The sequence below is a fragment of the Triturus cristatus genome, chromosome 2_1 (assembly GCF_964204655.1).
Source record: "Triturus cristatus chromosome 2_1, aTriCri1.1, whole genome shotgun sequence".
In the NCBI taxonomy this organism is placed as follows: Eukaryota; Metazoa; Chordata; class Amphibia; order Caudata; family Salamandridae; genus Triturus; species Triturus cristatus.
This window is the reverse complement of record NC_140581.1, coordinates 574,885,343-575,029,521: the sequence shown is the minus strand read 5'-3', so window position 1 is coordinate 575,029,521 and position 144,179 is coordinate 574,885,343.

Sequence of the window (144,179 nt, the reverse complement as noted above, 5' to 3'; positions counted from 1 at the left end):
CACACATAATGCAGGCCATACACTGGACTGTATTTGCTCCAACTTGGAAACTCTTAAGGTTAAGCCCCCAGTTGAGCAAACGTGGACAGATCATAAATGTATCCCTTTCGAGATTTTGTCAAAGAATGGGCCCCCCTCTAGGGAAAATAACATTAAAGTCCCTCAACAGGTCAAACCCAGATGGAAGGAGTTAACAGCTCACCCAGATTTGCTCTCAGAAGCGCTGATGGGTAGACCTAACCTGCTAGGAGACCCTATTGCCGATACCCAGCTTTTTGGCCAGTGGGTGCATGACCTGAAAGATCAGTTGGCACCTCCGGTTTCACATCACAGCAGACCAAACAAGAAGCCCTCTGCCCCATGGTATTCGCAAGCTCTGAAAGAATTGCAAAGCCAGGTCAGGTCATTAGAACGCAGATGGAGCTGAAATTATGAGGATACAGAGCTTAAAATGTTTAAAAGAGCCCTCAGGAAATACCATGCCTTGATTAAAACTACCAAAAAAGCCTACTATATTGAGGCAATTAACAACACCAAGGCAAAGCAGAAAGTGATTTTTAAAATAGTCAATCAATTTACGAACCCTAAAAGTTTACATCAAGAGATTCCACCATCTCAGAATCTCTGTAATGATATTGCAGATTTCTTTGAAGAGAAAGTTTGCATACTACAAAAAGACTTCCCCCGCCTATTCTTTCCTTCCCCAATAATGATTTATCGGCAAATCTGGACAAAACCTGTATTCATATTTTTAAACCAATTTCCCTTGAAGAATCTCGCCAGGCAATTCTGTTTATGAAATCCGGTTCCCCTTTTGATCCCTTCCCCCCATTATTATTACACACTCTTATTGATATTGTGAACCCTAATATAAACAATATGATACATTCCTCTCTGTCCACTGCTAAGATTCCAGCAGATTGGAAACTTGCAGCTGTAAAGCCTCTTCAAAAGAAACAAATTCCAGATTCTACTACACTGTCTAATTTGCGCCCCATCTCTCTCTTACCAAGTCTGTGTAAGCTGACAGAAAGATTTGTAAATAAGCAACTCGCAACATATCTGGAGAAAACTAATTTGCTTCACTCCAATCAATCTGGTTTTAGAGCCCAACACTCTACAGAATCTGCACTACTGCATACGGCTGAAACCCTCAAAGCCGCTATGGATCAGGGCAAAAGAGCAGCGTTGGTATTGTTATACCCGTCGGCGGCTTTCGACACGGTCTCACATGCCATCCTTTTCGACTGCCTTCCTTCCTTTGGCCTCACGGGTATTGTCCTGGCATGGATAAAAAACTTCCTGCAGGATCGCAAGCAAGTGATTACACTTGGTCAATATAAGTCACAAGAGAAGGCTCTTCTCTCAGGTGTACCGCAGGGATCGAGTCTCAGTCCGACTCTCTTTAATGCCTACATGGCTCCATTGATTAAGCTGATATTGTCCTTCAATACTGATACCATCTCATATGCGGATGATACGCAGCTTATCTTGGTACTGGAGAATAACACCACACAGGCAGAAGAAAACCTCTGCAAATGCCTTACTGCAACTTTCAGTTGGATGAACGTAAACCACCTTCAATGTAATTCTGAAAAAACTGAAATTCTACCCCTAGGCCAAGAACACTTTTTTTCACCCAAATGTTGGTGGCCAGCCAATACCACCCCTCCTCCAAACACAGTAAATGTGGTCAGGAATTTGGGAATTAAATTTGACACCACTCATTTAAACAGCAATCGCTGGCAGTTGCTGGAACTTGCTTCCATATTATAAAAACTCTTAAGAGATTCTTTGACCTGATTCCCTTTTCAGCAAGGCAAACACTGGCCGTAGCCCTTATTACATCGAGGCTAGACTACTGTAATAGCCTCTATGCAGGGACAAATAAGTCAGTCTTGCATAGGTTGCAAATGGTCCAGCATGCTGCAGCACGACTAGTACTGAGGTGGCCCAGGAAGTCATCAGCATCAGCGGCTCTAAACACACCATTGGCTGACAATTCACAAACGCGTTCTTTTTAAGGTCCTCCTCATCACTTTTAGGGCTTTTCACTCCTTGGGCTCTCAATATCTTCACACACGCTTTAAGTGATACGTTCCTTCCCGAAGTTTAAGATCATCAAAGGCCAATCTGTTAAAAATACCTGCTTTCAGATTGGCAACGAAGGAAGGAAAATCACTCACAGTGTTGGGCTCAAAGGCTTGGAACAAACTCCCTCAACAGCTTCGCCAGATTACATCCGAGTTCCATTTCAGGAAAACTCTAAACCCCTGGATTTTCAGGCCATCTGACTCTCTTTGCAAAACTCTGATCTAAGGTCCCTCTCAGACTATTAGCAGTCAACCAGGTTTCTGAATTTCCATCTCTGGTTTCCATTTTAGCGCCATGATGCTTCTCGGAGTGACAGTCTGCGCTCTACAAATGGACTACTACATTACATTACATTTACATTACAAGATGGTGGCATCTCCGTGAAGCTCAGACACACCATGAAGCTATTCATCTCATAAAAGCCACTTTGATGAGGCATACTACCATTCCAGGCATGCCTATGGCTTCCATTCAGCTACCTGGAAGCCCTGTGGCTCCCTTCTTCTAACACGTCCTTGAAGTCACAGTGCTGCAGCAGTGATTTTCAGTAAAGCGTGGGCGATTGTCATTTTGAAAGCACTTTGCCCGCTTTTCAAAATATCTTCTGCCCCTCACATTAATAAATCTTACAAACTGGCCATATATTAATTCTTTTCAGTGCAGCCCTCCAAGCCTTATTTATAGTACCTGCTATAACCTGGAGCTGAACAGTGACTCCTAGAAGTAGTGTGGGCGGTCGCCATTTTGTAAGCACGTCGCCTGCCTCTCATTTTCTCTTCTGCTCCTCATATTGCCACTTTTAAAGAACTGGCCTCTTATCAATTTACTTCATGGCTGCCCTCTAAGCCCTGTTTTAGGTGTCTGCTATGACCCGAAGCAGAAACTGTGATTCCTAGAAATAACGCAGGTGGGCGCCATTTTGTCAGCACGCTGCCTGCCCCTCATTTTTTTGCCGCTTCTCCTCATAATTATTCGAAGGAATGACCTGCATACCTGGTTCTGACATGTAAAACAATTCTTTTAATGTTGCTATAAGTTCATATACTACCTAACAGTAATCTGCCTAACACACATTTTTTACCTCCAAAACAAGCTCCAGTCATTATTTTGTTTTATGGGCAGAACCAAAGTCATTAAAAGTGTTCCTCATCATACAGCACATTATGCAAAGATGGCCAGCGACCTCCTTGAATCTGCTAAAGCCAACTCATCTAGCACAAAGCCTAAAAGGGTGATAAATGATCCTCCATCACCTATTATGTCATCTTATAACCCAGTTCTTGATGCCTTTCATGACGAGGTGAAGTGCGTAAAACCTTTTGTGTGTGTTACCAACAATTTTTTTTTGAATTATTATGGAGGCTAAAAGGGTTGAAATGAAACAATATGTTAGTTTACTGCACGATATGGCTATTAAGATTCCTTTCCTTGAGCAGGAAATCCTAAAACTCAGACTACGTATGGAAGTCCTTGAAAACACGAATTGTCACAATAATCTTTGCCGATATGGTCTTCCAGAGGCTCTTTAGTATCTTGATCTACTTGAATTCCTGAAGAATTTTCTCCTAGAGCTTCTTAGACCTCCTGTTACTCCTCCTCTTAGTATCCAACATGCTCTTCATCTGGGCCATCTGCAATCTCATTCATCTAAATCTCGAGGAATCATCATGCTATTTTTTGAATTTACAGACCTTCGACATGTCTTGAAAGCTGCCAAGAAAAGAAGTAATCTTATTTGGTCTGGCCACAAATTATTAATTTATCAAGAAATCTCCAATGCAACACATGCCAGATGAAAGAGTTCCTTGCTTTACGATATCAACTGAGACAGTTAAACATATGCTGCAGCACCCTTCGTATCCTGGCTTATGAAAAAGTACTTATAAGGGCACCTCCAGATCCTTTGAGGAACCTATACAATTAAAAATGTTTTGGTATTTGCACTTGTTTTCTTTCTGTTTTCTACTTTCTTTAATATTTGGCCTTTCTTCATAGCTTATTTATTCTCACCCTGCTGTTCTTTTTATGGTGTTGACATGTATGTTGCCCACTCCTTTTTTTCAGATCTGTATTTTTATCCTTGGTCTGTTTCTTCTTTTACTTCTTTATATCTCTCCATTTCTCTAAGTTCGATTAATCCTTTCATTTTTATTTTGACAGTGCTTATATGTCACTTAATGTCATGACCTCACTTCTTTCCTGCCTTATGTTATCTTTAACAAACAGTGTAATTTTGTCTCCCTTTCCGTTTTTGCAGCCTGTTACGAATTGATCAAAGCCAAATCTAATCTCAATAAACATGCTACTGTTGATGCATGTAAAATCCTGCTGAAAGTAAATCTAAATTTCATGGAGGTCAAAATAATGCTCTTAAAATGCTATGTAACTATTTAAAAGTAAATAAGGAACGTACAATGCAGGCCCTATTTTTAATGAATTCACTCATGCCACTTTGAATTCTGACTGACATCTCCATCGCCTTCCAATCCTACTACAAACCACTATACACAGAAGGCACTATCCCATCAGAACCTGACCTGCAACAGTTTTTTAATGGTCGACCCATACCCCCTGCCTTTCATATATATTTGAGGAATTAGAGGCTGACATTATGCTACAAGAGATTTCGGATGCATTCAAATCCCTGAAAAGAGCTAAGGCACCAGGTCCTGATGGATTTTCCATCAAACTAATTTCTTCCCTTTCTGCTTTGTTTGCCCCCAATTTATTAGAGATTTTTAATTAATTTCTTTTAAGTTCAAAAGCTAGTGGCTCCTTTTTAGAAGCCTTGATTGTTGTTATCCCTAAACCAGATAAAGACCCCACCCTATGCAAAAATTATCAGCCCATTTCATTGATCAATTATGATTAGTAAATGTTTGCCAAGATCCTAGCATCCCTCCTAGAAACAGTTGTACCCCTTTTTGTCAAACCTAACCAATCTGGCTTTATTAATTGAAGACTTGCTGTAGATAGTTCCTGGATGTTTTCAAACATTATTGCACTGGCTGGTAAAGTAAATACTCCTTGCGGCCCTCTCTCTAGATGCTGAAAAATCTTTTGACTACATTTATTGGCAATTTATGTTCACTACTCTTCACTGGTTTGGCCCAAAATGTATCACATTTTTTAAATTACTGTATACCAGCCCGAGTGCTAGTGTTTTATCGAATGCTGTTCTTCTCCTTATTTTACTTTACATAGAGGTACTAGACAAGGTTGCCTCATTTCCCCTTTACTGTTTGTCCTTTGCCTAGAACCATTCCTTGAATATATATGGTGGCATACACTTTTTTCCAGATTTAAACAAAGCTTCCTAGAGGTTAAGTTATCTGCTTATTCAGATGATGTTCTAATCTATATCTCCATCCCCTTGACCGCATTGGATCCTTTTATACAGGAGATCACATTATATTCCAGTTTTTCTGGCTATAAACTGAATTTTTTCAAAATGGAAATTTTTTAAAACAACTTCTTTTGTTATCAATATCTGCTCACCCCTACTAATATTACATGGTGTCCCTCCAAAATTAAATATCTTGGCATTTGGTTTCCTCTAGTATATCAAACACACTACTGGCCCAATTATGAGTTTGGCAGTCTTACTGCCATGGTGGTGGTCCCAAGAAGACCGTGGAGTGGGCAGTCTTCTGCCCACTCTATTACGATGCATATAGCTTGAACCGCCAACCGCGTCGACGGAGTGTGTCCTGGCTGCACTACAGCATGTTGGCAATGCGTACTTTGTTTCCGCAAGGGCCATGGGTTCACACGTAGCCGATTAAAAAAACACAGTTATACTGGCAATCCCCTTGCGACAGCGGTAGTCTACCATGGTAAGCTCTCAGCAAAGCACCATAAATATGGCCATTAGATGGATATAAATACAACACACCAGATATCCATTGGCCAAGTAGATACATCTGCAAATCACACTATAAAACACACCCCATTTCAGACCATGATCCTTCGCCACTCTAATGCAGCACAACTCGGAGCCCAATTGTTTCGTGAAAGACAGCAGCCCTTTCTTACCCCATCGCTTTCACCACTCCCCACATACTTTTGTTGCACATTTTTCTCACATCCCTTCGTGCTTTTTTTGTCACTCATTTTAATTTAGAGCTAAGTTACACCAACAAAATCCATGTTTTTCAGAGGCTGGGTTGTCAGTCATGGTGTATGAAATCATAATAGTAGAGCCACAGTTGTCTGCATCCCATATCCAACATACTGCTCTCCATAAGAAAAGGGAAATGTGGTCAAAAATTGCTAAAAGAGTGAAGGCTGTAGGTTCCACTCTGCGCACACAGAAGGGAATTAGGAACACGTAGAGTGTTTTGTGTACCTAGTTTCCTAACGTGCAATCCTCAAAGTATCCGAGATGTTAGTTTATCTCTGTTAATGTGTATTGTAGCATATACAATCACCTGTAACAATCTCCATTACATGCCACATGTTGGAATGGTGTCTGTAAGCATATTAATATAAAAATTTCATTCTAGGACCCATGATATGTTTTGCTATGTAAATGTATGGTCCATCCCAACTGCATTTTGGCAATAGATATGTAACACTAACCATATTGCATTTGTTGGCAAGTAGAGATTAAAATACCTACAACTATAATGAGGCCCTGTTTCTGTAACTTAAAACCAGATGAAACTATGATTCTGCCCATTACCACTTGTCTGATATATTTCAAATGATATCAATTCTCACGGACTGAACAATCTACATACAACACTGTACTCAGAGACATGTTTGCCTATTTAGCTTTATGTTGTCCTGGTCTCCTCAACTGAAACTATTATTGTCATGAGTTACACCATACCAAGTGTGTAGCTCAAATATTTATAAGGCATGAAGGTAACTTAGCTGATTAGAACTGGCAGGTGACCCATTGACTCTGCACTGCTCACACGATGACTAATGCTAAATATACAACCAAGTTATGTGTTCACCTGTTTTGTACACATCTAGGCCTTGGAATGGTCAAATACACATGTTACCTCTCCACTGTGTTGCCCTAATGTTGGGTAGATATCATGTTTATTCCTTAATCCAAAATGCAACATCTCAGGATATCAAATGAGCTGCTGAATTCGAGGACATGTATTGACTGTCTCCAAATGTATTGTTAACAAGTTCAATACTACTGAAATATATCATAAAAGTAATCTCTACCTATTTTGTTTTCACTATATTTTTACTCACTTTGTCACAAAACATTTGGATGTAGATATCACACTTCCACTAATAACAATGTTCTCTGTTTCATAACAGGTCAGTCAGGCCAGAGCTTGGCAACCAAACAGACTCCCACTTCATCACAGGCTCAACCAAGCCCTGTTATGACAACACTTCTGGAGATCTGGTTGTGGATGATGGTGCTGGCCAATCTGGTCAGCCTGGGCAGACAGCAACATTGAGTCTCGCCGTGCCCACACCAACACCCCCCACCCCAGCTGCAACACCTTAGTCAACCTCAGTCCTCCTGTGGAAAACGTGTAATATTTTACTTGGCATAAGCTGAAGCCATTTTGACTGTGGTATCCATTTAAGTTTCCTTTGTAATTCTTTCGTCTTTTCAATCTGCCTGTGTTATCTATTTTAGTTAACTTCCTGACTCAGCTAAAAGCAATGTACTTGCTGAGAGTTTGTAGCTGACAGTACTCCTGTTAACTGTCAATTGTTTCTGCTGCCATAAGCACTCCTGCTCCCCTCACACTTTGCTGACCAAGTGGATATTCATCAGCTCTTGTTTGCTGAAAACTATTTCAAAAACTTGTCCTTCCAATTTCTGTTCACATGCTTACACAGCAGAAAAACTGTATAGAAGCCCTGTGTTCTGTGACTTTAGCAGCACTTGAGAGTGCTGTGTGGATGTGGTCCCACTCATGAGTGATTAATAACTTGTTATTCATTCCCAACTCCAGTGCTGATCTCTACTTTGTTGGTTTTTGAACCCGTGGACAAAAGGGTGACCCTGTACCAGTGTACCTCTAAACAAGGGGTACATTTCCACAGTTGGCGCCCGTCGTGGGACCCCATCGGAGACCCGGCCGCCCGAAGGAGTGGTCTTGACGGAGGATTGCAATTTCACTGAGGAAGCGCACTGCATGAGGAGACATTTGTCTTTGCAGGCCGACGTGACTTTTCCGGTTTTCCTGATTTGAACTTCCAGGTAGTGCCGGTCTCGACTGGGGTTTTCTTTGGCGCACTTTTGCAGTGAACATAAAGTCGACCAGAAATCAGCAGGTGAGAGTTAAAGACTTCTGTCTGGTAAGGTTGCTAAAGAGGCATTCTTGATTTGTTAAGCCTGAGCTTTTTGTTTGAATTTGTGATTCACTTTTTGCAAAAATTGAAGGCAGGTAATGTGGAGATATTACTCCTTTTAAAATATTTTGAAGTAGTAATATTTTACACATTTTTGATGAAGCATGCCTGTTCTCAGCACACTCTGTAGGTGGTGTTGCTGCTCTGGTGGTACCAAAAAGTAAGCTCGAAAAAAAGTCAGCCGGCTCCCACAGAGGGGACACCTAATAAAGTCATATATGTCAAATATGGTATTTCTTCCATAATGTACCATACACTGTGGAACAAATATACAGAAATATTCTGATCTACAATGGCCTGTGAATGGGTCATTTGATTTTAAAAAGGTTCAAAATGTAGAGTAGTGTTTATTTGAAAGAAGAAAATAGACAGGATATGTTTGATTGTGTGTGTATGTGGGAGAAAGAAGTATGAGAGAGAGTGAAGAGAGCAGAAGTTATAGCAGAAAAAGAACAACGAAAAACGATATATCAAAAAAGCACTAGAATTAAAAAAATAGTAATAAAGAAATGAAGGAAGAAAATCGAAATAGAAGATAGGGAACATCGATTAGAGGTGAATGGCCAGTATCCTATTAGGCACCCTATTTATCCAATACTTAATAAACCTCAAGATGACTGCATCCTATTAGATCAACCCCCACCCCGTATAAATTCCCCACTCCAAGTGCCCCTGAGGATGAGGTTTTTGATAAGGAGCATTTGTCTTCAGAAGAAAAAGATAAAGATAAACAAATTGGGTGGCAGCCTGGCTCTACTTTATCTAGGGAAGAGAAAGATAACTTGCGGGATATTGCTAGAGAGGAAGCACTCCAGACTGCTACAGCAACAGCCCCTCACAATTACAGTTTGGTCTTGGGAAGACGCCAAACAGTTTTATTTTTGTTGAAAAATTCACTTGGGAGGTAAAATATGGTTGGCGGCATATTTCTAATGCAACAGAACCAGATGATATAAGTACTGATTATAAACAGTTTGGAGATGGGACTTTCCTTTTTTTGAACCTACCTGATATGATTAGACGGGTGGTCAAATTACGAGATGACACATTGCGTTTGCGAAAGGAGCAAGAATTAGCTAGGAAAAATAAAGTTGCAGAAGAAGTTCAATCTCAGGCAAAGAAAGTAGATGCTTTGGTGGATGCGAATAAACCTAGTAGTAGTGAGTCTGCTATGAAACCTATGGGTGAAGCTGCACCCCTGTATGTTCCTCCGAAGGGTGCGGGAACCAAAATTGATAAAACTTCAAATGATGCAAAGGGATATTTCATATATAGTTGGGTTTACACTCCTTGGAGTAGAGCTGATGTGATGGCTCTTAAAGCGCTTTGCCCGATCCCCGGAAAAAATCCCGCCGCCTTCTATGAGGAGGTGGAAGGAGCCATTAGCTCCTGCACTATGACTTTGCTAGATATTGATATGTTCTTTGGGCTTATCTTGCCTCTTGATATGTGGAGAACAATACGTAAAATAGATGATAACGTAGCATATGGTGATACCTAGGAACATTTAGAACAAATAGATGCGGAAAGGGAGCCGGCGCAGAAACCTCAGAAGGAGATATTAGATCTTCCTAAAGATGTTGTGACTAAGTTAAAGACTCTTATACCCCATAAGAAAATAGATTGGACCACGTTAGCGTCCTGTAAACAGAAAATGGATGAGTCAGTTTCTGACTTCTTTGTAAGGTTTGAGGAAACATTCCATGATTTTAGTGGTCAGTCATTGGCCGATGATACGGGTAGGCATTGGTTTGTTGATAAATTTGTCGCTAATATGTTACCAGAAATAGCTAGTTGCTTAAAGGCCAGCGAGATTTCTTGGACCACGTCTTCCCCAGTTCCCATTTTGACCATGGCCCAATATTATGAGCGACAGGAACAAGAAGCAAAAGGCAGGGAGGATAAGAAGGTTAAAGAATTAAAGACAAAAGTTATGTTGGCTCAATTCCACCATTTAGGGGAGGTGGAAGAGGCAGACGTGTAATGTATACACCTGGAGCACCCCCTCTCCCTCGATAAAATGTGTCCCCTGATCAGTGTGCTTATTGTAAAGAGACTGGGCATTGGCGTTCTGAGTGCCCCCTTTTGCGAGGTCAGCAGTACCAGGGGGGAAGGAGTAGTATGAGAGGACTCCCAGGGAATTCAGGAAACAGTGGAGGTACAGGAGCTCACCCCAGATTTGAAGCAGTTGAACAAGGACCAAATTACTCTAATATTTTTGATAGACAAAATCAATATCAAATGTCTGATTATTCTGCTGATGCTCTTGCAGATTCTGATTATGCATTGGGATGACTAGGATGGAGTAAGGGACCAGTTGAGGTGCCAGTAGAGCAAATGTGTCCTTATGTTGATGCAAGCATCTTGGGATCTGCTGATCAGTTTCTGGATGACACAGGTGCTCCCTGTAGTGCTCTTTCTAAAAATATGGTTCCTAGGGCTCTCCTGTCTGGCACAATGATAACGTCGATAGGATTCGATGGGACGCCTACACTTAGCCCACTTTCACAGCCACATGAATTCAGACTTGATAAATTCACTGCAGCATGTCCATTTTTGCTTTCCCCTAACAGACCGGACAACAGTGTTGGTATCGATATGCTTAAATATTTTCGTGTCACAATACGTTGTTCTCCAGAAGCTGTTCATGCTATTTTAAATAACAATTATCCAATGGTTGAGAGATTCTGTCTTATCAATGAGGATGCCGCTCTGGCGTCCTTACCTAGTGTGAAAGGAACACTGTTATTGTCATCATTTCTTGCCTTCCATCATCACAAAGTCTCGCGAAAGAAATTGCAATATTGAAGACAGCAGGTTACCTATTTAGGCCACCTCCTGTCTATGGGGGGACATGCACTCACACCAAACCGCATTCAGACCATTCTACACACTCCTGTACCTCGTACTCAGAAGGATGTTGTAAATACACCATCCATCACCCCTACAGAAACGCTATGTAATAATTTAGCAAATCATTTTAAGGACAAGATTGATAAGATATACCTAGGCTGTGGGGTTTTAGGTTTAAACCTATAATAACTGATAAAACCCCACTGACAGAGAAATAGCCCTCACCAGTGAAAACATATAAACACTGAAAAAACACCTGCACAACCACAAACTAAATGCCATTCAAAGAAAGGAAAATGAGTGTGAAAGAGTCATTTGTTTTCTTCCTGAAGCGGCCAATACAATATAACTTTGTGTTACAAGCTAGCAGTAAGAAAGACTGGGCTAACATTACTCTGCTTGAGTTTTGTTGTTTAGTGATGCCTCTAAAATATTGTTTTTTGTTCCTTTTGTTTTTTTCAGTTTTGTGGTCTTTGGTCTAAAGATGCAGGGTTTAGAAGCATGGTTTAGGTCTTGTTTAATTATTTTATAAACTGTAGAGAATCAAGAAACATCAAAATCATATTTGATATTTTGGCTGCGTTTGATTCTTTCACTGATAGGTAAAATGGCTGGTTTCATAAAAATCTTTCCTAATATGTGTCATCACATTTACCCACAGAGAATGGGTAAAAACCCTTAATACATCAGCCACCAGTTTCTAGCGGGTCAGTATTGATAGTAGGTGAATTGCCAACACCTCAGGCTTTAAACATTCAATGCGAGGTATAGTGACAAGTATATGTATAAAGAGCGCTAGCACCAAGCATCTGGGATAGTGGTGAAAACATGGCACCAGACTTTTGGAAAACATAAATAGCGGTGTCACTTGGAATGCTCTGCAAAAAAAGGTTCTTTCCAAGTTCAACAAAGATTGGAGTGATATTGTTTGTATTTGCAGTGATTCAGCTACGTATATGAAAAATTTGGGTGATGACCTGTTAAAATTGATACCCGAGCTGAAGTGATTCCCGGAAGAAGATCCTTGCCACTTGTTAGATGGTATGCCGAAAGCATCTTTACAATCTTCAGAGTGATTGAGGGATGCTATTGACTTTTTAGTCCATTCTGGTGCACTGTTTTCTTATGCACAGGAACTAAAACGCAAATATTTAAAATTTTGTGTTTTGTGTGTGACCTCAAAGAAAGAGTCATCCCAACTGTGTCCCTTAGCTGATGGCTCTCAGTCCAAGGGCCTATGAATGCTATATTATCCATGTGGTAACAGTTTACAGAATTTTTGCTGAGTGATGATGCCAAAGGCAAGAAATGTGAGGATCTTTGGTCATTTTTGACCGCTTCAATAACTCTGAGGCATAAGCGCCCAGCTCAATGCAAATGTTGCAGAACCTGCCCTGAGAATCGCAATCTTCAAGTGCACCAGTATTGGCATGGAAAGCTATGTCAGTGGCCAGAGTTTTCAAATTGTGTACTGGCTGTTTTGGCGTTGCCCGTCTCAAGTGCCAATGTTGAGAGGGCCTTTCACAGAAGTTTAGAAGGGAACGAAAGAGCGAGCGCACATGACCAAAGACTCACTGAAGAAGTATTGTATGGTGTAGTACAATAAATTTAATTTGCAAAAATCTATTTGCACTTATACACTATACATAGACTGTCTATATACCATGTTCTATCAGCAGGAATAATAAAAGCAAAACGTTCCATAAATACCGGAAAAACACTTTTTCTGTTGTTTTTAGTGGCGCGAAAATGTGTAGCCACTGATAACAACAGTTTTTTTAAGGTACTGAGATCACTTGAAAACACTGAAAAAACCCCACCAGAATTTACCAAAAATAGAAACTGAAAACAGGAAAGCCTAGATATACCGTTCCCTGATGTTAGGAAAAGTTTCTAATGGGTTACCCCCTTCTGGGAGAAACCCCTCACTACCGAGACTAGACTCCTTTACAATCATTACCATAGAGCAAGTGGAAACGTTGCTGGTGCAAACTAAATCCAGTGCACCCACAGATCTGGCGATGCCATTTATAATGTCTGAACTAACCCCAATCCTAGCTCCCTCACTAACCGAGGTCTGCAACATTTCCCTGGCCATGGCCACCTTCCCAAGGAACTGGAAAAAGGCGCATATAAAACCTCTGCTTAAAACGGCGCTGGCAGACCCGACAGAGTTGCAAAATTATAGACCAATCTCCCAAGTAGCTCAAAGGTCCTGGAGACACTGGTAAATAAGCAACTGATGGGATATCTAGAACAGCGAAGTCTACTTGACCCCTCGCAATCAGGATTCCATTCAGCCCACAGCACGGAGGCGGCATTGGTGGAGGTCACTGACACCATCAGGATGTTACTGGACAGAGGGAACCCCACTATGCTGGTGCTCCTGGAACTATCAGCGGCTTTGGACACCATCTCCCACCGTGTCTTGTTGGACAGGTTGCGGGAGATTGGTGTCGGAGGACGAGCCTGGTCATGGATGCAGAGCTTCCTTAACAACGGAACTCAATGTGTCCAATTAGACACATTTGCCTCCCAGACCACGGCAGTAGACAAGGGGGTCCCGCGAGGCTCAATCTTAAGCCCCACTTTATTCAACATCTATGTGGCTCCGCTGGCCACCATCATTCGATCATGTGGCTTTGAGACTATCTTGTATGGGGATGACACGCAGGTGATAGTCCCCATTGAGATGAACCCAGCAGAGACGAGAGCTAAGTTTAAGGCCTATATGTTGCAAATCGCCACCTGGATGAGCGAGAATTGTTTGCAGTTAAACTCCAATAAAACGGAGATCCTCCTGTTCGGTAAGGCCACGGAGATATGGTCCTTGGACTGGTGGCCATCGGAACAGGGGGAGGCACCTAACCCAACGATACAGGCACGGAACCTGGGTATATTGATCGACAACAAGCTCTCGCTGGAGGAACATGTGAAATCAGTATCTGGAACCTGCTTGGTATCATACGGATGTTGAGGAAAATCTTCCCATGGATCCCTTTGAAGGACAGAAAGACCTTAGTACATCACTTACTAGTCAGTAGACTAGATTATAGCAATGCGCTTCTAGTAGGAATCAGGGAGGACCTTGCAGCGAGACTACAAGTAGTGCAAAACACAGCGGCATGACTGGTGCTTAATAAACCAAGGCATACCCCTCCCGCCCTCTCTTGCAACAGCTGCGCTGGCTGCCTGTGAGGAAGAGAGCAATGTTTAAGCTACTAGTGATGGTGTTTAGAGCACGGCAGGGGACAGGTCCGCTATATTTTAGGAGGAAAATAATAGCCTATACACCTGCTCGGCCTCACTAAGATCTAGTAACTGGAATTTGCTTCTCCCATGTAAAATCAGAAGAACTAAAACGGGAGGACGTGCATTCTCGCATCTAGCCCCTCTCCACTGGAATCGGTTGCCGGATGAGCTGCGCACATGCCCCAGTCTGGAACAATTCAAGAAGCTCTTAAAGACTTGGCTCGTCTAAAGCCGTAATCCCTGTCTTAGCCGCTAGCACTGGGCTGCCAAAAGCGCAGAGAGATCCCTTCTGGGATGATTCACTGCGCGATACAAGTCCTAATAATAATGTCCGTGCACTGATTGGCCTCACCTTTTTTTTGTAGGCAGTTTTTCACACATTATTAAACCTTTGTTGGCCCTTTTTTGCCCCTCCCATGGACTGCAGAGTGCCAGAGCGCCTTCCAACTGTTACACCAAGCCCTTTGTTCTGCACCAGTATAAGGTACCTCAGACATGTTGATGAGTGACTATTTGTCCCAGTTAATTGTCAGCCTATCTTCTATTTATCAGAAGGTGCGGGAAGCTCTTCCTTCATGAGCCCTGCTGTGTTGACAGACCACTGCAACATTCTGGTTACCGGGAAAGGACGATCTGTGTCACCTGAAGGACCTGAGGAAGTCTTCCCGGATGACACGATCCCTGGTTCATCTAGATATCTGCTTCGATCCAGGAAGAAAGACATTTCAGCGCAGAAAGAGACTATTTGAGCCACTGTCCTGGGTGGTTAAAGACTGACTACAAAGGGGGGGTAGCCTTTAAGTGACTACTCGTCTTAACGTTAGTGAAGAAACCAACACCTGCCCAGGACCTTAGGGCACCATCTGTTTTGTTGTTTGCCGATGAAAATGAGCTCGCCTAAGAAGAAGGAGATCGCTGCGACAATGTGCAACGGCTGTACAATCTGCTTCCTTGGTCTGACTTTCACTGCTGCCATCATCACTACTGTAATGTGGGTAGTGGAGGAAGTAATGCCTGGAGCCTCCTTACCTAACATTACTGTTATATCACTTGCTGCAAAAGAGCACCATCATTTTGATTTGCCGCAACATGAACAGGGATACCGGCAAAATCTGAGAAACAATTCATTTCTTCGAATGTTGCATCAGACACACCAGCTAAGCAATGCTACTAACTGTTTGTGGCAAGATTCCTCCTCATCAGAACATAAAAGGAATCCCATTGTCACTGCTGCCATTCTCTCACAATGGCTCATGCCCAGCTTGGTTCAAACTTCTATATGACTCTAATGAACAAAGTCTGTTACCCTGATGAGGAAGGAGACCCACAAGCCAAAGGTTCTGTATGGGAAATGGAGGAGTATCGCAGAGGAAATTCCTCCACACGTCATGTTTTCCCCAACACTCGAAGACCAAGGGTAACAGGCCTTTTGTCATCGCTGTTACTAATCTTTGTGTGAGCAGTTTTGGTAGTATTCCAGTGGGAAAAAGTGACTGTACCACAGTATTGAACATTACTGGAATGAACAATAGCAGTTTTCTATCCTCACACAACACTTATTTCATTTGTGGGAATAAAGGCTACTATCATCTACCAATCGGATGGTCCGGAACTTGCTACGTGTCCTCCTTGCTTCCTCCGGTGTTCCTAGCACCTGCATCTTATCATAAAGATCAAAAACTGTTTAATGAGATTTCCTTGAACCGATTCAAAAGAACTATAAATAATGATGAAGTGGACCAAACCGACACTGCATTACAGCAATATGTTGACTTTAATTTGGGACTCTTTTTCTTTGTTGGTGCGGCTTTGAATAAGCAGGAAAATCAGGCACTTACAAATGTCCAAAATGTAAATGCCAGTTTAGCAATAGACCAAGAATTCAGCAATATGATGCTGACTGATATCCATGAAATTTATCGTACCCCTTTTAAAGCATAAGAAAATGTGTTAGCTTATGCCAAAAGGGCCGTCTGTGGAAAATGTGTAATATTTTACCTGGCATAAGCTGCAGCCATTTTGGCTGTTGTGTCCATTTAAGTTTCCTTCGTAATTCTTTCGTCTTTTCACTCTGCCTGTGCTATCTATTTTAGTTGACTTCCTGACTCAGCTAAAAGCAATGTACGTGCTGAGAGTTTGTAGCTGCCAGTACACCTGTTAACTGTCAATCATTTCTGCTGCCATAAGCACTCCTGCTCCCCCTCTAAGTTTGCTGACCTAGTGGTTTTTCATCTGCCCTTGTTTGCTGAAAACTATCTCAAAAACGTGTCCTTCCTATTTCTGTTTACATGCTTACACTGCAGAAAAACTGTATATAAGCCCTGTGCTCTGTGACTTCAGTGTACTACCTCAGGCAGCACTTGAGAGTGTTGTGTGGATGTGGTCCCACTTGTTATTTTTTCCCAACTCCAGTGCTGAGCTCTACTTTGTTGGTTGTTGAACCCGTGGACAAAGGGATGACCCTGCACCAGTGTACCCCTAAAAAGAGGTACATTTCCACACCCCAACATGTGTACCAAGCACAGTAACATCTATTGTGTGCCACCCAGTCCTGGATCCTGAGGTGACAATCACCAGCACAGCTAGAGAGGGGCCATGACCCAGTGGGAGAGGGCACCCTGGGTCACAGCACAGGCTCATGGAGGTAGGGGTAGTTGGAGGGGTACTGTAGTCTAGCTGAACGAGGCCATTAGGGTCACTGACACCCAGGCCACCATCAACCAAGTTTTGGGAGCCTATCAGGAGTCCCAAGGGATGATGGGTCAGGTACTAATTAAAACCCGGGAGATACAGCAGCTGCAGAGGGACATACACCATGAGATGCAGGCCCATAACACCAACATGGTCTCCTTCATAGGGGTTCTGCAGGACATTCACACACACCTGTGCAGGGCTTTTCCAGCACCATCTACCTCTTCTTGTGATCCAACAACATCGGCCCATCAACATCTGTGGCAGTCACAGGAAGGAAAGCCCTGTCAGAGGAAGAATCACCTGCAGACACCCCTGTCCCCATATCTGTGGCTCCCCCTGCCCTGCCAAGTAGGGACATCCATGCAAATTTCCAGGAGATGCGAATGGCAAGACTTCCACCACCACCAGCAAAATAACGTGTACCTAATTTCCCCCAGTGTGTGTAACACATTCACTCTGTGGACTATTTCTGGACACAATTACTTTTCTCATGGGTGTAGTATTTTGGACATTGGGCTTCAAACAATTTGGCATCTACAACTATGGTTTCATTCACCATGACTGACTTCTTTACTTTTGGTATTTACTCTTTGGTTTTGCACAATGTTTATTTTCTCCTAATTCCCTTCAATAAATACACTAGACAGAAACTCATTGCCTGCTGTAGTATATCGCACATCTAGCAATGTATATATGCACTGCCATCTGAACTTTACAATGCCAAAAATATAAACTTGTGTAAGCATGGCTATGTTGCATGTACACAATGTTTAGCTCAGGATCACAAGCATGTCTCACCAACACATACATATCAGTGTATTTCCATGTACCATCTTTATTCAATTTTTCCAACAATAGGCTGGCATTATGTCAGAAACATAGCAAATCACACATGACTCAAATATTCTGTGCCAGTGATCACATTTTCAGTTGCAGACCTTATCAACATGGAAGGAAGGGATACATCAGACAATTTCAGCTGGAGTCATATCGCCTAGCTCACAAAAGGAATCACACATCAATACCATCAATACACAGACACATGGCAGTACTGCATTTTCTGATCATTAGATCACTCCAATCCATTGTTGCTGCATCTGGGGGAATGCCACAAACAAATGTCAGTGGTGTGTCACAAGCACTTACCTCCACAATGAGGAGACATCAACAGCTACATAGTCTTTACAGACAATGAGGATTTTGCCAATCTGAAGGTAGATTAGTATGATTTGGCCCCACAACATTTTGTTGGATCACATGATGGTACACATATTGCACTAGCACTACCACATGACAAGGGACAAGTTCAATGGATTCCTGAAGTAAGCCAAAAGTCATGTGACAAAAAATTACTGGTTGTGAAAGCATTACACATTATTCACATAATAATTGTCTACTGTCCAACATCCACTGATAATTGCTATTGTTGTCTTCACATGTCTGTAACATAAATGTGCACATTTTACATCCAAAAATGTATTATGATCACCTTAATATTGTTCTAATGTACTAGGAAATTACATGACAATAGAGTAGTCCATATGTAACCACATTGGTGGGTGGGTGACACAAACCTTAAGCCATTACTCAATGTCTTTGGTCAGGTCCAAATGACGAAGCAATGAAGGACATGACAGGTCAACTTGCAGTAATTAGTCACTATTGGAATTTCCATGCCATAGATGTGAGAGTATATAGTTATGTGACCTTCACATGTTGATTTGGCAAGGTTCATTCACTAACTGACCCCCTAATCTAGGTCTACACCCAGGAACATACTACATACTAATGTAAGATATACAGGGCATGCATTATACATATTTCATAGAGTATCCCTGTTTGAGTAGATGACGTTTAATTGGTCCTGATGAAATGCTGTGATCCTAGCAGACAGTAAAAGGCATGAAACATGTTGACCCCAGACTTACACTAACTAGAGCCTAAATGGAACATTTAATCTGTCACTAGCTCTCTAATCACGTTTTTAATCATGATAAAGAGGCCCGATCATTGAAATAGTTTTTTGGACTCTCTCTAAGCATTTTAAATACACATACCCTTGCCTCATTTTACTCACACCCACATACCACACATGCACCTCACTCTTCACATCAGCTAAAAAGAAAAGAACTCTGGCAAAGAGCACCCTTAAGGGGCCCATTGGGCATTACAGCACCTGCCCAACGAGGAGCTGCCCGATGCATTACACCGCCCTGGGGTGTGTGAGGGCCCTTGCTCCTAAAAGGAGCATTCCCCTGGACTACCCTGGTTTCACCAGGAGACCTAGACCCCCATAAAGGAACTGCACACTCCTCTCTTCTTGATGCCTAAGGGGGAGACATGCAGAAATGTAGGGATCATATGTGAGAGTCTACACTCAGTATTACAAGCCATTTTGTGTTTGCGATACAAAAAGGTACTTTGGTGTCCCTTCCCTAGGACAAAAGTGAAACCACCTCTTCATGTAATGCAGATTCCCTGAGCCTCAACAACCTTCAATGGGCTATCGACTTTTAGGTATGTAATGTAAGAATGGTGTTCTCACCGGTATCAAGCTTGATTAGGGAAGTTCCACGCCTAGGTGAATGCTTATGCTGTGGATATCTGTAGGCAAATCTCCCAAAACCTTGGGCCAGATTGTCTCCAGTCTACTTTTCTGAGCTACATATGATGCATAGCAACACTACTTAAGTACAGATTTAATTAGACTTTTCTGACATTGGACATATGAGGAAGTTGCAAATAAGTGTCAACAGTGTGAAATTAGTATTTGCATGTCACCTTATTCCTGCTACTGCATATATTTCTGCAACATAGCTGTATTACTTGACCATCATTTCATCATAATGTGGTTTTAGGTACATGAACATTTGCTGATTGCAGGGCCTTGTGTGGAATGTGTTGAAATTATTTTGTCATTTCCATCCGATTTTATAACATCAGGCCACTATGGTATTCTTCAAGTGACAAAGTAAACAAGGTGATCAAGTATCCCACTAGATACATGAGGATGGAGTTGGAACAAGTTCACTCATGCAATTGGAGCTGCCTGTGGTTATGACATCACTGTGAGCAATAGCTTACAGGTCATGTCACATGCATGCATGTGCTCATGCTAAGCTTGAAGCCAATATAGTGGACCTTGTAGCTGAAGTCATCAATGCACTTCAGAAATGCTCTATGGTAAACGCTATTGGTCCAGTGTGTTCGTGCAGCTGCACTAAACCTATTTTCAATGTAATTTCAGCACCATCCCCGGCCAGCGGTGGAGACAGGGTCAACATCGTTGGGGAAGCAGAAGGCCACAGTGGATCCGGTTATGACACTACAGACACCGAGGGAGTCAGTGCCATGAAGGACATAGACTCAACATCGTCATCTGCAAAGTCAACCTCCAGTGGACAATCCCTAGTGGTGGCGGAAAACACAGGAACAGTACCCACACTATCCTTCTTCACCACCCACCCTTCCATCTCCACCCTCCCTGTTGCTCTCCAACCCGTTGACCGGGCCCACGCCCCTAAGAGGGGAGCTGTCTCCTTCGCTTCAGATACCTCAGCTACTGCCCCTGTCCCCTGCTGCCCTGAGTGGGGAGGCTAAATGCTTCCTGAGGCACATCTCTGTAGGGCAGACAGCACTACTGAATGCCATCCAGGGGCACGGCAGCCATCTGCAATACATGGTGGTCTACCTGGAAGGCATCCACAGTGCTATGTCTGGCCTACTGAGATATTTTCAGGCTCTGGCCTCTTCACTCATGCCAGCCTTCCATCCATCCCAAATTTCCACCACACCTCCTGCCTCTTCCCCAGCCAAAATCTCTATTCCCATCCCGTCCAAAGCACAGTCACACATATGCACGCACCCACTTCAACAGCCTCAAGCAGCATATGCAAACAGAAACACCACAAACCACAGTAGCACATAACCACTCATCTGACAGTCACCCTGAATTATTTTAAACAAACCTGTATGGTGAGTTTTCCTTTTAGATTTGCTATCCCTTTTTGCGCAAGTCTGTATTGTTTGTTGCCAGCTAGCACCAAAGTTAGGGACACAATTTTGTTGTACAGGTATGCTACTTTAAATGTCATTAACATCAACATTAGAGACATATGAATGGTACTTTATGATGGTATTGGTTATCCGTGATATATTTGGATCCAGGCGGCCTGTGCACGGAGATGTTAAGAGGCATGGGAAAAGTGGGCTCTGGCACAGTGAGCCAGAATTTAAGGGTGCCCCCTGATTGACCAACCCTGTTCTAATCAAAACAAATCAAGCTTTATTCGGTGAAAGATATACAACCATAAAAGCATTCTAATCATAAAAATAACATCACTATTAGTCGCTAAAATCATTCTAAGACAATTTATTACATATTGATTCTCCATCTTTAGTTTTCTGTCTTTATTTCTACTCCATTGTCAATCACAGTTAATATGTAAACAATAATAATATACACTTATTAAAAACTATTTGGTACATACTAATCCTCAGGTTAAAAAGTATAAAATACATCATTTCCCTAAAAAGCAGCATTTAAATAAACTTGAGGTCGTAATCACAAAGCAAAGTGCAATGCATAATAATTTCTTCATCAGAATTCATGTTCACCATACCTAGGGAGGCAAAGTACTAAAGTGGTAAGGTGCGTAGGTGCAAAGCAGTGGTTCATTTCTGTCGGGAATATATAAAGCCTTCAAAATACTCAAAGGCCTACTAGCTTTCGTATGTTAAGGCTTCCAGATGAGAAGTATCCTTTCTTCTCCTGATTGCCATTTGTATGTAGACAATAACTGTATTGCAAATTTTGTCATTTTCCAAACTGCAAAGGTAGTTAAAAGCATATTTATAAGAATACAATTTATTGGCTAAAAACTATAGGTCTTAAAACAGATTTACTGATGTCCCAATAAAAGCTACAAAAAAGGGTAAAACGCAACGTAGTCTGTAAAGACTTTCCATCACAGCGGCAATTTGGGAGGTTATGGCTCCACTTTCCCATTCTGGGGAAGGCAATTTGATAATGTAAGGTGCCCATCGTTAACCTTGTTAAATAGAATCTATGCTGTAAATTTCTTACCGAGATGAGATACGGTTGGATGCCCATCAAGAGCGGGCCTTCACAGTAAGATCTAATACTCTGTTTTGAACCTACTCCCGCATCTCTTACAAGTTCCCTAGAATTTGCTAGCCTCATCTTTAAATCCCCTTTACTGTAATCCTGGATGGACATTGGGTCATAAAGATCAATGTCCACCTTACATTCTTTTAGGAGATTAAAATATACTGTAAACAGGGGATTTCTTTACTATGAGGGCGAGGCAGTCCATTATTACATCTTTGGTGAACTTGGTCTCATCTTTGGTGCAAATCCCATGCCAAAATATAAGGGTTGCCATGCTAATAAAATTGCTAATACAAGGTACGGACAGCTCTTTGTGAACTATATATGAGGCAGTTGAATTTGGGACAGCTAAGACCCTTTTTAAAAATGTATTTTCCTGGATTTGTAACAAGGATGTGTTTGCCCTCCCCCATAGTGCTGCTCCATAGCATGTGCCTGTAATGCACTTACTCCTATATAATTTAAGAATTTCCCGTACTGGCTTATTACCTATTTTTGTAGAAAATCTAAAAATACCCTCACTCGAACGCAGGAATTTTAACTTACATAGATCAATATGTGCGCCCAAGTACCATTCCTATTGAAAAGGATACCCAAATAAGTGTATTCTTTCAATTTGGGCGCCTCCCACATTATGTTGCCTATTCTTTAATCTACTTATCCCACAAGTCATGACAAAGGTTTTGCTAAGGCTCAGCTGTAAGTCTTTTGCAGTTATGAATTGTGTGAAATTTTCTATTAAACATTGTAAACCATTTGTAGTCCTGGACAATAGGACTGCATCATCTACATATAGGAGTACTGGGGTTACACGTGTACCAACTCTAGGGGCGTCAGCACTTAATTGTTGTAAAAATAGGTCTATGTTGTTAATGTATAGGGAAAATAAAAGGGGCACTAGGACACATCCTTGTGGCCCGAGTGACTCTAAAATCGGAAGTACATACGCCTTTTGAGCCGAACCTCACTCTTGAAGTTAAAAAAGTGTATATTTGTGATAGATAAATTATAATGTCATGTGGGGCTCCCATCCCTTTCAATGTTTGCCAAAGTTTAACATGGTTAACTAGATCGAAAGCACTGGTAAGGTCAACAAAACAGAGGTGTAACTGTCCTTCTTTAGCGAGGGTATATTTCCCTATCATTAGCTCGGTGTTTACGCACTGTTCCACCGTCCCTATGCCCCTTCTAAATCCATTCTGGGCATCAGGTAGAATTTTATTCTCGTTTGCCCAACTTTCCAGTCTTCCCAGCATGGTTCTGCCCATCAGTTTAGATGTGGAATCAAGAAGGGATATGCGGCGGTAGCACTTTGCGTCCCCTCTATCACCTTTTTAAAAATTGGTACAATTATGCTTTCCAACCAAGTTGCAGGTAGCACTCCTCCTTTTGTAGCATTAAAAACACTTAGTAAAATCGGTGACCGATAATCTATGTTAGACTTAAAAACATCAATAGGTACCCCATCTGGTCCCACAGCTTTGCCATTTGCACATTTGTTTAAGGCAGTTTTAATTTCATATAGGGTGATACATGCTATTTTGACAGTATCCACTAAAATAAAATTACTATTGCCATCCCTCATAGAGATCTCATTTTTGGGGTTAAAAATACACTCAAAGTGCATCAACCATTCATCAGGAGTTACTAGGGTCTCAGCTGCTTGGATCAGTTTTTCCCATGCCCTCTCCCGAATTTCTATTTTTCTTGTGATTAGCGTATATTTGTAATTTTTCCGTAGTATGGGGATCCTTTCTCTATCCCTAGGTCTTACTTTTAGGGCTACTTTTAATTCCTGCGGGTCAAACCATTTGGGATTATGATCACTATTTTTCTTGTTTTTCATTTTCAAGTCACCAGAGATTTCAGCTGTGATGTTACAAAAGGCACTTACAATATCTATATTTAGAGAAGATCTATCCAGGCAGGTGTTTATATCCTTTTGATTTTTTCCAATTAAATTTTCCATAAATGTTGTAGGGTTAACACCTGACCATTTAATTGAAACTCTGTTTCCTCCTTGTGTTTCAATATCTGCTACCCGCCCCTTTTCTTGTTGGGGCAGACTTAGCTTCAGGATCAGGAATAACGGATGGAGATCACTAAACGGGCTTGCCTCAATAAAGAATGTTTCCACTAAACCCTTAGAATTCGGCGATACTATGGCAAGATCGATATTCGAGGCGGGTCTCACACCTTTATACGTTTGAATAATGGTTTCTCCCTTGTGTTCACCTGTCTCCATAATTTCTAGGTTATATTTATATACAGCAGTATTAATTGGTTCTCCATATGTATTATGTGGGAAATGAGGGCTTGGCTCGCCATATTGATCACTATGACCACATTGATCTCCGATTAAAATGTTACACTTTTCACAATTAAAATCACCGGCCCAATGAGTAAACAATCTCCCCCTACCCCCCTTTAAAAAATCATCTAATTCTACTTCCAATGTCACGGTTACCCTATGTCTTGTACTTTCAAAAACATTGTCATAGAAATGTATTACTATTATGCACTGTTTCCCCTTGGTACAGAAACATAAAATCTGAAAAACTGTGATTTTGTATGGACTTTCTGTAACGTTAATGGTGCAGTTACTGGAACTAAGGCCGCTAAGCCTCCTTTTTCTCTCCCCGCCTTTGAAGGGATTGCTTGTGTAGAGATCATTTTAAACCCGTTAATGAAAAAGGGTTCTGTATGCCACGTCTCTTGTAGAAAAATGAAGGCACAGTCCTGTATCGTTTTAAGCAATTCCCGATCATTTAACTTGTTTTTTACCCCGCCAACATTCCATAACATCATGGCTGAAAGCCTATGTAATGGAAGATGAGTAGAATCATTTTTTATGATACTAATGTGGGTAAAGTCATGGTTACCGTCTAACCGTCGCACTATGTTCTCCCACTATCAATCAGTTTCGCTACAACCTCTTAGGGGAGCAAACTTATTATACATGGGTGGTATCAGGAACGGATCAATGTAATGAGGTATGTTGTCTTTATATTGTGTAGGCTCGTTTCTAGGTTTGAAAAGGTATCCGAGTGGGACAGCAGTTATAATCTCGTCCAGGTAGTTGAGAGGCCAACTTATTTATTTGAAAATTATTCAATCAGGGACCCCATCATCTCCCTACTTTGGAAATTCATGACTACACAATCTCCTTGACATAGTTACCTAGTGCTGGCCCCCCAGCTAACTCTTCTTAACATTATTATATTCTGATAGAGTACTTTTGTGCCAAAATTAGTATTTGAAGCAAACCAATGGACAACCTGATTTTTTAAAGACCCCCATGTCTCTGTGGTGTTACCTACCAATTTTGGGACATTTTTCAAAACAATTCGTAAGGAGTTGCCTGCGGTGGTTGATGGAATAGAGCATCAGTGGGCTTCGTAGGCCATGAGTTCCCATGAGGTTCCGTATGACACGGGACCGCAGTTTTGAGTGGTAACGAATATGGATGAGTTTGGTATCTACGAACCGCAAATGACGAGTATAATGGGTGTACGCAGTTTCGCTATGCAGTCACGTATGGTTCGTCTCATTTTTGGGTTCGTTCATCTGGACCCTCGGGTTCCATTTTAGATACAGCATCCATTTTGTTTCTTGCCCTCAGGTAGCCAGCGAACGGGCTTCTTGTCCGCTCCGTGACCCTGGGACTCTCAAGCTTACACGAAGGACACGTGTTTCTTTGAGGTGACTTTTACGATGAGGGAAACGACACGACTAAGGCAGATGGCCCCGCTCGAGGCTCATCTTGCCGCGCCGGTCTATTGTTTCAGCCATGCATACATTAGACATGGGGTCTTTGACCCCTCTATCAAGTGTCCTTTATTGCCCCCAACACTCTTTTCTAACCTGTTGTGCATCCTTGTCCTTTCCTTGCATCTGTTTTTCGTCCTTCCTCTTAATGTGTTTATGGTTAGGATGGAATGTGTTTATTGCGGGGAAATATGTTTTTACAGTTGGGAACCGGCAAGACTGTCGTAATTATGTTCCGGCCTCCTGAGACATGAATGCGACCCTTTTGAAGTTTATTGTGGGAACTGAATTGTAACCTTTGTTCGCCATACTGCGCTATGGCAAAAACCTGTATAAAAGGAGCGATCCACATTTGCAATTTGAAGCAGTCTCCGAGAACCTACACGTTGTGTACTTCTTGTGACCTCTGTATCCCTGCAGTAAATAAACGCTGATCTCTGACGTCGCTGGAAGTGTTCCGTGTCTCTGTGTTTAGTACGCCAGAACAGGTAACCCACGAAGGTTTCAGGTGTTGTTCCCTGGCACCGCTGGGTCTTAAGAATAACCCAGTCCTTCAGTTGGCGCCCAACGTGGGGCGACATCAACGGTACCGGTCCAAAGCCCGACGATCGTGAGGAACTTCGTGTGAAATCTCCGAGGGAAGGTGCACCCCGCTTCATCGATCCAGTTGTCGAAATAAGTGGCCCGACGTCTTTTCCCGCGAAGATCCCCGCCTCCTGACGGCTGCGACGGACCGATGCCCTGACTGTCGACCTGTTTGGCACCTGGCGTAGTCCTTTGTACGGCGAGACGATCGACGGACCTTCCTGGTGACGCCATTGTTCTCTCAGTTAAGTATTTGTGGGTCACTCCCAGTGTTGCTTTGTTGTTTGCATGGTTCCATAGCATTCGTGGTTCTTAGTAGTTGGGTTTTATTTGACGATTGCAATTGCCAAAACCGAGGGTCTTGCATTTTTGTGAGGACATCGTAATTCGATAACCCTTGAAGTTTGTAAACTCGGTTAGTGTGCACGATGCCTGGCCGTAGTACTTTGTTTGGGTTTCTCAAATGTTGCAGCATGGATTCCCGGCTGGAGGATTCATGTCCGATACCTCCGGTTGGAACTCCGATTTACGAGCTCTATAGTCGTCATGGCGTGGGTCCTATCGTATATAATGAATATTGGGTCCGCTACACTAAAAAGGATGGCGTCCTCAGTTGGCCATCTCATGGTAGTTTCGAGACTGCCGTTTTAGATAATTTGGAAGCTAAATTGTTTAAAAAGAAAGCTAGGCCGGCCATGTTTGATTCCTTCCGGTTGTGGCGGAAAGAGGCCAAGCAGAAAGAAATCAAACAGAATAAGAAAAATAAAAGAGAAGGTGTTATTGCAGTGATGCGAAATGCAGAACAATATCAATTAGACAAAGATGAGAAAGAGCAGGAAGTTAGTGCTCGGCTACACCATATGGCAGTGGATAAGTGTTATCCGGTGCTACCTTCTAATATCGATAAGACAGGAGAAGAAGCGATGGAGGATCCGCTCTTGTCTTATCTGATGAAATCGCCACCTCCCTATGCTCCCGATGTTATGGGTCCCGTGCGTCCACCTCTTCCTCAACCCGCTGTTTTTGCGGCTGCTGGTCAGCCCGCCGTTCCTCTCGTACTCCCGAATCCCCTTGGGCCCCAGATCGTACATCCTCTTGTTCCGGCTTCTCTCCCTACTGCGCTTTTCCAAGTCCCTCCTCAGCCTGTTGTTCCCGCTGCTCCGGCTGCTGCGTCTACTTCTACTGTTTCCACCCCTATTGTTGCTGCGCCCGCATCTTCTTCCTCTTCTCCTACTGTTCGTAGTCGTCTTTTGACTGCTGTTGCTTCTCTTTATTCTCCGCTTTTTGGGCCGATCCTTGGCTCGACTCTTTCAGATGTCGCTCAAAGGCGCAGTCAGCTTCCTGATGGTAGGGAACGTGAATCGTTGGTGAAAACGGCACGTAGATGGATTCGTAACCCTGTTAAATACACCTCACGTGTAGTGTTTGAAACGTTCTCCCAGTTTAATGTGCCTACGCAACGATTTGTGTTTGAAGAACTGTGTAACTCGTTGAAGGAGGAGTGGGACGATGATGTGACAGATAATGTACCGTCAGAGGTTTCTGAGCTGCAGCATCGGTTTGCCTCGGGTGTAATCATAGGCGACAAAGTTCGAGAGGCTTTAGAGCGCTTGTTATCCTTTCGATGTACAGTGCAACCTCGTGCGTTGTTTAAAGACGAGACTGCAGAATGGATGGCACAACCTGGTCAATATCCTATGCGAGAAGTTCCTCCGGTATGGATGCCAGGTGATCCTGCTGCTAACCCTCCTGTTCCAGGCCGTTTCCAGAGAGTGTGGATACACCTCCCTTGGAAACGATCGGAAGTTTTACAAGTGAAGCAATCTTTGCCCGATCCCCGTAAGAATCCTGCAGGTTATTATAAGGAGCTGTCCCAATTGGTGGATGCTACTGTTATGAACCTAGCCGATATTGATATGTTGTTGTGGTGCCTCAGCCGATTTGGGCAAAAATTCGTCACGAGAATCACGCAGCCGAGTTAGGCGGTGACTGGGCTGCCCTTACGGCGGCAGATGCCCAGCAGGTCGGTGGGGCTAAACCTGAACAGCTTATTGTGGCTTTGCCTCAGAGGATAATTACTCTCATGAAAACGCTTATGCCAGCGATGCGCGTCAATTGGGACAAATTATCAGCATGCAAGCAAAAGAGGGATGAAAGCGTTTCTGATTTCTTTACGAGATTCGAGGAAGCGTTTGTTGATCATAGTGGTCAGGACATGGGATCTGAGGGTGGTCAGCGGCTGTTTGTTGATAAGTTTGTATCGAACTTGCTGCCCGATCTTAGCAACAAGTTGAAGAATTCTGAGAGTTCGTGGGCTGTTTCTACCACTGCCCAAATATTGGCTACGGCCCAATATTACGAAAACAGAGAAAAAGAGGAAAGTGAGCGTGCAGATAAGAAAACGAAGGATCTTAAAACTAAGGTCTTATTGCAGCAAGCCTATCCTCCGCGTTCGCATTTCAGTGATACCCAACAGCAAAATAGATCACAATCACAGTTCTCCAGATCGCAGACGCGAAATGCTTCTCCCGCACCTCGTTTTGTGCTGGGATATAATCAATGCGCATATTGTCGTGGGGAGGGCCATCTGAAGTTTGATTGTCCGGTTCTCCGTGATAGGAACAATGGTGTGTCGGCTCGAGGAGGACGTAGTGGCCCTCAACAGGCTTCCCGTGGTAGAGGTCGTGGAGTTACCCAGAATCAGGCCGAACGCTTTGTAACGTCTTCGGACTCGCAAAATTGTTTCGATAGGCGTGAACCATCGTCCGGTCGGTCTGCACAGTATCATGTGGATGACTGTTATGTTGAGTGTGATGTTGATACGGATGGTATCTACTAGGACAGCCATAGACAAAGGAAGGGAGAAGTATCAGTTCCGGTTGATCAGAGAGGGCCTTATGTTGCAGTAGCCACTTTGGGCGTCGTTGAGCCTTTTCTGTTGGACACTGGTGCAGCAAAAAGTTCGAAACTCCCTGGCGCGCCTTTGTCTGGCTTAACGAATGTTTCCGTTGGATTTTCTGGCGCCCCCGTTAGCAATCCAGTTTCTAGCCCTTTGCCCCTTACAATTGGGTCTCATGAGCTAGAAGCTCCTTTGATTTTGACTACTGGTTGTGGTGAGAATCTTTTGGGTCTGGATTTGTTGAAAAGGTTACATGCGACTTTGTACTGTTCTCCTACGGGTGTGGAGCTTACGTTGGGTAAGAGCGTGATTTCCCCTATGTATTTATCGATCGACAAGCTCCCACCAGAATTAAGATCTCTTCCGGACTCCTTGTGGGCGACAGGTCCCAATGACGTGGGCCTGTTGGATATACCACCTTATGTTGTCCAACTGAAAGTTGGTGCGCGTTTGCCACGCATACCCCAGTATCGTATTTCCCTTGATGGTGAAAGGGCACTATTAGCGATCATTTACGACTTGATCGGTAAAGATGTTATTGAGGAGACACGGGGTAATGTGTGCAATAGTCCCGTGTTGCCTATTCTGAAACGAACGGATCCCTCCAAGCCTCCTGTGTACCGTCTAGTTATCGACTTACGGGAGGTGAATAAGGTCGTTGTTCCGCAGTTTCCTGTGGTGCCAGACATTACAGCTTTACTGACTCTGATTCCAGCCACTGCGTCATGGTTCTCGGTCATCGATCTGAAGAATGCGTTCTTTAGCATTCCGATTGCTGAGGAAAGCAGAGATTTGTTCGGTTTCTCATTAGGTGGTCGCAGCTTCAGATTCAAACGCGCACCACAGGGCTACTGTGAGAGTCCATCAATCTACAGCCAAGCTCTTAAGAGCCAACTTGATGCGTTTGTGTTACCGGCTGGTGCAGCCTTGATTCAGTACGTTGACGATCTGTTGATCGCTGCCGACACCAAACAGCTCTGTAGGACTGCTACAATGTCACTGTTACAACATCTTTGTGACTTACATCATAAAGTGTCACCTTCCAAACTGCAATATTGTTGTCAAGAAGTAACCTATCTAGGTCACTTATTGTCAAAGGCGGGAAGAAGGTTGACCCCTGAAAGAATTGCAGCAATTGCTCGAATGTCTGTGCCAACAACTCAGAGAGATGTGCGTGCCTTTCTAGGTATCACGTCATACTGCAGACAGTGGATCCCGAACTTTTCACTGTTAGCGAAGCCATTGGTAGCTCTCACGTGCAAGGACGTTTCGACTCCTTTGCCTTGGACGGAGGAATGTCAGAAAAGTTTTTCTGAATTACGTGATTCATTGTGTTCGGCTCCTGTGTTAGGTACTCCTGATTACAGTAAGCCTTTCACATTATACGTCCATGAGAGGGACGGTTGTGCGTTGAGTGTTTTAACGCAACAATTTGGTGATAAACAGCGTCCGTGTGCATATTTTTCCTCGACCTTAGACCCGGTAGCTAGAGCGTTGCCGAGTTGCTTGAGGGCGACAGCGGCAGCGGCGGCGTCTATTCGACAGTCCGCAGGCCTGGTCATGGATAATATGCTCATAGTAATGGTCCCGCATGCAGTTGATACGCTCTTGAATCGGACAAAGACTCAACATCTGACGAGTGCAAGGTTGTCTGGGTACGAGCTGACCCTTTTGGCAAGTCATATACAGATTAAACGTTGTAATGTACTGAATCCGGCGACATTGTTGCCGATTAATATGGAATCAGATGATGTGCTGCCACATGATTGTTATTTACGGACTGAGGAAGAAACAAAAGGTCGTGTGGACCTGAAAAACACTCCCTTGGCAGATCCCGATGGTACTTTGTATGTGGATGGTTCTTGCTTCAAATTGCCGAATGGCGATGTGACGACTGCGTATGCTGTAGTGACGTTGAGCACGGTTGTGGAAACCGCGAGATTGAATCAGAATTCCGCACAAGCGGCAGAGTTAATTGCATTGACAAGAGCGTGTGTTTTGTCGAAGGGAAAGCGAGTGAATGTGTTTACCGACAGTCAGTACGCGTTTGGTGTTGCGCATAATTTTGGAAGATTGTGGAGAGAAAGAGGATTTATGACATCGCATGGTACGAAGATCCAACACGGGCAGCTGGTGAATGATCTTTTGGATGCACTTACATTGCCTAAACAAGTGGCGATTGTTAAATGTAGTGCACATCGGAAAGTGACGGATGATGTTGGTCGTGGTAATGCGTTTGCGGATGAGATTGCTAAGGAAACGGCTAAGAATCTTGCGACTCGAATGTATGTCACGAGTTCAGTGAGGTGGTCAACGGAGACTGGTATGTGTGAGAATACTGTTGAGAGTGTGAAAGCAATTCAGAATGAAGCTACTGAAGCTGAAAAGACCAAGTGGAAAGAAAGTACAGGAAAATTGGATATGCATGGATGTTGGGTTGACCTGACGGAATGTCAGAGGTGGATGTTACCAGATGCGTATGTATTAGCTGTTGTGACGATGGCTCATGGGTTGTCACATATTAGTGCGAAAGGAATATGTAAGTTCTTGTCCCCTGTATGGAGGAATGAGGGTATTGCTAAGTGTGCCGAAAGAGTGGTTAAGAATTGTATGGTGTGTTTGATGCACAATCCCGGAAAAGGTACCCCCACTCCGCCTGGTCATTTCGCTCCTCCTGCTTGTCCCTTTGAGGTTATCCAGTTGGATTTTATCCATATGGAGAGATGCAATAACCTGAAGTATGTTTTGGTTGTGGTTTGCGCGTTCTCCAGATGGATTGAGGCCTATCCTCTTAAGGATAATACTGCTCTGTCCACAGCAAAAATCCTGCTGAAGGAGTACTTTCCTAGGTACGGAATGCCACGGATTGTGTGGTCGGATAATGGAAGCGAGTTTGTGGGAAGTGTGATGCAGAGTGTGTGTAAGGGCCTTGGAATTCGGCAGAAATTCCACAGTGCTAATCATCCTCAGGCAGCGGGTTTGGTTGAAGGGTACAATGGTACCCTAAAGCTGAAACTCGCTAAGATTCAAGCTACGACTGGTCTGTCATGGCCTGATGCCTTGCCTCTGGCTCTCCTATCGACCAGAGCAACCGTACACTCTCGAGTAGGGCTTAGCCCATATGAGATTGTGTTCGGTCGCCCTGCGAATATTTGGGGAGTCCCGAGGCCTAGGGCTTTTGATAGTCTTGAGTATCCAATGTTGATTGATTATCTGCATGATTTGACCACTAAACTACGGTTAATCCATCAACAGGTCTTTGAAGCTCTACCGGCGCAGACAGAGGGTTCTGGACACCAGCTCCGGCCAGGGGACTGGGTGGTTACCCGAAATTTTGGTCGGAAACGTAACTTGGAGCCAAGATTCGTTGGACCCTTTCAAGTTTTGTTGACGACGAGGACAGCGGTTCGACTGGAGGGCCGGAAAAACTGGGTCCATGCCAGCCACACAAAGAAGGTACCGATCCCTTTACCAACTGACGGTTGGGTGAGGACTGGGATTTCGGCCGCAGAAACTGAGACTCCTTTGCACTTTGTACCGTTTAGTGACGCTCAACTTGTGGATGAGGATTCGTCACTGCCAAACCCATATGTGGAGTCATCAGTAGCAGAAAACCCAAGGTCTGACTCGTTGTCCACTTCATCGAATCCTGTTGCGCCAGCTGAACAGTTGTTTGTAGAGCAAACTCGACCTGGAAGAAATCGATACTTTCTTCGTTCAAGGACTAATAAAAATTAATAGTATGATGGTTTTTGACGTTACGAATATTATGGACAATTACATCCTTTCTTTTTGAGTTTTTATGTGCCTTTCCACTGCTAAGAGATTTGTAATAAATTTGAAAGTTTCGAGGAAACCTCTCCATCCGGGTTACCGTAGGGCCGTGCGGGTACTTCTTTCTGTTTAGCAGGTTTCTGACGCTAGGTTGGTTACTTTTGTCGATCTCTGGGAACTCCTGGGGATTGATAATCGCTATTCGGAACGAAGTGCGTCAAGTACGTCACGGACGGTTTGTAGAGGATGGCATTCTCTAAGCTGTTGGAAGAAGAAAGGGTGTCGGCACAGAGATTAGAGTTATGGAGGGTTGTACGAACAAAATGTTTTTTGTTTCAGGTGTTTCTACTGTTTCTGACTTTATCTATGCTATTGGTGGGTGGAGTGTAATCTGGAGTATCGTTGTTCTTGCCTTCTGTTTCACCTACCTTTCCTCCTAACCTAAGTTCCCTCACCACTGTCTCCCCACATTCCTTTCATCCTTTGCCTCAGCATGAGCAGGTTAGACGTGCGGAATTCATGAATAATTCCTTTGTTCAACTTCTACATCAGCATCAGTTGGTGGTGAATACTACCAATTGTTGGGTATGTGGTTTAATGCCACACACTATGGATAGGGGTATTCCGTATTTGGTCCTTCCTTACAGCTCCCAGGGTTCAGCTCGAGCATTCCAAACTATGTTCCGTAGTGCACTAGATTCCTACCCTAGTCGAGAGCCACGGTCTGTCAATTTTGGTCCTGGGCCGTACCACAAGCCTTTGGCGATAGCCATAGCAGATCTGGATAGAGATGTTTTTGATGCATCACTCATTCCAGATGAAGAAGTGCAGGCCTATAAGGATCTGAGTGAGACTGAATATAGTACATCAGTGGGTGATAGACAGCTTAAGAGCTCGTCCCCGATATGGATTGTACCGCACCTTGGTAATTTCTGCCTGAAAGGTTTGGGTCGAAATCCGAGAGCACAACTTGGGAACAGTGCTTGCACTGATACGTATGTTCTACCCATGCTCTCCTCCCCTGTTTTTCTGACTGCTAAGGGCACCTATTTTGTATGTTATGAACGCGCATATACATGGTTACCCCGCGACTTTTCGGGTACCTGTTATATTGCGAATCTTTTACCTCCGACTTTCACAGTTGCTTCAGACTACCACAGAACTAGAGTCGTGAGAGGCGTTATTAGCAAAGAGGACACTGCTGGTCAAGAAGCAGGAGACTTCTTTAAAGGTTTCTTGCCGTTTTGGGGACCTATGGTTAATAGTAGGAACCTGAGACAGTTGACCCGTGTAGTTGAGTCGACTGCTAATATTACTGCAAATGCCCTTGGTAATCTAACAGCTGAACTACAGGCGGATAGACTCATGACGTTGCAGAACCGTATGGTTCTAGACGTTGTTCTTGCAGATAGAGGGGGTGTGTGTAAAATTATCCATTCGAGTTGTTGCATTTTTATTCCTGACAATGCTCCAACTGTATACCAAGCCATCTCGAAGTTGCACAAGATTTCCGAGTCCATACACGTGGACGAAGGTAATTGGATGCTCCTAGGATGGTTGTGGGGCCTAATGTCAACCTGGGGTTGGAAGATTCTAATGATCGTAGGGGCTGTTGTAACGTTTCTGTTCACGTGTTGTCTTTGTGTACAGTGTGGTCCTGCCTTATGTGGCCTGTGTGCTGCGACGTGTATAAGGCGGCCATCTGTTACCAAGGAGACATTGATGAATAGGATGATGTTCCAGCAGCAGCTGAACGATCTGATGAATATTGACATAGATTCAGATCTTGACTAGTGCTTGCCTACATGAGGGCAAAAGGAGGGTCTGAGGTTCCGTATGACACGGGACCGCAGTTTTGAGTGGTAACGAATATGGATGAGTTTGGTATCTACGAACCGCAAATGACGAGTATAATGGGTGTACGCAGTTTCGCTATGCAGTCACGTATGGTTCGTCTCATTTTTGGGTTCGTTCATCTGGACCCTCGGGTTCCATTTTAGATACAGCATCCATTTTGTTTCTTGCCCTCAGGTAGCCAGCGAACGGGCTTCTTGTCCGCTCCGTGACCCTGGGACTCTCAAGCTTACACGAAGGACACGTGTTTCTTTGAGGTGACTTTTACGATGAGGGAAACGACACGACTAAGGCAGATGGCCCCGCTCGAGGCTCATCTTGCCGCGCCGGTCTATTGTTTCAGCCATGCATACATTAGACATGGGGTCTTTGACCCCTCTATCAAGTTTCCTTTATTGCCCCCAACACTCTTTTCTAACCTGTTGTGCATCCTTGTCCTTTCCTTGCATCTGTTTTTCGTCCTTCCTCTTAATGTGTTTATGGTTAGGATGGAATGTGTTTATTGCGGGGAAATATGTTTTTACAGTTGGGAACCGGCAATACTGTCGTAATTATGTTCCGGCCTCCTGAGACATGAATGCGACCCTTTTGAAGTTTATTGTGGGAACTGAATTGTAACCTTTGTTCGCCATACTGCGCTATGGCAAAAACCTGTATAAAAGGAGCGATCCACATTTGCAATTTGAAGCAGTCTCCGAGAACCTACACGTTGTGTACTTCTTGTGACCTCTGTATCCCTGCAGTAAATAAACGCTGATCTCTGACGTCGCTGGAAGTGTTCCGTGTCTCTGTGTTTAGTACGCCAGAACAGGTAACCCACGAAGGTTTCAGGTGTTGTTCCCTGGCACCGCTGGGTCTTAAGAATAACCCAGTCCTTCACCCATTCATTTTATTCTCCTGATTAATGCCTTCAGTCCTTATGCAATTTGCATTACTTGTCTTGTAGTCCCTGGGTTTTACCACAGATTGTGTGTTAAGGGGTTCCTTTGTTTGTAATGTCAACTTCGGGTAGATGTTTTCAGTTATAACTGGGGAACTTTCCCTGGCTTTTAGCCTCTCATTCGGTTCTCTTACAGATGTTGCCTTGTGGGAGAGTTTAAAAGGTAGTAATTCTGTAACCAGGTCAGTTAAGTAGGTAACGTCTCTTTGCATTGATTTGATTTCAGACATGAAACTTCTTTCAATGCTATCAATTTTTCTGTTCAATTTTTTAAAGAGGGTTCGAAAATTTGCACATGGTTGTTTAAATCACAAGACCCTGTTCCTTTAGCCTCTCCTAGGGGTTTTATCCCTTTCTTCGGCTTAGTTTTCAAGATTACTGGCTGTTTTAAAGGTGGTGCAAAAATTTTCAGTGATTGTTGTTTAATCTTTTTAGCTGGTGGGGAGACCGAATCAGAGTTATTGGATAAAACAGATATCTCCAGTGGGGACGTTGATATACAAGGGTTAACCATTTTCAGAACATTGTCCTCCTTATTTATACAATTTCCCTTTCAAAATCTGGTTCCACAAGTACTGACAAATCTGGCCAAGACTCTTTTAAAGCAGCATCTAGTGCCGTTTTTGTACCTGCCAGATGTTCCTCTACTTGAACAAATTCATTGTTAATCAGTCCCATACCGCTTTTCAAGTAATAGGTAATAGGCACGTTTTTTGCAATCTGGTTCCCAGTAGTAGGCGGTCATTTTCTTTTACCCATATTCCCAGGCTAGTGTTTGCTTAAATTAAAGTACATGAAAATGATTTTCTTACCGATTCTTTACCGCTTCCGTTGGACTAGTCCAGCCCTGCCTTGCCCTGCCGCGGACGGGCACTGCAGGAGCCCTCATTGGGTTGTAAAGCGCCTCCTGGTGCTAAGGAGGGGGTTTCACAGCTTCACACCACTTGGGCACCTGGTTCTCATGGTCCCAGTAGGAGGCAACGGCGGCAGTGCGGCAGTGTGGCAGAAAACAATTATGGGCGTACCCTGTTCTACAAGAAAGCTCCATGCACAGCCTGCTAGCTGCTCAGCCCATCATCCAACTGTCAACGCTCACACAAGGCACCCAAGCATTCCACTCATGTCCATCACACCAACATTCCAGACAGAAAACTCACACTGGCTGAGCAGATAGGAACCAGATAACAGGGGACAATATAAACATAACAAGAAGATACTATATACTTCTACAACAGATTGGTTCACTTTACAATTTATACAGACTACTTTATTATGTGGGTGATGTGTGAGAGTCTATTACAGACATTTTACCGAGAATGTGTGTTTCTGTTTCATGAAACATTCATACTTAAGTGTATTTCATATCAAAACAAGACCTAGCATGTGAGAAATGGGAGGGTCTCACAAAGCTAATATGATGTAATGTTAGTGAGGAGTTGCTGTGGTGTTACAATATTACAAACACACATCACTATCCACTTAAGATGTCCCTGCCTGTGCATCTGTTAACTGGGAAGTTGATGGAAACAGGTTAGATTGTGACTTACCACAGATTGCTTCCACAACGGTTTCGGTTTTGGGCATCATCAAGCAGAAACAGCAGAGGCAGGACATGAACGATCCACCCCATGGTGGCACAGGACTTGTGAAGCTGAAGACAGGTGAGCCTCAACCTTATATCCATCCCTTTCTGCCAGCTCAGGTGTGGTGGTTTGACCGCCAAAGTCACATTGGCAGGAAGGAACATTGTGATGGCACACAGACACATTGGCCTATCCCACCTCCGCTGTGGTTGAGATTTCCTGGAGGCGAAAGTGGTGCTGCAATGGTCTTTCTTCTATTGAACCACATGCATCATAATAGGGCAGGAAGACCACCAACTGGGTGGCGGTGAATCTGATGCCAGTTTGACGGAGGTACCATGACCGCTAAACTGGTAATCAATCAGGCCCCAAGCCATAATTCTGTGACATTAAAATCTAAATTACAAACATTATTTCTATCTTTATCTCCTTTGTATTTATCATGGTGGGTAGACTTGATACCATTAAAATGATGATTGTACCACATACTCTGTTTGCAATATCTTTGATATCCTTTAAGATCCCTAATTATTATTTTATGCAAATTGATTACATTTCTACAGATTTCTATGGAACAATAAACATCCACATATTCCCCTTTCTAAACTTAAATGTTTTAAAAAACTGAAGGGGCTGTATGATTTTCTGATGTTAAACTTTACCACTCCGCCTTTCTCATTAGACAGTGCTCTGATTAATGATTTTCAAGATTCACCCACCCCATGATGGATTACATATGAATAATCCTTATTGAATGTTTTTCATTCAAAGATATCATTCGTATATCAAATTGTATTTTTATATCAAGAATACCATTTTAAAATATTCACATCATGTACTACCTACATCATTTTCTATTAATCTTGATTTTCAACAATGTTTTTGATCCTTGTCAATGTTGTATAATATATGTCTTAAATTTTGTCATAAATCTTTTTACTTCAAACACTGAAAGGAGAAACATTTTCTGTTTGTTTACCAATTTGTGAAAGAAAATTCTATTATACCTTTCCCTCAATTACAAATACAATATCACTTAACTAACTCCTTTTTAAAGGAATATGAGTTAATCTCCTCCGCTCTTCATTCCTTTCTCCTCACTCACCAATGTCCTCCTTCCCCAGTTGCAACTATACCTTTAACACCTTTGAATATGATTCACCATGATTCTCCTCTGAAAGTGGCCTATATATATTTAAAAAACATTGATGATATCTACTCCTGTTAGAACTAAAAGTTCTCTTGAATTCAATATGAGAAGCAGATCCACCCATATCATTCTCTGCATAATTTTGGGACAGGATTTTGCATAAATATTCAGTACCTCCAGAGAGGCTTGCATTACACAGTCCCAATTTGTTGTTTATAATAGTGCTGTTATTACTCCAGAATGTATTTCTAACTTAGACCCATCTACTTCCTCACTATGTTGGTCATGCTCCACATGCAATGGTTCTTTAACACATTTATTATATTATTGTTCTCATGTTAATAAGTTCTGGACCCCCATTTGGTCTAAATGTTTAAAGATTTTCAAATGTGACATAGGGCTAACATTCCAAAATATTTTCTAACACCTAGCCTTGAACATTCATCTCCTAAACCTTTGTTGTTTGATATTTTTATTGCACTTGCTTTTAAAGTTATACTTTCTAGTTGGAAAGATTTTTGGAAAGTATCTATGTTAGCATGGTGGAATTTTATATGTGATGAACATAGAATACATACTGTTTCTTCATTGATGTTAGATCAGAAGATTAAATCTGATTTGTAGTGGTTACCTTTTACTACTTTTGTTTCCTCATACTCATCATTACCCTAATCACTTTTTCTTTCTTCTTTTCCTTTCCCCACTTCATTTTTCCCTCCTATTCCTTTTTGCGCCTCCCCTTACTATATTTTCCCTTCTATGTCATCTATCTTTTTATATAAAGTGACAAACCAACATTTTTACTACATAAATGTTTATCTTAAAAATTGCAGCACTCTTTGATGCATGACTTTCCTCACAAATGCTATATCTTTTTGTTTTGCTATTTGAATCTTCAATAAAAATAATTTAACAAAAAATAAGTTGGACAAAATATAATTGTTATGAAAAGCTGTGAACAAGAGGAAAGGTGTAACTTTGCTAGTATTCTCAAAACCTGTGCATTACGTTCCATATACTTTAAACATATATAAAAGTGGCATACAAGTATTGATGTCTGTTTAGCAGAGGAAAAATGAACTGGAAAACACCATATTACTTCGGTTTCCATACTTACTGTACAGATGTGAAATAATAAAAAAGTGCAGGGATTCCATGGGGTAATATGGACATGCCTCCATACAATGAGGAAGCTTCCAAACGAGGAAATGTTATATATATTGATGTGTTGAAGGTAACCCCTTAGTGATGGACACTTCACCGTAGGTCACCGTAGGTCAATGTAATATTATAATTACTTGTCTAGGAGAAAAGATGTTACAGATGGCCTTCTACGGAAAACTGTGATCTTTGAGTGCGTACCTTTAACACCTTTGAATATGATTCACCATGATTCTCCTCTGAAAGTGGCCTATATATATTTAAAAAACATTGATGATATCTACTCCTGTTAGAACTAAAAGTTCTCTTGAATTCAATATGAGAAGCAGATCCACCCATATCATTCTCTGCATAATTTTGGGACAGGATTTTGCATAAATATTCAGTACCTCCAGAGAGGCTTGCATTACACAGTCCCAATTTGTTGTTTATAATAGTGCTGTTATTACTCCAGAATGTATTTCTAACTTAGACCCATCTACTTCCTCACTATGTTGGTCATGCTCCACATGCAATGGTTCTTTAACACATTTATTATATTATTGTTCTCATGTTAATAAGTTCTGGACCCCCATTTGGTCTAAATGTTTAAAGATTTTCAAATGTGACATAGGGCTAACATTCCAAAATATTTTCTAACACCTAGCCTTGAACATTCATCTCCTAAACCTTTGTTGTTTGATATTTTTATTGCACTTGCTTTTAAAGTTATACTTTCTAGTTGGAAAGATTTTTGGAAAGTATCTATGTTAGCATGGTGGAATTTTATATGTGATGAACATAGAATACATACTGTTTCTTCATTGATGTTAGATCAGAAGATTAAATCTGATTTGTAGTGGTTACCTTTTACTACTTTTGTTTCCTCATACTCATCATTACCCTAATCACTTTTTCTTTCTTCTTTTCCTTTCCCCACTTCATTTTTCCCTCCTATTCCTTTTTGCGCCTCCCCTTACTATATTTTCCCTTCTATGTCATCTATCTTTTTATATAAAGTGACAAACCAACATTTTTACTACATAAATGTTTATCTTAAAAATTGCAGCACTCTTTGATGCATGACTTTCCTCACAAATGCTATATCTTTTTGTTTTGCTATTTGAATCTTCAATAAAAATAATTTAACAAAAAATAAGTTGGACAAAATATAATTGTTATGAAAAGCTGTGAACAAGAGGAAAGGTGTAACTTTGCTAGTATTCTCAAAACCTGTGCATTACGTTCCATATACTTTAAACATATATAAAAGTGGCATACAAGTATTGATGTCTGTTTAGCAGAGGAAAAATGAACTGGAAAACACCATATTACTTCGGTTTCCATACTTACTGTACAGATGTGAAATAATAAAAAAGTGCAGGGATTCCATGGGGTAATATGGACATGCCACCATACAATGAGGAAGCTTCCAAACGAGGAAATGTTATATATATTGATGTGTTGAAGGTAACCCCTTAGTGATGGACACTTCACCGTAGGTCACCGTAGGTCAATGTAATATTATAATTACTTGTCTAGGAGAAAAGATGTTACAGATGGCCTTCTACGGAAAACTGTGATCTTTGAGTGCGTGCGTTACTGTCTCAGTGGCTATCTGAGTGGATTTCTAAGTAGCTGTTTGAGTGCATGCATCAGTTTGTGCGTCTCACTCGTGAGTGCATGAATCACTCAGAGTGGGTCTGTGACGGTGTGTTGGAGTCTTCGAAAAGCTCTGTCAGTGGGTACGTCAGTTATCTGATTGGATCTGTTACTGGGTGTGTTAGTGTCTGATTGTGACTGAGTGCATCAATGTCTGAGTGGATTTGTTAGTGAGTGCATGGGTCTGTGAGTAAGTGGGTGCATGAATCCCCCTATCTCTATAAATATACATATATATATTACACACACACATATATATGCAAAATTGAGAAGACAATTCACACAAAAATATAAGAGGCATAATAAGGGAATTGAAAAGTAAGAAATAAGAGAAAAGTAGCTAAAAGATAATGAGTACAGCTTAAAAAGAAACAACATAAACACATCAACATACCTATGAAAGACAGTTGAGGGTGGTGGAACAACACATTGAAGACAACACAGCTCTAGTACGGATTATCCAGAGATAAATCAAATAATATATATTGCATAGACAGCCATGAAAATTGGAGATTACTATTAATAAAAAGAAAAGTGAAAGGTTAGAAATTTCTAGAAAGATAACAACCATCATTATTTCAACAATTAATAATATTTATCCTGAAAAGGATAACGTTAAGCAATTAAAACAATATCGCTCAAAAGTTAAGTTACATGTTCAAAGGCCAGGATGGTTCCATGTCTTTTCCTTTATAGCTATCCAAAGTTATTTCAGCTTTGCAGGATCCTTATTTATAGATGTTTTATTGTTCCAAATTGTGTGTTTACTAATCCCAGAGCCAGTTGCATATCAAGTAACTCATTTCCACAATCTCCAGTGGCTTTTGCCACATCTTGAGTAAAAGAAGAGATTGTTGCCTGACCATGGCATCGGCTTCTTGCTCTTAGCTGTCAAGACTACTTTAAGCAGATCATTATATTAAAAAACAAGAGTAAAACTTTGCTAGGTTTAGGATGCAATCTGGGTCTCCTACCAAGCTGTCACACTCTCTGAATAGTTAAGGAAACTGAAACAAGCATGTTCAATAAGTTAGTAATAAAGGATTGAAAAGATGAAATCGGACCATCTCCTTCTATACCTTTTGATGATCCGTATATTGTAAGACCATTTCTTCTATTTCTGTTTTTTAAGATTGTCTGCCTTTCAAATACCACTGTAACAGACACACTGCTGGTGATCTCATGGGAGTATACAAGAAGGTGCGCAGGACTTCTCGCTCCTCTCATTGAAGGAAAAGGTACAAATGGTATATAAGATTTGGGTGGGGCAGATATGAGGGCTGACTGCAAAAGGGACATGCTGAATAGTGCTATCCAACAGCCGACCCAAAAGCTTTCTAAAGTATGCGGGATACATACATGGCTTGGAATATAAATATAAAGCAAATATAAATATGGTATTCTAGTAATCATACAGCCAATCCAATAACTATAAGGCTGACAACATATGTGAAGATATTATGAAGGTACTAAACTAATCTAATAAAGGAAGTAGGTATGCACAAGTCTAATATTCATTCTGTTTTATATCATAACTGCTAAGATTCCTCTGTACCCTTAGACCTTGTGGGAATCCCTCTAGACACCAGTGGGGAGAAAATAAAGGAAATAGTTTTTTTGCCATAGACCCGTTGTAGTCCCACTGGAACATAGAGAAAAAAAACAAAATGATGGCTGCTATGTTCTTTAAAAAAATATGATCCCAAGTCCTGGGGGTCAGTGTAAATAAGTGTTTTGGGAGAGGAGCATGCATGAGCTGATTTTGGCCCCAGTAACCCGTAACCCGTCTTTGTGGACCACTGTTTAAATCAAAGAGGCTGGGGGCACATGGCCCCACCTCCCTTAGCCTGGAAAGGCCCCAGGGGCCCCATCCCTCAGGGCCGGCTCTACTGTGGAGTCTCTGGGAGCCCACCCCTGAGACACCGTTTCCCTGCTGGCACGAATGAGGGCAGGGAACACAAGTCTGTCCTAGCCCAGCAGGAGCTTTAAAAATGCTCACACTGGGTGGGAGCAAACTTTTGTTTCCCTGCTGGCACTCTTGTGAGCAAGGAACTCAGATTGTTCCTGCCTGGCAGGAACAGTGAAAAACAGCTGCTCCCACTGGGCAGGTGCAATGCCAACCCCTGATGCACCCAGGATGGGCCATACACCCCTTCCCTTTAATTAAAGAAAACAACCCTAGGGATGGGGACCCCGGGCCCCATAGAGTCTCGGAGAGGGAACTGCATGCCCCTTCTCCTTAATTAAAGAAAACTGCCCGGGGGATGGCATCCCCGAGGCCCTAAAGGCTTGTGATGGGGGTCATGTACTCCCAATTACAATATATATTTTTTTTAATGATTGTTTGCTCTCGCCGGCACCCATGATGGGTGCTGACAAGGGAGCCAGTGAAGTTGTAGGGGCATTGGGGCTCCCTCCACTGCTCTTATTAAAAGAAGGTTCTTGGTGTCCCAGCTGGGCTCCAGGACACCCAAATTATATGTTAGTAAAAATGAATAATAAATGTGCGACCGGAGCTCCTAGGAAGGAGCACCCCATAATGTCCTAGGGCATTTTAAGCTAGCACACCATCATCCATTTTTTTAACGTTGTGGGGGGCAGCAAGGAGAATAACAGCCCTCAGAAACATAAAAAAAAGTAAGTCTCCTGAGTCGTTAAATCTATGACACAAAGAGAACTTGCCATATTTCTTTTAGGCGCTCCTAGCTAGAGCTCTATGCTCTTCAGCTGGAGTGTAAGGCCCTCTTGGGGTTGTTTTTATTATTGCATTTTGTGGCCTGAAAAAAGTTAAAAGAAAGACTCAGAGACATGTTTTTTTGTTTTTTTTAAAACATGTCTCAGAGTCTTTCATTCAACTTTTTTCAGCCCACAAAATGCAATAATAAAAACAAGGCCACAAAATGTAATCATAAAAACAATGTTAAAAAATTTCCTACAAACATGTTTTTATTAAATCTTTATTACAATTTTTATAATAATCAATATTGCATGTTGTGAATTACTGAAATAGTCAATAGAATAAAAATATTGGTGGTTTTTGGAGACAAATAATAGAGGTTGGCTGCTTACAAGGGGTTGGACGGAGGACCTGGCTTGCGGCCCGGCCCTGCAGCCAACCCCAGACCACACATGGCTGAAGAACTCATTGTTCTTTACATATGGTAATAAAATATTACTCTATGTAAAAAAAACAAGAAATTTAAGATTCATTTGACGTCATAGTTAGAAATTGCAATTCTATCTTACTTTACATTAAAACAAAAGCCTTAGAAAATCGGTGGAAAAAAACAAAGGTTGAACTAACGTTTTAGGTGAACATTTCAGTGACGACCAGGCATTTTAAACTACCAAAACTACTGAAATGTACCAGTTAGTACAGCTAATTACCCAACAAATTACATTACTCCTGAGATACTCTAGGGCATCATTGATAACAACACAGCAACATTTGAAATGACTTCATTGATGACAAGAACGGGCAGGGGTGCAAGTTATATTTACCTTAGGACACCAGTTATAGTTATATGTATATATACACACACACACACACACACACACACACACACACACACAAATCCAATGCTTATGACTTTACAATATTCACAATATTCATACCAAGGTTACTAAATTAATAGTCATCACTATCAAAGTGGTATGGTACTGTGATAAAGAGTCTCATCTGTAAGATGATCTACAACATTTATAATTGCATCTGTTTTTATTAAATGTCATGAGCATTGCATTTGCTGTGTGAGTTATGGTGTGCGTGGCTGCTGTGCAGGTTATGGATTGTGGTTTGGATTGGTAGATTATTTCCAGCAGGTCTTTACACAGATGAATATCTGTTTGTTCAGTTGTTAAAACCGATTAAAAACTTTTTGTCCACCTGGAATACGTTGATGATAACATGAATTCCTTTCAAAACTCACCAGTGGTATAATTTATCTCCTATGTAATTACATAGTCTGCAAGCTTACACCGTGATGTTGACTGCAGGTTGCTCCAGATATTCATCAGAGTGTAACCCACCAGATGGTATGATATAGATACGACTCACAATTTAGAGTATCATAATAGGATGAGTAAAATTACCAAACCCACAATTCACCTCACAATACCCTGGACTTGCAAACATGATTATCTAGGCAACAAATAAGTGGGCTATAGATTGGATTTGGTTACTTATTAAATCTGTATACAGGAATTAATCTCTTGTTTCAGAGATTACTAATTCAAATGGTGAACTGTGTTCAAAATTCTGTCACACTGAGACTTTAAGGATTGCAATTTGATCTTGCACCTTATCCCACACACTGCATGCAGATGAATGTAGCTCAGCAGGCTCAGGATGCATCTATAGTCTATCCACAAGACAGTTGTTATACAAACATTTTTAATTTTAGTCACGTTATGAATTCAATATGATGAACTTTCACTAATGGTGCAAATCTGTGGTGCAAGTTAAAAACATTGTCAAAATGAAAACTGAACTGTGAATTGTAGAATGCACTGCATATATATACATTTGCAGCCTTGAAAGGATTATGTGTTCGGCATGAGAAAGAAACTGCATTTAAACAAAATTCATCTACTTTTCTTGAATCCGATTCTTGTGTGAGATGTGCTCTGTCGTAACTACTTGTCATTTGCTATGACGGGGAATGGAGGTGCGGAGACAGAGAAAGAGCCGCGGGAGGAAGGTATCCCTGTGCCATCAGCCAATCCTGGCGCTGCTGCAGTGCCAGGATTGGCTGAGGGCACAGCTTACTCTTCGACCGCTGCCTACCCATTAGGGGACCGAGGGGCTCCTAATGGGCATGTGCAAGTCAGTGAAAACACAAGTGCGCATGACTGGGCACGGGTGAAAAGTTTGTGCACCATCCCCACTCAGGCCCACTTGTGCTGCAGTGCTGCCTGTCCCTGCCTGGTCTAACAATGCATGTCAGTCAACATGACACCGGACCACCCACGGTCCGACGTCATGCTGACTGACATGCATTGTCAGTTCTCCCTCGGCGTCTCTGAACTTAAGTAAACTAAGTTCAGAGACACCGAGGGAGCTGCGGGCGTGGGCGGGGGTGGGGGGTCAATGCCCCAACATCCAAATGGACGCACCGCGCCTGCTGAGATGTAGGGAGGGATAGCAAGCAAGATGGATGTGACAGCAACAAGATAGGAAGAGATAGCAAGATAGGGAGAGGAGATCATGGGGGTTGCGAGACAATGGAAGGGGCAGCAAGAGACAGTCACCGGGCAGTGTCAGCAGCACCCAGCCAGTGACAGAGGAGGGGAGTTGCTGAGATAGTGAAAGAGATAAGGAAGGAAGGGATACTTTAATGATGGGAAAGTGAGAGCGTCACTGGAAGAGAGTGACGCCGATAGAGCAGCTCGTAGCCACTTACAGGTGAAGGTGGTGAATTCTGGGAGAGAGATAGGTAAAGAGAAAAGTGACAGTTCACAGAGGCACTTTCACAATTGCTTTATTAACCTTCCTGCTTTCTCAAATTTGCTTGAAAAAACCACCATTTTTCTCCTCTTTTTTCAAAATTTTCACGGGAAGAGAATCGCAACAAACCCCCCATATGGTGGTTCAGGCTTGCTCGCTACGCTCGCTCGCAACGGTGCAGTATGCCAATCATTTTACCCCCGACCACTTTCAAATGTCACCAGCCGCCCCTGCTAAGATATGGTGCATTCCTGCTCTCTCTCTGTGCTGGCACACTGAGTACAGCCTAGCCCCAATGCAGACAATCTTACCTTATGGTGCATAGGGACCCAATTTACCGGCAGGATTGTTTTTGTGTAGAAAGAGATATTTTAGTGCACAAAACCAATCCTCTGAGGATTTTTCCTCTGTCGACATTAGCACATGTAGAAATAGGAAATAACAAGGGGAAAGAAAGATATTTCTCCTTGTTACACCTCACCCACGAAGGCTTCATATTTTGATGCATTCCTAGAATTATCAGTGTTAGTAAATCTGAGAATGTGCCCAAAACCATGGGTGGATACATAGGAACATGTACACTTCACCCATGGAATTATTTCCTCAAGCAGAGTAATGCAAGGCAGCGACTTATGCTGCCTTGCGTAACTCCAGATTTACTAAGCCATGCTGTGCCAAGCAAGATCACACTGCGTGGCATAGTAAATATGACTTAAGACCTTGCGTCACCTTGTGTGATGTAAGAGAAATGCAATACTTTGATAAATCTGGGAGTCTCTGGAATGGAATGCGAAAATCCCTAGCGAGGCAAAGCAGCAAGCAGTGGTCAAGATGGGGTCCATAAGAGCGGATAACCATCAGATGAAGTACTGGTGAAGGTGTTGATCTTTGGCGGGAAAGCTCAGAGTGGGAGAAATTCAAAAGAAGATCCTATGCGGGCTGAAAACTTTTGGCACCTTCACCTGTTAAAGACTCGGACTTAGAAACATTTTTGGAAGTCAGGATGCTTTCAGCGGGATAAGCCAGCAAGTTGAGTCTGACCAGCCATGTGACGTTGATGGCTGTGGCTCGGCGCTGGCCTGGTCAATACCACTGGATCTTTTGTCAAAATTCCTTGAAAAGATTTTTAAGCCCCAGCTTTAAGGTAAGGCAGTAGGAGAACAATCTGACTCTTATTCAGAGGGCCCCATAACCTTACAAACACCACTTGGGACTCAGGACTCAGGACTCACCCGTGTGCAGCCACCAACCAGGGTAAGTTCAGTTGAAACTGGCTAGCTGGGCTTTTCAGAAAAGTAGGCTTCTTGCAAATTTTGTTTCACTGGAGCTTCCACAGAGGCTAGCTAACTAGCGATTGAAGTCCACCCTTCTGTCCTGGGTTCAGGTAAGAGCAGGTCCAGCCATTGGGGTCTCTCTTCACAGGTTATAGTGAATGCAATCATCTTTCTGATGTCCAGAGGGGTTCAGCAGTTGAAGTCCTTCTGTCTTCCTCATATCCAACAGTGTTCTGAAGAAGGTATCCAAGGGTGCCACTTTTATTCCTGGCACTAGCTTGTGGCTGGAGTAAAATCCTGTCCCAATAGGGATAAAGTTCCCATGGGCAACCCAACACACTTTGACATCTCTTCCTGGAGGTTTGGCCCTAAACAATTCCAGGGTGTTCTGCTCTGCTCAAATCCAACACTTTAGAATATTTCTTCACCAAACCCCCAGCAAACCAGCTCTGGAACATGTTTTCCTCCAACTGGGATTGGTGTCAGTCTGTCTACTTGGACAATGGCAGATCTAGGTGTAAGTTACAATTGTCTGTGATATAGGATGCCCCTTTCTATGGGAGACCTAGCCTTGCCACATTGAAAAATGACTTTGGAGATTTTTCACTGCCAGAGTATGTAAAACTTAATAAGACATTTCCTACTTTTTAAATACAATGAACCCTGCCCTTTAGGCATTTAGTACCTGCCTTAGGGGTGATTTACCAGCATTAAAAAGGACGGTTTAGGCCTAGCATAAGGTTTACCTCACAAATTCAACGTTTCAGTTTTATAACTTCAATCAGACTACCTGAAGACATGCTTATACTTTGTCACTTTAGTGGTGACACAATAAGTGCTGCAGTCCACTGATAACATTAAACTTACAGGCCATGGCTACACAGAATACCATATACTAGGAACGTAGAGGTAAGTTAGATATGCCAATCAGGGAATAGCCAATTGTACTCATATTTGTAGGCATCATAGCTCATTCGCTGGGGCCTGATTAGTGATCCCCAGTGCAACAGAGTCAAAAAACAACAGCATCAGTCCAAAAATGGGGAAGGGCGGGTGTTATCACACCAACGAGGTCTTTTCTCAAAACTATTAATCCAGTTGAGCTACAGTCATAAGTGATGTTGGTTTAGTGATATTAAGAGGTATTCAGGTAGGCAGGAGGATAATCTTGATAGTAATAGCGTTAAGGAATTCAAATCTGTTCTCAGTTCTCTGCAGCAGCATGTTCACTTGATGAGCTATATCCCTTGGATTTGTTATTTGTCTGCATTTTCACCAAATGCTTTGTGAAGATAAACCTCTACCAAATGTGTTAGGGACCACTAATGCTCACTTCTCCTATTCACACATTGCAACATGGGTTGAGACTTTATGCCCCATGACTTTGTAACTTCACCAGCACCACAGTATGCAAGCATCATACATACAGATCTATCTTAGGGAATAGGATTCCTCTCAAATATGAATCCCTAACCCTTTCCTGGGGTTGATAGGGAATCTAAACCTCTGAATCTGTCATGTTACTTCATACACCAAAGCTACTCCAGATTACACACACCCAGACATCTAAGTTTTGCTCCTGCTTCATTTTGGAATGTGCTGAAAGTTGTTTATTTATAAACAAAATAAAGTAATTGCATTCCCCAATACATACTTGTTTCTTTCTATTAAGATGTTTGTTTTAGTGCTTTTCTTGACCAAGCTCTCTGTTACTAATGCTCCTTATCTATTTTTTGTAATTCTGTGGAAAATGAGAGTATTCAGGAGCATGGACTCATCTAGCAAATCCTTCCCTGCCTTCCTCATATTTCGACACAGTTTCACTTGTTGTGTGGAAGAGATAGCGAGCACATATTTTACTACACTGTACATGAGGCTGCAAAAATAAAGAGTGTCCATTGATACATGTTTGATCTCTTGCCAATTCTATCCATTTTTCAGATGCTTCCTGGATATGTCATGAACTAGTTGATCTTTCTCAAGGTCAGAAGAATATATTTGTTTGTAATCGCATCTTTTTACTCCAGCTCCCAGTTGTGAATGCATATTTTGCTTTCAAAGCATCTCAACTTTTCTAACCTAAATGGACTTGGAACAGAAATCTCTTAACGACAGCTCTAATGCAAAATGTACTGGTTTCTTCAGTGATCATTGTCTCCATGGTCTTACACACTCTGCATCAGGTAACCTGGACCCTCTTCCTATTTACAACTCTTTCCTACTGTCCACTGTCCACTAATTCCACATTAGTTGTGTGTATGCCAGACGTAGTCTCAATGTTTAGTGAGCTGCTTACTATGCCTCTGTTGATTTTGGCACTTTTTTTAGTTTTCCAAGTCCTAGCTTTGCACTCCTTACAGTGTCTTGTAGGTATAGGCCTGTCAAACAGACAACTTTGTTGCTTCTTTTAATTCCCAAAGTTCTCGTGGTGCCCATTTTGTATTTCAGGACATAAAGAGTACTTCACATCCCTTGTGCATTCACTACTGTTCTACATAGAAAAATCAATATGATGTTCACTAAGGATGGAGTCTGCAGTATCAGGCTATTCTTCTTCCTTAAATTTATCCCACTTCCTGAAGTGACAAGTGTTTACAGTCTATCATACAGTTCTTAGGTTTACACTCTTAAATGTTAGCCAGGTAATTTGATAATGAGACACCAACAGATGCCAAATTGATTTTTCAAAAATATACGTTAGGGGGCGTGGCTTGAGCGCTGACGGGGATGGCAGCTGGCTAATCCCACTCTGGACCACGACCGAAGCAAAATGCGAGGAGCGGTGGATTTTGACCTTGTTGACGATTTTGGAGCGTATCTCTCATTATCGGAATGCTTGCTGTATTGAAGGGAACTGTTCTTGTGCCATGGTGAGCCTCTGTGTGCCTAGTATTTGACTTTGATGTGTGGTGCATTCCGTGAGTGGACCGCGGCCGCCATTTTGGGTTTTTCACGGTTCCCTCGCAGCGCGGCAGCCAGCTTTTCCTAAGGACACGCTGCTTTGCCTTCCTTGAGGATGACACGAGCCAGCTAATTTCTTAAATATTCGTACCCCCTTTGCTATGCTATGAAGTTCTGCTCAGCTCTGTGACGCACGTTATACAACGCGCAAGCCATTTTGTGCTTACTGCACTAATTGCCTCAGGCTGTCAGCCAGCTTCATTAAAGTATGCCACTTTGCTTGCAATGCATGTATTTCCTGTGAGGATTTGAAGAGCCTGTCACTTTCTTATGCACTTTGTACCTCCAGTCTTTTGGAATTCAACTTTACATGTGAATGTGCTTAATTTATTGAATGTGACTGCCATTTTTGTTTCCTCTGCATTATTTCAACATAAATGATGGTACTCTGCATAGCCATTTCACCTGTGCACTATTCGGATATACTGTGACTATTCAATGGCATTTCTTATGCCTGCCTACAACACATTTACTTATGGTAATTACCTTTTTTGATGGAATGACTCTATGCAAATTTTTCCTGTAATTCCTAATTTTGCATTGCATCTATGTGTGACCAATATTCCTATGCTATGCCTCAGTGTAACATGCTGGTTATTTTCCTGTTTTCAAGTTCCTCCCCTTGAACTCTAATTTTATGAAGGTGTGCTCTACAATCTTTACACGCATGTTCATTGGGATGATACACTCAGTGAGTTTGTTCTACTTCTGCTTTATGCTTGAGCCATCGTTTCTATTACTGAGTCAGGCTCTTCATGTTTTGACTGTTTTTCTGGCTGATTCAATGATATTCTCTAGCGTTGTGTGATAATATTCTCACTCCTGTTCTCTCCAGCAAGCAGCAAGTTTGACAATTATTGTAAGTTCTATATTCTGCTCCTTACGAGACCTCTTTTTGAAGCCCACATTCCTCTAATACACACATCAATATGTAGTCTTCTTCTTCTTTGGGTCAGAAGAACACCTCAGCTAGTATGGCTTCCTCCTGTAAGGATTCTAACTCAGTCACTCCTTCTAAATGCAATAGGAAGGAGCCTAATTCTCCTACCAAGTCACCATTTCCTATATCAATGGAAGATCTTATGGAGGAGATTAGGATACTCAAACCCTTTGTTATTGATACTAACGCTACTCTTCAGAGATTGGACGAGAAGTGGTCTAACTTGGACTCCAGAGTGTCTGCTGTGGAACAATGTATCAGCGACACTCAGGTCATTATGCCTCAAGTTGCGGCTATGTCTAAAGAGATTGATCTCCTCAAGGCTTAAACAGAAGATTTAGAAAATCACAATAGATGCAACAATCTTCGTATTTATGGAATCCCGGAGGGAGAGGAGGGGTCTGACATGCTGGTCTTCTTGAAAACATTTATTCCCAAGATTGTTGGTCTCAAAGATGGCACATCTCTTAACTTCCAACATGCACATCATATTGGCCCTAAATCTGTAGGTCAATCTTCTTCAGCGTCAGCCAGTCGGCCTCGAGGAATCATTGTTTTATTTCTGGAACACACCGAGCTGTTAATTGTCCTTACAGTGGCAAAGTCAAGTAAATAGATGCTGTGGTCTGGCCAAAAAGTCTTCTTTTCTCAAGATGTGGCCCGTGCCACTGCAGCCCGTTGCAAGGAATTCCTTTTGTTTCGCCCGGCTCTTCTATCCATGAATGCCAGATATGGTCTGGTTCACCCTTGCTTCTTCAAGGTTACCTATAAAGACAGATCCTATTCCTTCGATCGTCCTGAAGACTTGCGGCAATTTATTTCACGACATAAAGGGGAGGAGATGGATTTTGGAGGATCTTGAATCTCATTGTTGTGCACATTATGTCATCGGTTTCTCAGTTTAATGTTTCTATTTTAGTGTTCTGATGCCAATCATCTTTCATGATGCAGTCACTCATGTATGTTTGATTGTTGATCTTTTTTATTGGGGCCTGTTAACTCTTTTTCGCGGCCATATCATATTGTGATTGTTCTTTGTTTTCTCCTGTAGCTGTTTTTCATCCTGTGCCAACCCATTCCCTATATGTCTTCCTCTTCCTTGCCCCTCCATCCTGTCCTCAAGGTACATTGTTATTTCTCGTGTCTGGTAAGTGTTTAATTTTTCGTTGCTATTTTGATTGCCGTTGTTCGCTTGTTATACTTAAATTCATGTAGTTGGTCTCCTCTGGTTTATTATTGTATACTTGTTCTTTTCTGTTCAATTAATTTTTTCTTTTTAACAGACTCTCTTGATTTCGGTCTCCGGTGTGGTTTTGCCCTCTGTTCTCTTCTGCAGCTCCCCGTTTCCGATGTCATTTATCTTACCCTGGATATTTATTCCACTCTTCTTGACTGAAGTCTCTCTGCTTCAAGTCAACTGTTCTTTTTCTATCTTCTATTCCCCTTATTCCTTCATTCTTTTCTTTTTTCCCTTCTCTGCTCTTTTTTCTTTTTATTCTCTCGTTTACTCTCTCTTTCATATCCTCTGTTTTTACTTGTTTTTCTTTGCTTCTGTTTTGATTATTTGTTTGCATCTTCACTGCTTCTTATTCTTTTTTCCCTATCAAAATTACCCTTTTGCATCATTTTCTCGTTACATGCATTAATTCTAATATTTTTGATTATCTTTATAATGATATTATATTTTTACTGAATTGTATGATGATTTGTCAGTATCAATGCCTTTCTTTGCCTTGCAATGACTGAAAATGTTCGAATTATCTCATGGAATGTCAAGGGACTGCGTAACCCAGTTAAAGAACAACGGGTTCTTACTCACCTCTCTAAGCTCCAATGTAAAATAGCAATGCTACAAGAAACGGATCTTAATGAGAATGATGTAAATTCCCTTAAAAAACAATAGGTAGGTCATGTTTATAGTTCCCCCTCGAAAGATAGGAAAAATGGAGTAGTCATATTATTTCATAAGTCCTTATCCCTCACAATAGATAAAGAGGAGAGGGATGATGATGGTTGTTGGCTTCTTCTTCACACTACCATAAATGGATCTCATATCTCCCTGCTTAACACTTATGGCCCCACAGGTATCGATTCACATTTCTGGCATTTCATGTTGCATACCCTTCATGCATGCTGTGGCTCTAATCTCATAGTGGTTGTTGACTCAAATCAGATTATGGATCCTTTTATAGATAGGAAATCCTCCTCCAGGTATATTCAAAAAACATTTGCTAGGACCATTAATACAAGGGGCTTAGTCGATGCATGGAGAGTGTTTAACCCTGATAGCTTGTAATATACGTTTTACTCCCCCACTCACAACTCTACCTCTAGAATTGACTACATTTTTCCAAGTCCAAACCTTCTTCCTGATTTATTACATGCGGGGATTGGCTCAATTCTTATTTCTGACCACGCCCCTGTTCTGATTAGTTTAGACCTTCCTTCCTTATCCTCTAAGTCTCGTCGCTGGCGTTTTAATAATTATCTCCTTAAAGATCCTTCCTTTCTTGAGCAGTTCAAAGGTGTTATTTCTGAATTCTTTACCCTTAACATTAGTCCGGACATGCCCTTTCATACTGTCTGGGATTCTTTCAAAGCAACAGCTATTGGCTTTATTAAAGATTATGTCACTCGTAAACTAAAACAGTATCACAAGGACTCTGTTACTTTGCTCTCCTCCATTAAAAAATTGGAGCATGTCTATTTTTCCTCTAAATCTGCAGACACCCTTAAGACTCTAATTCAAGCAAAGCTTGATTTTACCAGGATATCTATGGAAGAAGCCTCGGGGACTCTATTAAAAATGAACTCTAAATTTTATGGTGGTCGCAATCGTGCTGGTAAATTATTGGCGAACTATTTAAAGATTAAATCGCAACGGTCCAGAATCGTAAAGATATTGATGACCACGACATTCCCCGCCTTAAAGATGAAGAAATATTAAAGTGCTTTGCAGACTTTTATAAGACCCTCTACACCCCTGAGTCTTCTCCTTAAGAAGCAGATTTGGATTCTTATTTTACCTCATTACCTCCCCGATCTTCCCCTCTTCCTGATTGTTCTTTTTTGGAACAAGACATATCTCTCTCAGAGATTGAATCTGCTCTTTCCTTGTTACCTAAAGACAAGGCCCCTGGCCCGACGGTCTCACTGCCAAATGTTATTCTTGTTTTTCTTCTGTTCTTTTGCGTCATCTTCTATCCTTTTTTCAATATTTTGTCCTTAATGGTGAAGCCCGATGTTCTTTTCTTGAGGTTGTGATTTGTCTCTTTCCCAAAAAAGATAAAGACCCCACCCGATGTTCCAATTATCATCCTATATCTTTGATTAATCTTGATTGCAAGTTATTTGCCAAGGTATTAGCCCTTCGTGTCAATCAGGTCCTCCCTGATTTAATTGGTTCTGAACAAACTGGTTATGTAAAGGGAAGGAATATTTCTGATAATTCTAGAACTTTCCTAAACATCATTCATCTTGCCTCTAAGAGCTCTTCCCCTAATAGCTGCCATAACATTGGACGCTGAAAAGGCATTTGACCGCTTTCATTGGCTTTTTATGATGCGCTCCCTTAAATGGCATGGTTTTGGTCCTTCTATTTTGTCCCTTATGAATTTTTTATACTCCTCACCGTCCCCTTCAGTTTTTGTTAATGGTTCTCAATCTTCTTATTTCCCTCTACAAAGGGGCACTCGGCAAGGATGTCCTCTTTCCCTGTTACTTTTTATCCTCTCTCTTGAGCCCTTTCTCCATTCTCTACGGCATTCCCCCACTTTCCGAGGCTTTACACATAAATCTGTTGAAATTAAGTTTACGGCCTATGCAGATGATATTATGTTATATGTCTCTGATCCTTCTTCTGCTATGCCTGCTTTTACCGAACTTCTTTCTTCTTATGCGACCTTGTCAGGCTATAAATTAAACTTCTCCAAATCTGAAGTGCTTCCCTTAAATACATTTTGTTTAAAGAGCATGTTCGAAGGTATTGATTTTAAATGGAATACTACTGGTGTCACCTGCTTAGGAATTAAATACTCTTCTACCCTTTCAAAAACGATTCAGGTTAATCTGGATGAGGTTTTATCAAAAGTACACAACATGGCTGATAAGTGGTCTCCCCTTTTTCTGTCATGGTGGGGTAGATTGGACTCCATCAAAATGATGATGCTTCCTGTTATTAACTTCTCTTTATCCATGTTACCGGTTAAAATACCGCTGACATTTTTTAAAACCCTTAATGGAATTCTGAGTAAATTTCTATGGAACGGTAGGAAGACTTGCATTTCCCTTGCGCTTCTCTCTGCCCCTAAAGATCAGGGTGGTGTTCATTTTCCCAACTTTCGACAATATCATTCCTCTTTTTTAATTCACCAAATGTTACCTTATATATCTACTTTGGGGAGACTTCTACTTCTATATGGTATAGACTGGAGAAATCTCTGATCTCTCCTTTCCCTTTTCCCCTTTTAGCTTGCTTCACTCATCCCCCTCGTTCTCTTAACCACCCAACAATCTCATAGTCCTTTACAGATATTTTTGGACTCCCCTCTTTGGCATAACAAGAGTATAAAAATTTCCAACCGCACCATTTGTGGGAGAACATGGGCCTCCAAAGGGATCTTTCAGGTTAATCAACTAATACAGGATTCTCGTTGTCTTTCCCTACAAGAAGTTCAGTCAACATTTGATCTACCTCCTTCCTCATTACGGAGATATGAATCTTTACGAACGCTTCTCAGTTATCAACTTTCTCTACTCTCTAGTTCTCCACTTCCTTCTCCAGATCCTCATATTGAGCCTTTATCCACTTCCCCTTTTATTAGAGCCTCTCATGTCTACAAATATTTGCACTTCTCTTCTCCTAATCACCCTAAAAGTAAAATTGAGCTCTTATGGGAATCTGAGCTACAACATACTCTTTCTGTTCAAATATGGAACTCCAACTGGACACGCATCCATCACACCTCATGTAACTCAAGCATTACTCAGACTCTTTATTATTTTTACCAGAGACTATTTTTAACTCCAGTAGCACTCTCCAAGTTTAGTTCAAACTTATCCCCGAATTGCTGGGCATGTCCTACTACTCTTGGCTCATTTATGGAAGAAGTGTGGCGCTGCGGTCAGGGCGACTGACTCCGGAATCTGGGGATCACGGTTCGATCTCCGGCGCCGGCCGCAGATTAGCCCAGCACCATGTGACTCTGGGCAATAGCTTGCTTAATCTTCCCGGCCGCCCCCAGTGCCTAGAGACCCTTACGGCTGATTGTTCATGCTTTACAAATGTGGATTATTATTATTATTTATGCATTCCTTTTTTCTTTGTCCTATTATTGTACGTTTATGGACTAAGATTTGTGAAGCAATATCCTCTATTTGCAATATTAAATTTCCCTTTGACATATACTCCATTTTTCTGGGTAGTAATTCCACTAACTGGTTGGGTTCTCGCAAGGTTGGCAAATTTGTCGATTTGTTAATTGCTATTGCCTTTCAGGTAATTACTCCTAACTGGAAGGATGCTTCTAAAGTCTCTTTTTCAATTTGGTGGAACCTTCTTTGTTATCAACACAGACTGGACAGAGCTTCTTCCAAAACTTCTCAACAACTTATTCGTAAAGAAGCCCTCTGTTCTCCGCTTACCAATTATTTATCTGCTTCTGCACTTCATAATCATGATAGCCCCTTCGTTTTTCAACCACCATAAGTATTGTACAATTGTCTTTTATTTCTTTTTGGGATACAATATGATTTATATAATTTTAATGTTTCAATATCCTAACAGTTGAAGATACTGCTGTGTCTCTGTTCTCCCTTTTTCTCTTTTCTTTTTCTTTCTTTCCCTCTTCTCAGTTCTCTTTCTCATTTACCTCTTTTCTTTTTTCTTTTCTTCTCCTTTTTCTTCCTTCTTTCTGCTCCTCTTTTCTAGTTCTTCCCTTTTTCTGCCCAAAATTCAAAAATGTAAAATGCTATTTTGTCTTTAGGTGCAATACTTTTATTAATGCTTTCCTTTTTCTTGGAATTTTTGTTTATCTAAGATAGATTTCTATTTGTCATTTATTCCATCAAATCATCTATTCAGTCTGTTATTATAATGCTATTTTTATATAAGCCTTGCATATATTGTACCCATGTTTCTAATATTCTCAATAAAGCTCTTTAAACTGAAGAAAAAAAAATGTAAGTTAGATCGGTCGACATGCATTACAGAATAACATGTGATTCTCGTGCTTCCATCGACTACATTTCTGGGAGGACGAAACAATTACCTTTTTAAAGTTCGAAAACAATAGTTGTTCAAAACACAAAACTCCAAACATGTCACCAATAGGATGTATTATTACAGTGCTCTGCAGAAATGTAGATCCACAACAAGTAGCATTGTCGAACCATGGGCGTCAATGCTAAAATGTATAAAAATCCAAAAAGGTTTAAATAAGCAGCAGTTGTATCAGGTGTCATGATAAGTTTGATGCACTAAACTAATTAAGTAAAGAAAAATAGCAATTTGCACAGATGCACCCATCAAACACCACAGAGGAAGCACAGATGGAACACTATCAGGCAGCATAATGCTTTGATAATCATTTATGTAATCTGCATAATTCCTCGGAGCATTCAAAAGCATGCAAAAACATGTTTGACTAAACTAGCAAAGCAGCAGAGTTATAAACTGTACAAGTTCGTACATCAGTGGCTCGTAAGAATTGAACTGACAGCAAGCTATGACTTGCAAACACTGCTAAAAACACAAATGCACGGTCTCTAAAATGAATGACCCCCTCTTACCATTTTTTGTGTCTAACGAATTCATGGTTTACCACTTTTGGAAAGCCTTTAATAGTACAATTCAGGCTCGTTTGCTTGCAAATTTCCAAACCGCTATTGACAGTCGGAAATCATTTTTAAATGGCACTATTTCATGCCCTTGGTGGTAAATCAAAGATAGGCCTGATGTAAATGCCTTTTTCCACTGCATAATTAAAACGGGATTCTGGAAGTGGTAATGTATGAAAAAAATGTTTGTGAATGTTTGTTGTGTGCACCATTTTATTGTGGTGGTGATGTGTTCTCTTGTTGTTTGTGCCAATGTTTTTGAGTTGCATTTTTACAATATTCTGTTGTGTTGTGATCATGGTGTTAAGCTTCGTCACATGCAGAAAGAAACTCCAAACTGTTCCCATCTTATTTGCATTAAGGTGTGTATTCAAGTGTTTGTACATCAGAACTTTTGAAAAGACTAAATCATAATTCAAAAAGTAATATTTAAAGTGACCCTGTCCATATAAAAGTCTATGCAGAATACTAAAGGAGACTCTGTATGTCAGCGGAATATGGTGATATACCCTCAGCAACTGAAGCAGGCAGTTGGGTGCAAACATAGCAATTCTTTGGTGTCAATGTATTCATAAAGCAACCTAAAATATGATTTTGAGAAAAAATCTTCCTTTGAAACATCCTTCTGTAACAGCTTAAAATTGATATTGTGAAATTACCCAAGAGCATAAACAGGTGGGGTGGGTGTAGGGGTGGTCTAAGAGGTTCAGTAGGAGCTGGGGAGCTAATCCTAAGTAAAGCCATCATCACTACGATAGTAATAATTAATACTCCAGCTATTATCGGCCTACATCTATCAGAACTCTAGATATTCATAGCTTCTCTATCACACCGTTAAACATAGGAATAGCAGCAAACAGAACTTCTCGGTAATCTGTCTACCTGTGCAAATTATAAAACTGATTTTGGTGATGTAATGGGGTCAGCGTTATCTACCTACCTACTCCATCCTCATCTAGAATGCAACCCTACTCTTCTTCTGCTTGCTGGACCCTAGGGACTCTTCTTAATTCAGTGTACAAAGGTCATTAAAATGTCAAAGTTCAGTTCCAGAAAGGTTTAATAGAAACGCAGGGCCAGATGTGCGACCATTTTTGCATGCGCAAACGCGTTTGCGCATGCAAAAACAGCATGGGGAATGTACTAACCCTATTTTGCGACTCACAAAACTGGGTTTTGCGACTCGCTATTTGGAAGGGGTGTTCCCTTCCTAATAGCGAGTGCAACCCTATGTAAGAATGTTTTGTGTCCGCAACTGCTGGAGCAAAACACTAGCAAATTACCAACCTCTTCAAGAGGGTGGAAATGGGGTTGTAAAAGGGAAGGGGTCCCCAGAAGACCCCTTCCCCTTTGCAAAGGCAGGGAAAAATATTTTTTAAGGGCAGGCAGTGGTCCCAGGGACCACTGCCTGCCCTTAAAAAATGAAACCAAAACGTTTTTTTTTTCGTTTTTTAAATGCATCCCGTTTTTCTTTAAGGAAAACGGCGAGCATTTAAAAAAAAAACTGCTTTATTTAAAAGCAGTCCCAGACATGGTGGTCTGCTGAGCCCAGCAGGCCATCATACCTGTGAGGGCCTGCCATTCCCAATGGGGTTGCAAATTGCGAGAGGCTAATTAATATTCAATTTCAAGACTCAATATTCAAGACTCGCAATTTGCAAGGTGCTATTTTGGCCATCGTACATCTGGCCCACAGTTTGTTGTTTATTTCATTACATCGTGGAATCAAAGTCCGGAAGGGAAACTCTGTGGTAGGTAAAGTTTCACAGAGGTTTGGTTATCACTGCACTGTTAGCAACCAGATCATAAAGGACTTGGTAAATTTCATTGTTTACATTGTGTGTCCATTCAGGGGCTGAATACCTCCTGCAAGGCACTCATGCTCTTTTTGACCTCCTGATCATCTTCATTGGCACTTGCTAGTTTCAATTTAATCTGGAACAGTTTGTGGTATGCGTTCAACAGACAAATGTGGCCTCACTCTCCCTTGATTCTTTGACCATTTGTCTTTACTTTGACTTTTGCTTGTCATCCCACTCGGCCCTTTGGCAGGTTCAAGGTCAGTCTACAGCTGTACCAAGAGCCAAGTGCTTTCATTTGCTGCAATTTTGATTACTGCTGAGCCAGGACTCACCTCAAATCCTCTTTGTGATACTTTGGAGTCTTGGACCACAAGCAGATCTTGGGGTTCTCATTTGCTGTCTCCGCACCCCTCTGATACTTCAGGGTGACCACCAGGTAATGGTTGTGCTTTAATGATTCTCATATCATCATGCCCCACTCGCTGGGTATGTGATGCATGAACCCAGTTAGACAGCCCTCTACACTAGATGACTGTATTGGTCACAAGAATACATTTCAAAGAGCCTTTCCACCAAGGCTCCAGACATGACTTTCAGGCATATTTCTTCACCATGACCCAGTCTCCAGGGCTAAATTTTTGGCACTGATCCTGGTGTGAGAGTAGTGGCAGCACCGACCTAATGAGACACAGAACACACCACGTCAGCCAACCCTGTGTAGTAGTCAATTTTTACAAGTGCATTTTCAGGCACAGCAGGCAACCATCATGCTCGGCCCATAATGATCTCATGTGGTGACTGTCCTCTCCTCTGATCAGGAAACCTACCAAGGCTCCTCAGCACCAAAGACAAAGTATCAGGCCACTTTAGGGGCATGGACACACACACTTCCAGCAGTCGAGACTTCAACGTTCCATTAACCTGTTCAACATTTCCTGAAGCCTCAGGTCAGTAACTATGTAATTGCTGTTCCACCTGTAATACTGCAGATAACAATTTCAGATTATTAAAATAAGTTCCAGGTTCTGATTTGAGAGAAGTCAGGAACCCAAAGCGGGGTATCACTTCTCTCAACAGCAACTTTGAGCCAGTAAAATGATCATTCCTCTTAGTCGGGTATGCATCTACTCAATGGGAGAAAATGCACACATTGACTAGGACATATCTCAGCTGGTTACACAAAGGCATCTTGATAAAATCCAATTGCCTTCTGTTAAATGGACCTCCTGATCTCCTTTTGTGACTCATCATCATGGGGTCACCTTCCTACATTCATCTGTTGGCACACAACACATCAATGGCATACATTCTCAGCCATCAACATGAACTGGGGATTGAATCAATTCTGTCAAAACAAACTGACCATAGCATCTCATTCCTATGTGCGCAGGACCATGACAATTTCTAGCCATCGACACAACTGGCCATCATGCAACATGGGTCTGTCAACATCTAAACCTTATCCTCATTCTTAACACAACTTGCTCTAAAGCAACCTTGCTGTTAGGTCTCTGGCACCTCTTCCTGCAACCTTTCAATATCCTCCCAAGTATCTGCTACAGACTGGAGAAATGTATGCTGGTCTCATTTTCTAAATGCACAGGACCCATGAGCGCAGTTCCAGGCAACTTCATCAGCATACCTGTTCCCAGCTGTCACATAATTGTTTCAACTCCTGTGCATTCACTATTTAATCACTGAGTCTTCTTGAGCATCTGTAACACCTCTAACAATCTCATAATATATTTCCCATTTCCTATGGGGGAACCTGAAGATGTCATAAATTCCTTTTGTGACCATAGCTGTGCAAAGTCAAGGATGACATTAAAGCCATACTGACTGCAGGTGAAAATAGTTATCCTCAGTTGATCTGAGATTCTCAAGCTCTTGTGGGGGAGCACCTGTGCAAAAGTAGTATCACAGAGCCATGAGGTTTTTACTACACCTTCAACAGTCCAGACTGTATATGCAGTTGTCAGATTACCTCCATCATCGCTCAGGCAAAAGCAGTCTACAAACAACATCTGAATGACGCCCTGAAACTGACTGTCCAATGACCAGCTGAAACTGAATGCTCAAAAAATAGAGTTCCTTCTCATCTCCCCCCCTAATAACTGCAGTGACATCCTGGAATGGATTAACTCGATCACAGCACTCAACTGGACACCGACCATAGTGGATTCTGCCAAATCTCTCGGTATAACCTTGGACAGCAATCTGAATATGCTCGAACACATCAACTCGATGGCCAAAATGGCCAGGTTTAATCTGAGCTACTTGAGAAAACTAAAATCCTTCCTTGAAACTGCTGACCTAAAAACAGCAGTTCAGGCGTTAGTTATCTCCTGAATAGAATACGGCTGTTCTACCCTATCTGGCCTGCCAAAGACTTCCACAGCCTCTCTAAAAGCTTGCCTCAACGCAGCAGCTAGACTCTTATCTGGATCAAAAAAAATTGACCACATTTCACCACATCTGAAGGCCTTGAACTGGCTTCCTCTTGAGGCCAGAATCCAGCTCAAGCTGGCCTGCATCTCACACAAAGCCCTGTACACGAACTCCCCGGCATACCTTGCCCAGAAAATTGTGGTATCTGGGAAATTCAGAAACTCCCGATCCGCCAGAGACCTTGTGCTCCAGCCAGCGTGCTTCAGCGAGGAAAAAACCTATAACCGAGCATTCTCCGGGGCTGCACCAAGAATCTGGAACTCGCTACCATCCTCCATCAGAAGAATACCTTCTCTGTCATTCTTCAAAAAGGAAGCTAAAACCTTCCTAATGAGCAAATTCCTCCATTATCTCTCCTTTGTTGCACATACCGCCTTTTATCATGATTTTGTCTCTGTGCATAATCTCCTGTACTGCTTGGCAATCTCTGTGTACCATTTCTCACTTCTTCAATTGTTCTGCCGTTTCTCTCTGCCTTTTGCTATAGTTTGTCCCCTCATATACAATTGCTGGTTTTTCCCTTTTTATTGCTGACATGTCGCTCTCTGATTCTGATACTGCACTGATTATTGTATATAACTCTGGCTTTGTCCTATTGTGTTCAATTCACTAACCCCCATTCCTTGTATTTTGCCTATGCCTAACCTGTACGTAACGTGTTTATCCCTGTAAAGCGCTCTGATACCCTAACAGGTCATGTTCGCGCTCTATAAAACCTCAAATATAATAAATAAATAAAAATATATATTCCAGTTTTTCTAAGGTTTTGTCTTCAAAATTGGGTCTCGACTTGGTGCACAATTCTGTGACATCCAGACAATCATCCCCAACCTCCTCATCAATCATTTCATTTTCAGGTAACGCTAACAGTGTAGCAGGACTAAGTGATGAGCACCTCTTTAAAGTAATATTTGCAGCTGCCAATGTAACCTGTACATACTTTGTTAAGCAACTGTTTGTCAAGTGTTGGGTTTGGGTGTAAGTCAGTAGGATCTCCACTGAGCAAGGGACCATCACTGTGAGTGGATGTCTCATAACTATATTCTTGCACCTTTCAGTGCTGACACCCACCGTCACTACAGGTGTAAGACAGCTGGGCAGTCCTGCGGCTAATGGTCTTCGGCATTCCCATGCATTTGTGTAAGCAATAATAGAGCGCAGTCTTCCCTGCAAGAGAGTGTAAAAGCTTTGCTGTAACCAGGCATTCCTAGTGCATGACAGAGACTTTCTTTCAGCTCTAGTTACACAATCAAACATTCGCTGTCAATGGTGCCAAATCAGGTGCATCTTTGTGGGTTAACCTCTGTAGACATTTGGCCACCCGGGAAAAGTTGGGTATCCACTGTCTATACCAGCCCATCATTCCCAAAATCATCCTAACTTCTCTCTGCGCAGCAGGTGGATTCATTTTCAAAATAATAGATTTACTGTCCTGTGCTACCTTCCTAACTCTCTTCTCAATATGATGCCCCAAGTATAGGACTTCTTTCAGGCAGGTTATAATTTACTCCGGGGCACCTTGTGTCTTTTGCAAGCTAAGAGGTTCAGTAAAGCAAATGGTATCCTGTCTACAGGCTTCTTGTCAATTTGGCGCAACCAAAAGGTCATCAATCTATGGCACAATAAGCAAATTGCTGGGCAGATTTAGGGACTCAAGGTTTTTCTTTAAGATCTAATTGGAAATTGAGGGGTTTCTATATACCCCCGAGGGACTCTGCACCATACTAAAACTGTATTTTGGAATCTAAAGAAGAGAAACTGTCTTTCCTCATGCAACAGTATGGAAAAGAAAGCCTGACACAAATCAACAATGGTGAACCACTCTCATGGTATCTGAAATAGGACCACAGCAGGATTCTGTATTACAGGACAACATGGGACGACAATATTATTCATTTTCCTCAGGTCCTGCCTGATCTAGTATTTCCCATTTGGTTTTTGCAAGCCTATAATGAGTTAATTATGTGGACTCTCCCCTATTTCTTTCAGAAGGCCTTATTGTATCATTGAATAAATCATCGGAGTGATTCCAGCTATTGTCTCAGATGTGAGATTGCTTTGAAGTTTCCTAGGATGCTCAATGTTTGGATTGATAGTTATTAGAAGAGGTTCACCACTTTTAATAAGACCACTGTCTTTACCAAAAAATGTCCAGAATTCTGTCTACATATAATCTCTAGGATCAAAAGGCAAACCTTCAATGGTCATTAAGTTATACAGGCTGACAGCTGTCCCTTGCCTGGCTAGTTTGAAATTCACATCTTCATTGTGGGTTTGAAATTCAACACCATCTGGTGTGCAGTATATATTGCTATTCAACTTGCACAATGATCCGACCTTAGTAGGTTCACAGGACTGAATCACATATTACTAACTGTTGGTCTTCCTCAAACATCCCTATCAATACAGGTACTTTTGCAAAGCAGGGTTACTGATTTGTTTATTGGCAACTTCCACAACTTGGATCTGTTTTTCAGAAATGGGTCGGTTTGGGACTTCCGATGTTCTCACAGTGGAAGTGGTAGAATTAGTGCCGAGAAGAAATTATGCTTGATGGTCATACACATCACCTTCTACAAATTAATCACTCTGGTCTACCTCCAAGACTGCGCCAAGCATGCAATCATCCTCCTCCCGTATGCACCGTCATTGTGATTGATCAGAGACACATCCCTAAGAAGAATCAAAAGCAGGAAATTGCTGAAAAGCAGCTTGGGTTGAAAAAATATCTTGTTTTAAGTTAAATCTAGGATGCCCCTTATTCTGTTGCAGCATTGGGGTTTGGGAAACCTGTATCATTGGAGCTTGAGACATATTAGGATTTAGCTTTCACTACATTGGATTATTCAGCTTTGCATGGAATTAACATTTTCCAATGTGTGTGATTTGCATTTGGCACCAGATCGTCATGTATCCCCTTATTGGATCCAAGTTGTCATTCCCGCTTCCAATGGCCCAACGTATTAAAATAATGACATGGGTTACAGCTCTTCAACGTCACAATCTCCATCCCTGTATTTGGATCAATGGGACCATCACAACTTCCACCTTGTGAACAACCACTTCTGCCCTATTTTATCTTCCCTCCAGATGGGTATCCTACGCCTTGCATTTCACCAACATTTCTAACATAGGGTCCATTCAGGTACCCCTTCTGAGCCAATTTAGTTTGGGCCAATATAAATATTTCTTTAAGCAATGCTTCATTTCCTGCTCATCACTGCAGTATTTCACACAGAGAAGAATTTCATATAATGGCTTTTCCTGCCAACACATTAAATTCTGCTGAATACGCATGCTTATCGCCAGCCATAACCCAAGAACGAACTGAGACACAAAACTGCCTCTATTTCCCATTTATAGGTTATCAACCAGACTATGTTGCCTAAACACCTGCATCAATTGCTCATAATAATCATGCACTGACTCCTTAGCCTCCTGAGTTGTACCAATCAATCAAATATTTGTAAAGCGCGCTACTCACATGTGAGGGTCTCAAGGCGCTGGGGGTGGGGGGCAGAAGCTACTGATCAAACAGCCAGGTCTTGAGGAGTGTCCATAAGGTCAGCAGGTCCTCGGTTTGTCGCAGGTGGATGGGGAGGGTGTTCCAAGTCTTGGCGGTGAGGTGGGAGAAGGATCTGCTGCTGGTGGTTGTCCATTGGATGCATGGGACGGTGGCGAGGGCGAGGTCAGCGGAGCGGAGCTGGTGGTTGGGGGTGTAGAAGGTGAGTCGTTTGTTGAGGTATGCTGGTCCAGTGTCGTGGAGTGCTTTGTGAGCATGGGTGAGGAGCTTGAAGGTGATCCTCTTGTTGACGGGAAGCCAGTGTAGGTCCTTCAGGTGGGCAGTGATGGGGCTGTGGTGGGAGATGTCGAGGATGAGGCGTGTGGAGGTGTTTTGTATGCGTTGGAGTCTCTTCTGGAGTTTGGTTGTGGTTCCCGCGTAGAGGGCATTGCCATAGTCCAACCTGCTGGTGACGAGGGCCTGGGTGACCGTCTTTCTGGTTTCGGTGGGGATCCATCTGTAGATCTTGCAAAGCATGCGGAGGGAGTTGAAGCAGGAGGAGGAGACGGCATACGAGATATTTTCAACCAAACAATATCTTTCTTTGGAACCTTACCCTCCAAGAATGTTATCACCTGGTCATAATTTGTCATCACTTTAGGAGAAGGGACATTCTACCCAGCCACCCTCGGTGGCTCTGCATTTTCCCAATGTATTGACACTTTACATTCAGCCCACAAATCACTCAGGCCACTATTTTGAACAGAATTTTCCAATCTTCCCACAAAAACCTTTACATTTTTACGAACCTTTCAATTTGAGTATACAACTGGTCAGAATTCCCTTTTAATTTCAGGAATTAATTTGTGAAAGTGGCAAGATCACTTCAGCTCCAAGGCACATGCACATACCATCCTCCATGCACCGTTCTTAATGCGAAGTTCTGAGTCACGGTTCTAACTGGGGGTGCCAGAGTTGGTTTCTCTCTTTTCCTCACCCAATGCAAATTAATTTTAATTCTTCTTCACATGTTTCTTTTCCCATCTATTCTTCCATTTATCTAAATAACCCCATTGCCATACACTTCCAATCAATTCCCTCACCTGAAATTTAATTCCAGAAGCCTCCATCAAACTGGGTGCAGAAACTTTTCTGCAAAGATTCTGTTGAGTAGTAGAGCTGCCTATAACTGCTTCTACAGTTCCAATTTCATTATTAATTGCCCCCATGGCATCAGTCAGAAAGCATGCAAGAGTATTCGCTGTAAGTATTTTTTTTCACTTGCTGCGCCATGCACTGGGAGTGTATCAGATTTCCTCTTCCCCATTACAGCAGCACAGGTATCAGCCGCTCCGTCTATCTTTCTGTCCTTCTGCACAGGTTCCAAGAGTCAGAGCCAAGAGGGGTGGCCCAGCCCGGCCTCTGCTGGCGGCTGACGCCCTGCGGGAGTGCAGGCAAATCTTTATGGCACCAGGAGGGCTGGCACCGCCTCCCGTGCCACTGACAGAATGCTGGGGAACTGAGTCCCACCCCAGCCAGCTGACAGTAGGAATCAGGTGAGCAGATGGGCATCGGACAGCCCTTCAATGGAATCCCATCCTATCTAGTAACATAGTGAGCATGACCTGGGAATAAGGATATTTCACATTTTAACAAGCATGCATAACTGGGTGAAAGGGAGTGCCTCAGAACCTTCGGGGCCACGGAACAATCACGATTGTGAAACAGTCATTCATGCACAATTAAAGTGATGTGAAAAATTAAGTAGCGAGGGGCATGCATCACCCCACAAGGAGTTACGCAAACAGTCACTAGCTCCAACAGGAATCAGTGTCTGACAGTGTTGTAGGACACAACTGTGTAGGTACTGGAAGGCAGTCAGTGGAATATGATAGTGGGCATAAAGTAGATATGTCATCAATCACTACCACTGGGAGTGGTGTGTGGCAAGGTGGGATGCAGAACAGGTGGTTAACTGTGTATAATTATGTTTGTTGTATTTCTGTAGCTGGTACTTAGCCTAGAGGTAGTGGAGCACTCTACATCGTCAAAGTCCAACATAGCGGAGAGGAGGTGGAGCACTCTACTTTGTCAAATTCCAGCATAAAGCCATTGAGTGATAGGAAAGGTAGCTGTTTTGTGGCCTGTTAATGCAGTGTGATTTAGTGTGCTTCAAAGAGGTGCATCTTAAACTCCTAATTAGATCAGCATTGGGGACATCCTAATGGATATGGGAAAGTTGATCCAGATCCTGGGAGCATAGATGGAAAAGGCCCGCAGATGGAAAAGGCCTGCAGGTTTATTCTCTATTTTTCACACTTCTTATACTGCAGTCTCTCAATGATTCATGGAGGAAGTGCTGCAGTAGCACTGTGCAGAAAATGGCTGATGCTGGAGTTGTACTGGAAAGTCACTAGAAGAGTGTCACAGAGAGTAAATGTAAGACAGATAAAGGTTCGGGACATAGAGGGTTGTTTGGCAGATAGCTGGCCATGACAGTCAGTTTTGTGGGACATGTAAGGGAGTTGTGTCAATCGTGCTGTATAGCACTGTCATTCATGTGGATCAGGAAGCAGAAAGTGGCAAAGAGCTATGTAGGGTATTAAGTGGTGTTGGTCAGGTATTTGTGCCTAATAGAGGAAAGAATATTCTTCTTATCTGTTAATCACAGAAAATGTTTTGCAGTGGAGTGGTTGTAAATGGTTTTCCTCAGGCATTCAGGGTTAATCATATTTCTTTTCAGTCTTGAATCAGGGACAATCTAATAACCTAGAAGAGAGATTAATATGCTATTGATCTGTTGATGAAATTTCCAGAGTGAAAACCCACAATCAAAACAAAATTCCAATGTTCTTAAACCATATGGAGATCTTACCTGATATAATGGCTGAACCTATGTATTTATTCTGGCAAACGAGTTGTCTGCTGTGGCCCTTGTACTGGAATTATAGTTTTTGTCACAGTGCATCTATAAATAATGCCGGATACATGATGGAGTGTATGGCAGCAAGGTCATAATACTGACCGCAACACAGAGACAGAGACTGTGCCATCCTCAATTTAGAAATAAAGTGCATATTCTGCCATCACAAACCAAGTATACATTCAACCATATGCTGCAGACATGAACCTGGAGCCCCTTTGTCTATCTTACATGTGGCAGCGTAATACTGCTTTCAGTAATATGTCATGCATTCTTCCCCTTTATGTGGTGCTGAATTATTGTGCTCATTGTACCTCAAATCTTTTCAGATATTTTGTTTGTTATTTACATTTCCCAAAGAAAGACTTATCGTCAACTGGTAAAAAAATGTTAAGACAAATAATACATAAATCCTACAACAGGGCACATTGCTGGCATTAGATTTAGATTTTATTATGTATTATCAAAGAGCCTGATGGATGAGAATACCACATACTTGGGTAGACACTGTCCCACCCATAGTGGAAGTGAGAAGATTTATTTGCAATTGTTTTTGCGATGCTTAATCCAGATGACTTTCAATTCATATTCAATTTGTTTATCTTGTAAGCCATAATTAGGCCTGAGAGTAATGTTATTTATGCCAGAGTAATCAGAACACTTTCTGTAACTCCATGTTACTCTTAGAAGCAGAATTATCAACAATTACTTGATTACATCCGCTTGGGAAATTAAGAATAATTTGGGAAGGAAGGAAGCACAGAAACAATTGATTTAGCACTTGTGTCGCTATTTGTGTTGTTTTGTATATAGCACTGTATTCTTAGTGTAAAAGGCATCCTTGCGTCCATTTTGGACACAAGGGTGCATTTCGTGCTAAGAAGATACCGCTAAATGCTTGAAATACTTTAGGCAAAAAATTGCACTGCTCTTTGTGTTCTGTTGCACTAGCACTATTTTTTAGCGCAAAATTATCCAAGTGCCCATCTTGTCTTTTTTGTGCTCAATGACAAATTACTCTTCTCGCAGAATTATACAGAATCTTGGTCTCTTTGTGGTAATTCTGCATGATTACACTACAGCATATTATGCCCCTCCCTTCTTATAATGTATTTTATTCTTGCTAGTGATAAACTTCTTCAAACAAATTACCAGTTTGTAAATATTTTCCATCTCATTTCCCCATTGATAAATCAGGTCAAAGAGAATGCCTTCAGATGCGAAATGTGGAAAATATTAAGATTTCTTACCTTTGTGTAGATTGCAAACTATACCCGCTTTCCCTTCATCCTCTTCTGTACATATTTATAGAACATACATATTTTGTGCAAACAAAGGGAAGATGTAATAGTTAGCCTCTGTCATGGATTGTGAATGCTTTCTGTATGCCTTACTGTTCACAAATGCTCAGGTGAAAAGTGCGTGAGGGTAATAGTTTCTCAGAAGTGTTCAATTTCGCACAGGAAAGTGATATGATATTTTCTTTAACCCTGGGCGTGATACTACGCTTCGCCCACGTAGTGTACGTAGCGCTGCCTGCTTCGCAGTTTTCGAAGTAAGCGAAGCAGGCAGCGCTACGCACACGCCAGGGCGAAGCGTAGCTGCCTGCCACCCACCACCCACCTCCCGCCCGCCCTCCTTTTAAAACATACCCTAATTGTAAATTAAATAAAAGTAAAGACACTTACCTGAAGCGCGGTGTCTCCGGGGCTCCCTCTTCCTGGTTTCCAACTTCTTCTGACAAATGCGCATCCGCTGACACCCGCGCATGCGCATTTCTCGCAAGAAATGCGCATGCGCGGGCGTCCGCACATGCGCATTTGTCAGAAGAAGTTGGAAACCAGGAAGAGGGAACCCCGGAGACGCCGCGCTTCAGGTAAGTGTCTTTACTTTTATTTAATTTACAATTAGGGTATGTTTTAAAAGGAGGGCGGGCGGGAGGCGGGTGGCGCGAGTGGGGCTACGCAGAGCACGTAGTGTGCGTAGATTTGGGCACACTACGCGCTGCTTCACGTAGCCCCACTACGCCCACTACGCCCACCCTTAATTTTCTTGCCAGTTTACTACAGTGGAAATCGATTTTCTGTGAAACTGGATATGTAATTAACTCATTTCCTCTAAAGTTTGTAACTGAATGGATATGTTCAACTGTTTTATCATGAAAATTTAATTTTTGATGGATTTTTGTGTAGAATTCTCATGTAAAAAAATAATGCTGTAAAGTTTTCCTTCGAGTCTTATATCTTTTATACTTCTTTCCATAAAAACAAAAGTTTACTTATGAAAATAAATGTTACCAATATTTTGCGAATACAGTTATCTTTGCCGTTCAGTCACCTTTAAACACTTTTTAAATATCTCAAAATTAAAGGACCTGTTGCCCAGGTCATAGTCTGCCCAACAATTTGGGGTTATACTTGGTATGTCTTGGCTCATGAAGTATAACCCCACCAAAGATTGATAAGAAACATCTTTGCCCTTTTTTCAAATTACTCATTTGATCTCTGTTTCTCTGGCGATAAAGGCACAAACCAATGTCATGAGGTCAACCCTGGCTCTCTGTAACTCTCATCCTGTTTTCCTTACCAGAAAGACACAAGGATTTTTTCTGTTTTATTCAGCAAAAAATAACTGAAATCTTATCCCCTCATCAGGAGTTTAATTGTCAAATTGATGTCTAACTTGGGCACTGACACTATCCAGCAGAATCTATGCTCTGATAGAACAGGTGAATAAGTACCTGCATGCCTGTTGTCATGAATGCATTACTAAATAATTATTCAGATGTTAAAAGTCACCAGTGACATTCCTTCTTTTTTCTTTCAGGGAGGGCAGAGAGCTGAGGCCTTGCATAGACTACAGTAAATTGAGCTGAATTATAATAAAGAACAAATATCAAATTCCACTCATGCGGACTCCTCTGGATGAGGTATGTGTCTCTGCTCTTTTCATCAAACAAAAAATACTAGGGGTGTACCATTTTTTAAGAATATAGGAAGAGAATTAATGAAAAATTGCTTTCAAGATTCAGCCTCTTTGAAATTCAAATAATGTTCCTTGGTCTGTGCAATACCACATCCTGGTGGCGCCCAGAGCTTTATTTGCCACCATGCCCTGTTCCACTGTCTGCAGAATGGTGATCCTGGCCAGTTACGTATAGACTAGAATATGATAATTCCTTAAATTTTGGCTACCCAGTCAACCTCACTCTTTGTTTTCAAATTGCTTAAAATGTAGCAACTTATGTCACTTTAAAACTTCCTCCTCGCACCTCTGTGTAATTGCATCTCAAGAAACTCCATTGGTACCTAAGACACAACGCTTTATCTTTAAATATTTTGAATTTCCTACAAAGCACTTGCACATAGGTCTTACTTATCTCACTGTCATGTTTGCCCACTGTCATCCTCTGCACATTTAGCGCTTATCTTCACATTTGCTTGCAATCCCTGAAATTTGCAGCAGGTGCACTGGGGACCACTTTTCCAGAAAATGATCAGCACACACTAAGTCATGAAATCAGGTCTACAAGAAAAAATATTCTTTTACATATGCAATGGAATTTTGAAAGATGCTTTATTCTTTATATCTTCACAAGGTAGCCAACGCTCACCACGCCATTCCAGTTTGGAACCAGCCATATGCAAAACAGTCGTGACCCAGCTCTCTGTTGGAACAGATTTAGCCCAAACTAGAGTATTGATGGATTTAGGCACAGATCTCTGTACTGGGGATGAGTGTTTGACATTGTTCAGCATTCTGTCCATCATTTGTTCTTTTTGCACTTTTATAAAGCTGCCATTCTCTTGTCCTAACCATTTGGTGCCAGCAGCCTGATCCTGGGTCACATAACTAGGTGTAGCTGGCAGTTGCATTTGTGTTGCCTCAGACAGTGAGATAAAGGGAAGACAAGATTTAAAAGGAAATAACCATCAAACTATATTGAACATGGGGCAAAAAGGTCAATAAATAAAACACGTGCACCATTATTGACAAAAGCAGAGAATAGAGAAAATGAAGATACAACCATACTCAGAATGATTACAACCTACAATAAGGAACATGCTAAGGTTCAACAAATCTTTCAAAAACATTGGAATATCTTATTGAGTGATAATGACATTGCCAAAGTGGTAGGCCCGAAACCTCAAATTACTTTCAAGAAGGTGCATTCAATTAAAGATCGATTGATGAGAAGTCACTTCATCAACAAACAACTGAGTAATTGGCTACAAAACAAAGGTTTCTTCAAATGCAACAACTGCAAAGCATTCAGAATAGGAAAAAATATGAAAAACATCAAGGATCCAAACAATAAGGAAATCCTGAATGAACAAAAAAATAACCTGCAATACACAATTCATGATAGACATCATTGAGTGCATATGTGGGCTAAAATATGTAGGTAGCACAGTGTGCCCATTGAAGAGAAGGATATTGGAAAACATACGGGCAGTCCAACATAAAGATATGAGTATTGCAGTTGCCAAACATTATGCACAAACACACAACAAATACTGGAAAACCATGAGGTATTATGGTATTGCACACATCCCCAAAAATGAAAGAGGAGGGGACAGAACATTGCAACTCGGGAGACTGGAAAGCAAGTACATTATAAGACTACAAATGAAGATACCCTTTGGGCTGAATGCGGATGAAGAATTACATGTACATCTGTAATCAAAATAGCCCTTTTGAATAAACAATACAAACTAATACTGAACAGTGGGGTACGCAAAAACAGTGAACAAACAAAGGGCACTTAGCCAAGTAGAAACCTTGAACAATCTAGGCACAGAATGAAATATTTACAATGCATTGGTATCCAATGTACATTATTAAAGGGAATGAAAAAAACAGAAGCAATTCTGTATGTGACACGGATACTGTAAATAGAAAGTGCAAATTAAGAAAGTGTACTTATAAATGCGATATAACCAGAAGTATCATCCATACATGTCTAATGTAATGATAACAGAATAAGTCATTTCAAAGGGCAAAACATACCTGTTTATGGTAAATCTACAAATCCCAGAATGCTTCCTAATTGGCAGGGCGGGAACAAATGTATAAGAATGTGAAAAAAATCAAGGACTCACTGTGAGCAAGACTCATAAGAGTTGAAACGCGATGGCGGTTGCTTGATGCAATAAACTACTAAAAACTTACTGAAGATTGGTGTGCAGCGGCCTGTCTTCAACAAAAAAATGAATGTATAATGTTATAGGGGACCTGGTCCATATATATAAATATATATATAAAACAGTAATAACTGTAAAGACAATAAGACCAATGAGGGATTCATGAAAGTACTAATTGCATACTTATTTTTGCACATTTTATTTTTCACATAAATTATAAACTACACTTCCCAGAATGCACCATTACAGGCTGAATGGGTGGTTGTGTATAAACAGACCCTAAAGTTGGATCACCGCTAACCGTGATCAAGACCAATCTGGTCGAAACTCGTTGGTTTGTGAGCTTTTGAAGGTGATGGCTGTTACTTACTGGATTAAATCTCCTGGAGTGCGAGTGGATTTCTTTGGTGGTGATATTAATTAGCGGTTCTCAATTCCTTTATTGCACAACTCGCACTGGTCGCGAGTGCGCTGACAAAAGGAATCAGTTGGTGGAAAATATATATATATCTTTTTTTTAGTTATACATAACTATTTATGGTTGTGTTTTTATCCTTGTAACATATATTTGTATATTGAAAGATATTTATTTTTTAATGTAAATATCATATTTTATAAAATTATTAAATTATGAATGAATATTCATTTTATAATAACATATTTTAAAAGTATGTTTGGAAATTCTGGAAATTGATTTTTTTTTAATTAAATACAAATTTTAATTTATAAATACATAATTTTTCACTATATATTTTGGTTTTCAATTTGCTTTATTGTTTATGTTAATTTTACAATTCTTAATCACTGTTATCTACATTTTGTTTTTTGATACTTTAATGCTTTAGATATTTTTATATAATGATATTTTGAATTTGATATTGTGTTTATTTTAATTATATGTATGTGGGTGATGATAATTTTGGTGCCTTTAAACAATATTGGTAGACAACAAGAATCAAAACCTTGCTTTTGACAAAGTTTAATCAGGTTGCTCCTCATTTTCTCCAAGACAAAGTCTCTGAACTTCTCCAAGGACTCTTTCACATGTTGATGACTGAGACGGGGAACCTGTGCACCAAGGGGAATCCAGAAATGTGCAGGTTAAAGAATGTATTTTTACCATTAGGCATATGGTCAGGATAAAGGCTATGTATTTGTTGCTGAAAGTGACACTGAGATAGAGATAAGAACGTTGGTGCTAAATGTACCTGCCATAGATATTACCTCTATTTTAGAGTATCACAAATCAACACCTGCAGCTATAACACTTACCCTTGTACCACACGTTTTTATGCCCACAGGGTCTCACACTTCTGAATCACTTGAGTCTCTTGTCACCTCCAAAAACAACAAAGCACTAGTTTGGGATTGTGTTCCTTCATAAGAATGACAGCTACATTGTATTCTGTACCACCTCTCATGCTGAAGTGTCTTATGGGTAATTTTGCAATTACCTTGGCTTGTAGCCAATTTGAAGGCAAACATGGACACATATATAAATCACACCTAAGTAAAGCATACATTGGGGCATCTAATAGTTGATCTTTTTATTTCACATCACGTATCAACAATGCAGTAGATGATGATATTGGTGCACAAGGTGGCACAACCTCACATCTCGATGTAAGGACTCCTCGCCTTCCCTCCCAAGATTACCTACAACAGCTACCTTAGTCTGCCTCAGGGATGCCACCAGTAGCCTTTTTCACTGACTCAAAATGCCTTTAAGAGTGTCAGTTGCATCAATGACAAAAATAAATGTTAGTATTGCTTTTTTCTCCAAGAAAGCAATGCATGACTAAAAACGTCCACTGACTCATTTAGACAGTGGCGAGCATACCGAAATGATGGTGGTTGATTTACATACATTTTCTTGGTGTCAGGAGAGGAATACCTGGAATATGCATAGGGCATTTCTAATTTTGAATCACTTAATCCTAGGGGTTTGAGTTACTTATATTGCAATGGAAATGGCCGTAACATCATCTATGTCATGGCAAATTACATCAATATTGAAGGCTCTGCTTTGTTCACTGCCTGAATGTCTTTGAGTCAGTGCTTAATTTGAGCTGCTGGTTGCAGGTGCGGTGTTCGGGCACTTATTTTTTAGACAGAAGCACATATTTTTCCTCATCAGACTTTGACCCAGAGCAAGACAGAGAAAAACACAAAAGGAGGAATGAGAAAGGAAGAGAATGATCGAAAAACAATGACAAAGAGAGAAAGAAGACACAGAAAGTGCAGGAGGAGGTTTCAGTGAGTGTCTGGTGGTGGATTAAAGATCCATGAGGTGGAATCAGGACTATGTAGCTTTGGTGTTCGGCACCATGACCTTCTGCAGCACCAGATGCAGCTTCTGAGCAAACATTTGAGCCCCAACACATCATTGAGCAGCTTTTCTTCAAAAAAGCTGCAATTCCTGAGATTAAGCCCATAGTTATATGGTTTGTGATCATTTCAGTTATTATTTTAACCCCTTCCCCGCTCATGACGGAACCGTTCCGTCATGAGCCACGGTTGGCGTGTGCTCATGACGGAACGGTTCCGTCATGACAATCCTGTCGGCGGCCGCTCCGCCTGCGCGGCGCTGTTTCCCCGCCTGTGCGGGGCGACAACGCAAATGGGCGGAGTCATGACGGAACCGTTCCGTCATGAGCACAGCTCAACTGTGGCTCATGACGGAGCGGCTCCGTCATGAGCACAGGCCCACCGCGCTGCCCCCCTGCCCCCCCCAGCGCTGCAGCGGAATGTCCGCAGCAGCGAAGGGGTTAAATCCTAAAAAAGTTGATTGTTTCACAACAAGCTAAGTGCTTTCTCATACGTTTCATCATATAGGAAGTTGCAACGTGTTAGAAATCCTTTATGTACACACTTTGAACAATGCAAAGCTACAAATGAATTAGCAACAGAAATGTGATACAACTGCAAAATTGATACCTGACCAATGGTCCAACTCGTACTCATCACCAAAATGCTTAGTTCCTTTGATATGTCACACATTTACTGAGCAGGGACTATTTAATGATGTCATCCTGCTCTAATTGACGAAAATAAAAATGCATGTGCTGGAAAAGGCATTTCCCGATAACAAAAATGTTTAAGCTATTGGTTTTGTTGTCATATTATCCTGGTGTTTAAAGTCAAATCCCGGGTAAATCACAGCATTCTATTGTTGGGCCACACCAGTCCCAATCAAACTCTGTTACCTCATGGAAATATCACAGACTTTCCAACTCTTTGTATCTACTCCCTTATACCTGTGTCTTATATGGATTTTACATTTATAATGCTGACGGCGCCCTAATTGGTTGGTCGCCTCTACTCACTATATTGGTGCGGCCCTCCGTGTTATTTTTTATTTTTGTGGGTTCTGGATGACATGGATGTTCTTCTGCTTGACCCCGGGATCCTGTCTAGGGGGGCATATGCTGCATGGGCACCATAAGAGGTCATAACTTCTTTTTTTGTTCCTGTAAGAAAGTGACATTTTTGGAGTAATCACCCACTTTTTTTTAACTGATGCTAAACTTTTGGTAACTGCTAATCATGCCCAGTAAAAATGCTCTGACTCCTAAAATCTTAATAAAATTGACTAACTCACGATTGAAATATTTTATTAGCGTATGGTGCAAACATGCATGGCATGGAAAGTTAAATATCACCACAGACTGCAGAACTTCTTGTGCCATCCACTAGTGTGACAAGAGAAACCATGACTTCAGGCCTACAGCTGAAGCCTGACTGCTGCAGTTTAAACTTGCAGCTTGACTTGTTAAAAGAACCCTTTTGACAGAGGAAAACTGCAATTTAAAGTATTAATAAATCACCCTTATTTAGGCCTTATAACCCACAATGTAGCATGCATGTTTTATAAGTGGGAAATGTGAAAATTGAATGTTACCATGTCCCTACAGTGATAAGTCCCCAAAAGATATTTTCACTTTGGAAGACTCTGGCCTTTCTATGAAAAAACTAAAGTAAAGATTACAATATTAATCCAGCTATCTCTGGTTTGGGATCAGCTAGAATATGATTTAACCAATATTTTTAATATTTATTAAACATCTAATGGTAAATTTTGATTTTCAATACATATTTAGGAGAAGCTTTAAAAAAGAAAACCTTTCCATGCCAGCAGTTGCCCTGTCAGTGCTTTACCTAAGGCAGTGTGAAAACTGCTTTCAGAGAAGTAGAATGACTTAGGCTTGGTGACAGATGGGCTAGATATGGTGCAGGCAATCCCTATCAGCTCAGGAATGACAGGTTCCAGGAACTTCATTAACCTGAAAAGGATAGAGGGGAAGCCTTCCCATGTTCCTAAGCACACTCCGGCCGTGCACACAAGATCCCTCCAAGGTCTCCCCCCACAAGCTCCCAGAAGGCATGTGCTTTCTTGAATAGTGATACCAACAATACTAGCACCCCACCCACAGTTCCTCAAAATACTTCCTGGGCCTGTGGAAGAACAGATGAAGAACTGCATCTGCTGTTAAGAACCTGTGAGGAGACTTGAAGGGCTGAACCTGCTTTTTCCTGGAGAGACTAGTGATCAATTTCAGCTGGGCGCTGCTGGTGGTCGCTGCTGGAATGACCCTTGACCATTAAGTGCCGTACCTGAGGTCCTAGAAGCATTAGTGGTGTTGAGAAGAACTTATTCTGAACTTTCTTACAATTTTTACACCCAAGCAAATCTGCCCAAAGTCCAAACGTACCTGTGAAGAAATTCAAGTTGACCCCACTCTGAGGTTTTTGCTGTTAGAAGAAACTGTTCAGCGGAATTTTGCAGCAAGCCTATCCAATTCTGGTGTGACCTTCCTGGCTATAGCCTTATCCCACTGGAGGATTCTGAGCTAAAATAAAAATGGAGACGAAGGGCCAGATTATGAGTTTGGCGGTCTTAGGGCCGTTGTTGCGGTGCATTCACCGCCAGACCACTGGCAGTCCGACCGCCATATTATGACACGTGGTTACAAAGATAAAAGACTGCCATGGTCCCGCTGCCACCACCAGGAAAACCCAACCACGGTGGGATAGACCAATAAGTCTGTCGGAGGGCAGACCGCCAGTGTTACTGACGGCCGAATTATGAAGTGCCTTACTGCCAACATGAATATGGCGGTCCAACCACCACTTCTGAGCTGGCGAGAGGGAGGTATATAAGGCTGAAACTCACCTCTACTTACCTCCACATGTCCTGTGCCACCATGGAGCCAATCGTACATGTCGTGCCGCTGCTGTACATGCTTGATGATGCCCAGAACCGACACTGGCGCAGACGAAACTGATCGTCAGCTATACTTTTACCTGTTTCCTCAGCAAATAGATGCCTGCCAGAGACCTGGCAAGGGGGCTTGGGGTCCATGTTTGGAATTGTTTCAATATATGGCCCAAATACAGCTGTATGATGCGTTCTTTGGCCAAGTCAATGACACTATACAGGCACACTGTACAGAAATAGACATATTTACATCTCATAATCAGTGATAGTGAAGTGTGCATTAAATTATATCACAGAACAGCACCTCCTCATTAATATTGCACCTATTAACCTCTGTGACACCCTCACATTACCCACATCTTAGGTCCTGTTGTGATATCAAAGATGGATCTGTATAGATGTGCCATGAAACCCCAACACACCTTCTCTGCTACAACTCTGTTTTGGACTCTCACACATCACCCACATTAAAAGGCAATGTCAGTAAATAGAATTGCAAATAGTCTATGTGAAAATCATTCAAAGGGCACAATGTAAACACTTCCTGCAGAATAGGTATGCCTCTATCTACTAGAGGGAACCCTGAAAGGCTGGGTCCTAGGCTACATTCCACTTTTCACATACCTTACAACCTTTATGTGCACAGGACCTGTGGACTAAAGTTTATCAGGGACAACCAATAGTATAACCAAGTGCTGTGCATGTGTAGGAAATGTGTAAGTACAAGTCATGAAAAAAACACAGCACTAACAGCATTTGTCACATATTTAGATAAAATAGGTGTAAGGTACACATAGGAAAATGGACACATGTCTATACAAATGTATACAAAGGTATGACAATTTAGCACCCTCCATGTGTGGATAAACAAAAATCTAACTTGACCACATTAAATATGTATCTAACCTACATCATAGGGAGAAGTGCAACCTAAATGATATTGACATTGCCAAGACCAAGCTGAAATATTTACCATACAATAAAACACCCAATTCAATGTCAGCCCAAATTGGATTTCTTCCCACATATCCATCCATTCAACATTTCCCCATTGTCCTATGTAACTCCAGCACTGGTACCAAGGTCAGATCATACTAACCACTTCAACTGGATCAGCTATCAGGGATGAAACAAACACAGCAGTAGTCACACATCCAGACAATCCAATAACATCAAATAATTAGAAAAGTAACGGCAGGAATAATGTCCTCCAAACTAAGAATAATTGTAATGAATGTATAACAAAACATTAAGTAAAACAAAGGCCAGTGACCAGTCCTTTTGTACAAAATATGCCACAGCACACAGTTGTGCCACTAAACTTGCTCTTACTGACACTGCTAGGGAACCTCCTCACAGACGGGCATCCGTTGGGCATGCAGGCACCTCGAAGATGGTACTTGGGAGGGGGATCGGTTTAGGGAAGCGTGTGTTTGGATTTGGGAGGAGTTTTCTTAGACTTGTTAGGGATATGGCTGGGTTTAGTGGGGTGGGGTGGGCATCGGGTTTTTGCAGGGGTGGATTTGGATGTGGAAGGGATGGTTTAGGGTTTAGGAGAGGTTTTTTTGACTTTGGGAGGGGGGTCAGATTTCACAGGATTAAAGGCAAGTGCAAATAAAACATTTTCACAGGGAAAATGGTCAGGATGTTCGGGAGGGAGTTGGATTTGGGAGGTAGAATGAGTGGAAGTGAGAGGTGTGTGTGCTCTATCTGCTGTGTGTTGTGTAGGTGTCTGTTGAGTGGGTGACTGGGAGCATTTACTTTTTTGGGTGTGTTATGAAGTGGATTTGCTAGGTGTTGTGGATGGGTCTGTGGGAGTTGGTTTGGTACCTGTGGGAATGCTGATGGAAGGGAATGGGTCTGTGAGTATTGGTGTGGTATCTGCAGGAATGCTGTTGGTTGGGGATGGGTCTGTGGGTGTTAGTCTGCTATCAGGGGGTATTTTGGTGGTTGGGGATGCATCTGTGAGTGTGATGTCTGGGGGTATTTTGGGGATAGAGGTGGCGGTGAGGGAGTGAGTGTCTGGTGAGTGGTTGCATGCCTACATCTTTTCTGCTGTTTATGTTTGTGTGTGTTGCTTGTCTGATGAAGTGTGTGCATGCAGATGAATGAGTTTCCTTGGGACAGGCATGGCAATAGGAATGTGGATGGGGAAGGGGCAGAAGGTGAGGCGGAAGGTTGGGATGTGTGGAAGGCTGCTGTGAGGGAGGAGGCTAGAGTCTGAAAAGCCCTCTGTAGGCCAGATGTAGCACAGTGGATGCCATCCAGGTAGGCCAACTTCTGTGTCAGCTGGATGCCTAAACCCGGATAGCATTCAGGAGTGCAGTCTGACCCACTGTTCCTCAGGAGGTCAATAGCCTCCTCACTCAGGACAGTGGGGGTAACATGGGCAGGGGATGAGGTGCCTGGGGTGAAGGAGGCGGCTCCCCTCTTAGGGGAGCAGGCCCGACCAACAATTTGGGTAACAACAGGGAGGGTAGAGATTGAACTGGGGTAGTGGACAAGGGTGAAGGTGGGACTAATCCTGGTCACCGGGTCCCTCTGTGTCTGTGCTATCAAATCCAGAACCACTGTGACCAGCTGTGTCCCCAATTACATTGGCCACTTCTCCTTTGCTTGCACTGGCTGAATCTGAAATGACATGTAAAATAGCTTTAATGTAACTATATTTCCACACCTGACCATTACATATCAACAGAAAACATTTATTAAGTGCACATATCACACCAGCTTCATGGTTCACTATATAGGTTTCAAGATAATCATGAGCACATGGATGCATGCTACATAATCTGCAAACAATTGATTCCACTTATTTCATAACACCAGACAGCTTCAAATACATTGATAAACTTGCCTACACCCCATCCTTGTGTCCATACTAGAATGATTGATCATCTTGCATACTTTGGCACTTGTAGTATACCATACTAAAATGATGTTACCAAATAGGATGGATAACATTTTTCCATTTACACAATGTTCACACACAGCCCACATTTCAACAAATATTCATTCTCCTTATAACACATTGTGATGTCATTAAGGTCAAGTAAAGACCAATGTACAATCAATATGTGCTGTAGCATAAATCATGTCATATGCAAATGTCCACTACCTGAAAAGTCTAATGAAAGTACTGAATTAGTTTAGCTATGCATCACATGTATCATAGAAATGTAGCCCTTAAAGATTGAGGGCCAAAGTTTTGGGAGATAGATACTCGAAGTTCACGCAGCATAAGGATTCATATAGACATATGAACATCTCCAAGCCTGGTTGGGGCAGGTGATAACACCATACATAGTTTTCATTCCTACAAGCCAATTCACTTTTGAAGGTTGTTGGGTATCAGTGAATATGTATGACATGAAGATGTGGTATCACTATAATCCTAATGAGATGGCACATCAAAGCACTCTTTGGCATAGCAAACTCAAATTGCCTTGTAAGGATGAGTGTAGACACTCACAAATTATATCTACAGTTCAACATCTCACTGCCTGATGCATGTCACCAGTCAGTGAATGAATTTTCAAACACCATTGCAGATGAACTAACAATAGGGAAATGGACACTAGACAACATGTAGGCACTAATGCTGATGGCACCAGTAATGTTTGCACAGTCATATCACAGTTGAATTACAACTTACCAAGGGTAAGTATTATGCATTCACTGCACAAAGAGTGCACAGTAAGCCACATCACATGTAATAGGCCCACCATCAAATGAGAGACAGCAGTGAGGGAACATCACCCCTTACACAGGGTGGACAAAGCGCTGGTTTTGTACAATTGTCACCGAGAACATCCAAAAACATGAGATGAATTATGAGTTCACTCAGCTAGGTATCTGTTCAAGACAGCAAATTGGTAGTGGACTGGATTCTGCTGTTTTCCTGGTCATAAAGACAATAGGCACACCCCATTAGCAGGCACCTACTACCAGACCTACACAAACAATAATTCTTCTTGTGCATCACACATGGGCCACCCCCAATGTTGATGGGGAAATGCCTTCCTGTAACACACAAAGTTTGCAATGCAACATGTATGACTCTGGCCAGGACTCATCCCCTTGTAGCTGCTATTGGGCCCTCAACTCCCCAACAAGCTACAGGTAGGCCACCACTAGTATGTTGGACATTACATGAGTCAGAATCCGGCGCATGTCCCGTCCACATTGGGAAGACGTCCCCAGCTGGACCACCAGAATCATTCTGGTCCAGTGCCTCAGGTCCTGCCACCTCTTCCTGCAGTGGGCGCTGAACTGGTTAAAGACCCCCAGGGTCCGCACCTTCTGGGCAATGGCTCTCCAAATGGCCTTCTTCTGATGGGCTTTGACCTGTATGGATGCAATAGGTTAAGAAAGACACTGCAATTGCAAGTTTTGGGATTATCTATTTGGTTGACAATCATTTTGTAGACACCCAGCACAAGCATTAAACAAATCAATAGGCAAGACACTACGGGGCAGATTTACAATAACTGGCGCATCCCTGCATATCAGCAGGGATGCGCCAGTCATTTTGCGTCACGGCAGTCAACAGTTCTAAATGAAGTAAATAAACATATATTGTGGTTGCACCACTGTTATTCAGTATACTTGAAGGGTTCATAGTAAGTCCATCAGGTATTTAATTGTCCATCTTTATTGATATGAAATCTTCTTGTTATTTTGAAAACAAAGAGCCAACGCGTTTCGTTCTCGACAGAGAACTTCTTCAGGGCTGTAAAATTAAAACACAGATAAAAACCAACATTGTTTGTGACAGACATAAATATATACAACATATAAACACGTACAAAACCATATTTGGATAAAACACTTAAATAGGATATTACATAAACAACAAGAGTGAAAGTGCAGAGATCACCCTCATATGTCCCAAAATGGGTTATATCAACAGAATCCATCAAGGGGAATTGACCCATGTATGACCATACAACAATAATAACCTCCCACAAATTGGTGCCAACATTCCCAAAAGGAATCAAACCATCTATTGACCGTATATATGTCAATTCTAAAGATGTTGAAAACCAATGAAATATATAAATAACAAAAACGCATTCATCGCTATGTGTGCAGAGCTATGCATACCTTAATATTTCTTAAAAGGACACAGTAAAACACATGGAGGAGGAAAGCAAAATAAGAGAGAGACAATCAAAACAGAAAAAAGAGAAAAGCATCAAGGCAACGTACCATTCCTAGTTTCCACGAGAGAACTGAATAAGTGTATATGAACATGTTGTCCTAATCCAAAACGTTTTATCTTCCCATTGAGTTTAAGTCAGCTAGGGAAAAAGCGCAAACGGAGACCAACAATGTAAACTAAGTTGAAGCCACCAATGAAAGCGCCACACATCTGTGCATGTTGTACATAAGTTCACATGAGTCACCAATATTCAACCTACCTTCTAGGTTGAAGAGAATATTTTAAGCCACATTCGAATTTTCCTTGTATTGACGTAGTCCGAAGAAAATTTGATATAATAGTCACCATTCAGTTATCATTTCGTGATTGTAATAAAAGTATCGTGGTATTACCTAATCCAAAATCAAGAATACGATAAATTAATATCTCACAACCTAAGCCTGCAGTTATTAAGGCAAGCATCCCAAAAGACACATGGGAAAGATCCCATGTTTCCCACTCAAATATTATCATTCTGCTCATAAAGAAGATAAAACACAAAAAATAGGCAACTGACTGATAAAAAACCGTTTGGGGAGTATGAGCAAATGTCAGAATATAAACACAGGTCGATAGGGAACCACATAAAATAGAGTAGAAAGAAGTTCAACTCGTTGCATAAATCTCAACCAGAAATATGATCATTATTGATGTGATAACAGAGTCCTAAAGACTATCCGGTATTGCTATAAAACATAACTAAACATGTAGAACTTCTCCATTAGTGTGTTTGAGCTAGTGACCCCAATTCCTGTGATCGACACGAAATAACATGAGACATACTGCCCAATACGAATAAAATCGAGCAGCACGTAATCTCAATGCTCTTACATGCTCCTGGATGCGCATTTTGAGCGGTCGCACTGTACTGCCTACATAAACCTTATTGCAGTCACAGCCTAAAACATATACAACATAGCTTGTTTTACAATTTATAAACTGTCTTATACTTACTTACTGCCCGATTCAATATATATTAGGCTGGATGATTTATATTATAATATGGCTGCCCCATTTGATACATATCATTAGTGTTAGAATAGAATGAGCTTCCGACACACAGATATGACGTCAGACGCACGTCGTGCGCGTCTCCCTAAAACGGTTAAGTTACACTGGTGCCTTTGAACTTGCGGCGGGACTTCGTACTACGGGATATCGCCGGCCACTACACTTCCTTTACGAATGGTAAGCACGGATTCCCCCTTTTTTCCTTGTCTTTACCCAGATTGTTCGTGGCTCACCATGAGATTACGTGCTGCTCGATTTTATTCGTATTGGGCAGTATGTCTCATGTTATTTCGTGTCGATCACAGGAATTGGGGTCACTAGCTCAAACACACTAATGGAGAATATCATACCAATGGGGGTATGCGTAGGTTGAAGTTCTACATGTTTAGTTATGTTTTATAGCAATACCGGATAGCCTTTAGGACTCTGTTATCACATCAATAATGATCATATTTCTGGTTGAGATTTATGCAACAAGTTGAACGTCTTTCTACTCTATTTTATGTGGTTCCCTATCGACCTGTGTTTATATTCTGACATTTGCTCATACTCCCCAAACGGTTTTATATCAGTCAGTTGCCTATTTTTTGTGTTTTATCTTCTTTATGAGCAGAATGATAATATTTGAGTGGGAAACATGGGATCTTTCCCATGTGTCTTTTGGGATGCTTGCCTTAATAACTGCAGGCTTAGGTTGTGAGATAATAATTTATCGTTTTCTTAATTTTGAATTAGGTAATACCACGATACTTTTATTACAATCACGAAATGATAACTGGATGGTGACTATTATATCAAATTTGCTTCGGACTACGTCAATACAAGGAAAATTCGGAATGTGGCTTAAAATATTCTCTTCAACCTAGAAGGTAGGTTGAATATTGGTGACTCATGTGAACTTATGTACAACATGCACAGATGTGTGGCGCTTTCATTGGTGGCTTCAACTTAGTTTACATTGTTGGTCTCCGTTTGCGCTTTTTCCCTAGCTGACTTAAACTCAATGGGAAGATAAAACGTTTTGGATTAGGACAACATGTTCATATACACTTATTCAGTTCTCTCGTGGAAACTAGGAATGGTACGTTGCCTTGATGCTTTTCTCTTTTTTCTGTTTTGATTGTCTCTCTCTTATTTTGCTTTCCTCCTCCATGTGTTTTACTGTGTCCTTTTAAGAAATATTAAGGTATGCATAGCTCTGCACACATAGCGATGAATGCGTTTTTGTTATTTATATATTTCATTGGTTTTCAACATCTTTAGAATTGACATATATACGGTCAATAGATGGTTTGATTCCTTTTGGGAATGTTGGCACCAATTTGTGGGAGGTTATTATTGTTGTATGGTCATACATGGGTCAATTCCCCTTGATGGATTCTGTTGATATAACCCATTTTGGGACATATGAGGGTGATCTCTGCACTTTCACTCTTGTTGTTTATGTAATATCCTATTTAAGTGTTTTATCCAAATATGGTTTTGTACGTGTTTATATGTTGTATATATTTATGTCTGTCACAAACAATGTTGGTTTTTATCTGTGTTTTAATTTTACAGCCCTGAAGAAGTTCTCTGTCGAGAACGAAACGCGTTGGCTGTTTGTTTTCAAAATAACAAGAAGATTTCATATCAATAAAGATGGGCAATTAAATACCCGATGCACTTACTGTGAACCCTTCAAGTATACTGAATAACAGTGGTGCAACCACAATATATGTTTATTTGCTTTATTGACCCTGTGTACAGGGTGGCTCCTTTGGACAGTAGGTGCCATTGTGAGTTTGCACACGGAAGGACTTTTGGTTAAAATAATATTTTGGTCTAATCTTTGGAACTGGTGCCTTTTGCTTTGTTGGTCCACTGTCCAGTTTTGTTTAAAGTTCTAAATGAAGTTCATGTAAAACAATTAGGGCTAGTATTGGTTCAGAAAACTCAGAGGATCTTCAGGTCTAAAGGGAGATTACTCTGTGCATCAGTTGTATTGCCACAGTAACTCTGCCCCAGCCTGCGCCATGGCCCATAATAGGAACAACTCATTCTCAGGCCTTGATTTCTGCAGGCTGAGCATACTGATAACAAATGAACATCACATTTCCACCAATTCAATACATAAAAGTACATTTTCTGGCCATCAAAGTCGTGACCTCAAGGTTGTGTGGCACTCTGAAGGGGTCTGTGAGGTATAGCTAGCTTTCAAGCAATAGTTGGAGAAGCCTGATGTGGGCTGATTGGCATGTGGGACTGTACACATAGCTAACATCATCCACAACTGCTTATTACAGTATAACGACAAAGCTCATGCTGCAAAGCCTACACATGTATTTGCACATTTACCATGATCTGATTAGCAAATATATCATAGGTACCATGAAATACAGACATTTATAGATATGTGCATGCAACAAAAGTAGGATATAGGGCTTATCACACTTCACAATGGTGATGTTAAGATTACAAAGTACAGTGCCCCATAATCCATTACATGATTGTCCTATGAAGGGACCACAACATTTCACAATAAAAATTCTGATTTCACTTTGGGACACAGGTCAAGTCAAGTCAAGTCAAAGAAAGCTTTATTCGATTGCTATATCAGACAATCATAACAGCACATAAAAAAAAACAACACATCAATCAATTCATAGGTTAAAAAGTATCATACAGATATAAACATAATCTACAGTACATTACAGAATTAAAAACATTATTAAATTGACAAAACCTCTTGTCCAATTAGATAAAATTAAATAAACATGCGTTTTCTTTGACTCAGAACTTCCTTCAGAAAGATTACTATCCTAAAAACACTGTGCTCGAAGTCTCAGTGTTGTAGTGCAAGAAGAGCAGGTCGGCATTGACGGAGCTCAAATAATTTTAAAACTGGTACTAAGTACATTCTCCTTACATGGGTATACAATCTATAAAAGAAGACCAAATGAATCGTAGATTGGTTGGAATTGTTATCTCAAGGGCAAAGTTGAAGGTTTTGAGACCAGTCATTCATTATAGGAAAAATGACTAGTCGATCTAAATCTAGTTAATAAAAACCTATTATAAACTCCTGGTACAAAAGTTAAATAGGGTTGAATGTTAAAAGTAGTTAAAATCCACTGGTTATACAGGACAGTGGGTTTTAATATCTCAGATGACATTCTAATAGTGTCCAACAGCAGAAGGCCCTCTTTTCTTAATTCTTTCCTTGTTATTGTCCGCATAGTTTGTGGTTTGGTAAAACATTCTATACGACCCAGATCTTTTAGAAAATTGCAGATGTATATCCATCCATGGGATTTTTAGGGCCCCTTCCAGTTTCAAGGTATCTGATAAAATGTCTCTTTAACTTTGCTTCTTCTTTGGTCCAGAGCCTGTGCCATAAAAGCACAGGCTCGAGCTTTAGTAAGTCAGAGATGAAGGGAAGTCCCAACTCCGCATGGCATATACATGATGAAGTACTATTTGGAATAGATAAAATATATCTTGAGAAGGACTTTTCTATATGTTGGATAGGAAGCAGACCCTGAACCATACACTACTGATGAAACACACTTTGCCGTCTAAATTTTAATGAGCTCCTCAGGTGGTCTTTTTCCCAATTTCCTAGCAAAGTTAGAGAGGGCAGATATTGTTCTTAGGAGCACCATTTTTTTTCTCTGAAACTGCTTGTGCCCAAGTGTCATTATGAGCAAAGAGGATTCCGAGATATGAGAACCTTTTGGTTACCCCAATCTTCTGTCCTGTCACAAACATATCTTTAAATTTCTTAATACCATGGCCGCAGCGCATAATAAAGGTCATAGAGGAGTTTACTCTTAAACCAAGATCTTTCATAAAATAAGAGAAACTATCGAGCAACCTCTGAAGACCTATTTGTGTGCGGGACATCAGCATCTCATCATCTACATATAGCAGGGCTGGTATTGAACATCCGGCCACTTGTGGGAAGTCTTGATTATCTTTAAGAAGACCAGCCGGGACATCGGGAGACCGCAGTAGGTTGCACAGTGAGAATCCTCACAAACCAAATTGGTATAGCGGAAGAGAACCCTCCCATGCCCTGATTAGCTGCCCTAATTGTTCCTCCATAGTTTTTGAATGGTGTCAGTAAGTATACCGACACCCAGTCCACACACCTTAGCGCGTGTTTTTGTACCTCACCCTTTCACGTGGCCTTGTCTTTGCCACATTTTTATCTATCGGTCCTGAAGAAAGCCCACCTCAATTTTTTTATGGGCTGAAACATGTAGACCATATCACCTAGACAACTACAGATCATTTCTTCTTGTTAGTTGCATCACATAGCCTTTTAACCATACCCTGAGCCGCCACTAATACATTTACTTGGCAAGGACTCTCAGAGGAATTTTTAACACTCACATCACACATTCACACCACACCGGCTCCGCTGTAATCAGGCATCGTAGCACAACTGGGCGGCATTAGGCCACCCGATTGGGACCCCAATGATGAAGCATGACACCAACCAGGTTGGTGTGTGAGGGGTCTTTTAAATATACCTAATGGGTCCTTGGTCTTACCACACTTAGTGATTGATAGATTCACACTATAACAGGGTCCTTCCACATTGTTTTTGTATCTTTAAGAAGAGCCTCCCCCAAACCATTAATGTAAAGAATAAAAAGGAACGGAGCCAGGACACAACCTTGCCTGACTCCGCTCCTTATCGGAAATGCAGCCGAACACTCACCCTTCAATCCACAGCGCACACATGCATTGGCACCACTATAAAAACACTTAAGAAAATAAATAATCTGAACATCAAGTCCCATAACTTTTAAAATTGACCAGAGTTTACTGTGGATCACACAGTCGAAAGCGGCTGTGAGGTCCACAAATGCTAAAAACAGGTTCCCCTTCTTTGCCCCCGTATATTTCCCCACCAAGATAGACAGATTTAAACCCTGATGTACCGTCACAAACCCGCACGAAAACCATATTGCAGGTCAGATAGAACAGAGTTCTCCTCCGCCCAGTCCTGGAGGCGTTCTAAAATTATTCTTCCTATTACTTTTGTTACAGCATCCAGTAAAGTGATTGGCCTATAACATCCCGGATCCTGTCTATCCCCTTTTTTGAAGATAGGCACAATGGTAGATTCTACCCATGTAGATGGAAAAGCAGTGCTACAGCTAGCAGTAATCACCTGGACTATGATGGGCCCCCACAGAGAAATGTTTGATTTAAACAAATCTATGGGGACCCCATCCACTCCAGGGGCCTTGCCACCCTGGCTTACGGATAGTGCCCGCTTCACTTCATCTAAAGTAAACAGTAAGTCAGAGTGATGAGGAGGAAACTTCAAATTATAATCCTCCTGAACATTAATACCCACCACATCAGGCTTTCCCTCACCGTTATATACTCTAGAAAAGTGTTTAATCCACTGTTCCTCAGTAATTGCAATTTCAATGGATGGACCAGCCTCACTTGACAAAAAGGTGCATTAACTACCTTCCAAAATGCCGAACTATCGTTCGCTATTGAGGCATTATATAATGCCTCCCAGGCCTCATTTTTCAAGGTAGTTTTTCTAGCCTTAATTGCTTGTTTATATTCCCCTTTGACATGTCTCAGATAAACCAGGTTTCTCGGGGTTTTGTGTAGCTCCTTTTTTAAATGAGAATATGCTAGGGTGCACCTAGAGTCAAACCATACATTCAAATGTCGGTTACTGCTTTTATGTCTAAGAAGGGATTCTTTTGTTGCATTGGATATCACCAGGAATGAGGCTAAAATATTATTTGGGGCAGCTGTTTCGCTCAAACAAGTCTCAAATAGCAGATTTACATTTGTCCACCACTGTCTTAATTATCGCTACTTGATCTACCATGGACCAGCGCACAGAATACCCATTCAATCTCCCAATAACTATATTTTCTAGCAGCTGATCATTTCTGTTAGGTCTGACAATTCTACTTGAGGGTAATATAACTGACAGACACAAAGGAAAATGATCACTGAGAGAATTCTCTGAAACATTAAATGAGTAAGGACTATGCGCATGATTACTTGACATTAAAATATAGTCTATGGTAGTGTGGAAACCCCTACCACTAAAGGTCCAGGGCATGGGGGTGGGTGATGGGCATGATTCATTTACAAAACCCAAGTTAAGGCTAAAAGTTAGTTCATTAAATTGCTCTCCCAAAGCAGAATGCCGAAAATGGGATGAAGATGCCTTCTTCACTTAGAACACCACATAAATTATCCTCGGCGTTTGCACATAGCGCACAATTAAAATCCACTGCCAATATTAGCATCGTATTTTTTGCCTTGTTTTTACCAGCAGATTTCAGCAATTTGATCATATTTTTTACAACAATTGTCAATTTGTCTGAGGGGATGTTATTATAAAGGTTGGTCAAGACTATACAATGTTTTGCATCTAAATCCAATATAACCATTTGGTAATAGGGATCATTAGCAAACATCGTTATTTCCTTTACTTTCAAACTGCTCGATATATATGTACACAGCCCGCCCTTAGCCCTTCCACTCAGACCATCTATTGCTGGGGTATGGTACATCCTATAACCATTCATATGAGTCACCTCCTTAGACCATGTTTCATGGAAACATAAAACCTCAAAGTGTAGAATGAAATCCTACCAAAGATGATTACTTAACTTGAAACAAATGCCCGCAATGTTCCATGAGGCAATATTGCAGAGAGGTAATTTACCACTATCTATAACGTTGATGGGGATTGCTATCCCAGATGAGTCCTCAATTGTATAACTATATGATGAGATATGTTTAAACAACCCACGGGATCAGTTAGAACTTCAACATTCGGAGCTGTTATCCCTGGGTCCTCATCTCTATGATGTCTACTGGTAGAAATGAGAGGGAGATCATCCTTTCCTGCCTGAGTCACTCCAAGTTGACCCTTACCTTCGAACCGACAAAATGCGGGCTTGGATTGAGCAAAATTCCTTAAGGCCAGTCAGTCAATGTCTTCCAGTGGATCCAAAACGTCAAAACGATGGCTCACTGGGACCAGGTATCTAGGTTGGTAAAAATATCCAAAAGGTAATATGTTAATGTTGTTAGAGTTAAAAAAAAACATTGCCTCCCCTCTCCAGGATTGTGTACACCAAAGATGGCAAACTAAAAGTTAAAACAACACAATCTCCATACAGAGTTTTTGCCGAAGTGCCCACCAATCGACCAATGTTCAAAGGCATTATGTGGTACGGGAGGTACATTTGCCAAGACAACTGAATAAGGGGTTGCTTCTGGGGACAAGTTAAAATTTCGTAATTAATTGGGAGGCTTGTCTCGATAGTCTTGTGGATTTATATCTCTCACCGCTTCCTCATTTCTACCAGACGACTTAGTGCCTAATGCTCCTCTTTCTGTATTAGCAGAATTACTAGGATCTTCTATAGGAGGTCCTGTTTTGAGAGGAGGGTGCCCAGTTCGGGTAGGGGCGTTAGCTGTACTAGGGGTGGTGTTGTTAGAAAAGCTCATGTTATGGATTGGCCTAGTTGCACAAGGGCTTACAGATTGACCAACCCCCATACCCTTCCCCCTGTTATTTAACGAGCCAGGCCTTGGCTTAGAACTAACAGCCGATGGAGCCGAAGGCTTGCAGCTTACCAGTTCCTCTACCTTAATCAGCCTAATCAGCCTGGCTTCTACCATTGTTCTTTTTTGTAGAATTGGTTCCAGTAGTACAGATATCATTGTTTCTAATCTACCCCAAATATTCCCCTCGTGTGTGCTATTAGCGGGCTTTCCAGTCACAATGTGAGGGGTAGTATTGGGAGAACCCTCATTGGGCTCTTTTTCACTTTTGGCGATTCTCAATTTCTTCCCTGTTACTCTTTGCGCAGATTTACTCTGTTTCTGTGGTCCTCAGCTCTTCCTTTTCTTGGAAGGTGGTTCAACAATATGATCGGTACTTAGTTTGGCTTTCAGAACTCTAGTGGCTACTTTGGGTCTAACAGGGCTACATTCTAAATCAGAAGATAAGAAAGAGGAGGCAATTTGCGTCACAATCTCTGATTCAACGGGTTGTGGCGGACTGATCCGAAGGGGAGGTGCTTCATAGTTAGTCATCATACTAGGTTCGGTAAGTACAGGTGTCAGAGATAGTCTTTGTGAGAAGGGAAAGGCTCAAGGGACAAACTTCGCTCTGTGAGTTTATTCTCATTAATGAGGGCGGGTTCTGCCCTCTGCAAAAAAAGGATCAAGGGTCCCTACAATGCCCTGACCTACTCCAAGCTTACGCCTACTCATATTGATGAAATAAAATCAATACACGATATAATATAATGTAATATGAATCAGGCTTTACCATAAATGTTGCAAATTGTCCCCGTAGCCAAGTTCTTATGGCAGTGGCCCTGCACGGCATCGTTCGGTCTCGGACGGGCACAGATGCGGCCGCCCTTGGCCCGGGCTTCACCCGGGCACGCCCGCGCACGTCCCGCGCTGCGGGTGTCCAGGTCGGTTTTATGGCGCCCCTGGCACGATTCCGATGATGAGCGCGGCTCCAGCCGTGAGGTGCTTCTGGGTGCTATAGTTCCCTTTGGGAATAGTGGACCGGCAAACTCCCAAACAAAGTGCTGCATGCAAACAGTCAAGGGCTACCGTGCTGCGGGTGTCTGGTCAGTTTTATGGCACCCCTGGCGCAATTCCGATAACGAGCGCGGCTCCAGCCGCGAGGCGCTTCCGGGCGATGTAGTCCCCTTTGAGAATAGTGGACCGGCAAGCTCCCAAACAAAGTGCTGCTTGCAAACAGTCAAGGGCTCCCACGCTGCGGGTGTCCAGAACGGTTTTATGGCGTCCCTGGCGCGATTCCGATGACGAGTGTGGCTCCAGCCACAAGGAGCTTCTGGGCGATGTAGTCCCCTTAGTTGACCGGCAAACTCCCAAACAAAGTGCTACGTGCAAACAGTCACGGACTCCCTGGGACCCAGCTATACTTTGTAGCCTATGGGAATGCAAAGGATGACGTTGAATAGAGTAACAAATGTACATGAGATAATTATCTGTTCCTCTGATGAGTCATAGAGCTGGTCATACAAGAGAAGGACCTCTCCAACAAGGGCCACCAGTTCCTCTAGAGAGAAGGAAGGGGCCCTCTCACCTGCTTGGCCTGGCATGATTGCTCCCAGAGGTGGCAAACAGCAACTAAAGTGGAGGAGTTGTTGATAGCAGCAGTGTCAAGAGGCAAGTAAGCAATTTTTCAACCTGTGGCATACAGGTACGCCACGTACGCGGTCATCAAAATAGATGGACACAGTCACTGTTGGACCGCGACCATCACAATCATCATCGTTAGCCTATGGCTGTTTCCGCAGTGGATGAAACCGCCCACCGTGTGGTTGACTTCTGCAGGCGGCGGTAATCCCAAATGTCCCATATGTGAGCTCAGGCATCTGCCATTTTAGTGGTTGAAACTACAGTATTGGTGACTTTTAAGTGTAAATGTAAATGTCAAGGTACTTATAGAGCGCACTGTCACCAGACGGCCACCTTGCGGTGTCGCCTTTTGCGGTTTCCTGGCGCTGATACTCATACCGCTGTGGAACCCCTCCTGGCTTTCCCTGTGAAGTGTCCACTCCTGGGCACCCCCAGGGTGAAGCCAGGCATCCTTAGCGCTGTTGGGGCCGTTGTGGAGGCTAAGCAAGCTATTGCCCAGAGTTGCAGTGTGAGGCCCGTGATTAGAAGAGGCACCAAGGCGAGAATAGACAGGTCCGAGGAAATTTGAGCCCGAGCCCCGCCGAGGCAGGAATCGAACCCTGGTCCCTGGCCAGAACTCTGCTTCAGGGTCTGCCGCTCTAACCATTGAGCCACACTCCTCCACGCCACTACAAATAAGGCCTAACATGTTTCCTCTTAAAATATCAAATTGCCATGTAATTTCCAAAACGCAAATCACATATGTAGTGCATTACTGTGCCTAAAGGCAAAATGTGCGCAGTGCACTGTACACCGCGGTTGACAGCGTTTGACCTAAAATGTCTTAAAGTCATCATTATAGTGCAAATTTAACATTTTTGAATGGATACTATGAACATTTCTGTTACTAAACATGTGTGAAGGCCACAATAGAGATTATTGGTGTATGTTGGACAGTAGACAATGATTAAGTGAATTATGTGTAATGCTTTATGAAGCAGTTATGTTATGTCACATGACTTTTGGCTTACTCTTTATATATGTTACACTGGACACTGTGACCAATGTTCAATTTTTTTTCACTCCTCACATAGGAACCCTGGGAGAGGGAGGAGATTACAGCCTCCAGTGTACTGCCCATTTTCAGACTTTTAGACCATGAAAGAAAGGCATGTCATCAAAAAGTTTCATTTAAATAGACAAATAAAACAGGATTTATGTCATCAGTTGGAGCCTGATCTCCTACCTCAAATCACTTATCCTGTATGTATCCGAACAATTGTAAAACTTATGTCAGTGTTGTATTTTCTGGCCACAGATTTCTTTCAATACTCCGTGGCTATATCTGATGGCATATTACAAGAGACAGTGGTCCCTGAGTTAGTGGGTATTGTATATGCAATACATATAGCCTCAATCAGCACTATATTTTAGCCGATATCCAGCCGGGCAAGGGCGATTTAATATGCAAAGTAGTTGAATAAAGCAAAAATGTGAGTTAATAACAGTGGGATACAAGCCTGTATCCATGAACCCACATATTAAACAGACAAACAAAGTAAAAGGCTCAGGCAGTTTGCAGTTGTTTACACAAGGTAATACGCAATAGACCTAATTATCCTGTGACTCGGTACATCCCAGAATTCCTAGGGTTCATGGGCCCCGCTTGCAATCCTGATGCATTCACACATGCCGTTGCCCACAGGGCTACACTGAAATAAATTACAGGCAATTGTTTTCAGGCACTGTATCCAAAAGTCCTGATGATGATCCTATATCCTTCGGTTAAGGATCGTAACGCCGTCGACATAGTTGTCAACCTTATACACAGTGATTCTTATATGTAATTTGTGTAAAGGTGACCTTCTCATAATTATTGTCTTTTCTATTGCGTATTACCTTATGGAAACAACTGCAAACTGCCTGAGCCTTTTACTTTGTTTGTAGCCCAAACATCTCCTGGAGGTCCAGGTGCTAAATGGAATAGTGGAAAAAAGGGAACCTTATGTGACAACATTTTCTGCTTTGTCTTGCTGTTCTGTAGTGTGGAGGCAAAGTATCATAGTCTGGGTTGGGGTGTGATTTATAGTGTGATTTGCAGGTGTGTACACTTGGCCAATGTCCATCAACTGTGCAGTTTTTGAATCTATCAAACGGGCACTGCTGGGGTGCTTTGCTGCGAGGGTACTGTGACGGGATACTGATGTTGCGAAACCACCGCTAGGGGACCGCCAGTACAACTGTGTTTTCGTAATCGACTCCGCGAGAAATCACAGCCCTGATGGAATCAGAGTATGCAAACACTGCAGACTGCTGCAGCCCAGGCAGGAACGGCACCATCGACGGGGTCAGCGGTTCGAGCTGCATGCATCATAGGCGCAACAGTCTTCTAGGGGCAACCACTATGGCTGTCGAACAGCCCAATTCATAATCAGGCCCTAAGTCTGAACAAAGTTTAAATATCATTTAGTACGAACTATCGGGGAAAGAATGGCAGAAAGCAAGAAGACCACGACCACATCTAAAACGGCAGATGGTTCCCATTTGGTACTGATAAACTATCTGAGAGGGGTGATGGGGGCAATAGAAAAACAGATAATATCTGTGGAAGAGACTTTAAACGCAGAAACAAAGGGAGTAGAGGTAATCTCAAGTGACGGCCCCATAACATCAGTAACAATCGACCTCCAACAGCTCACTAATGGCTGTGTGCAAAATGTTTCCGGTCACGTATTGATTAATGACCAGGAAAGTGATACCCAACCACCGTCTAAGCGCTCTAGAAATCCGGGGGAGGTTGTAGAGGTAAACGATGACCGCAATACAGGAGTAAGAACACTGCGCATAAAAACATATAGAAAGACACTTAAGCGGGGTAAAACATCAGCGTCATCTGACACAGGCATTTGGGGAGATCAATAGCATATACCCGGTATTACAACCCAAAGGACGACATGAGAAAGCTAACCACAAAGATAGGTGGGATAGAAAACCATTTAAAAGAGGCCTTAGCTAATTTGACAGAGAGAATGATTTCAATCAAGGAGACCCTAAGAAAACACCTAGGAAATATCATCCACTGTAACGACAACAGCAACAGCAATTCAGTAAGAGGCAATGTCGACACATAAGGGATAAGGGGATACTCCATGTGTCAGCCCCAGAATCGCTATCCTTAGTCGAATTGAAGCATGCAGAGACCAACCTGAAGAATCGCCCAAGTAATGTTGGGACTGAAAACCCTGAAAGGTCCTGTAAGGCCCCCGTTTGAACGTAGCCTTGGAGATATTAACAGACTAAACCAGGAGAAGAGACCAAATGCCTTGTTTCCTCTACCTATTCAATCCAGAAACGGCCATTTCACCATGTCCCGAACTCAACTCAGGCAACAATTGGCGCAGGTTTGTCTAGATTTACCACCAGAGTCTACTCCTTACACGTTAATCGTGGCAAATGTCATTACACTTCCTGCACAAGCTCCTGAAGCCTTGGATGCTTTGAGGAAGAAATCCTTACACTGGTTGGGTACCAAAACTGGGTTAACTGAAGGTCTTTTTGATGATTTTAAAAAGGTTAGAAGAGTCTGTAGGTAAGGCCCATAAAACCCTTGCAGGAGATTGTGTGGTCCTAACATTTAAATCCCTTCATTTAGTTCAAACTATTCTGAGAATGGCAGGGAACCACTTCATTACATCTCAGGGAGTTAACATAGTACCGTTAGGTTATTTTTAACATCCGCTAAAGGAACAGCTTAGTAGATCTATAAGTAGGAACTATCTGGACATGATGCACTACAGATATAATGTTCCAGTTAGCAATAGTTTAGACAGTCTCCACACTTTAGATGAAATAGACTGACTATACATAGAATAGAATCACATACCATACTAAACGAGGAATCCAATCAATATAGGTCAAGTGAGTCAAGCGTATGCAGAACTGATTCTGCCCCAAGACATGTTGCCGCAAAAAAGCAGGATCTGCTATTAATATCTCCTAAACAGAGTTGCCAGTTGCCCGGAACTATATGCTGAGGGCACTACATCCACTCAATGTACAAGGTACTGAACCCTGACCCCCTTTCTATTCCCGTGGTAACCAAATACAACACTAATGCTGCAAATACCATAGGTAGCAACGATTCAGATCTTTGCAATCTTGTTTTTTGGAATATCTCAAGCATACGTTCAAACTTGGTCATCCTTTGTGGTGGGACTTCATATTGAAGTTTAATAGAATGTGTTTTCAAGAAACCTGGGCAGAGGATATTGTACACATTAATGGCTATAGAACCTTTCACACTGCAGCCATCCCAGAGGATCATGGGCGGGCGGAGGGTGGGTTGTCTACATATGTTTCCAACCTGGTAAACATGAGAAAAACACAGCTGAAAAAACCCAAAATATATTAACAAATAATTGTATTCCATACTTATAAGATGCACTGTATTGTCTTGATAAAATGTTATAATAATGTGCCCTCTGAACAGACTGGGATGGTGTTGAAAAAACTAGGAAATGACTTGAAATTCATTCAAAATGATAGTGCAAAAGATACGTTCATAATTTGGCGTGGGCATTTTAATTCTGCTCTATGCCCAAACAATGGGAGGGAAGTATGTGGGTTTATGACTGAGGACGGGAACAGTTACATGCATTTTCCACATACAAAATTTGGGGAACTCCTAAACGAAGTAATATTTGGGTTTGATTTGGGGTTTGTAAATGAGCTATGCGTACCACCTGTCCCCCTCAGATACACTTTCAATGGAAGAGGATGCTTCTTAATTATTGTCCACATATTGATGTCAAATAAATATTCAAACAAAACTGTCATTTATAATTCATAATATTGTCTTGAGCAATCACTCCCCACTGAGTGCCTCCTTTACACTATTGAAACTACAGTCATGTTCTAAGGATAAATTATCTTATGTCGCACAAAACATAGCCATTAGCAAAGTAAATGGTTACTCCCTGCGCTGGTCGATGATGGATTCTTTAAAATTCACAAAGAAAGTAGTGATTAAGTGTAAACAAGCTTTTATAGCTTGTTTAGACGAAACAATCACCCATGATAATGTGCTAATTTCAGTTCAGCAGTTTTCAGGAGCTATAAAAGATGCCCTATGTGTGCAGAAAAACAATATGCACAGGAAACAACAAGGGTGGTTTGATACCAAATGTACCCAGGCATATTCTAGATTAAAACATGAAATACATACAACATTTAGAAACCCAAATGATATTAGACAGGCAAGGGGGGCATATAAGTGTACATTCAAAGAGCGTAAAGTAACGCTGAGAAAAGAAGCATGGTCAGCTTTGCATGATGCTTCTCTATCTAGAGATAGCTTTTCATTTTAGAAGGCAGTTAAAATCCCCTTTCTAGTCTCTGGGGATGCTCCTTCCATTGAGATAGCAATAGCAGAAGAACAATGGGTGGAGCAGGATACCAGTATGTATAATTGCAGCGCACAAGAAAATTACATGGGAACCCAATCATCATGCTATATCGTACCGGCACCTCCTACATGCTCTATCGACCTCCAGTTTACACTGGAAGAAGTTAACCGTGCTATTATGGCAAGCATGGGTGGAAAAGCCCCCAGGCCTGATGGGGTCCCTGCAGATTTATATAAATCTAATGTGATGCTGTGGGGCCCGCTCTTAATTCAGGTAATTACAGCAAGTTGCTCGTCTCATTTTATAAGAAGCTGGTCCAAATCAATTTTAGTTCCAATCTTTAAAAAGGCGACTGCCAGGACCCCGGCTGCTATCGTCTCATATCATTATTAGACTTCCTGGTGAAAGTAGATGGGAGAATTATACTTGAAAGGTTACAGGATTGGGCCGAAGACAATACGACTATTTCTGTGCTACACTTTGGTTTCCGCGAGGGTCTAGGAACTGTTGAACAGAGTCTAAATTTGAACATTATTATAGGGAAGTACACCCTGGCAAAGAAGGGCAGGCTGTTCTTAGCATTTGTAGACCTCACAGCAGCCTTTGATTGTGTTAAGCATGATAAGCTGTGGAGGATTCTTGAGGACCTAGGTGTGGATCTACAATTATATATTTTTGAATACAACTATATATTGACGCAAAGACAAGGGTGTGGTATGGTGCCGGGGAGGAATGGATAGACTTGTTGTCCCCTTTCTTATTCAATCTTTACATAAATGGACTAGGCCAAATACTGCTGAATGAGTGCCAAGACCTCCCGCAATTTGCTGGGCAGCCAATACCCGCCCTTTTGTATGTGGATGATGCCGTTTTGATGCCACGTACCCGACTGTGACTACAAAGGGTAGTGACCAGCTTCTCCTCTTTTATGCATGATCTGGGTCTCAGGGTAAACACATCAAAGACTTTTATTATGAGATTTGGTGCTGATCTAAATGTAGAGATATTTTTTATTGATAAGAAGAAAGTTGAATTCACAAAAAGATTCTCATATTTGGGCATTCTTTTTCATCAAAACGGTACATGGACTCAGGCGGTGCAAGCTAGAAAATTGATGTTTATGAAAACCACGGCCGCCTTAGCTAACTTTGTGAGAAAATTGGGAAGGGGCCCGCCGATTGAACTTTTACAGATCTACCAGGCTAAGTGTGTTTCCACAGCCATGTACGGTGCTGGCGTCTGTGGCCATGCTGATTTGTACCCACTGCAACTAGTTGAAAATGTGTTTTAAAGATTTTTATTAACAGTCCCGAGTAGCAGATCGTCCTATGTATGTCTCTCTAAACTGGGTGTGCCATATATATCAGATCTCACAACAATAGAGCCTATTCTATTATGGCACAGCATATGGACATCATCAAAAACTATGCTCAATCAGGATATTTTAAATGATAGTCATAAACTTGAACAGGTATCAACTATATGTGGTGAAAGTATGTTAAAAACTTTATGTATGATCTGGCTCACCCCGATTTTTACATTAAGCCCAGCTCCATGACTGCTATAACAAGAAAAGATCTTAAAGAAAAGGGCTTAATATTACTTGACTCACTTAGACTATCAGCAGAAATTGCAAAGTCAACAGTACTGTCAAATAGACTTATTTCATCAACCCATAGCATCTAGCCCAATCTTAAAATCGTACCTGGTGGATATGATAGAGTTTTATTGACCAGATTTAGACTAGGGATGTTACATAGATTATGAAGCTTCCCAACAATGAATGACTAATCAAGAGTCATGCATTTGTGCCGTTGCAATGATGTTTCTGAAAAATCAACACTACATGCTGTTTTATGCTGCAAATTTTCCTCTGTGCAAAGGAAAAGATGGATTTTACCAATTTTAAAGTCATTTGGCTTGAGACAATGTCGCCCTGCATTAATAGCCTCACAATTCTTAGAAAACGAAGATTTAATATACACCGTATTAATGTTTTCAAAAAGTGTGTTAGAATGCAGGAAAACTATCATGATGTGAACTTTTGATCTTTTCAGATGTGAAAGAAGGGATCACAGCATCAAAACTGGGCCCACAAATAGCACCAGGTCGGCTTTGAGGCCTCTCAGCTGAAGCCGTCCCCTCTGGTTGAATGTGAAATTAAGATGAGAATCTAATTGAAATTAAATGAAAAGATCCTTCATATGATGTTTTTATATATTGTGTGCTTTTATGATTTTTAAAAAGAAATCAAACAAAGCTATGTTGACTTGACTTGACTGAACAAAGTAATCTGACCAAGTGAAAACACAAAAAGTATCCAAACAATTAGAAGAATTTCCTGGGGCCAAAATTGAGTTTCTCCCACTCCTAGATTTTCCCACCAAAACTAATGACTTTGTCCAATGGCTATCAAGCTTTGAGAGGACTTTTCGGAGTAGAATCTGCAACCTTGCCCTACCGAAGGATTTTGACTTCCATTTCAAGGCTAAATCCTCAGGTAAAAACCTTGAATAAGATGAACCTGCATGGCTTTCCATTACAGTCGGCCTGAAATTGTACCTCAGTCTATGTTTCCAGCGAGCAGTGATTACTAATTTGTGCTTGCTTTTTGTTGGTGGTGTTTAAAATTCATATCTCCTTATTAGGTTTTTGTTGTTTTGGTGTAATTTTTATATTACATTTTCCTATATTTTTATGATTTGGAGTGGGAGTTTTATTGGTTTTTGTCTTTGACTTTTGAAATGTTTTTGTATTTCTAACTGATCTTCTAAGCCTATCTACTCTGTGTTGCTGGGCCAGTGTTATGTAGTGCCTTGAAAGTATGGGTGAGGAGTTTGAATTGTGCTCATTTGTGAATTTAGATCCAGTAGAACTCCTTTAGGTGATGCAAGTACAGCACTGGGGCATGACAGTGATTCTGGACACCAAGTTCTAAATCGTCCACTGCCTTCTGGTCAGTGTTTTGTTAATTGCGGCAAAGAGGCTGTTCACATAGTCCAGCTTGCTTGTGACAAGTTTATGCGTAATGGCTTTCTTGCTTCTGATTGGTAGCCAATTGAAAATCTACCTCAGAATCTTCAGGGTGTGGAAGCATGAGGCGGTGACAGCATTGACTTAAATGGTTATGTAGAATTTGTTGTCTGTTGCCCTTCCTGAGGTTCTCGGCATGGGTAGTGGCGGTGGGTGGCGGTCCAATGTCTGTTGGCCATCAGGTGGAGTCCCACGGTGTTGTGATGTTCCAGAAGATCATGATTTCTGTCTTGTCGGTCTTTAGCTTTAGACTCTGTCTCACTACCATAAGGTGCAAGTGGTAAAGGGGTGACTAGGTGTTCAATTTCAGGTTCAATAGTGAGGTAAGCCCAAGCACTTCAGAGATAAAAGGGTCATATTACAAAATTCAAGCCCATTACCTCTTGATTGTTCTGGGACTCTCAAAAAGGATCCAACACAGAATGCTAGACAATGAGCAGCTGTTCTATTACTACAGCCATATTTTTGCAATTAAATGTAAACTGGGTTACTCCATGGTAAACGACCATTATCTATAGTTTTAATCGCTTTGATGATTTACTGTATTCATGAACCAGACAATTCAAGAAGGAAAATAGATGTATAGCCTACAAAAAGAGTGTATAGCTTTATGCTATTAACATATTCATGTTCAATAATTACTATATGTAAATATTCAATGGAATTGCAGTGCTTACACTCAATTGTAGGCTGATCAATGAGAAAAATATCAGAAGCAAATTTCATAATTCATTCATATGTTAAAAGGATTATTTGTAAGACAATACAACAATTACCCTATCCAGAGGTAAAATAGTCAGAGAGTTTTGCCTATTTATCTCACATCACCATGGGAAACTTACTGTGTAGAGTGGTAAAACGCACACTTGTTATCATTACATTATGCTGTGTGAATCCTCAAATATATGAAGTGCACACTAAGGCAAGGAGGTGGTTCTGCGTCTGCCTTTACTGCTGTTTCAAGAAGAACAGGTTTGAGTAAAACAAATGCCCTAGATAATATATAATAATAGAAAAGCACAGAAAAATCACACACGTGTAAATAGAGACTGAATGATGTTGTACAGGGTGGAGTTGACCGGGCTTTAACCTAACATAGCAAATGCATGGCAGCCACCTGCTTTACACCCTCCATAGCTGTTAATCACCAATATTTCCTCCCTCCTTCCAAAGGCTACCACAGCAGAAACCTTCTGCAATAGTATCTTCCATGTAAATAAATGTCTGGCTCTGGCAGTGTTTGTAGGTAGCTAATGTATGAGATTAGAAACTCTGGCCCTCATTACGATGGCGGTTGGACAAGCGTCCGACCACAATTGCCACGGGATGGAGATCGCCCGAGGTGTATTCAGCTGCACCCCCCACTATACTACGATCCGACCACCGTGAAGGCAGTAAGAAACATGCAGTTTACTATTGTGGCTTGTGCTGTAGCTTGGATTAAGGCCCAAGCACAAGCCAAAATGGTAAAATGCATGTCTGCAAACATCCATGCACCATGTGGCACATGGTGCATGGACGTTTGGGGGGGCACCCAAATGTGACCCCCTGGCCTCATAGCAGAGCCCCACTGGGGACAGGGCCCTACTAGGGGCCGACAATATTCCTTTCTGTCTGCCTTTACATGGCGGTGGGACCACCATGTAAAGGCTGAGGGAAAGGAACATCATAATCCCTACAACAGTGCTTCCGCAGACACTTTCTCCATTGAAGGGATTAGACTATGACTTCCGCCAATGGGCTACTAATGCCTGTCAGAGGCGGCGTTCTTTCCCCCCATTCAAATTGCTCTGACCGCTGGTATTTTATTCTGGCGTTCACACTAATACACTGGATGTAAGGAGGACGGACGGCCTGTCAGTGGCGGTCCATTTGACATCATAATGAGTCCCTCTTTTACAAATGCAATCTGACCAGGCTGTTGGAGACATCAAAGACAAGCCCTGGAAATAGACAAAAATGGGCAAGGTGAAAGAAAGCCATTCTTCCCTATATATAAAGAAAATGAAGAAATATACCCCAGGGTTGTGAATTTGCCCTTCTTTCCCTCTTGTTTAATAAGTATCTTTAAAACGACCTCATGATGAGCTTACAAATATCATTGCTGTAATTATTTTCCATGACTAATCCCTGAGTCATAAACCATATGTGCCAGGTTTAATTTTGCACTCCGTAACGTGTCATAGTGGTCTCTGGAATTGTATCTGTTTCTAATTGTTGCCACTTAATCACTACATGGAAAACACTGCCTTGACATTCTAGTGTCAGCTGCCCAGATGCAAGCTTCTCCTTTATTGCTTGTTGGTCATTTTCATGTCCAAATTTTGATTATATGCAACAGGTAAGTCATTTTGACTTCCATTTTATTGTGCATGATGGTTCACTCTTCTGGCAGGAACTTTCCTATATCTGCTTATTGAAAAAGTAATTCGTCACAGCACAGTGTTATCTCTTATATTTGCCTGTTTCAGCTATCTCATAATTTTTTTTCTTTGTGACGTTTTCTACATTGGACTGATTTACAGTTACCTTCCTTCTTCAATACACGTGCATAACTGTATTTGATTGTTTATTAATGTCTTTTCACTAAAGGCATGTAATTGCACCTGGTTCAATTCAATCATAGAGGAGTGGGTGCCACTGGAAGCTTATTAATAAAGGTCCACTAAAATGTGGCTTGCTTTGGTAAGTTGTTTGTACTCTTGGGGATTTATTTTTAGTAACCTTGTGTGATGCTTTTAATTACCCCATGAAAATGACCTCTATTAGAAAATATAATACTTTTAGTTTTTCCAAAGTACCAACATTTCTCAGTGCTCCTCCCAGAAACAACCTAAGCACTCCCCTATGTAAACGTAAGTAACATCTATAAAGACAGTGGGAGCAAAGACGCTTAGCAAGAAGAAGTAGTAGCCACCTACCACCAATTTTTAAAAGTCTCTCTAGACTCACATTTAAAACAGTTTTTGACACTGTGTTAAAGTTCAAACACTGATTCTATAAAAATTTTCTTATACTCGGACCACATTTCTGACTGTCCTGTAGTTCACAATGAATTCTACAAGTATTCGTAGTAGCTCCTTTTTTCTCACATCTAGAGGGGCGCTCCGGTAAAGCTCCTATCTTAAAAGGTTTGGGGTGATTCACCAAGCGGGGGCCGAGAAAAAAGGGGGGTCCCAAAACGTGTTTTCTCCATGTTATTTTCTATAGGAAAATTAAGACACAGCTACAGCCCGAACTGCTGAACGGAATAACACCAAATATGGCAAAACAAAAAGGTAGCCCTTGGTTCAGAAAGAGTACTTTTTGTTAAATGGTGTAAATCCATTCAGTAGTTCCTGAGAAATTCAAAAAATAGAAGTCGGAAAATCAGTTTCCCATAGGAAACTTTAGCCAAGGCTACAGTCCGAACTGCTGAACGGAAATACACCACATTTGGCAAACAGGTAGTGCTTGGTTCAGAAAGCGTCCCTTTTTTTAATGGTGTAAATCCGTTCAGTACTTGTTGAGGAATTCAAAAATAAAAGTTTCTATATCTAGGGATGCGGTGGATTCGCGACCCCTCCCGACCATGAGCTTCACTGTGATTGGCTGCCAACACTCCAAACCAGGAAGTGTTGACAGCCATCTTGCGACTTGTTAGAACCGAGTCACAAGAAAACAATAAAACAAACTTGTAAAACAAGAAAAGGGGGCAGGATAGAAACACCCTGACCCCCAGGCCTGATCAGGGGGTCCCGAAAGGACCCCCAGGAAGTCACTTTGGGGTCATGAATTCCGCTGAAATTATGGGGAAAAAAAGCGCGGGCTCCCGCACTTCGTTTTCTATAAGCTCCCGGGTGGGCCAGGTCCTGGGGGCATTGTCCTAATTTAAATGTTGTCATTTTGTGGGCCCGCGGGGGCCCCGCAGCCCCGGGGACTGCCAACTCCCCTGGGCTGTTTATAATATGTGTGAGGGCACGCAGCTCTCCCACAACCCCAGGCACCACCACCCCCGGGGAGTTTTTAATTTGTGGGGTGCCTCCAAAGGCACATGGCCCCAGGGACCGCCACACCTGGGGCTTCTTTTTTAAATAAAAAATAAACCTGTGTGGGGGGCTCGAGCCCCACACACGCCTCAGGGATCGCCACCTCCCCAGGGCACTAAAATGCAAATGCGGGGGTCCTTTACAGACCCCGAGCCACGGCGACCACCACCTCCCCGAGGCTTTCTAATTGAAGGGAGGGGGACCATGCAGCCCCCCTCCTGGAGCCCTCCATGGCCCTGGGGACCGCTACCCCCAGGGCTGCCTCCTGCAGTGTCCCAGGGTGCCCACCCCCGAGACACTGCTGTATGCAATGACAGGGCAAGAGCCATGTGGCTCCCTCCCTGTCATTGCAAACTCTGGTTCCAAAATCCAAAGCATATTGTTTTTCCACACGGGGAGCTGCATGTCAGCAGCTCCCCGTGTGGAAAAGCAATGCCGGCTCCCACAGGAGGCGAGGAGCCAGTGGGACCGTGGGTGCATTGGGACTCCCCCACAGTCCCCAACAGAGTGGCCAGGCCCTGGGGGATGGGGTCCCCAGGGCTAGAAGGGGCCCAGGAGGGGGGCCACGCGGCCCCCCCTCACCAAACACAATTCTTTTAAATAAAAATAAAGGCAGGCCTCGGGGATGGGGTCCCCGGGGCCAATAGAGGCCTCAGGAGGGGGGCCACGCAGCCCCACTCCTGAAAAAAAATATATATGTGGCAATGCCCCGGGGGATGGGGTCCCCGGGGCCAAAATTGGCCATAGGTAGGGGGGCCACTAGGCTCACTTCCCATTTAGAATTTTTTTTTTTTAAGTGGTCCGACCCTGGGGGATGGGGTCCCCAGGGCCCAAAAAAAGGAAAAAGAAGGGGGGCCACACAGCCCCCCAACTAGCCCAACTAGCCCACCAGGTACCTCCAGTATGTGCCACAGGGCTGCCTTGCAGAGAGGCGGTCCGAGGCCAAGCCCCTTTTTACACCTCTCTGCAATGCAGCTCTGTGGCACTTACTGTAGGTACCTGGTGGGCTAGTTGGGATTTAATCCCTCAGATTACAACTCACCAGGGTGTGCGTTTGCACAGTGGTGCAGGGAGGGGGCGTGGCCCGATTTGACAAGTGTGCCAATGCGCCCTGTGGTGTGTTTTAAGTGGAGGAATAAGTCCCCTTCAATCCTAAAGATCCCTGGGGGCCAACTAGCCCACCAGATAATCCAGTAAGCGCCAGGGAGCTGCGTTGCAGAGAGGTGGTCCAAAGCCATGCCCACTTTTTACCCCACTCTACAACGTAGCTCTGTGGCGCTTACTGGAGGTAGCTAGTGGGCTAGTTGGCACTCAGGGATGCTCAGGATTCAAGGGGACTTAATCACCCAACTTAAAACGCGCCACAGGGTGTGTTTGCACACTTGTCACTTCTGGCCCCACCCCCTCCCTGCACCACCGTGCAAATGTGCCCTGTGGCCCATTTTAAGTTGGGGGATTAATTCCCCTTCAATCCTGAGGGTCCCTGGGGGACAACTAGTCCACCAGGTACCGCTTGTAAATGCCACAGGGCTGCGTAGCAGAGAGGTGATCTGAGGCCACGCCCCTTTTTACACCACTCTGGGCACGGGCTTCTGGCGCACTGCTGGTGTGGCGATGAGGTCCTATTGTGTCCTGAGGACCTCAAGACTCAAGTGGACTTCATCCTCTGATCAGCAGTGCACCAGAAGCCGCGTTTGCTGTAAAAAGGGGCACGGCCTCAGAATACCTCTCTGAAACGCAGCTCTGTGGCACTTTCTGGATGTACCTGGTGGGCTATTTGGCCACCAGGGACCTTCAGGATTCAAGGGGACTTAATAGGGATGTCATAGTTAGAAATTAGCATTTAAAAAACCATTGAAATTCACTGAAAAAACCATAGGTTTCAGGTAAGTTTTAGTTATGAATTAGCATTTAATAAACCTTTGAAATTCACTGAAAAAACCATAGGTTTCAGGGACGTTATAGTTAGCTGGACATTTCACTCTCACAAAACCATAGAAATTCCACCGTTATAGTTAGTTCAGCTAACTATAACTCGTACACCCGCAATGCACTCCTCATGACGTCACATATTACATCATTCATGACATGGTCAGTGACATCACTGATGACATCACGGATGACATCATCCATGTGAAAATCTGATGCACCTCCTCACACTGTAATATAACCTTTGATACACCCACTATAAAGTACAGACTACCATTTTCTAAATCATTGACACACCAATACCAGTTACTACATAAACACTCACTGATTCCTAGGTCTACACGCACATCCACTCATTCATCCATACAATCACTCATACATGCAGTCACTGATCAATACAACACTATCATATGCACTCATACACCTATACAGACACTCACACACCACCACTCATCCATGCAGTTACTCACACACCTAGTCAGTCATGCAATGAATCAATCACACTCTCATTTACTCACCTATACAATTATACACACACCACCTCACTTATTCATACAGATACTAATGCATACTTAATCTCTTATATAATCAGTGATACAAGTTCACACTCATCCATACAGCCAGTCTCACAATCACTGACTATCATGTATAGTCATTTATATACTTCAACTCTCTCATACATTGCCTTTTACATATGTAGTTACTTGGACATGTACCACTGATACATCCAATCACTCACCAACACACCCATACACATACTCACACACCCATACAGCTGTTTCCACATGCACTCTTGAACGCATACACCCAGTGAATCAACCACTCACACATCTATGCACAGAGTCACACACCTCCCATTCACTCACACACAAACAAAATCTCCCTCAAAAATACTCAGACAACCAAACAATAACCTATATAGACACTCATGTAGCTACTGACCAACCCATACAGCAGCTTGCACAACAACAGACAGACTGATACAGACATTCACACAGATTAGTCACTAACTCAAGCATTCAGTAATCACTCACTTATACAGTAAGTCACGCACCTACTAAATCCTCCATCCAGACACTTATACACCCACTCATTCTTCAATACACCATGGAATATATATAAAACATATTTACACTTTACAGAAACACACAGTCACTGAATGATGTCATCAGTGATGTAATTTGAGATGTCATCAGTGATGTCATCAGTGATGTCACTGACCATGTCATGAATGGTGTAATATGTGACGTCATGAGCAGTGCATTGCGGGTGCGCGAGATATAGTTAGCTGAACTAACTATAACGGTGGAATTTCTATGGTTTTGTAAGAGTGAAATGTTCAGCTAACTATAAAACGTCCCAGAAACCTATAGATTTTTCAGTGAATTTCTAAGGTTTTTTAAATGCTAATTTCTAACCATAACGTATCTGAAACCTATGTTTTTTTCAGTGAATATATAACATGCTTGCTCACACATAAGAACAGACTGCAGCACACTCTGGTTCACATAAAAGTGGGCTTTATTGTGGCGCCAGCACACAGGTAACGCATTTCAACTGCAACAGCTGTCTTTGTCAAACCTAATGTTGCTGCCATTTTTGTTTCCATTTTATACACCCACATAAAGTTTCAACAACCTTAAAGTGACAGTGCCAAATTTGCAAATTAAAGTGATATGTGCATGCTTTCTCTCAAAAGAAAGAGACCTATGTCAATTTATTAATTCATCTTAACAAATAATTAATTATATAAAATATGCTCTGTGCCAGTGTAGAATTTCATCAAAGACAACAAGTGTTAAAAACGCCTTTGCATTGTCAACAACAGTCCTCACATTCAAATGTGTTGTGTTGCACCAGTGTGCTTATTTACCCACAAATTCTTTGTGGTATATAAAACACAGTTCATTGTACAATTCATTAAAAACAATTGTAAGACACATGAGTGTCTAATGACTCAACAATGCTGCTAATGTAATCTCAAATATCATACAGGGCAATTGCCCGTTAATACTCTTTGATTACATACATCTGAAATTCTTACTGATTATAAATAGGTCCAATTAGTGTTAAAGTGCAGTGCAAATAAGTGAAACTATTTAAAGCTTGGGTAAAACAGTGTATGAAAGAGTGGACTTAGGTAGTAGAAGTCAGAAGCAAATACATTTAGATTAAAAAACATAAATTCTAAGTTTTTAACATAGTCACATAAACTGTCCTTCATAATTATGATTCATAACTGGACATACAAATCTTCCTCTGTGCTGAGCCCATTGGGGATCTTGGAATTAAATCGTAAAGTGTACTAGGATTCCAATTGCCTTAGATGTTTCTCTCTGTTTCCTCCCCTTATTCTTTTTGGCACCTGGTCTAACATAAAGTATTACAAATCCTTCACATTGTTATCATGTACCAGTTTGAAATGCCTCACTACTGGGTATGTCTGGTCTTTATTTTTGATGACTCTGACATGTTGTAAAATACACTGGTGGGCATGTAAAATAGTACTGCCTATATACAATTTAAGATAGCAACATCTTAGGGCATATACAACAAACTGACTTTTACAGTTCAAAGAATTCATAATCTTACACATTCTATCTGTAAACGATAAGGGCACTTCTGTGGTGTTGACGCCATAGGTGTAAGCTTTGCATTTATGGCATCTTCTGAATCCCTTACTGTCACTCAACCATGTTTCTTGTTGTTGTGTACCCGGGCTATTGACCACAAGATCTTGCCTCATTGATTTTGCTTCACGGAAAGTGATAAGGGGTCTGTTTTGTGTCTTTGGCCCTAAGATTGGATCACTGCGCACGAAATGCAAATGCTTTTGAAAAATGGCTCTGATCTTTTGATGCTGTGTATTGTACCCATTAATGAAGCAGAATTTGTTGTCTTGCTTATCTTTCATGTTGTTGTCTGTGACGATTAGCTGTTTCCATGGTTGTGAATTTGCTTTGTCTTTGGCTTTTTCTAGAATAACTATATTGTAGCCTCACAATTCAAATTTTTCATTCAATTCATTCTGCGCTTTGGCAAACTGTGATGTCACTGACCATGTCATGAGTGATGTAATATGTGACGTCAGTCAGTCAGTCAAAGAACTTTATTTGGTTAATTAAAACCATAAAAGCAATACATAGTACATAAAACAAGGTTAAAATACAATTAAACAAATTTAAAGGTGATTGCCAATCCTGGATAAAAAACATGTTAAAAAAGGATTTACAAGAACAAGTTTAAAAAATAGATATAGGGAGTACCCATTTCAGTATATTTTAAACATTCCCACCCAAATTTTTTTTTTTTTTTTTTTTGCAAGTGTCAGGTTTGGTGGTTGATTTTTGCGACAAGTCTTGTTTTATTTTGTCTAACGGCTGCTACCAAAAAACAAGCTACACCATATGTGACCTGTACCGAGTTCAACATCTGTAGGTATAATAGAGGCGGCCGTACCTGCGCAAAGTTTAAGTCTTTCAAGATAGGGAAAAGAAATTTTTTACGGGCCACCAAATAATGTTCACAAAGCATAACTAGGTGCAGAGTGTCCTGTGTGGAAAAAAAAATCGCAGGTGCAGGGTGGGGAATCTTCTGGAGTACCCCACTTTGTGTACGAGCCAAACACAAGATGTATCAGGTTGAACCTGAACCTTATAAGTAGGAAATGATGATATGGTTTGGTTACATATTTTAAATAAGGTTCCATAGCCATGGACGACGAAAGTTGGTAAAATGATCTTACCATTGGTTTACAAAGCTCAACCGTTTCCCTCTCAGCCTCCAACATATTTCGAAAGTGCTGCTTGACCCACCTTACATCCTCTTTCTTAAGATTCTGTGGAAAAGAGTACATATCCGGGCGCCCTAGCCTAGCGCATGCCGCTCTAACATACGCCAGCCATGGTATGCTGTCTGCTTTATCCAGAGTCATACAATCTTTGAGAATGCAATGATTCAATGTGATCTCCTCATTTGTCCAGGTTTTAATCCAACATAACAGTGGGGACATTTTTAAGAGATCAGTGACATGTCCCAAGCCTATTTCGTTATGGATTGAATATGTAGGAGATGATTTCGGGAGTGATAACAAGGCTCGTATAAAATTGTTTTCTGCAATTTGGATGCCTGGGGCTGAAACGTAGCCCCAAATATCAGCCCCATAGGATGCAATTGCCACACATTTGGCTCTATAAATACGAGTCATGGCTTCCATGGGTCTCGAACCCAATCTTTTGGAGAAATGCATAAGAGCTGTGGTGGATCTGCTAACTCCATTCTCCTTTAGTTTCAGTTGGGCACCCCAAGTTCCTTTCTCGTCAAAGGTGACTCCCAAATAGCAAAAGAAGGGTACCCTCGAAATTGGAGAACTGTTACAGCTGAAGGACCTAACCTTCATATTTTTCTTCCGTGAACCTGTAACCATAACATGAGATTTAGCAGTGTTAATCTTTAGGTCCAAGGCTTCCATAAAACCACCAAAGTGATCTAATAGTCTTTGCAGGCCCGTACCAGTCCGAGCTATAAGGACAGCGTCATCCGCGTATAGGAGGACCGGAATAGGTAGCCCCCCCATACGCGGCATGTCCAAGGTAGCTGAGTTCAGGGATTTCCCCAAGGAGTTAATATACAGTGTGAAGAGGAGAGGGGCCAGGATGCAGCCTTGTCTGACCCCTCTCCCTGACCTAAACTTCGCCGTGCATCTTCCTTCCCTTGTTACCCTAACAGAGGCGGACAAGTTTTGATGGAGGTCATGCAAAAAATTAACCAAAGTAGTGTCCAAACCCAAGTCACGCAAAATAATCCACAATTTTGAACGGTTAACCAAATCAAAAGCAGAAGATAAGTCCATAAATCCCAAATAAAGAAGCCCCCCCTTCACCACGGTGTATTTGCTAATAATGAGGTGAAGGTTTAAACATTGGTCCATGGTCCCTCTATGTGCTCTGAAACCATACTGTAGTTCCGAAAGGATCCCGCTCTCCACAAGCCAATCCCCCAGTCTTTGCAGAATGACTCTGCCCAGGATCTTAACGGCAGAGTCCAACAGGGAGATTGGCCTGTAGCAGGCAGGGTCCCCCCTGTTCCCTTTCTTGAAGATGGGCACAATAATAGAGGTAGACCAGGAGGAAGGAAAACCAGCTGCAGGTATCGCATTGAAAACATTGGTTAATATTTTTGACCAAAATTGCGGATACTGGATGTAGAGATCTGCGGGGACCCCATCAGGTCCTGGGGCCTTGTGTTTACTTGTGTCTTTAATCGCCCTTTCAACCTCGGTGGTGTTAAACTCCATAACCAGGTGGGATGAAGCATGGGCACTGACTGGTGAAGTTAATGCTGTGGATTCATAAATCTGTTTGAAGTGGCCTAGCCATCTATCGTCTTCGATCACACAGTCCATATCAGTTTTCCCATCCTCGGAAAAAAAAGGCTGGTTCACAGTGGCCCAAAACTTTTTGCTGTCTCTCAATACATCAATGGATAGTAAACTATCCCAAGCTTCCTCCTTAATTTGGGTTTTGCGATTAATAACTGCAATTTTGTATTCCTTCCTTAGGTTAGCCACTAAGGGCCTGTCTCTGGGTTTATATTTTAGTGCTTTCAGCAGGGCACTGTGTTTTAGCGAGCATTCCTTGTTAAACCATTTGTAAATCTTCTTATTCCTTTGTGCGCCTGGCCTTGGCTCCAGGTTCTTAGAGATCCTTACACATATCTCCTCATATGCAGCCACTACATCGGAGCCCAGGGCGGTTGGATCTAAGCACACTGCCATATTAGCCTCCGACTCTTGGGCTAATGTTTGGAAGAATTGATCAGGGACAATCATCCCCCATTTTAGACGCCTTCCCTGGTCCTTAGTCGTCAAGTCTTTTGAAGCTGCCACGCCTGTCAATCTACTGATCCGGAAACAGTCTAGGTCCAGCATTAGGAGGACAGGATGATGATCACTGAAACTAGCAGTAACAACCCTATACTCACATGCCTTTAACAGGACCCCGGTTGATACAAAAATATAGTCTATGACGGTGTTGGCGTCTCTCCCAATAAAGGTTGGGGATCTGGGTTCATTTTTGCCCTGATCAAATTCAAATAGGTTTAAGTTCGCAAGGAAAGTCTCAAGAAACTCACCCTCGTTCGTGTGTTCGAAATGGGGAATGCCCTCGGTCGGTAAACCCCCATATCTATCGTTATAGCAATCTCCCTCACAAGGGTGAATGTTAAAATCACCCAGGATTACCATCTCTGGGACGGAAATGCAATCTTGTCTATAGACTGACAGGAAGTCTAACAGGGAGGTCAAATGCTCATTCGCGTAGGAAACCTCCTTGGAATTATAGAAATTAATAAGCAAAACATTTTTTGAATCAGGTAGAGTCCACTCCACAACTAACGTGTTCATGGGTGCGGAATCTAGTTTTTTAAAAACCCCCACCAAGTCCAGAGAACACAGTGTGAGTAGGCCACCCTTTGCTCTCCCTCTTGCTCCTGGAACTGCTGGAGTAGAAAAACTGCGGAAACCATCCAATGAAAAACTTGTGGTGGTGTCCCATGTTTCTTGGATTGCCAGGATGTCGTATTGTTTTACGAACCCTTGCCATATGGGATCTAGAGCCTTTACATTTAAACCCGCCACATTCCAGGTGAGAAATTTACAATATAGTGAATCTACGTTAGGAGGGGTAAGCGCTCCCCGGCACTCGCCCTCCGCCGGGCCTTTGTCAGGCGTAGGAGATAAGTTTAATTTAATCAAGTCCTCCGTAGCAACATCCTTACATGGTTGAATAGGAATAATCTGATAACTCCGTCCAATTGACGAGCCCTGTGTTTGTCAGTCAACCCAGTCTGTGGTTGACAGGCATTCAAAGCGATTGGCTATTGGAAAGTGCAAGGGATTGTCTAGACCATTTGTAAGCTGGTGGTAATAATAAGGTTGGATGTGATGTGGACCAACAAGAGGACCGCCTTGGCGCGGTCTACCTCTTCTGCTCCTTGCCAGGTTCCATCCCGCATCCCACCCCTCCTCCCACCCAAGGGATTGTATTTCCCAGGGGGGATTAAGTCTCTGTCTGGATTTACGGTCATGTGGTCCTTTTAACCAGCTCCATCGATTATCAACTTGATTTTGTGGTAGATAAAAGTAGGAAAGAGGTCTAGCAGTCACCGTGCTCGCCTGATATCTAGGGGATCCACTACTACAAATAAAATCTACAACCTCCGTATTCTCAAAGGTGACCACTACGCAGTCCCCTTGTAGGTTTTTTCTGTTGCCTCCCACCCACGGAACTCTCTCTATCATTAGAATATTGCTCGGTATGTTTGGCGGGAGGGGATAATTTTTAGATAGCCAGTGACATACTTTGTTTTTAAGAGCCTGGTACCATTCTACTTCTGATGGAGGGATTTCAGTAACACCAGTGACAATGATCACGTAGGGACAGGCATCAGGGGGAAGGTGAATATTTCTGCGGGCCATGCCCTTGGCTCTGTCGGGTGCATCAAGATTTAGAGGCTGTGATAAGCAATCACTTGATGTAGCCTGAGGGGTTGGATTAATTTTAATTGTTTTCTGGGTTTGATCTGTTTTCTGAGTTTGGTCAATTACAGAGGGCTTTGTTTTGGTGCCAACCTGGTTTGGAGTGTTACTAGGTTTCTTGGGGGCCACATTTTTGGTCTCCAACGTTCTGTTAACAGCCACCGAAGGCTTGTTGGCCGTTTTAGGTGGGATGGTGACCTGGGCGGTTTTGTTGTTCAAAGTAAAACTAGGGGCACTTATATCCTTATGTATGTTTTTTAGGACAATTTCCAGACAGCGTAATCTAGCCTCTATGGGTTCCAGCAATACTTTTAACATATTAAAAATAGTGGTGTTATTTATGCTTGAACCATTCCCCTCCTGTGATGGTGATTTTGCTAAATTACCAACTTCCCCACTCAGCTCCAGAATTTCCTCCAGACTTTGGTCGATGATAGTGTCGTCTGGAAGGCTCAAGGGTAAACCACTCTTAATAGAATGCGGTCCCCCTGTGGGACTAGGTAAAACTACTGGCAATTTATCCATGTTAGGGAGGTTAGGGGGAATTCGAACCTTCTTTCCTTTAGGAATGGATGGTTTCTTGGCCTTTCGATTTTGCTTGGGGATTGCCCCTTCTATCCGGCCCCTTTCTTTTGTAGCGGATATGGTGTTAGAGGTGTTTGACTTACTTTGTTGCGCTCCACTCTCTGTTAGGAGATAAAGGTTAGGAGAAGCCTCCAGATCCTGTAAAGTGTTTGAAGCATCAAGATCCCCAGTCTCTCCAGTGCTATGTACTAGGGCCTGTATATCTGTCCGAGAGTCAATGTTAGGAGTCTGTGCCTGTGCAATAAGGCCCAGGGAGGATCGCTTGGCCATGGCCAAGTCTTGGGACACTCTCCTATCCATTAGTATTATTCCCTCGTCGATTAACGCATGAGTGCGGGTGATAAAATCGTCCAGAGTTCCGGTGAGTTTTTTAGCTCCTACAGCGGCCATACTTCTAGTTTCGCGACAGTTCATAACCCGTATTTCCTAGCAGTAGTAGCAAAACTGAGCTAAGTTGAACCGACCAGGGTTTGTGGCCCAGTCCAGCCTCTTCTGGCCTCTGAGGGCCACAGAGGGCCCGCCCTTTGCCCGGGCTTCGCTCGGCGTCCCGCTCGCGTCCCGCTGAGCGGAAGAGCGCTGTTCTCAAAGGAGGCGTTGCGGCCGGGGGCGTGTCTTGCTGGGGGCACGGCCGTGCACACCTGTGCAGCACAGGGACTCCTGGTCTAGAGAGTCCCTGCAGCACGCGCCCTCAGTTACCTCACGCTGTTGTTCCCTCCTCCTTCCGGGTGCTCTCCGGCGCTCCTGCAGCCTCGACCCCACGCCAAATGCCGCGCAGCGGCACCCGCAAAGCGGGTGCTGCAAGTTGTTAAACGGCGATATGGCGGTCAATCCCTCCAGGGACACGGGGAGGCTACAAGATGAGTTGGCGGTTTCCCAGTTCACTTAGTCGGCAAGTGGCGGAGTCCTGGTAACGTTCCTCGCAAATATGTGACGTCATCAGCAGTGCATTGCGGGGGCGTGAGTTATAGTTAGCTGAACTAACTATAATGGGGGAGTTTCTAGGGTGTTGTAAGAGGGAAAGGTCCAGCTAACTATAACGCCCCTGAAACCTATGGTTTTTTCAGTGAATTTTTAAGGTTTTTTAAATGATAATTCCTAACTATAACGTGCCTGAAACTTATGGTTTTTTCAGTGAATTTCAAACGTTTTTTAAATGCTAATTCCTAACTATAACATACCTGAAACCTATGGTTTTTTCAGTGAATTTCAAAGGTTTTTTTACGCATTTTGCCCCCGGGATTTGGCACCCGGGGGCTAATTATTAAGGAAGCTCGAAAGCCCACGCATCTTTTTTTTTTTACGGCCGGATCCATGCACCTGCGCGCATTTTGCCGTTTAAAAAAAAAAAAAAAGGGGGCCCTGGGAGTCCTTCTGTGACCCCCTAAGCAACACTAGAGGGTCAGACTATTTCTACCCTGCCCCTTTACATCTTTCACACACTTATTTCCCTTACTTCTTCAGCCTCGCTTCTACCGAGGCACAAAATGACTGCCACCAGTTCCTGGTTTCGAATGTTGACAGACACTTGACAGCCAATTAGCATTCAGCGCGTGACCGGGAGGGTGCGCGCACCGTTCGCAGAGGGTGTGCTCAGGGTGCGCATAGGGTGCACGGATCCTCCGAGGTAAATGTAAATGTACTTTTAACTCTAATTTTCTCAGGAACTACTGAACGATTTACACCATTTGAGCAAAAGCACGAGTCTGAACTGAGGACTACCTTTTTGCCAAATTGGGTGTAATTCCGTTCAGCAGTTCGGGCTGTAGCTGTGTCAAAGGGTCCTATGGGAAATTGCATGGGGAAAACACGTTTTGGGATCCCCCTTTTTTCTCGGCCCCCGCTTGACGAATCACCCCGAAACTTTCAGGATAGGAGCGGACCGGAGCTGGCCAAATGTTTCGAAAATTTCGCGAAGATTCGTCAGCCGGCGCAAGACTTATTGGGAATAGAATGTTGCAGATTTCCTATGGAATATAGGTCCTAACTATAACTACCTACCGGCGACCGCAGTAGGTAATATATATATATATATATAGATATATATATATATATATATATATATATATATATATATATATATATATATATATATATATATATATATATATGCAAGTACCTTGCGCACTCATCCACTTCCCAGCAGGCGAGGAGGAAAGCACACGGACGCCAAACGTGCTTCACAAGGATTTTATTCAGAAGTCAGCAACGGCAAGACATGTCATTACGCATTTCGGCCACCAGGTGGCCGTGATCACATATGTATATATATTATCTACTGGCGGTCGCCAGTAGATAGTTATAGTTACAACCTAGTTTCCATAGGAAATCTCAAATTTCTATTTAGAATAACTTTGGCGCCGGGTGACGAATCCTCGCGAAACTTTCAAAACAAATGGGGCGCTCCGTTCAGCTCCTACCCTGAAAGTCTCGGGGTGATTCGTCAAGCGGGGGCCGAGAAAAAGGGGGGGTCCCAAAACGCGTTTTCCCCATGCATTTTTCCATAGGACCTTTAGTCGCAGCTACAGCCCGAACGGCTGAACAGAATTACATGAAATTTGGCAGAGAGGTAGCCATAAGGTCAAGGAAGTGCCTTTTGCAGGTCTGGTGTAAATCTGTTCAGTATTTCCTGTGAAAATAGCATTTAAAAGCATATCAATATCTATACGCGCGCACAGTGCGCGCACTGTGCGCGCACCCTGCCGTGCGCGAGCGCAATTCTGATTGGATGTTAGATGTCGGTAAACATTCGAATCGGTCGAAACCAGGAAGTGTCAGCCGCCATTTTGTCTCTCGCAGTCTGAGGGGGTGAAGAACGTGAAAAGGGGGGCAGAGTGGACAGTTCCTGACCCCCTAGCCTTGGTCAGGGGTCACAGAAGGACTCCCAAGGGAGAAAAAAACATTTTTATTTTTTTTTAAATCGCGAGGTGCGTGCATCGCGCGTGCACGGCATGCACTGCGAACCGTGGGTGCTCGATGCGCGAAGCGCACCATGCGCGCACAGTTTCATTGTTTTTTTACGAGTGAAATGTCCAGCTAACTATAACATGTGTGAAACCTATGGTTTTTTAAGTGAATTTGCAAGGTTTTTTAAATGCTAATTCGTAACTATAACGTGTGTGAAACCTATGGTTTTTTCAGTGAATATATATATATATATATATATATATATATATATATATATATATATATATATATATAAGCACTGCCAAACTCTTCAACGGGTGCCTCCGTCATGAGAAGTGAACTCACGCAAATATTTTTCAGCAAATAGTCCTCCAAGGAACCAATCGGAGCACTCACGGACTGCAATCTTGAATTTATTGCTCTGACAACGCATTTCAGCAATCAGCCTTATTCATGTCAGTTCCTTTGAAAAATAAAAAAAAAACACTATTAGATACCAGTTAATTGATTTCACATGATGATATTTCATAAAGAACAACAGAGGAATCTCAGCTCTCTCTTAGAATGGCTCGTTGTTTTTCCGCCATTAAAGCGTGTGCCTTTCAACAAAGTAGTGTCCACATCTTTCTTTGCACCTTAGTAGGCATGTCAGCTCTCATTGAGTGTGAAGCCACTATATGTATCAACCACATCAGATAGTTCATTATTGCCCTTTGGTAAGTGCAACATTTTCAAAGTATCAATTCAAGTATTTCATCCTCATTTTGCTGCAATTCTCAGCCTCTCAGTATCGTGTCTGTAGGTGCCAGTCTAGTGATAGACACCTATCCATTATAGAAATGTCCCAAATCTGTGCAGGCAGATCACTAACCAGTGCGTGTGGTGGTTCAAGCAGCTTCACTGCAATCTTTCCACAAAAGCCACATAAACACTGCTGATCTTTTCAATGGGGCCTCCGTCATGAGATGTGGACTCGCAGCTCTCTCTTAGAATGGCTCATTGTTTTTCCACCATTAAAGCGTGTGCCCTTCAACATAGTAGTGCCCACATCTTTTTTTGGCACCTTAGTAGGTATGTCAGCTCTCATTGAATGTGAAGCCATATATAAATATAAAACAGGATCCCAAAGTTTGAACCACGCCGGGTAAAACACGGGCACAGACTCCGGTATAGATGCAGAAAGGAGGTTTATTGCATTAACATGTCAAAGTGACGCGTTTCGACCGCAAGCCTGATAACATAGCGCGCTGCAATAGTGCATTATTTTTGGTTACAAAATTTTGTCATTGATATTTTCACATCAGAATATTCTGTCTTCGATATTGAGGGGCACAACCTTGGAATTCCAAGGCATATTTCATGCAGTAGTGTTCTACTTTGGGCAGTTGAGTAGAAACTAACCTCTAGGAGGCACCAAAGGGCTCCTGTCTATCTAAGGTATATTGTCTGTCATCCTGCTTGTCTTATGGTGGTGACTATAACATTTTTGGAGACAAGAATGGTTTGATTGTTGTCAAAGTTCTTGAAATGGCTCCCAAATACGACTCAGACTGAAAGTATACTTTTATTCTCATGGATTTATTTGATGTGGCATGGCCTGTTGCAACTTTGAATCTAAGGGACATAAACCCTAGGGGATACCAGGATAGCAGCATTGATGCAATTGATTATAGGTGGGTGGATATCTAATTTAAGGATCTCTTGGTAAAATTAAAAGGCTATGTGGCCAGGTTGGGCTGCCCATCTTGAGTTGAATGCAGCAGTACGATTTGCATATTATCATTACATTAACCTGAGGGCATCTGATAAAGTTATAATGGTTAGTGACAATACAGTTGATGAGATTTAGTCCAATTTTAAGGGTGTCTTCCAAAGTACGTTGGGTACTGTAAAACAATACATGCGGGGGCGAGGCCGGACAAGATGGCGGGTGGACGCGATTAACCTCGACTCTGGGTCCACGTCGTTGTACCGAGCTCATAAGCTCCATCGGAATGTGCCAAAATCGTTCCAGTGACTGACTCACAGCCAGTGATCATGGAAATACCGAGTGGATGACTCTTGGGTCTGAGGTACATCCACTTCTGGGCTTCGGAGCTGCCCGAGAGAACGTCGGCGGAGAAGCGCAAAATGGCGGCCATCACGAGCGGAATGAGGGCGAGCCACAGGAGCCCTCGCTTCTCATCGGAGCAGTTGGAGAGGCTGTGAAGCGGCTGGTCCCCCATCGCTGCCACCGCTTATACTGAGGAACAGGAGCAAGACACCGCACACCATCATCTAGAATGCCTGAGCAGCGCAATCGACACGACCTCGTGGAATCAAGGACGGCACAATTATAACAGCTGGTGAGGGGGTGGGATGCTGCTGTGACCAATTTGTATGGCAGACGGTGGCGGGGAAGGCACAGGCAATGGGCAGATGGACAAAAACGGAATAAAAGAAGCACACGGTGCCCTGCCTGGACTTGCCTGACCTTAAAATGGTGGATTGTGCAATGCCGAATGAAATAAGAAAGGGATAGTTCAGCTCCTGGTGCCGCTGCTTTGCAAGGTCTCACAGCGCAGCAAGAATGAGACAGAGGATGCCCCAGGCTAAAACACCCCTTCCAGCACATAGAGGTGGGCCCCCAGATCTGAGCAAGAGCCCCCACGGGGCAGACAGCACTGCATACCTGGCCTACCTTCTCACAACACGGGGACAGTCCAGCACAGCTAGCGACCAGCGTTTGTGAGGAGCTCTGTGAGGGGAGACACACACGCTCCTCACGGCAGCCTACTTCAGCATAAACACAGGGGAGTCATCTGGCCCGCACCTCTGCCACCAAAGAATGGGATGAACAAGGTTTCCAACTTGTTTACAACCGCGGAGAAAAGGCAACAACCAGGACAAGGTGAACCCGCCACACCATGGCCCTCACAAAGGAGGACTTGATGACTTCACTGCAAGAATTTAAGACAGTATTGCGCTCCGAGATTAACCAGGATATCAAAGATTTTTTTTAACAACTTAAAATGGACGTGAATGACCACATGTCAGCCCTCCAGCAAGATATGGACTCGGTGGGCACTAGAGTTATGGACCTAGAAGCTCAGACCCAGGACCTGGACAAACGAGCCACGGACGCGCAAGAAAAGATGCAAGATCTCCAAAGTCAATTGCACCTGGCCCTATTGAAGTCAGAAGATTTAGAAAATAGATCCCGAAGGTATAAAATTCAAATTGGGGACTTGGAGGAAGGAGCGGAAGGGCCATACTTGGAGGCCTTCCTAGAGGGACTTTTTTCAGAAATTCTGAGCCCGTGCCAACTCAAAATCAAAATAGAACGAGCACACCGTGTTGGGAGCCAGGCAGTGGGAGACCGCCGACACACACGTGACGTCCTTGCCAAGTTTTACTCCCTTAAAGTTAAGGAGGCTGTTCTACAGGAGGCTAGGAAAAAGGGCAACATCTCCTTTCAAGGGTTTTGATGCAGCCTCTAACAAGATCTAGCACCGGCCATACTGGCGCGGAGGCAGCAATTTAGGCCCATCACCACAAAATTTCAAACAGACCAAATAAAATACCGGTGGACGTATCCATTCGTGCTGAGTTTTGAGCACAAAAACCAGACGCGCCACATCACAGAACTCGAAGAAGGTCTGAGAATACTGGGGCTACCTCCTGCAGACAATGTGAACGCACAAGACAGGTCGAGGGGGAAGACCAAGACAGCAACAAGAAACTGCAATGGAGTACCAGCACTAAGGGTGGACTCCTGAGACCTTAACAAAGGGAATAAGAATCATCAAGACCTACCAGGGCATATGTTGTCGGCGCATTCAAAGGATGGTAATATAGAGGGCACAATGAAATTGGACTTGCACTGGACAATGGCTGATGCACCATTATGAGCTGGCAAAACATTCTATGCATATACAGGCGTGTACCGCCAGCTGGCGATCACTTTGAACAAATGGGATGTGCGTGGATGTGGAGTTTGGTCGAGTCACCCACCAACATGTCCCGACACATCGTGATTCATACAGCCGGAGACCCAACACCGTTCCGGCATCTGTTGGTATTGTTGTTAATTTTTTTGTTGGGGGGAGGGTTTTGGGGGGTGGTGGTGGTTGACAAAGTGTGCCATCCATATACAGACTCTGGCCCGAGGGGATCTCTTATGGGGTGAGGCCCAGGGGACCAATGGCGGGGGGCATGGAGATGACATTGGAAATGCTGTTCCAGAAGGCGGTTGGAAAGAAAGGGGTACTAATATAATGCCATGGTATTCTCCATAATGTCATGGAATATAAGAGGACTAAACTCGTCACTTAAGAGACAGAAAATTTGGAAATACCTGACGGATCATCATTTTGACATAGTAGCGCTTCAGGAGACACACTTAAAATGGGCAGAAGAGCTTAGACTATGCCACAAACAATACCCCCTCATATATAGGTCCTCTGCAGTTACCAAACAGCGAGGGGTGGCGCTCCTTTTTCATAGCTCGACTACATTCCAACCAGAGGCCTTTAAATCCGATAGAGAAGGCCCGATGGTTATGGTGAAGGGGACACTGAGGAAAACTCTGTACATTTGCCACAGCTTATGCACCCAATATAGGCCAACCCGCCTTTTTGACAACACTTCTAGATCAAGTGGGAGAATTTGTGGAAGGCCCGACGGTTATGTTGGGAGACTTCAACCTCACCTGGCAGACAGAAATAGATAGTACACACCCCCACAGAACAGTTACAAGCTCCTTTCCTGTGAGTGCTAAGCAAACAATGCATAACCTCAGACTTAGGGATGCTTGGCATACCATTTATCCCTCGACCAGAGATTACAAATTTTTCTCACATGTGCATCAAACCTACTCCAGGCTCGATTATGTTTTTATTAGTCAAAGTCTGTTGGGCTCTCTCCGGGAGGCTAAAGGTTTTCCACTCACGATTTCTGACCACTGCCCGTCACGATCTGTTTGAGCTGGGGCCATGCATTGCCCAGGACCTCAAGGTGGTACTTTCCGGTCTCACACACGAGGGATGAATTGAGGAGGGCGATCATGGAATTTTTCCAATTGAACTTGCCCCATGACACTTCAGACTTCAATAACTGGGACGCGTTTAAGACAGTCATAAGAGGCAAATATCTAGAGCTCAATGCTACCCTGAATAGACAGAGAGCCAGTGAGAAGAAGAGCCTAGAGGCGGAACTGGAATGGGTTGAAAAAAAACACAAGAGCATGCCCTCCAGAGTCACGTAGCGTAAACTCACAGCACTCAGGGGGAGCTGAAAGCGATATAATAAAACAGGGCTGAGTATCACTTACTACGCCTATGTCAGATTTCCTGCAAACATGGGAACAAAATAGGTAAACATCTAGCCAGAAAGCTTAGGGAAAAAAGAGAAAAGGAATACAAGATAAGGAGGGCAAAATAGTGCATTCAGATATGGAAAAGGCCAACGTATTTGGGGAATTCTATGAGAAGTTATACACAGATGAACCACAGGAGATAGACGGGTAAAATAGTTACCTACAGACACTGAAGTTCCCAAAGGTATCCCAGAATTGTAACGATACCCTCAACGCACCTATCACACAGGAAGAGGTGGGCGTGGCGATCAAATCACTGACCCCCCAATAAAGCCCTTGGTCCAGATGGACTGACGGCCCATTTCTATAAAACATTTGCACCAGATATTATTCCACACCTAACGCAGCTCTTTAATAAAATGGCAGAAGGTGTAAGGGTGACCCCTTTCCTGCAGAGACGGTGATAACAGTGATCCCTAAGCCGGAGAAAAACACACTACATTGCGCATCGTACAGACCCATTGCGCTCCTAAATTTAGATGCTAAACTATATTCTGCTATTTTGTCGGCGAGATTAAACAATCTGATGCCGGACGTAGTCCCCCCTGATCAGTCTGGCTTCATAAAGGGCAGGCAGACCCATGATAATATACAAAGAACGGTACCACTGATTTAAAAAGAAACTAAGTGCAAGATACCGGTGATTCTAGTGGGTCTGGATGCCAAAAGGCCTTTGACAGGGTGGACTGGTAGTTTTTATTTTGCACACTCCAACATTTAGGCTTCGGAGGCAAATAATATATCTTAATATGATATACCCCAGAGATAAAAGGAATTCTCTTTGGGGGAGATATACACAACATTTCACTATTTGCAGATGATGTGTTATTGTCCCTCACCAATCCAACTCTCTCGCTTCCGGCCTTGCAGAAAGAGCTGACTTTGTTTGAGAAAGTAGCGGGATTTAAAGTTAACTTAGATAAATCTTTCATACTCAATCTCACGATTCTGGCGGCTGAGGCTAATAGCCTTCACGAGCATACTCCTTTTCAATGGGCCAAATGCTCACTTCAAAACTTGGGTATACAGTTAACACCGCTTATAGAGGAATTATATAAGGCCAATTTCCCACCTCTCATTCTCCAGCTCCAACAAGACCTCAAAAGATGGAAACCTCTCTTTATTTCCTGGATGGGCTGCATCCATGTGATTAAAATGACCGTGCTACCTACATTTTTATACCTTTCTCAGGCACTACCCATTGAGCTAGATAGGGAATTTTTCCGTAAAATCAGATCACTAGTAATTCGCTTCATCTGGCAGAAACGTCAGGGCCCGCCTTCCATTCCATACCTTGAGACGGGCAAAAGGTGCAGGTGGAGTAGGGCTTCCTGATTTTGATTTCTACTATAAAGCAGCACAACTGAGGATAGTGGCGGAGGGGTCCAAGAGGGAATCAAAGAAACACTGGTTTCACATGGATAGGACAATAGAGGGTAGGGCAATATGGGATCTCATATGGAAACCCAAGAACGACAGTCCCGACAACACTTACATTAGCACCCCCACCCGCACTACCCTGAAGGTCTGGGACACAATTTCTAGGGGAGAGGGGTGGACCACGTTCCCTTCACTGTAAACACTGATTAATTTCAATCCGGCATTTCCCCCTGCTCTCCACGAAAGCCCCTGTAACTCCTGGAAGGAGGGGGGATGCCTCATGCTGTCAGACCTCTTCCATAATTATGAAATCTTGACATTTGAGAACTGTCGGAGGGAGTTCCAACTATACCCAGGCGAACACTTCCACTATCTCCAGCTCAAACACTGGGCTCTCTCCCCGCAGGTTAGAGATGCAGCCACACAAGAGAGAACTACTTTTGAAAAATGTGTACAATGGGTGGGCTCCATGAGGGGGGTAATTTAATTTCTATATAGCTCCCTGCTCTCTGCCTCACAATTACCGAGGTGGCGCAAAGGGAGATATCAGAAGGAATGGACAAGGCTCTGGTCTGATATCACCAAATTTCCCTGGACTTGCGAGAAGCCCACATCAAAACCTCTACACATTGGTATTTATACCCCACCAAACTTTAAAAGATATTTCTGAACACCTCTGACATGTGTTGGAGATACGGTCTCCTAGGTGACTTCCAACACATATGGTGGGATTGCCCCACAATCAAACCTTTTGGGAGGAGATACTCGCACACATTAAAGATATCTTAGGATATCCCATACCAACCTCCATAGAGGGAGTCCTCCTGGCTATCAGAGACCCGTCAATAGAACACCAAACTAAGGTGGACAAAGCTATCATGTGGACCTGTCTTGGGGCCGCTAAAGTTGTGATCGTGGAAGCTTGGAAGAAGAAAGCAGTGCCCGACATCTCTCTATGCCATTCTCGTCTTTGGAAAACTTCTCTGCCTTGAGAGAATGACGGATATTTTCAGGGATGACTATAAGAACTTCGAATACAAATGGGGTCCACTGGTCACTTACCTTACGAGGGGTCCCCCCCTGGCGGTCTGCCCACCCTCAATCAGGGACATGCACCAATTCCAGTTCTAGGTCATACGCTCACAGGATCAAGGTGCAGCCCAGGAGGTATTCAGGTATAGGAGAATAAAGGAAGATGGACATGTTATATTCAATATTATTCTGTGGCTCCTTCTTCCTGCTGCTCAGCCTGTGTGTGTGATGTAATCAGAATGTTCGTGAATGCATGGTTTGAATGTGTGGTCAGTTTGAGTATGATGGGCTGAGCAGCTGGATGCAGCTCCCGGTGGGGCCTTCTTTACCATCTAACTTATGACTAATAAACCTACTTAATTATACCTACGGCTACTGGATTACTTACCTGCCAGAGTACTTTTCTTCAATGTAACAGTGGCGACGATTGGAAATAAAGAACCACGCGTTAAAATTAAAGAAACTGATGAAACTACACAAGCGCCTAAGCAAAGCCAGCTGATCCCGAAGAGTAAAGCTAACCTTCACCTTGATGCCCCACCGGTGTCTTTTACAACTGACAGCCTACAAAGGTACGTTTTGGGCGTTGGACATTGTGTGGTTTGAATGTCTTGAAACCTACCAGTTTGATATAGTACATCTGCCTACTATCAGCCTACACAGTAATACGCCTGACTACAGCCAACCTATATCGACCTACTTTGTGAAAGTTTTAGGCATTTGAAATATGTTGATCTGAAGACAACCAACCTCTGTGTGCCAGTGTTTGCCAGTTAAGCAAAACCAAAGGGGATGATGCGCTCTGCAGTTGCACAGATTCGGAAGTGTTGAGTGAGGAAAAAATCTGGTCACGCTGTTAGGTGACTGTGAAATGTGCTGGTCGGGGGCAGATCCTGAAACATATCGATCGTGAGTAAACAGGACCACTACTGATGTGCCAGTGAACTGGGATTTGTAATGCCACATTTATACAATTTTTACGGTTACTCAACAACGAGGTGAGCAACTCGAGTTGTGAGTACTGAGCTGTGGAGTTGCACAGACTTGTCAAAGGAATATGACATACATGTCAAAGTTTATTTGCTTTTGCCTGAACTGTATTATCATTCGAATTAACTGCGACCGTTACCTTCAGCGTGCAGTCGCGTCAGTGACCCAGTGTTCTTCTCCGTGACTCACAGTGGCGTGTTGTTCCCAATCTTCCATCATTGAGGTAATTCCCAAATAATTCTGATGGCTGTCATGACGCTGTTCACGCAAAGTTGTTTGGAGCGGGTCTATTCGAGCACGTCATGCTGCAAGCCTCCAGTGCAACGTCACCAGTGTGCACTGCCATCTTTAGATTGGCGTTTTTGTGCACAGTTTATCGCAAGCATAAAGCAAAGTTTGCCAACCACGTTTCATTAAAGTTGAGGTCGATGTCATCGCTTCACATGAATATGAGATCCGGAAAGCATGTGCAACAAAATTTGGTCCCAGACACTGCCCGGAAGTTTCTGTGACGTGCTTGGGGGTATCGCGTGCGTTTCGGGGAGTCATGTACCCCAAGCACTGGGGAGTCATGTACCCTTTAAAGTTTGTTTTGCCTTAGTATATGTTTGAAAAGTCATTTAACTTGATATGTGTTTTGCCTAGGCGTGCGTTTCAGGGAGTCATGTACCCCGTGTGTTGGGGGTCAGATACCCTTTAAAGTGTGATATGTGTTTTGCCTAGGCATGCGTTTCGGGGAGTCGTGTACCCCGTAGCGTTGGGGGTGTCAAGTACCCTTTAAAGTGTGTTTTGCCTTGGTATATGTTTGAATAGTCATTTAACCTACGTGTTTTGAGGAGTCTTATACCCCATGCTGTGTGTTGCTTAGTTTCGAAATGCTGCGTTCCTGGTTTTGTTAATCTTTGGGGCGCCATTTTTTTATAGTTTTGGTTCCCTGTTTATCGCTTTTTGTGCTGGTCTGGCCAACTGGCATGATTTGTGATTTTTAGGGTTTTTGGTTTGTGATGAGGGATGGTGGTTAAGTGTCTGATTGAATTGTCGTGTGTTCTTTTTGCATTAGTTATTGTCTAGTTGTGTTTTTGTGCACAGTTTATCGCAAGCATAAAGCAAAGTTTGCCAACCATGTTTCATTAAAGTTGAGGTCGATGTCATCGCTTCACATGAATATGAGATCTGGAAAGCATGTGCAACAAAATTTGGTCCCAGACACTGCCCGGAAGTTTCTGTGACGTGCTTGGGGGTATCGCATTAACCTTGTTCTGTTCCCATGTCAGTCTTGAACAATCTGTTCCAACATCAATTTTTGAACAACGCGCCTGAGCGGTGGAACAGTGCCTGTCAACGGTGTCAACGGAGACTGTTTTATTTATTTCAGTTATTAAGTTGCCAAGCACGAATCTTACTGCGTTTTTGTGACAACGGTGTCTACTTTAATTATTTTAATTTATTGTGTTGCCTTTTCAAATTCGTAGCCTTTGCCTATGCATATAGATGTGCCTGCCATGTGTTTTGCCTAAATTAATGTGCTGTTATCTGCATTAAGAAGTAATTCACTTATATTGTGCTGATATAGAGACTAGCTTTCAACATGTTATGTGTGCCATGTTTGCTGAGTACTTGTTGTAATACATTTACGCCCTTTGTTCAATTGGTTAGCGTGGGTATCTGCATTTGGCTGGTCACATTGTCTTTATTCTGTTTATTTTGGGTGTGTGTTTCGGGGAGTCATGTACCCCATAATGTTTTTTTTATTTTGGGTGTGCGTGTCGGGAAGTCATGTACCCCGAGCGCTGGGGAATCATGAACCCTGTGGTGTGTGTTGTAACTCAAGTACGTTATGTAGGGGAGTTATGTACCCCTTTGAAATGTGTTTGGCCTAGGCGTGTGTTCGGAAAGTCATGTACCCCGTGCGTTGGGTGTCAGTTACCCTTTAAAGTGTGATGTGTTTTGCCTAGGCGTGCGTTTCGGGGAGTCATGTACCCCGAGCGCTGGGGAGTCATGTACCCTTTAAAGTTTGTTTTGCCATAGTATATGTTTGAAAAGTCATTTAACTTGATATGTGTTTTGCCTAGGCGTGCGTTTCGGGGAGTCATGTACCCCGTGTGTTGGGGGTCAGATACCCTTTAAAGTGTGATATATGTTTTGCCTAGACGTGCATTTCGGGGAGTCGCGTACCCCGTAGCGTTGGGGGAGTCAAGTACCCTTTAAAGTGTGTTTTGCCTTGGTATATGTTTGAATAGTCATTTAACCTACGTGTTTTGAGGAGTCTTATACCCCATGCTGTGTGTTGCTTAGTTTAGAAATGCTGCGTTCCTGTTTTTGTTAATCTTTGGGGCACCATTTTTTTTATAGTTTTAGTTCCCTGTTTATCGCTTTTTGTGCTGGTCTGGCCAACTGGCATGATTTGTGATTTTTAGGGTTTTTGGTTTGTGATGAGGGATGGTGGTTAAGTGTCTGGTTGAATTGTTGTGTGTTATTTTTGCATTAGTTATTGTCTAGTTGTGTTGTCATGTGATGTTTCTGTATTGAATTGTTGGATTGTATTGCCATGTGGTGCTTTTGCATTGGTTTCGTGCGAGGTGATATTATGCTTCTTTTTATGTTTTGCACTAGATGTGATGTTCTACCTTTCTTTTGGATTTAGTGCGAGTGGTCAACGGAGACTGTTTTATTTATTTCAGTTATTAAGTTGCCAAGCACGAACCTTACTGCGTTTTTGTGACAACGGTGTCTACTTTAATTATTTTAATTTATTGTGTTGCCTTTTCAAATTCGTAGCCTTTGCCTATGCATATAGATGTGCCTGCCATGTGTTTTGCCTAAATTAATGTGCTGTTATCTGCATTAAGAAGTAATTCACTTATATTGTGCTGATATAGAGACTAGCTTTCAACATGTTATGTGTGCCATGTTTGCTGAGTACTTGTTGTAATACATTTACACCCTTTGTTCATTTGGTTAGCGTGGGTATCTGCATTTGGCTGGTCACATTGTCCTTATTCTGTTTATTTTGGGTGTGTGTTTCGGGGAGTCATGTACCCCATAATGTTTGTTTTATTTTGGGTGTGCGTGTCGGGAAGTCATGTACCCCGAGCGCTGGGGAATCATGAACCCTGTGGTGTGTGTTGTAACTCAAGTACATTATGTAGGGGAGTTATGTACCCCTTTGAAATGTGTTTAGCCTAGGCGTGTGTTCGGAAAGTCATGTACCCCGTGCGTTGGGTGTCAGTTACCCTTTAAAGTGTGATGTGTTTTGCCTAGGCATGCGTTTCGGGGAGTCATGTACCCCGAGCGCTGGGGAGTCATGTACCCTTTAAAGTTTGTTTTGCCATAGTATATGTTTGAAAAGTCATTTAACTTGATATGTGTTTTGCCTAGGCGTGCGTTTCGGGGAGTCATGTACCCCGTGTGTTGGGGGTCAGATACCCCTTAAAGTGTGATATATGTTTTGCCTAGACGTGCATTTCGGGGAGTCGCGTACCCCGTAGCGTTGGGGGAGTCAAGTACCCTTTAAAGTGTGTTTTGCCTTGGTATATGTTTGAATAGTCATTTAACCTACGTGTTTTGAGGAGTCTTATACCCCATGCTGTGTGTTGCTTAGTTTAGAAATGCTGCGTTCCTGTTTTTGTTAATCTTTGGGGCACCATTTTTTTATAGTTTTGGTTCCCTGTTTATCGCTTTTTGTGCTGGTCTGGCCAACTGGCATGATTTGTGATTTTTAGGGTTTTTGGTTTGTGATGAGGGATGGTGGTTAAGTGTCTGGTTGAATTGTTGTGTGTTATTTTTGCATTAGTTATTGTCTAGTTGTGTTGTCATGTGATGTTTCTGTATTGAATTGTTGGATTGTATTGCCATGTGGTGCTTTTGCATTGGTTTCGTGCGAGGTGATATTATGCTTCTTTTTATGTTTTGCACTAGATGTGATGTTCTACCTTTCTTTTGGATTTAGTGCGAGTGGTCAACGGAGACTGTTTTATTTATTTCAGTTATTAAGTTGCCAAGCACGAACCTTACTGCGTTTTTGTGACAACGGTGTCTACTTTAATTATTTTAATTTATTGTGTTGCCTTTTCAAATTCGTAGCCTTTGCCTATGCATATAGATGTGCCTGCCATGTGTTTTGCCTAAATTAATGTGCTGTTATCTGCATTAAGAAGTAATTCACTTATATTGTGCTGATATAGAGACTAGCTTTCAACATGTTATGTGTGCCATGTTTGCTGAGTACTTGTTGTAATACATTTACGCCCTTTGTTCATTTGGTTAGCGTGGGTATCTGCATTTGGCTGGTCACATTTTCCTTATTCTGTTTATTTTGGGTGTGTGTTTCGGGGAGTCATGTACCCCATAATGTTTGTTTTATTTTGGGTGTGCGTGTCGGGAAGTCATGTACCCCGAGCACTGGGGAATCATGAACCCTGTGGTGTGTGTTGTAACTCAAGTACGTTATGTAGGGGAGTTATGTACTCCTTTGAAATGTGTTTGGCCTAGGCGTGTGTTCGGGAAGTCATGTACCCCGTGCGTTGGGTGTCAGTTACCCTTTAAAGTGTGATGTGTTTTGCCTAGGCGTGCGTTTCGGGGAGTCATGTACCCCGAGCGCTGGGGAGTCATGTACCCTTTAAAGTTTGTTTTGCCATAGTATATGTTTGAAAAGTCATTTAACTTGATATGTGTTTTGACTAGGATTGCGTTTCGAGGAGTCATGTACCCCGTGTGTTGGGGGTCAGATACCCTTTAAAGTGTGATATATGTTTTGCCTAGGCGTGCATTTCGGGGAGTCGCGTACCCCGTAGCGTTGGGGGAGTCAAGTACCCTTTAAAGTGTGTTTTGCCTTGGTATATGTTTGAATGGTCATTTAACCTACGTGTTTTGAGGAGTCTTATACCTCATGCTGTGTGTTGCTTAGTTTAGAAATTCTGCGTTCCTGTTTTTGTTAATCTTTGGGGCGCCATTTTTTTATAGTTTTGGTTCCCTGTTTATCGCTTTTTGTGCTGGTCTGGCCAACTGGCATGATTTGTGATTTTTAGGGTTTTTGGTTTGTGATGAGGGATGGTGGTTAAGTGTCTGGTTGAATTGTCGTGTGTTATTTTTGCATTAGTTATTGTCTAGTTGTGTTGTCATGTGATGTTTCTGTATTGAATTGTTGGATTGTATTGCCATGTGGTGCTTCTGCATTGGTTTCGTGCGAGGTGATATTATGCTTCTTTTTATGTTTTGCGCTAGATGTGACGTTCTACCTTTCTTTTGGATTTAGTGCGAGTGGTGTTTTCGTTATTTGGGTGTGATGCTATTAATTATTCTATTGTAACTTATTCTACACTGTTTCAGTTCTCTGTTATGCTGTATTGCTATTCCACAATTTTATTTGTATTCATTCCTATATTCTGATTCAATATTTATTTGGATATTCTAATTTTGTCATCGTCATGGCATACTGTATTTATTCTCTTTTGCTTTCTTTTGTTTTCATTGTTTTGAGGGAGGGAGATGTGTTATATTCTATATTATTCTGTGTCTCCTTCTTCCTGCTGCTCAGCCTGTGTGTGTGATGTTATCAGAATGTTCGTGAATGCATGGTTTGAATGTGTGGTCAGTTTGAGTGTAATGGGCTGAGCAGCTGGATGCTGCTCCCGGTGGGGCCTTCTTTACCATCTAACTCATGACTAATAAACCTACTTAGTTATACCTACGGCTACTGGATTACTTACCTGCCAGAGTACTTTTCTTCAATGTAACAGGATATCTACATGAATCACCCCGAGCTGCGTCTCTTATATGATTGGGCCGAAGTATATGTTGCACACTCACCACCACCACCAACTTTTTCTTTTATAAGGGGGGGGAGGGGTTAAAAATTGGGGATCCTTCCCTGTTGGAAGGGTTTGGTTAAACACTTGTCGCAAAGGAATAGACGGGTTGAGCATGTATGGTATTCCTTTTAAAACTTTGAGCCTCTGCAATGATTGAAACTGTACTTTATTTGCAACTTTATAAAGGAGGAGGCCTTTGTTCTTTCTTACTGTTTGATCAACCTCAGCAACGCTTGGTATACTACAAAATGTAAAGCTATCGAAGTCTATGGTTTGTCATAGTATTGCTAAGTGTACGCCAAGTGCTAATAATGATGTTATTGTGGAAGGGTGGTAGATGCTTATTAAAGTTTGATTTGAAAAGGGCTTACCATCAGATTCAACTGCAAACCAATTCCATGGGGGACACAGCGTTAATAACTCCTGAAGGTGGTATGCAAATCACCCACCTTCCTTTTGACTTAGAATCTGAATCTAGTGTATTCCAAAGTATGATGACAGAATATTGTTTTCCATATTCTGGTATTTTTCAGTATCATTGACGAACACAAAACAGCATTCAGAGGGGAATTGGAAAGGTTGTTCAGAGTGGGCCTCATACTGCAGAAAGGAAAGTGCAAGTTCCTTGAGGTGGAGGAAGAGTACTACAAGCATTTTATCTGGGTACCAGACTGAAAGCTGATCTGGTAGGTGCCACTGTGAATGCTGTGGCTTTTTCAGATAAGGTACAGCTTAGATCATTCATGGATCTGATCAAAAACTCTACCAAGTTTGTGGACTACTTCACTGAGAATACAGAACATTTGAGGATTCTTTTGAGTAACGAGATGGCTTTGTCTAGGCTGGAACAACAAAAGTCTTTTGAGACTATTAAAAAAGCCATAACCCAGGCTCTCATCCTGAGACCTTTTGAAGTTAACAAGAAAACTGTGCTTACCATGGATGCTAATTCATTAGGAATTGGGGCACGACTTTCTCAATTTCATGTCAGCAAGGAAATGACTGTCATTTTTGGTGTTTGGTCTTTAACGAAAACAGAGAGGAACTATTTGGTTATTGAGAGAGAGTCACTAGCAACAGCATAGGCAGAGGAGTATTTCAGAAGAGGGTCATTCTCAGCAGGGATCACAAACCCTTTTCAAAATTGTAAAGCTAGGAGGTGCAGACAAGTTTTCTGCCAGGTTGGCTATGTTTTTAGCTAGACTAGAGAAATGTATTTATGAAACTGGGTACATCTCAGGTAGGTATAATTGCCTGGCAGTCTATCATTCTCGCTTGCCTGACTCAAGTGATTACATGTGTGAGGAGTTGGAAATTGAGAATGTTGTTGCTGGTGTGCAGGATATCATGGAAGTGGTGAATGATACTGCTTCTAGAAAAGAGTCAGTTCCTGCCATGAATAAGGATGAGGAACTGAAGGTAGCTGTGGAGATTGTGAGAAGGTGGCCTGATATATGCTGTCCACTAGTTCTAGTGTGCACCTTGTATCAGTCTAAACAACCCTTCTGGTGAATAGGTTAAAGACAACCTTCATTGAAAGCTATCCTAGTGGTAGCTATGGAGAGCAGCCTTCAGGCTAAGGCTTGAAGGAATGTAAAGCAGCTTGTTTTACCAGTCTATAATCTTTTGAATGATCAAATGAAAGGCCAACCACACCAGGTATATATTTAAAATATATGTATTTAAGATAAAACACACCCCTCTAGTCTCTTTATGAGACTGGAGTTCGAAGTACTTAATTTACAAGTTAGCAATCAACAGTAATAGCACAAAAACACGTTTGGGCCCTAGGGGCGTACCAAACCATATACAAATAAAGTGGTATAAGAACCATGACTGAACTAGACACAAGGCCTAGAGCCTGTAGAATCACTGGGACCCAAAGGAACCACCCAAGGTAGTGACACAGGGGACCCACGGGGACTGTGTGCAGTGTGTAAACACCACCGCGGGTTCCCGTTAGCTTCTATGGGCAATGTCGCGGTTGGAAATTTAAAGATTAGGGACACTTAGAATCGAGTTAGGACCAAACCCTTTTGGACTTAAGAAGTTCTAGGGAGCACCGGAGTACTCGTGTTACCTCACCCAGGGAAGCCGGGTGCATAGGTGTCTTTTGGTGTCTGGTTGCGTCGTCGATTACAATGGAAGCTGGCGAAGAACTGCTGCTGCCGTGAGGAGGAGAAGTGTCCAAAGGGATCCAAGCCTGGATCTAGGATGGAAGGAACCTGAAAGCAGAGGGGACAGAGTCTGGGTCACTTGCCAGTGACTGAGGGCAGGATGGACCAATGCCCACAGATGTCAGGTGCTTCAGGTGAGTTGATGGGTGTCTTGACTCTTCAGCCACGAGGTCCAGGAGGCGTCGATGAAGTCCACAAGCCGGATTCGAGCTGTCCCACAAAGTCTTTCGAGTGCTGCTGTGTCGGCAATCAGAATGAACCCAACAAGCCTTGGCAACGGCAAGTCTCTTGGAAAGAGAAGAAGGACGTAGGTGCAGATCAGCAAAGTCTGAGGGACTCACCCAGTGAGGGTAAGTCAGGGCACATCTCGAGCAACCAGGGAAGCTCAAGCAAAAGAGGAGTTGCCTTTGTGGGGAACCGCTAGCCAACGGGCTAGCGATCGCAAAGGAGCCTCGAGCGGTCACACTGGAACCTGGCCCACGGGTCACTCATGGAGTGGAGGCCAGAGATCTTCAGTGCAGTCAATGCTCAAGGTTGGAGCTACTCGGAGCCCAAAGTAGAACTTCAAGGATAAACAGTAAGTTGATGTACCAGCAATAGTACATGGTGCCCAGGGGTCATGGTTCCTCGTCACCCACGATAGCAATGGGCCTCAGCTTTGCTGTGGACTCAGGGTAGCCTCAGGGAAGTCAGGAAATCCACCTCTGGTGATGCAGAGACTTCAGCATCCAGCAGGAGCTTCGGAATTGCAGACCGGACAGTTGCTTCTTTGGTGCCTGCCAAGCAGGGGAGTCGCTCCTTGACTCCAAGGGAGATTTCTTCAGTCTTCTAGTCAGGATAGAACGTCGAAGGTCCAGGATATATATTGCAGAGTTTCGTCCAGGGTAATCTAAAGTCGCAAGGACTGGGTTCCCATACTTATACTAAGTTTGGCGGTCGGACATACTCTAGGGAACCACCTATGGGATGGTTTGGAAAGAGGCGTGGTTACACACATTTCCTTTGTCCAGTTTCATGCCAGAGCAGGGGCAGGTAGCCCCTGCAACTGGATTGAACTGGACTATGCACAGAGGCACCAAGTGTGCCCCCAGTGCAGGACTTCAAAGCACCAGAGAGTGCTCCCGCCCAGCCCCAATACACATCTGCCTGTCTGGGTAGGTGGTTACACCTCCCTGGGACAGGAATCCTTTTGTCCAGGCCTCCCCTGCCGGAGTTTCGGTCAGCACCAGGAGGCCAGACCCGTGTCTGTGGCAGAGGCATCCATTTTGTGATGCCAGGGCTCTAGAAAGTCCTACCGGGTTAGACCAGTGTGAACATGTCTCTCCCTCTAGAAGGGTGGAATGCTACCCCCGCCGCCAGAACTGGCGGGGGGGGGGTAGTATTCCAAAGCGTTTGACACCAAACACGACATGTTTCCGTGCAGCCATCCCAAAGTTAGCATTTAACGCAAGGTTATAATGCACTTAAGAGTATATGGTCAGGCTGCACCACAAACAGCATCAGAGGAGGTACTCCGAACGCTGCAGAGGGGCTCTGCTCATACAGGGGCACCCTCTTACATAAAAACCAAGCACTCTGTTATCAGGATTGTAAAGGCCTGCTGTTAGACCTGGCATCTTTTGGCGTGGTTACCCCTGACTTTTTGCCTCTACCCCCTGTATTTTTGATGCTATGCTGGATGTCGTTTTTACTGGTATAAATGCTTTGGGCACTTTGCCACTGCTGATCAGTGTCAAGGTGCAAGTGCTCCCTAGGGAAATTGTGATGTAATTGGCTATACATGTTTGGCATATTTGTTCTACCTGTAAGGAACTAGTAAAGTGCACCGAGAGTGCCAGGGCTGGTAGTACAAATGCTACTAGTGGGATGCAGCACTGATTGTGCCACCCACAGGAGTAGCGCTAAAATGATGTCTTAGGCCTGCTTGCAGTGCCTATGTGCAGTCCAGGACTGCCATGTCGACCTGGCCAGTGCACCCACTGACCAGGCCTTATCCTTCCCTTTCTGTACATGTAAGGCATCCCTATGGTGGCCCTAGGTACCCCCTTGGCTGGGTGCAGTGTATCTGAAAGGTAGGGCATGTACTGAGGTGTGTAACATGCCCTGGTAGTGAATTACAGCCATTGTCGTTTTTCACTGCTGAGAGGCTATCTTGCCCATAGGACAGAATGGGGGAGGCTGTTTACATGCCTATCGTCCCCTAAATGCAAGATAGAAAATCCAAGTTTGGTATCTTTGTGCTCAGAATTTAATTATACATCTTTTTAGAAATATGGTTTTTAAATTCACTGTGTGAGAATGGCACTTTTTAGAAAGTAGCTATTCTCCTGTTTAACCTTCCTGTGTGCCGGTGTGCTGATTGGCTGACTGGTGTCATGTGATGGGCTCGGTTGCTCCAGGAGTCTGGATGAGTCAGCAGCAGGGTGAATAGGGAGATGTGCTCTAGATGGGTGGGAGGAGTAGCCCTTGGGTTTGAATAGGGCTGCCTCTGCCAGCACAATGCCGGCTCCACCCCCTGCTGGCCAGGCTGACGACTCTGCCTCTGCCAGCACAAAGAAGGCTCCACCTCCTGCTGAGCGTCTAACGACCCTGCCCCTCACTCTGAAAGGAACCAGGTGCTCCAGGGCAGAGCACACCCAGGAACCGGTTTGAGCAGGGGAATCCCCCCACTGAAACAAAGAGAGACAAAGACTTGGAGGGGTATAAGAAGAGGAGCCCAGACACCTAAACTTTAGATCACTGTGGAACTAAGAAGGAACCTCTGCCAAGGAGAAAGCTGGAAGGAACTGAAGAGGAGAAGACTGCCTGCTTGCTGTTTTGCTTTGCTGCCAAGGAGAGGGGAAGGACTCTGCTATGTCCCCTTCTTTAGATTCTGATCTCCAAGGGCCTGAGGAGAGCTGTCTCCCTGTTAAGAAGTCCCAGGAACAAAAGGACTTCACGACCAGCTCCCCTGGATCTCTGCTGGGGGGGTTCTGACCTGCCTTGGAGTGTTTGCCTAGTCTGGGGGCCTCAGGAGGTCGTTTGGCTGTGTTTGGGAGGTGGAAAGCAGAAAGCGTGAACAAGAGTAACTGGTACCCATCGCATCATCCGGTTGAGAGTCGCAAGATCGAGAGTGCGAGAAGAATTTAATTGCGGCGTCATCGCAGCACCCAGAGTCCCCGCATCGCCGAGTGCGTCGAGCATCGTTCCGGTGCGCGAAGATTTCTGACACTGCGAAGGTCATCGCAGAACCAGTTTGCAGGCCGCACCACTGCCGGTGCGTGAAAGTATCCAGTCGCTGCGTGCGTCGATGCAGAGTCCTGTCCCGTGGCGCATCGAGGGTTGCGGCTCCAGAAGTCAACGCTGCACCGCGCATCGCGCCGCATCGAAGATCGTCACCATCCACGGTCGTCGCACCGTACGTGTGCGTGAAGCTTCCCCCTAAGAAACCTACGCAACGAAAGCCAAAGTCATCGCATCCTCCCCCTACAGATCGGCGCCGGCGCATCCACCTCTGCTGCGTGAAGCAGGGCTGCTGCAAAGCCTCGCCAAGGTCTCAGGAGTATCGCATCGCCTTTGCCATCTTCATTTTTATTGCTTTTGGGATCCTTAGCGCAACTACAGGTACTGTTGGGCACGAGAGTGTTGCATTTTGTGCATTGAGAGTCGCATTGTGCAGGACCCTGATTTTTACATCCTGGAGTACTTTCTACAAACTCTTGAACTATCTTTAAAGTAACCTTTTTAATTGTATGGTGGTTTTTCTGTAGTATTTGGTCTTGTGAAGTTTTTAGCAAAGATACCTTATTTTTCTAAAACTGTTGTAGAGTAAATCTGTGGTGTTTTCACTGTGTTGCTGTGAGTGTTGGTACAAATACTTTACACATTGCCTTTGATAGCCTAGACTGCACAGGCCAAGCTACCTAGAGGGTGAGCAGAGGTTATCTTAACAGTGTATCCCCCTTTCCCTGACTAGAAGCAAGGGTTCCTACTTGGACAGTGGTACCTACCCTGCCAAGTGGAGACCCCCAGATCTAACAGTGGTGGTCAGCGGTGAGGATTGAACTTGTATTTGTACTTGACCCACAGTAATTGGTGTACGTCACTAGGAGAGCAGACCATTACACAGCCATATACTGCTGATTGTTGATTGTTGGTTCTATTTTTGAGGTAACTCTTGAATTATCATGGCTCCAAGTGAGAAAGCAGCCAGTGTAGAAAGAGAGCTAGAGTTCACCATTGAGGATTTGTATTCATACAAGGTGGAGGAGCTCAAGCGGTTCTGCAAGGATTTTGGTTGTCCCATAAAGAGCAACTTCAGAAAGGAGGAGTTGCAGAAGGTTCTGAAAACCTGGTGGGAGGCTAAAAAGGCTGAGGGAGCAGATGATAATAATGAAGGGAATGGGTTTGGGGCAAATGATTTGCCAGTGGGCAACCCCACCAGCGGGGCGGGGAGCCACCATTCCAGCAGGGGTCTCTCCCCAGCAGAGGAGTTACAAGAGAATCAAAGAATCAGAGAACATGAGCTGGAAGTAATGAAAATGGAAATGGCAAAGGAGGAGAAGAAGAATGCCCTTGCTTTTGAGGAAAGAAAATTGCTTTTGGCTCATGAGTTGAGCATGAAGGAGCTGGAGATCAAAGTCAGAGAGGTGGAGACCGGCTCAAATGGTGGCAGCAAACAGCCAGTGAAAGGGGGTAAGGTATATATCCCCAAGGATGTGGTTCAGAGTTACAGAGTGAGTGATGATATCTATGGGTGGTTTTCTGCCTATGAGATTTCTTGTAAGATGCATAGAGTGCATGAAGAAGATTGGGGTGCAGGTCTGTGGAAGCATTATGAGGCCTCGGGGAGGAGTGCTCTAGAGCCCTTGGAAGCAGCCGGTAACCTGACCTATCCCCATATGAAGGAGGCCTTATGCCTCAGGTTTGGGTTAACCCCAGAACAGTACAGCGTACAGTTCAGGAACTCCAGGAGGGAGGGGTCCCAGACTTGGGTAGAATGTGTAAATCTGTTCTCACGTGCACTGGAAGGTTGGATAAAGGGCAGCAAGGTGAATGATTATAAGGGGTTGTTGAATTTGATCATTTGGGAGCACTTGAGTAGTATATGTGTTCCAGAGCTGCGCCAGCATCTTTTAGACCGCAAGCTTACTGATCCCCTTGAGCTTGCACAGGAGGCGGACCACTGGGTCAGTACCAGGGTCTATAGGGGTTGTGTGGGTACCACAGCCAAAGGTGGGCAGGGTCCCCAGCAGAAGAGTGGGGGGGACAAGGGTAACCAAAAGGAGTTCTCACAAGTGCCCCAAAACAGTTCCCAGGGTAACCAGTCCCAGCCCCCCAAGTCAAAACCCAACCCAACCAGGCCCCCTAAGGGCAGGTCGGATTACAGGGGTCCCATTTAGTGTTATCACTGTCAGGAATTGGGTCACAAATCCCCTATGTGTCCCTAGAAATCCCAGGCACCCTCTGGTGCTCCAATACCGGGTATAGCTAGTGTAGCTTTTGGTGGGGATTTAATTTCTAGTGATTTGGAGGGATTAGCAGTTATGTCCCTTGTCTCTTTAGGAGACACAGAGATGGTCCGGGAAACCCCTGTGCCTGATAACACTAAGAAGTACAGGCAGTGGGTGACCATCAATGGGAAGAGGGTGGAGGCTCTCAGGGACACTGGAGCCAGTGTGACTTCGGTCAGGTGTCAGTGGGTCCCTGAGGAGCTGATAATTCCCGATGTACTTCACCCTGTAGTGTCAGCTGACAACACTGTGCGCCTTTGCAAGGTGGCACATGTTCCCTTTGAGTGGGAGGGGGTCTCAGGGCCTCTAAGAGTTGTTGTGAGTCAATCCATGCCAGTAGACTGTCTGCTAGGTAATGACCTGGAGAGTTCCCCATGGAAGGAGGTGGAACACCAGGCTCATTTGGAGATGTTGGGTTTGCCTGAGTGGGTCTGTGTGAACACTCGGTCCATGGCAGCCAGACAGGGTTGTGAAGCAGACCTGGAGCCTGAAACAGTGGCCCAGGTCCCTGCCAGAAAGAGGAAGGGCAAGGGGCGTGGTGCGTCCACCCCCGCTGTTCCCACGGTCCAGGAAGGAGCAGACCCTGAGGGGGATGCCCTGGAGCCTACAGGGGAACAGGTAGCTGAGCTGGGAGACATTCTTGAGCTGACCCATTGGCAGCAAGAGGGTGGTCCCTCCAGAGAGGAGTTCTGCCAGGCGCAGAAGACATGCCCTACTCTTGAAGGTCTGTGGCACCAGGCTACAGACCAGGCAGCAGGTGCTGATCCAAAGAACTTCTTTCTCTACTGGGAGAATGACTTGTTGTACAGTGAGCCTAGGTTTGCTGAGCCCAGTGGATCACGTACACTGGTGGTACCAGCAGGGTTCAGAGACTTCCTACTGGGTCTGGCTCACGACGTGCCTCTTGCAGGACATCTCAGGCAGGACAAGACCCGACAAAG